The sequence below is a fragment of the Abramis brama genome (assembly GCF_963993115.1).
Source record: "Abramis brama genome assembly, chromosome: 22".
In the NCBI taxonomy this organism is placed as follows: domain Eukaryota; kingdom Metazoa; phylum Chordata; class Actinopteri; order Cypriniformes; family Leuciscidae; genus Abramis; species Abramis brama.
In genome coordinates this window covers 20003856-20109365 of record NC_139984.1, presented here as the reverse complement: position 1 = coordinate 20109365, position 105510 = coordinate 20003856, and the positions used below count along the sequence as shown (strand labels likewise).

General features: G+C 37.0%; 5 protein-coding genes across 6 annotated transcripts; 1 reads left to right on the top strand and 4 right to left on the bottom strand.

Annotated features, from left to right (window-relative positions):
* Positions 1-551: 551 nt before the first annotated feature.
* On the top strand, positions 552-27531 carry ada (adenosine deaminase). The gene is made up of 12 exons (XM_084098559.1): positions 552-599; positions 1220-1297; positions 5248-5309; positions 5966-6091; positions 10370-10513; positions 10645-10760; positions 13809-13930; positions 22829-22900; positions 23276-23377; positions 25071-25138; positions 26087-26216; positions 26317-27531. Exons 1-12 carry the CDS (start codon positions 567-569, stop codon positions 26419-26421), a joined length of 1158 nt encoding a protein of 385 aa, XP_083954685.1. The 5' UTR covers positions 552-566; the 3' UTR covers positions 26422-27531.
* A 306-nt stretch (positions 27532-27837) lies between these two features.
* Positions 27838-49160, bottom strand: pkig (protein kinase (cAMP-dependent, catalytic) inhibitor gamma). 2 transcript variants are annotated; one of them, XM_084098562.1, is made up of 3 exons: positions 48938-49160; positions 29425-29603; positions 27838-28630 (listed from the first exon to the last, which is right to left on the bottom strand). In XM_084098562.1, exons 2-3 carry the CDS (start codon positions 29573-29575, stop codon positions 28548-28550), a joined length of 234 nt encoding a protein of 77 aa, XP_083954688.1. In that variant the 5' UTR covers positions 29576-29603; positions 48938-49160; the 3' UTR covers positions 27838-28547. The 2 variants fall into 2 exon arrangements, with proteins under 2 accessions (XP_083954688.1, XP_083954689.1); XM_084098563.1 differs by lacking the exon at positions 48938-49160 and adding an exon at positions 42851-43052.
* A 577-nt stretch (positions 49161-49737) lies between these two features.
* On the bottom strand, positions 49738-54881 carry ttpal (tocopherol (alpha) transfer protein-like). The gene is made up of 5 exons (XM_084098560.1): positions 54760-54881; positions 53544-53988; positions 51361-51554; positions 51169-51279; positions 49738-51079 (listed from the first exon to the last, which is right to left on the bottom strand). The coding sequence occupies exons 1-5, from the start codon at positions 54811-54813 to the stop codon at positions 50801-50803; spliced, it is 1083 nt and encodes a 360-aa protein (XP_083954686.1). The 5' UTR covers positions 54814-54881; the 3' UTR covers positions 49738-50800.
* Positions 54882-55467: 586 nt separating this feature from the next.
* On the bottom strand, positions 55468-62589 carry hnf4a (hepatocyte nuclear factor 4, alpha). The gene is made up of 10 exons (XM_084099942.1): positions 62366-62589; positions 60661-60835; positions 60462-60556; positions 59871-59977; positions 58943-59098; positions 58417-58504; positions 58172-58324; positions 57837-58073; positions 57387-57509; positions 55468-57030 (listed from the first exon to the last, which is right to left on the bottom strand). The coding sequence occupies exons 1-10, from the start codon at positions 62478-62480 to the stop codon at positions 56888-56890; spliced, it is 1392 nt and encodes a 463-aa protein (XP_083956068.1). The 5' UTR covers positions 62481-62589; the 3' UTR covers positions 55468-56887.
* Positions 62590-77618: 15029 nt separating this feature from the next.
* On the bottom strand, positions 77619-80752 carry r3hdml (R3H domain containing-like). Its single transcript, XM_084100041.1, has 6 exons — positions 80589-80752; positions 79431-79732; positions 78735-78853; positions 78494-78596; positions 78266-78381; positions 77619-78151 (listed from the first exon to the last, which is right to left on the bottom strand). Exons 2-6 carry the CDS (start codon positions 79698-79700, stop codon positions 78010-78012), a joined length of 750 nt encoding a protein of 249 aa, XP_083956167.1. The 5' UTR covers positions 79701-79732; positions 80589-80752; the 3' UTR covers positions 77619-78009.
* Positions 80753-105510: the final 24758 nt, after the last annotated feature.

Genomic DNA, 105510 nt, shown 5'->3' with positions numbered 1-105510 from the left:
CATACCATCAGTGTGTAGTTGGCGCATTGTGTGCTTATTAATGTGATGGGTTGTGTTAACTGTTTGATACGAAAATACCATTTTTATGAAGGTTTGAAGAGTTAAGCAAGGTTTATTAGCTTTTGCAAGAGAACTACAATGTTTTGCGGATTTGGTGAAAGGTTTTCTTATTTGTGTGTAGAGTTTTACAAAAATAGCCAATAGTTACAAAAAAATGTGCTTAAGCCATCAGAAAAAAACTGTAAGTAGGCCCGATACGTTAAAAAAAAAAAAATAAATATATATATATATATATATTAGTTTATTTCGAGACCTTTTCCGAATATATTTCACTAAACTGCCATACAATCGAGTCGTCAACAAATTTCTGGGATAACCTTTATTTGTAACAATACTGTTCTTGTTTTTACTTTTCAGTCCACCTGTCAAGGTTGACTCCAAATGTAGGCTATTCAGCTCATGTTTTTTAGGAAATTGCTAATCGGACATGCCCGAAAGAGATGTTTCTGCTCGGTGACCGCTCCATTCAGTCCGATTCGTGACCGAGTTTGTGATTAATCGGAAAGATGGAAGAACGGTTCGATCTTGAACACAACTGGGTAGGCCTGTTACCTATCATTTTCTTATGGATTCTCGATTGGTATTCTTTAGTAGGCTATATAAATTCATACATTAAGAATGTATGCTGGGTTAAACAAGCTATTCGCCTAACTTCCTATAGTAAGTCTTTATGCAACAGTAGACTAGTTAAGTTGTGAAAGTGACTATTTCTTATGTCACATGACTTAACTCTGATGTGTAAAGATGCCTACTGACATAAAATATAATTAACCGTTAGTTTGGTAAACCTTTACCAAAACCACATCAAAGCGCAACGCGACGCAAATAGAACGCTTCCGACGCTTGCTTCAGCATTCTAGTGTGTCGCGTCGCGTCTGTATCAGATGTGCCATTACTGTGTTTCTTAAAAGCTTCTAATAGGATTTCGGTTTAATCTGTTCACAAGGCTTCGGGTGCGTTTGTCAGTTTGGGTTGCTCGGTTATTGTTGTAACCAGTTGAGCGTGTTGATTATTGTACGCTAATGTAGAGGCGTGTTGTTGCTTTCATTATCTGTTCATAATAAGGCGTGTTCTTTGTCCGCGCGTGTATAATAGTAACGTGCATGGGCAAGCTGAACTTCACTGCTTGAGCTGACAGGTTCCGGTTTGTGTGTTCAAGTTATATCACGACAAACTTACTCTTCGAGTCAAGACAATGGCTGAAAAGAATGGGAAACCAGCATTTGACAAACCTAAGGTTAGTGTCATTACTGTTGTTGTTCTTAATATAGCCTATATGCATTTAGGGTGGAATGCTGTTTTTAAAAAATGTGTGTCCCATAAAGCCATAATCACCACACATTAAAATGCCAACATTTATGTCCTGATACACTAACAACACCTAAAGTCATCTTAAATCTGATGCTTAATAATAATAGGCTAATAAAAATGCAGAGACTTAATGGTAAAAGTATTTTAAGTGTTAAAATATAATTTATTTTAAGTAAAAACATTATCATGAAAAAAGTGAAACATTCACACAAATAGTTAGAGATATATTTTTAAGAATAGGAGATAGTGATGCAAGTTGGTGCAGCAATATTCTAACAGTGATGTGCGTTAAGCACATAATGCATTGGCCACATACAGTAACACAGCAGTGATGAAGGAGAGAATGCTCCAGGATAATGTTCACACTTCTCGGCCTTCCAGGGAGATGCACACAGAGCATTGTAACTGCCCTTTGGAGTTATTGCACTGACTCAGCAAGCAGAAGTCAGCCTGGAGAACTGATACCAAAAGCTTGCCGATAAGCAAATAATCTGTGGAAGTGTCAATAACGTATGTGAAAGAGCTGACTGATAAGTTCTCTGTACTGTTCACAATGACAAGGTACAGGTGGATGACTGACAGCTGCATTAATGAAAGTAGAATTCAAGCCTATTCTTATGCAATACCCTTGCCACTTTTTTTTGTGATTGTGCGCTATCCATTAAATCATTTTGAATGCATTGCACATATCTTAAAGTTTATTTGAGAATTGCACATTAATTAGGTTTTAGCCTACACCTTTGTCAGCAGCATGGTGTGAGAATCTGCCCTGGTAATGCACAGCATTCTTTTGGGATGCCTCATTGCAAACACATATTCCAAAGGTGTTAATCAGTTGTTTAATTTACATTCAGGGCAATTAGATTGTAATTTGTAAAAGAACTAACAAAGAGCTGCAATCATTGTAGGTGGTAAACAATTGACCACCCTTCTCACTCTTCATAATACTTGCATTATGAGAAATTCAACAGATTAAGTGGCACTTGACAGGCAGTAATTTCCATAATTTATCAACTACCCAAGACTGTGTGATTATACATTGTCATATAAAAGCATGTGAGAAACTATTCATTATATTGTAGAATGCTTTGTAGCATAAATGCACACTTTTGGGAGCTTTTATATTCAGCAAATTGTTTATTTTATGAATTAAACTGAATGCAGCCTAGTGAGGTTTTGAATAAATTATTGAGTCTCTGTGGTCCCATTGGTCCCTCATGCTCTGTTAACCTGATCCGAGTAACTGAGCTGAAGACCAATGAAGTGAAAGCACTAGAGGTGACATCATCCTTGCTTATAGTTCTGCCAAAGGCACACAGTGTCTTGCAGAAAATGATTTTAATAAACCTGAAAATGAATCACATTATCCTGGAATGTTTTGCTTTAATATTGTTCGAGGGTGCAGTTCGTCTTTTCTAACATTATAGACTCTAAAGCTTCACTTTAGTCTGAGTGAGCAGTTGACACTGTACTTTTGTACTGAAAAAGAATGTAAAGAATAGTTTTATTTCTTTGTATCAAGGCCAGTTTGCTTTGAGATTGTGTAGATTTATCAGGCACCTCAAGTAACAAAGCATGTGTTTTTCCGTCTTTGAGCTTGCCTGAAGGTGTTGATATCATTTCATGTAAAAGGCAAATTCTACATGCAGTTGCACGCCACCTTTTTCTCCTGGAGTGGGGGAAGGGTCTTAATACTCTGTGTGCTTCCCTCTGTCTGGCTGGTCCCTGGAGATCACACTGCATAATCAGTGTTGATGTCTTTCAATATCTTGTTCCTATCATGCTCATGAGGGTCTGTTCTGTTTGAAAGTGGCCTCATCTTTTGTATATTATTGCATTGAGAAAATATGATCCACTTAACAGCCATTACTTAGTTTTTTTTGTAGAGCAGTTTGGTCAAAGATGTGGCACAGCTGTTTGCACATGCACAATGATCCTATCACCCCTTTTCTCTCCTAATAATTTCCTAAACTCACCACTTCCCCAAAATTGGTCTCTGATAACACACTAATGGTGTTAAAACACAAAACAAATCTAAGCAAATAACATTGTAATACAATGTTGTGAATTCTTTATGATTTAGTTTCAGTGTTGGGGAAAGTTACTTTTTAAAGGCACACTGTGCAGTTTCTGTTTTTCTCAAACAGCGACCCCTAGAGTCGCTGTGGAGTACTTGTATTTAACGTTACTGTCGTAAATACCACTCACGCAGAGCCGTCTCTGCCATGATTCACGTCTGAAATGCGTGCTAGTGTCTTCCATAGAGGCTGCTTCATATGTTGTTGATAGATGTGACGTCGTGCCGTAAAACAAGTCGTGATTCTCGCGAGATTTGTCGGGGCGCCACCTCTCAAACTTGCATTGCTGGTTTTGCCAGCGGCATCCCCCTCCTGCTTTGCTTTAGGGATGATTCGCCCTACTACAAGTTTGTTTACCATCGAAATGATTTCGAAGCTGTTATATTAAGGTACAAATCTTGCATAGTGTGCCTTTAAAGTAATGCATTACAACATTGCTTTACTCCCTAAAAAGTAACTAATTGTGTTACTTTTTATGGAAAGTTATGTTTTACGTTACTTTTGCATTACTTCTTCTCACCAGGGCTGGGCTCAGACACAAAAGTTCTATCTTTTGCAAATGTAAAGGCCCTTTCACACCAAAACTGAAAGAAATAAGCCTCAGGCTAAAGGAATTGCAAATTCACGACAGTACAGTAGAGGGCGGAGCTCAAACAAACCTTTCAGTTGTGCTGCCATTCTGGATCGCAGAAGAATACGTTTAACACTCTTACTTCAGCAATTAAAAAAAGGAAAGAAACACAAATGTGATGTTTATTTAAAGTAATTTTTGCTTATCGGTATGGTGAAATTCATCATTGAATGTCAGCAGCAAAGACATTGGTTAATAAAGTGAGATTAAATACATAAAGTATATTTGTGTTATTATATTTGAGTTAGTTTCTGGAGTAAGTATATAGGCTATAATCTGTGTGTTAAATGGTGGGTGCTGGTGTTTCGCATGCGTTTGGCCAATCAGCGTATACTAATGTTACTGGTGGTTCCTCCTATAGTGCTGGTTTAGACCCTACTCTGTAGTAGGAGCTAAATTAGTTCCTCCAAAAGGAGTTCCTAGAGCTAAAATCATTCCACACCAAAAAAACTGATACTTCTGCCAATAGTTCTAGGAACTATGAAAATGTTCCTCCAGTGCGAAAGCCCCTAGTGTTTCTGATTAGTTCTCACATGTTCCTTGTCTTGTTAATCATCTAGGCCTATATACTTAAGCCCTTTGTTTTCATTTGTTCGTGTGTAAACATTTCTAGATTGTTCTGTGTGTTTATTAAAGGGATCATTAGTAGTCATAGTGTCTTGTGACACTATGAGAGCAGTTGATGCCACGTGGAGGGTTTTTCAGTAGACAAGACATAGGTTTTTTTTTTCTTTATGGTTTGCCTCTATCCTCCTTGCTGTTTGTTTCACAGCTGCTGGTGAGTGGGGTCACAGTTTAATTTGTTCATCTGTCAGGACATCTCCCCCATGCTCTCAGTACATCTCAGCAAATTGGAGCCATTACATTCACTTCTCCCACAGCCGTCCCTGGCATCCCCAGCCTTTCCACTGAACTCATTTCACCCAGTCGTGCATTCCGCATTCTAGATGTGCTTCACGAGGAGCATTTCACAGTTGCGTGAGAAGGACACTCCGCTAACTATTTGAATACGACAGGCTGAAAGCTGAGCTCGGTTTTGACAAACGTGCTTCTGCTCTGTGGTATTAACAAGTGTCTCTATAATTCACTGTGACATGTTGTTCAGTGGTGTGAAAAAAGTCAATTGAAATACAGATGTATTTTATTGCTGCTCCTTTATCTTTGCAGGTTGAGCTACACGTGCATCTTGATGGTGCTATTCGAATTAAGACCATTATAGATGTAGCAAAGTAAGTGACATGCATTCCTATTTCATATTGTGATAAATACACTAAGAACCATTCATATTTCAAGCCTTCTGTAGCCAAAAGGAAGAATTCCACATTTAAGTCATTATTAACTGCAAATCTCTCAAATCAAATATGAACTACTTACAATGATTGTCTAGACTTATTTTTGAAGCCTGTCAGCCCATGGTCGCTGTGAACTATGAAGTTGTGACCTACTTTAGTGTGTTTTTAGCCAAGAATGAAAGATTTGTGAATGCCTACAGGGTTTTTCCTTGGTCAAAATTGGTCTTCAGTGGTGGCGGACGAACACGGTCATCCACACACAGTACAAAGTACCCTATACCCATGTGAACTGCAAGCCCAGTACTGACAATAAATCCAAAATAAATGCAAAGAAACAGCTTGTGATACTAACTTATCCTATTTATTCATGAAATAAAAAATATTCTGGCGGGGATCGAGTGGTTTTCAAGTGGGAAAAAACCCTGGCCTGGGCTATCGGATAAGCTTCAAATGAATTTTTATAATTAACCAAAAGCACCATATGTTCTTGGGTAAATGGATATTATGATACAGTAATTCTAGGCAATTTTGTGGTCTTTCCATTAAAACTTTCAAAGCTCTAACCAGTGCCCTCTGTTGTAACTGTGTCTCAGGCGGCGGGGAATCACTCTACCTGTGAGCGGTGAGGATAAAATGAGAGACCTGTGCAAAGTTCACGAGCCGGTCAAAAAATTCGAAGAATTCCTTGATAGGTTCAAATACTACATGCCTGTCATTGCGTAAGTAGTTGTGTTGAGAAAATATCTGCTGATTTCAAATAATTTGTGTTGTGGATTTGCTTAAAGATCTTGCATGTAATGGGATTTCATAGTATATTACATTACTCTCTTTAGATCAGTAAAAAATGTGGTTCCTCATGCATCAAATGATTCAAGGGCACCATATACTGTTGAGTCCCTCAGCACAGGGAAGTCAATAATGAATTCCATGGATGTTAACTCAATTTTTCACACATATCTGAAGCATCGCTCAAGTAGTTAATAAGTGAGTGAGTGAGCCTGGTGGTGGATACACCCTCAAGGCCATAGTATCATTTCTGAGGTCCAACGTACATCTTTACATGCAGCTCATGTCACAGCTTCACCACGTGTCGCTATAGCAACAGACATATAACCTCGGCATAGGCTTTTCTGTTGTCCTTGCACACAATCCTCTCAACAAGAGACAGATAATGTGACATTTTCTACTGGTTTCCACTCAGATTCATGAACATGAGAGATAAATGCTTTGACATGAAGACATGAAAAGCAGAGCCACCAGCAGTTTTGTAGACCGGCAGCTGACAAGCCTCATTGAAAAGGAACCTCTAGTCCTTGGGCCTTGTTTACAGCATGCGCGTCCCCCACAACAACACAGGGAACTCACTGGCTGTTTTTGGCACCCACTAGACTCTTAATTGTCCTGTGCTTTAAACAGGCTCAATGCATGTCATGTGGTGTAAACCGGAAACATGCTTTGTTGCTCCAATCAAATGGCACTTTTATTTAGTACTTTCGAGCGTAATGTGACTAAGAGAAAAAAAATATCCGTGCCAGTGAGCTGATTAAAATAAGTATCATAGCGTTAGTGTTACTGAGTTGTAAAAATTATTATGGCCTTTGCTATCTTGCAAGTTGTGGGTGTTCTTGGAACAAGTGAACATTGGAACATGGTTATGCAATTAAGAAACAATATTCAGTCAATTCAGCCATTTCTAATGGCTTATATAATGTTTTATATTTGTCCATTGATAAAGAAGGAAAATCAATCAAATTACACATATTCACAACACTGAGTTCATAAGCAAAATAACCAGAGATGTCATGTGTGTTTTTCCAATGATTTCATTACCTTTATAGTTATTCATTTAGCAGATGCTTTTATCAGAAGCAACTTACAAATGAGAAAACAGACAACATAAGCGATTCTAAGGCCGTGTGTCCACCAAAGCGTTTTTAGCCAGCTGAAAACGATACGCGCTCTGCTGAAAACGCCTATGGGCGCTTGAGAGCGTTTTGGCAGCGCAGAATTTTTTTCAGTTGAGACACTTTGCTTGTTATGATATGGAACAGTGGCAGTGGGGCGCAAACAAACTGAATTACTAATGCAGGACTGGATGTAGTGATGATAATGTATCATTAGTCTACTGCTTAGCTAAAAATGGAAAAGTCAGCATTTAAAGCATGCCATAAGGTAGGGTTGGGCAATAGCCAATTGCCAAAGAAATCTGAATTTTTTTGGCTAAATGGCGATGTATGGTATAATCTCATTATTTAAATTTTTTTTCTATTTGAATTAAAAAAAATCTGTAGGCTATTTAATAAAACATTTTTTTATTTCATATCCTGATCAATATTGTGCTACAAACAATGTTCATATTGAAGGCTATGAAAGCAAACACAGTGAATGTAACCTTGCTGTCTATCCAAAAAAGGGGTCAAATCACATTACATTCTAACATTGCGACATTACAATCTAAAAACAAAATAATGCTTTTTAAAGAACTAGTTAAATTTACTAAACTTAAAATGAAAATAAATTAAAACAAAACTGATATCATAAAAATACATTCCTTTAGCACATTTATGTTCACCAACAACAACACATATTCAACAATAAATATTTTAGCAAAATATATTTATAATTTAGTGCTAATGTATATTTTAGTCAGAATTATTGCGCTCCTATTCTATTGTGCATGCACATGGCGGTGCTCGTTCACGGAAGTTTAGCTTATTCTCCGAATTTTTGTGTGTACAATCTACAAATCGGCCTCAATCCTAAAAAAAAGTACACCGCTGTAAAGGGGTGACACTCTACAACATCAAGAATACAAAAAAGACACACCCACCCACACACACACACATACACACACACTTTTATACACATAAACACCAATAAAAAAAACACAAAAAATCTATTTTGAATTTTTAAAAATCACAGCTTCATTGGAATGTTACGAAACTCGGTGACTTTTATGGCAATAGGTATGTGCACACACAAAACAATTGAGGTCATGATTCGAGCATGCTAAGTGGTCGTAAAAAAAATAGTCACACTTGTGGTCTTCGGTCAAAAATGTCCCCCATAGAAAATGAATGGGAAATTGAAAAAAAAATATAAAAAAATAAAAGAAATTAAAAAATGTAATATTATTTTACAAAAAGTGTTATAATTGAATGAATTGCATTTTTTGTTACAAATTCTGTACAACAAAAAAGTAAATGTGTCCATAAACAGCTGGGGAATTCACATGCCTCTCCATAGAGAACTGTAGATGCCATCTAGTGGTTACACCCTGCTCCTACGCTTTTCCTCCATACTCTCACCAGATGGTGCTAATCTGCTTCAAACATTTTTTTTTTGAAGGCCTAGACTCTATATTAAACTAAAATACTGTATAATTTTTTTTTTTTAAAAATACATATATTTATATAAATTTTTTAATTATTTTCAATGGCAAAAATAGACCATAAATATTGCATAAATATTAATAAATTCAATAAAATGATCTCAAAATACTAAATTAAAAAGAATAAATATTATAGAACAAAAATAAATTGCATTGGTTTTACTGGGATGGAGGAAGTTTCATTTTTAGGCCTCCGGTCACTTCTGACCGGGAAGGCCCAGCATGTGACTGGAAAACGAAGACCGTCTGAGGGTTAAAATGTCGATACAATGTAACATATTTTCTCTGGCTCTTGTTTTAAATGAGTTTGTTCCGTTATTATGCTTCTTGTTGTCATCTGTTGACGTTGTACAAGCAGAATGTGGCGGTTGGTCGGTGCGGTATTAGTCCCGCCCCTCCTCCACTGTGATTGGACGGTTGGGTAAAAAGGGACAGTGATGAGCGCTGCGTTTTACCCAAAGTTGAACATTCTTCAACTCTTGGTGACCAGTAACGGCGGGCGATCAGCACTTCAGCGTGAAAAAAAAAAAAATCACGCTCATGGCGTTTAAAAAACGCGGCGCTACCATTGAAAACAATTGAAAAAATACAGCAGCCGCGTGAAAAAATGCTTTGGTGGACACACGGCCTAAGGAGGAAGTAACATGAGAATTGTCACAATACAACATTTCTCAGAAAATATACACACACACACAGGGCTTGACAAACTTTTTTGCTCACCAGCCACTGTGGCTAGTGGTTTTCCAAAGTTACTAGCCACTCAGCATTTTCACTGGCCACAATTTTGGCATTGATACCATGGGGAAAAACTGCCATATAGATATCTGTAATATTATCTCATAATTTGGCAGCAGGTATATTAGGCTGCTGTCACTTTAAGACCTGACACACGGGTTACACATGTCTTTTCTTTCTCAACTGTTTACTTCAAATTAAAACATAACAATATGTTTTAATCCGTATATATATATTCTGCAGAAAATGAGTATTAAAAGCGTTTAAGATTTTTCAGTGTTAATATATATCAGAAAATCGTTATTTTTGACAACACTACGTTGCAGTTATGCCGGGGACACACTTAACGACTAGCTGAAACATTCTAAGACTGAACTGAACACGCTTACAGACTGTTTCCAACGACTGTAGCAGATTTTAAATCAACTGTGAACAGCGACTAAACGCAACTGTCTCTGACTCGGCGCGTTTGGGCATGATCACTCGTAAGTATCAAGTTAGATTCATAATCAGCCTTACAGTCCTTAAGTGTGTCCCCGGCTTTAGTTTACTATTTCAGATGCCTTTTTAAAAAGACAACAATTGAAAAATGTATATATTATAAATAGAATTCAACCCGCCAAAGTGGCTAGTTACACGCCACTGCTGAACTCCACCCGCATTTGGTGGGTGTTAATGTCAAGCCCTGGATATACGTATATGCCAATTTGTTCATTCAGAAATTTCTAACATATAGCATATCTTCCATAACATTTATGAGTCCTTGACATTCCTCAGAGGTATGGAGTGACTCTGTAGTCACAAGGCCCATTCGGGTAGTGGGTTTGTTTGTTTGTCATGATGTCTTATCTGTTGCATGTTCCATCTGCAGAGGGGACAGAGAGGCCATCAAGAGAATAGCGTATGAGTTTGTAGAGACAAAGGCCAATGAGGGAGTGATTTATGTTGAAGCCAGATACAGCCCTCATCTACTGGCCAACAAGGGAGTGGATCCTATACAATGGGACCAAAAACCGTACGTGTACCAAATCTGCCGTTTTATTGCGTGCATTGTTTATTGTCCTTATGTTACAATAATACTGTTGGTTTGCATTTTCTCTTGCACAATAACACTGTTCTTGGCTTTGTTCTCTCTCTTCCTCCCAGAGGAGACATCACTCCAGATGATGTGGTGGACCTGGTGAACCAGGGATTTAAGGAGGGAGAGAAGGCCTTCAAAACTAAAGTCAGGTCCATTCTGTGCTGCATGCGTCATATGCCAAGTAATGCACTCTCACCTCTCACCTCTCCCCCTCAACCACCCCCACCCAGTGTGCTGTGTGTTTGAGAGGATACGCCTTACTGTCATCCTTCATTTAAAGCCCATTAATCCACAGCCGGATTGGCTCAGACTTTTTGTTCCCATCTTAAATTAAGATAAGATGGGCTGTTTGGAAATTCTGTTATGAATTTGGAAGCCTTGGTGATTCATGTGCAGTGTGTTTTGTAAATACATACACTATTCAAGTAACCCTTGAAACAACAGAAAATCGTACTAACTCACTCCAGACTTTTGAACGGTAGTATAATAGGAAGTAATAGTCACCACTTCGAAAGTTAAGTACATGACAGTTATTTTTCATAAAGTTCTAAATCCAACTGCCAACTTATTTGTTGGTGTTTGTCAGTGCGGTATGAACTGGCCTTTAATAAGAAATGAAAAGCAACTCACTCCATCAATTAGGGTTAGATGAACTGTTGCCAAATATATAACATGCTAGAAACATAATAATCACAGAAATAATGATCCAGTCATAGACTCTTAAGCATTTGTCTATTTAAATATTAAAGGGATAGTTCACCCAAAAATGAAAATTACCCCATGATTTACTCACTCTCAAGCCATCAGTGACAGTGATGAGCGCTGCGTTTTACCCAAAGTTGAACATTCTTCAACTCTTGGTGACCAGTAAAAAACGGCGGGCGATCAGCACTTCAGCGTGAAAAAAAAAAAAAATCACGCTCATGGCGTTTAAAAAACGTGGCGCTACCATTGAAAACAATTGAAAAAATACAGCAGCCGCGTGAAAAAATGCTTTGGTGGACACACGGCCTAAGGAGGAAGTAACATGAGAAATGTCACAATACAACATTTCTCAGAAAATATACACACACACACAGGGCTTGACAAACTTTTTTGCTCACCAGCCACTGTGGCTAGTGGTTTTCCAAAGTTACTAGCCACTCAGCATTTTCACTGGCCACAATTTTGGCATCGATACCATGGGGAAAAACTGCCATATAGATATCTGTAATATTATCTCATAATTTGGCAGCAGGTATATTAGGCTGCTGTCACTTTAAGACCTGACACACGGGTTACACATGCCTTTTCTTTCTCAACTGTTTACTTCAAATTAAAACATAACAATATGTTTTAATCCGTATATCTATTCTGTCACCTCTCCCCCTCAACCACCCCCACCCAGTGTGCTGTGTGTTTGAGAGGATACGCCTTACTGTCATCCTTCATTTAAAGCCCATTAATCCACAGCCGGATTGGCTCAGACTTTTTGTTCCCATCTTAAATTAAGATAAGATGGGCTGTTTGGAAATTCTGTTGTGAATTTGGAAGCCTTGGTGATTCATGTGCAATGTGTTTTGTAAATACATACACTATTCAAGTAACCCTTGAAACAACAGATTTGTCATGTACACTACCTTTCAAATGTTTGGGGTTGGTATGATCTTTAATTTTTTTTTTTTGAAAGAAGTATTTTTTGCTCACCAAGGCTGTATCTATTTGAACAAACTAAAAACAGTAATATTGTGAAACATTTTTATAATGTAAAAATAACTGGTTTCTATTTAAATATACTTTAAAATGTAATTTCCTCCTGTGATGGCAAAGCTGAATTGTCAGCAGCCTTTACTCTAGTCTTCGGTGCCACATAATCTTTTAGAAATCATTCTAAAAGCCCGTTCACACCAAGGACTATAACGATAAAGACATTAAAAAAATCTTTCAAAAGAATAGTAGAATAGTCAAAAGAATAGTAGAGTCCACACCACAACAATAACGATAACAGCACAGAGAAACAGCTTCGTTGTAGTCACTTTCAGAAATAACATTTTCTAGTTGATGAACAATAAAAACATTGACATCCAATCAGTATCCCTTCTCCTTTTAGAGCTTGAGTATTTAAAGCGACAGACGACAAAACTGCAGTGCACACCTATAATAAACAGAACGATATTGTTCACTGATGGGAATGCTAATATAGATACTGATATATTTATTTTTGTAGTTATTGTTCTTGGTGTGAACAGGCCGTAATATGCTGACATGGTGCTTAAGAAACATTTATTATTATCTTTAACATTAAAACAGTTGTGCTGCTATATCATTTTGTGTAAAACATGCTTTTTCCTTTGATGGAAAGTTAAGAAGAACAGCATTTATTTGAAACTTATTTTTTTAGGAACATTATAAATGTCTTTACCGTCACTTTTGATCAATTTAATGCATCCTTCCTGAATAAAAGTATTAATTTATTTGTAAAAAATCGTACTAACTCACTCCAGACTTTTGAACGGTAGTATAATAGGAAGTAATAGTCACCACTTCGAAAGTTAAGTACATGACAGTTATTTTTCATAAAGTTCTAAATCCAATTGCCAACTTATTTGTTGGTGTTTGTCAGTGCGGTATGAACTGGCCTTTAATAAGAAATGAAAAGCAACTCACTCCATCAATTAGGGTTAGATGAACTGTTGCCAAATATATAACATGCTAGAAACATAATAATCACAGAAATAATGATCCAGTCATAGACTCTTAAGCATTTGTCTATTTAAATCTTAAAGGGATAGTTCACCCAAAAATGAAAATTACCCCATGATTTACTCACTCTCAAGCCATCCTAGGTGTATATGACATTCTTCTTTCAGACAAATACAATCAGAGTTATATAAAAAAATGTCCAGGCTCTTCCAAGCTTTATAATGGCAGTGAATAGCCGTTTCTGTTTTGAAGTCCATCAAAGTGCATCTATCCATCATAAAAGTGCTCCGGGGGGTAAAAATAAAGGCGTTCTGAAGCGATTTTTCTTACACAAACTCATCGCTTCGCTTCAGAAGGCCTTTATTAACCCCCCAGAGCACTATCCCTTTAAGATTTAAATAGACAAATACTTAAGAGTCAAAACAGAAACGACCATTCGCTGCCATTAAAAAACTTGCCAGGACATTTTTTTTTGGCCAGGCAGTATGTATGCATGTATGCACCCAAATCAATGACCTTTTTAATCTATTGCTTATTGTCACTGTAGATTGGTCTATGGAAGTGGTCGAGCTTTGTAAGAAGTACTGTAAAGATGGAGTTGTGGCAATAGACCTAGCAGGAGATGAATCCCTAAGTGGTGAGAACAAAGGACACAGGAGAGCATTTGAGGTAAGAACATATGCATACTTCATATAAGCTGTGTTAGGGGTTAACAGTTTAGGACCCAAGGACCAGACGTTTGAAAGAAGACCCGGAGTCAGAATTATAAAAAAATGAAGAAAAGTTTTACTGAAGATAGTTTGCAGTTTCATCAGCAGAAGTCAGCTTCAAGACTCACACAGGAGTTCGTAGGCCGCCCCGCTTACAGTTACAAAGATCACAGCAGTTATACCATTTCCAAGGTCTAAGCTACGTCATTGCTTACAGGTTGAATGATTCTCATTGGCCAAGAAATTGATAAACATAGTAATTTTCCACACATATACAGATAGACTGAAGCATATCTCCATAGATTATGCCGCTGGCACTTGGACCCTGAAGTTAGGCACGTCGTGACCTTCCAGGTCGCAGATTTGGGTTGCTGGGTGCCAGCATGTCTCGAACAACAACTCAGTCAATCTCCAATAATGGCAGTGGTTCCTTAACCTGTAACCAAGAAGACTAACACACACACCAACACGTCTTTTCCAAGGTTGGATTTGGCCAGGCTCTAACTATTAACAGGAGTCTCGTCTCAAAACATCAAGATAACAAGTTCTTTCTCTCAGGATAGGACACTTTAGTCTAAATGGAAAATATAGGCTTTAACTGAGAAATGGTCCCTTAAACTAGACTTCAATGACCCCTATATTTTTTAACACATTGAAGACCTTTCTCAAACACAAAACATGTCCCTATTACATTTCTTGAAGCCGGGCTAAATAAGCAAGCTGCATTCAGATATCAAATACAGACAGTAAAGAATACATGAAAATAACATTTCAGTGATCACACTTGTAACTTCTATAACAAAGTAAAATCTCCAGAGAAGTCATTCAACTCATTTGATATTTAGAAGGAAAAATATAGATTAATAACTTGATTATAATCACTCATTACATATACATTGAAGCAGCAGTGGATTCCAATCCACCCCCTTCAGTCCCCCGTTTTAGACCAATGTGGGGTCCAATACCACCACATCTGGTCTTTCCATAAAGGCTGCTTCAAAATGTTAGGTTTCTGACCCATGCTCCTCTGTCAGGTTACATTTTTTTTATAAAACAGACAATATATTTTTCCTTCAAGGACTTAACATTTCCCACATTGTACTTTATTGATCTCCAGAACCTTTGGACATAGCTGTCTTTACATGTCTTACACAGCTGTTATTCATCTTGGCTAATTTGGTATTATCATCAACCAATTACAAAACAAGTACATATTATTCTCTGGAAGCCGGGCTAAATAAGCAAGCACTGTTGATGTATTCCTAGCACGGGCTAGACCCACAGTCACTACTCAGATCCTAAATACAGACATTGTCTATAATCATAAATACCAGGATACATGCACTAGTTTTAATAAAACTATAATTTCCAATTCCTTTTATAATAAACTAAGAAAGATAGTTAATCCATTCTTTTCACTACCCCATTATAGACCCTTTAGGTTCAAAACACTAATGGTTTTCAAACTGAAAATAAACAACAAAAAATAAATAAAAATAATAATAATAATAATAATAATAATAATTAAGACCCATAATAATCCATAATAATATCCATAATAATAATCCTTAACCCATAATCCAAGTACTTTAAGTCTCTACTGAATTCATCCTTCAGTTTACAGTCACATAACATGTACCATCTTAATTGTATAACATCTTATACCTTTTTTATCTTTAAAAATAGAAATAAAATAAAACAAATTCACATCATCATTTCAATCATTATTTTACCACTAAAATATAGAATTGTTCCCAATGTTACTTAATAAAACTTTTGTTCATCCCTTATCTTTATATCACGTTAATCATACTCAATGCCTTATTATTTTTATCTGAAACTCACTTTTCATACCATTTCAACTTAATTTGACTGAACAGGCGTTCATAAATAGTTCCATAAATTCTATCAGAAATTTTATTTTCATAACATACATTTTCCTACTATATTTATTCTCATCTTTCGCCATTTCCCTACATGCCAGTTCCTTCTGCATCATTTTCCTTTCTTTTCGCTCTGCCTCATCTAACCAGTACATTATTGTTTTCTTACAATCCCCCCACACACACACACACGTCTCATACAACAGCCTTTTTGTTTTTCACTTCCCTCTTCCACCGAGTCTCTCACCGCTGTCAGCCTAGTGACACTTAAAGTTCCCTCTTTAGGGAAATCATGGTATTTTATTAATTCTTCAATACCCTTGTTTTCATAACATTAATTTTAACTTTATTTTTCATTATAACTACTTCTCACAGTATTCCTCTATCAAATGGTTAGTCTGAAAATCCAAAAAATATTATCAGTATTGTCTCAGTCCCACTTATCTTTACTGTTTTTCACAAACCAAAATATTATGTTACTCGGATCTCAACCCTTAAGACAGCCATATAGCTGCTTTCTCCTTTAACATTTATTACCTAGATTGTAGTTTTCTTAGACATCTAATGTCATACATCCATTTAATGGATTGAGAAATAAAACTTTATTAGAAGTTATATCCACTCCTCCTTTGTTCCCCACCAGCCTTTCATAAAAATGAGGGAGTTCTCTCTGGATAATTTGGATAGTGACTTAGCAATGTGTCACTTTGTCTCTCTGCCATCAAGTCTATTATTTTTAAGTTTACCATTATGATCCTAGTTGTCTATTTAAATGTAGACCCTCGGTTGAATTTTCATCAGATTGTCTCAGAATTATTAGCTTCTTTAAAGTTTGTCGTTTCACTTAACCCATCTGTAATGATAAAACACTTATGACACAATATCCACAAAATCAGGAAATAATAGTACCACAAACTAACACATACAAGACAAAGTTCAGTCACCATCACACGCACTCATACTAGACACACACGTTACATGCTCATTTTCAATGTTCGCTTTTTAATATTAAACTCTAAAAATGTTTACTTCACATTTTTCTTTCAATTTTACCTAATTTTACATAGTCTCTTAACCAGTTTCAAAGCATGTCTGTTCTTTATTCATTTGATTTTTAGAAAAGTCAGCCGGGTTGTTTTGGTTCATTATCATTATTTTGTTTAAGCTTGCTTTAGCAGGCCAATAACAGAAAGACAGACAGAGTACCATCCCTTCCTCCACTCAACAGTTTCTCTCACTATAAACAAATAATCTTTTCAACAGCCTCCTGAGACTGTAACTTATACAAAATGTAATAATAAATTCATTACAATAATCTTTGGCCATTCACCTTTGTTATCCAGACTTTTCTTGAATATACAAAAGCTGTCTTCATCTTTAGCCACCAACATGTCTAATGACCTTCAGGAGTTAATCGTATAGACATATTAGTTCAAAATCAACACTTCTACAAAAGAAAAAAATTCTTGCCCATAAGGCAAACAACATCATTGTCCTGATATAAATAAAAAGTTTTGTTACTGTCTCCACAACAAATAATGATAATCATTATTAGTATCCCTAACTGCCTGATCCCTAACTGCCTGATTCACTAAATTCGGCGATCCCCTATCTGAGATGGAAGAGATGGAGCAGGTTTGCGGCACCACTGGACCTTCAATCCAGGGACGTACTCTGCTGGGGTGTTGCTACACCAACAATGCCCAGCGGGGCCCCCACAGAGCACGCTTCACTTGCGCTGTCTGCTGTCGTTAACCTTAAACGACGCTATCAGCGACTTCTTATACTTTTAGCTTAGTATAATTAATCTTCACTCTCCTCGTCGGAGTGAAGCTCTTCCGTTCCCCTTCACAATCTCTTCCATTCAGACAGCCCTATAATATAATCAAATCTTTCTACCTTGTTTGCTGATTTGCCAGGGGTGTCACCAAGAATAATTGCCCGCATCCTCCACCATTACTGTTAGAGGTTAACAGTTTAGGACCCAAGGACCAGAAGTTTGAAAGAAGACTTATTATTATTAAGTCAGAATTATACAAAATTGAAGAAAAGTTTTACTGAAGATAGTTTGCAGTTTCATCAGCAGAAGTCAGCTTCAAGACTCACACAGGAGTTCGTAGGCCGCCCCGCTTACAGTTACAAAGATCACAGCAGTTATACCATTTCCAAGGTCTAAGCTACGTCATTGCTTACAGGTTGAATGATTCTCATTGGCCAAGAAATTGATAAACATAGTAATTTTCCACACATATACAGATAGACTGAAGCATATCTCCATAGATTATGCCGCTGGCACTCGGACCCTGAAGTTAGGCATGTCGTGACCTTCCAGGTTGCAGATTTGGGTTGCTGGGTGCCAGCATGTCTCGAACAACAACTCAGTCAATCTCCAACAATGCCAGTGGTTCCTTAACCTGTAACCAAGAAGACTAACACACACACCAACACGTCTTTTCCAAGGTTGGATTTGGCCAGGCTCTAACTATTAACAGGAGTCTCGTCTCAAAACATCAAGATAACAAGTTCTTTCTCTCAGGATAGGATAGTGTTGCTTTCGTCAACGAAAATTATGACGAAATATTGTCGTCAACGAACCGTTATCACCTGACGAAAACGAGACGAGACTAGACGTAAATGCATGGTCATGTGACGATGACTAAAATACATGTATAATGCAATATCGTTGACGAATAAAAACGAGACTAAATGTGGTTTAAAAAATAAAAACTATGCTAAAATGTCTCTTCATTTTCGTTGACCAAAACGAGACGAGACGAAATGTTATAACGTCACGACGAATGAGAGAGTTGTGCGTGAACCCATAGCTTTGTCGGCTTTAAATTCTGGATTGCGATCTGGTCACCCTATTATCAGCGAATTTAACAATATATTACTCCATTAGTTATTCTATTAAAATGTCTCATTGATATATTTGACACATTCATAATCATTACTTTTGCCGGTTCTTTGTGACAGCTGTATGTTATTGGCAGCGTCTCTGGTTACATGAACGCATCAGCGCCAGAACATGGAGATTTTATTTTAGAGAATAATCGCACAACCTATTCGATATTCTATAATTAAATAAACTAATCGAATATCCAAAAATCGTGACTCATCCCTGCATGGAATCTCTTGTTTCTTTTCCCAAATCTTCACTCACGTCACGTCTCACCCATTTTCTAAAGGTATTATAAACGTTTCTTGGTTCGCTTTTAATTAGGCCTATTATATTCGTATTCTTTACTGTGGTAAAGTAGAAAAACGCTGTAGGACAGATAGCCTACATTTGTACTTGCATGTCAAATTCTTTTTAACACAGTTTGTGCTTGTTATATTAGACATAGGGCGCGTCAAGTTTAGTTGTAAAGCGCGTTTCACACGCGCGGGTGATTTTTAGTGTCACTTTCTCTGGCAGCGCAATCTCAAACATAGCCTAAATATTTCGCCTTGTGGAGCAGGCACGGCGTCATGGGTGGGCCTGACGGGCCTAGGCCCACCCACTTTTCAACAGGCCCACCCAAAAAATAACTAAAAAATAATAATTAATATATTCTAATTTTGTCAAGAATTATAAAAAAAATCGTTAATAAGCTCATAATTTGTACTAAAATAGTCTAAATGTTTAGTTTTAAAAACAATTTTAAAAAGCTGGCTATGTCTATTTTGATGTTTCTGCGCAAGTTCAGCAGACAGTTCGGGTTTGTTCCGATCAGAGCTCGTGAGTGGAGAGCGCATTTCTGAATATTCCGCTCCGCTCGTTCATTCCGTAGGGTCGCTTGCTCAACCCAGAATGGCCTGCTGGTTCGAAAATATGTGGAATAAGGGCTGCCTCCGACTAATTTTCGACTAGTAGTTGTTCATTTAAGCCATTTGTGGACAAATCGCCGCTTTAAATAGGCTATAGCCTACAGGATAATAAGCGTTATGACCGCACGCATAAAGCTTGCCACAAAGAACCGGTTAAAGTAATGATTATGAATGTGTCTAAATTAGCAAAGAGACATTTAATTGTTTAGTAATAAACTGGTGTTTTCTGTGTCGCTGCAAAGATGAAGTTGACGATGCGGACTCGCCATGAACGCCAGAGAGAAATGCACATTTCATATGGATTATATAATCAGAGAGTAGCCTATAGCCTATTTATTTTGGTTTTAATATTTTCGTTTAAAAGTAGACATTTCAAGCTTTCTGTAATATATAGCCTATATTTCTCAAATCTGTGAGGCACAAGCTGAGTTTCGGCGCCTTCCAGTTCACATGCAATGCAAGTGATCGTGTCGGCGCCTTATTACATTGTCTTATTTATTAAATACGGGCAATTGATTGATAAAACATTGATCAAAATTAAGATACAATTTATACAAAACGAAAATCTTTTAAAAAAGAGTTTTCTATAAAACAAAACTTAATGAAGTCGTCAAAATCATGTTTTACCAAAAACAGCGCCGTTGCTAGGAGGGCGCCAGCGCCTCTGCCTCTCAGCGCCTCTGCCTCGCGAGTGGATGATAGCCCTGAAGACGCCTAGCAATGATATACCTTTAGTTAAGTTATACCTTAAGAGTCTTCGTAGCGCGCTAAGAGACAATGTTATCGGAAAATGCAGCCCAGGTATGATGCGTAACGGAGATTCCAATTCCTTCTTTGGTCAGAACCATGGAGAGCGATCGCGGATAGGTCTGTCCAGTGGTGTAGTCTACGTGATAAGCAGGTATACGCCGTATACCCACTAGAAAATGCCAAGGATTTCCGTATACCCACTTAAAAAATCGTGAGGATGCGTAACAACTTCGTTTTGTGTCAGAACTTTCACTTTCATTCATAAATTCACCCCGTCTGTGTTTGTGAAGCTACACCGAATCGCGGAATCCAGTCACAAATGGAGCTTGCTAAGCAGAACGTCACCGAATTTGGCTATTTTTGAATTAATAAATCAAAAGTAGGGCTGTACAATGAATCAAATCTCGATATGGACTAGTGTCTGTGAATATTAAAGTTAAAAGAGACTGCAATTGTTCTACGCGTCTCTGGGAATGAATGAGCGCTCAATGTGTGCTCCACTACACACACACACACACACACACTGAAGCACGCGTGATCACGCTCGTGGTGTTTTCAGCGTTTCACTGTATTGAGACATGAGCTACTACATGTGCACTTCATCGCAGAGCTGCTATGAGAGTCACTTCACGAGAATTTCACCATTTCATTTGATAAAAGTCATTCATTCGTTTCATATACAAACACATAGAAACTGTAATGTCTTTACGACAACCTGTCAAAATAAAAGTTCGGTATAACTTGAAGAAATTATAACAGAAATATATTACTATTGCACAGACAGTAGAGTATACTTCAAGTAGGCCTAATAATAATAATAATAGTTTATTAAAACACACAGAAACTCAAATGTCTACAACATATTACAGTATACTCACTACAAAAAACTAGACTATACCACTGGGTCTGTCCTATGCACAGAAACTTTTAACAATGCAACAAAATATTTAAAGAGCATCAAGCTATTCAAATCTATATTATGTATACGCACAGATAATATAACAGTAGGCTATATTAGTCAATATTTTTTTATTAGGTTAAGCAGTGATTGGATAACGTTTTTTTATTTTATTTTTATTTAACGTTTTTAATTTAAGGCCCACCCACAATTGGTCCGGCCCATCCAAAATTGGAATCCTGGCGCCGTGCCTGTTGTGGAGGATAAAATTCGCTCTTCAAACCAATTTACATCAAGTAGAAAACACGAAGATATCATAAAGAGATCGATGGAGATCGATATCTTCGTGTTTTCCTGCTCGTGTCCCACATCCCTCTCAAAGCGCAGAGTGTATATCACGCGTCTTTGTGTGGAAATATAAAACGAGTTTTTTTTTTTTTTTTTTTTTTAAATAGAAATTTTATATTGACTGGGTTAAATAGAATCGCGTTACTAAAAAGAGACTAAAATACAATTTTCATTGACTAAAACTAGACTAAAATGTCATCAGTTTTCGTCGACTAAAACTAGACTAAAATGTCATCAGTTTTCGTCGACTAAAACTTGACTAGACTAAAAAGAGTATGAATGTGACTAAAACTAATAAAAACTAAAATGACAGCTTGACACAAAGACTAGACTAAAACTAAAATTAAAACAGGCCGCCAAAAACAACACTAGGATAGGACACTTTAGTCTAAATGGAAAATATAGGCTTTAACTGAGAAATGGTCCCTTAAACTATAGACTTCAATGACCCCTATATGTTTTAACACGTTGAAGACCTTTCTCAAACACAAAACATGTCCCTATTACATTTCTTGAAGCCGGGCTAAATAAGCAAGCTGCATTCAGATATCAAATACTGACAGTAAAGAATACATGAAAAGAACATTTCAGTGATCACACTTGTAACTTCTATAACAAAGTAAAATCTCCAGAGAAGTCATTCAACTCATTTGATATTTAGAAGGAAAAATATTGATTAATACCTTGATTATAATCACTCATTACATATACATTGAAGCAGCAGTGGATTCCAATCCACCCCCTTCAGCTGCATTTGCAAACGGTTTCCAGCATGGAAAACCATAAAAATGTCAAAAAATGTCAAAAAAATGTGAAGGACTTTACATGTACAAGTCTAACATCATAGTAAAACTATTTGATTAGTTGATGCATTTAAAACTTAAAGAGATTGAATTGTACTTTGTTGATTTGGAAACTCTTATTATCCATAATTTAGATAACAGACAGAGACATCTGTTTGTACCATTAGCGTGCTAAGAGCTGCAGCTGAGATGTTCAGGCTTTTTTTGTCATCCCATGATCTAACTGAAGATTACAATCACGTGTTTGAAAGCCACATCTTTCACATCACATGCTACAGATGCTGCAGTGCTGTGTTTGGATACTACATCTGCAGAAAAGCAGGCAGTGTTCTAGCTGTGAGTTTACAGAGTTTTGTTATTGACAGGAAGCAGTCAGAAGCGAGGTGCACAGAACAGTGCATGCGGGAGAAGTGGGCCCTGCCAGTGTGGTGAAGGAGGTAGGTTTCCTCTTTTGCTAATCATTTACAATATCGAATTAAGCAAGAACACGCTAAACCACACAAAATGTGCTTCGCACGGCAACAGTGCTTGTCCATCTGCTTTCTGTTGTGCAGACGTAAAATTGTGTAACAATTCTTAACTATCAACCACAGAGTCTGTTCTTAACTATCAGCTTTAGAGTGATTCTGTGAGGAAATTCTGTCTGTGAAGTACATTTCCTTCCAGAGTACTAAATCACATGGCAGATATTTTAGAAAACACCACAACTACTCAGCTCATTTTTCAAAATGTCACACCACAAAAAAACAAAAAACGCCCTTGTATCTGAATATTTTTGCCAACCCTTCCCATAATGTATGTTCCCTTTGCAGGCTGTGGAAGTTCTGAAAGCAGAACGCATTGGACATGGATACAACACGCCTAAAGATCCAGCCTTGTACCAAAAACTCCTCAAACAAAACATGCATTTTGAGGTAAGAGTAGATGGCAACTTTCTGACAGTTGCAGAAATCACTGAGATACACACCCACATAAATTTACATCATTAGTCTGATAAAAATGCCATTAATGTGCATGACTTTACAATGTGTCATATAGATCTGCATGTTGCACTGGACTTGGTCAAAGTGCTCATATACAATGGCCCAATGAGAAAGTAGCATTTGCAAACAATGACGATAAAGCTTTTCTCAGAACTAATTTCACAATAATAAAAAAAATGCATTAAATTTATCAAAAGTGACAGTAAAGACATTTATGTCATCACAAAAGATTTCTATTTTAAATAAATGCTGTACTTCTGAACATTCGATTTACAAAATGAGCATTATTCGATGTACAAAATGAGCACGACTTATTTCTGAAGGATCATGTGACATTGAAGACTGGAGTAATGAAGCTGGAAATTCAGCTTTACCATCACAGGAATAAATTACATTTTAAAATACTAAACTATAATTTTAAAATTATAGTATTTTACAATATTATTTTTTTTACTGTATTTTTTATCAAATAAATGCAGTCTTGTTGAGCATAGTAGACTTATTTCAAAAACATTTTTTAAAAATCTTACAGAATAAATGTAAACTTTTAAACAATAGTGTGAATATAAATCCATTGCTAAATCTTATATCAGCATCGACCAGTGCAACAATACAAGGATAGACATCAAACTGCTATTTTAATTCTTTCAAATAAATAATATAAAATTGCATTTATTATTCTTGAACTGACCAGTATTTAAATGGAAAAGATTACATTAAAAACAAATTTTTAACAATAGTTGTTGAATTCTGATGTTAAATCCACTATAGTTTAAATAGAATTAATATATAATAATAATTGTAATAATTAATATAAATATAAATATAAATATAAATATAATATATATATATATATATATATATATATATATATATATATATATATATATATATATATATATATACACACATATATATATTTTTATATATTTAAGTTCAATAATTTCACTTAAATGGCAATGAAAATTACCTATTAATTGTCATTTAAGTGAAATTACTGAACTTAAATATACGAGCTTGATAAAAATGATCATTCTACAAGAAAATTTCAGATGGCACTTAGAGGCTTTTGCATCTGAACTCTTCATATATATATATATATATATATATATATATATATATGTGTGTGTGTGTGTGTAAATATATATATACACACATACACATATACATACACTCACACTTGCTAGTATATTGCACATTTTGATGTTTGTTATCTTTGAAAATATTTGACACAGATAACCAGATATTATTGCATAGGTTATGGCCACTTACCCTGATATCTTCGTTGTGTAACATCTCGTTGGGTAATTAGCTGTGTGCTCCATGGCCTGAATCGGGTGTGTCAGATTAGTGAGACATGAAAGTTGCATGATGGGCCTCTGGACAGAAACTGAGAAACACCAAGTGGAACATTTCCTGAAATGTAAACCCATACCGCCCTCTAGTGGACAATTTAGTTAACATCTGTGTTTATACATGTGGCTGTACAGTCTGTCAGTGTACTAATATTTACATTTTTGCTACCAGAAAATTTATGAGATGTTTAAAGGAGGTTAACGACATGCACACAATGTTCAACGTCACTGTGATCTTGATGGCATTTATGTGTGTGTTCTTGTTTTAGACGTGCCCTGTCTCTAGCAGACTGACTGGAGCCTGTGACCCAGACTTCACTAAACATCCTCTCATCAAGTGAGAATAGGTTTATTTACTTCATTTAATTTTTTAAATGCATGTTCCTGGTCTTATTGTGAATGGTTTATTGGTGCATGTTATTCCACTTTTCCATCAGTCAGGCCATTTGGGATATTTGATGATGTCAACAAATAGCTATTTTAAAACTGTTTTATCAAACTCCCATTCGGTCTGACTTCATTTCTGTTGCGTATAATGTCCACTTTTTTTTTTTTATCTAATCCATTCCTGAAGGATAAAATAAAATAGACCTACCGCTGTGCATTTTTAACACTTGACTACTGTGTTTCACTCAGAAATATGGCACATTTCAGAAGTAAATTGGGCAATTCATGTTAGAGCTTTTCACACTGTGCTTAACCACAGGTAATCTTCGTTCTAAGCCCCGCTTTTAACCCCGTGTAAAGGAACGTTTCACACTTGTAATTTAGGGTGTGTTCACACTTGGCAGCTTTGGTTCGATTGGACAGAGAGCGCTGAAAAGATGAGTCTCGCTCTCAGTCCGCTTCCAAATGAACTCTGGTGCGGTTCGACTGAAATATGAACGCAACACGGACTAAAGAAATCTAAGCAAACCAAAAACAGGATGTGATGTCATAAGATGGGACACTAAAAAGGACAGAATGCATTAGCATACCTGACATTAGTCCCCTCAAACGCTGAAAAATGTACATGTCTGTGACTGTCCAAAGCCAGTGGATACAAACAACATGATTGGCTGTCTGTAGCCAAGCAACTCGCCATAACATTCTAACACTCCAAAATTCATCCACTCCATTCTAAATTACAAGTGTGAAACATTCCTTATGGGGTTAAAAGCAGGGTTTAGGGTTCAGCGCAGTGTGAAAAGCCCTAAAGTAACCTAGGATTCTGTTTACCCGGGGTTTAGAATGACCCAGGGTTAACTCGTTGGAAGTGTGAAAGGAATGCCCTGTTGTGTTTCAGATTCAAGGAGGACAAAGCCAACTACTCCTTAAACACAGATGATCCTACCATCTTTGACTCCACCTTGAACTCAGACTACCAGGTGGTGCAGGAATACATGGGCTTCACTGAAGAAGAATTCAAGAGACTGGTGAGATACAATTTGCCAAAAACACTCTCTAATGGAGTCCAAGATACAAATATCATGGAGAAAAATATTTTAATTATCCTGTCTGCTTCCCTTCCCACAGAATATAAATGCAGCTAAGTCCTGCTTCCTTCCTGCAAATGAGAAAAAGGAGCTTCTTAATCAACTCTATAAGGCCTATGGCATGGTGGAAAGCACCAGCTTTTGAGCGCAGCACTGTTGTAAACAAGTATGCAGCGAACAGAGCCTTTCAGAGTATTTGCCTTTTCACAAGTGAATGTGGGTCCTGATTCCTTGAAACCTGGAGAACTCATACATATTTCTCAATTTAATATTTACACAAAAATAATAAAGAGCATAAATACAACCCTCTTAAGAAGAAACTTAAGACGTGCCATTCATCGAAATAAATGTTACATTTGTCTGTATATTTCATTAACCACTGTTAGCATACTGGTTGACCAAATGATTTTCATCTACATGGACATTTTTTCCTCCGGTTTTGTAATATCTGTAGCCTAAACATTAAATATTAGTCTTATTTCATATTTACTTGGTATAAACCACTATACTTTATGCTATTCTCAGTACAAGCACAGAATATGACCATAATGTAAAGAAAAAACATGTTAAGCTGTACAATGTATGAAAGGTGCTATGTGAATTTAGTACCTCAGCTTTTTTTTACCGGGGTTAAGAATGTATAAATCCAATACATTAAACCAGAATATGATCTTATGTATGGTGCTTATCTTATGTACATTGTATAGCCTATGCATTATACAAACCTTTGGGTAACAATTAAATGACTATTAATATTATAGTTATTATTAGATGTGACTGGGTCTGATGATGAAATGCTGTGCAAAACCTTTTTAAATTTTGTCGTTGCTTTGTTCTAACACCAGAGGGCATTTACCAAAAGACGATTCATATAACTGAGGTTTGGAGTTTATCAGCTTAGTGAAAAATATTTGAGTCAGGTTTTAAATTTTCTGTTGTATAATGTAAACTGCATAGGCAAACAAGGACTATATGAATACTGTGGGAAGGAAGGGACTGAGAGCTTTCACTGTGTAAACTATCAATACAAATAATTTAGCATTTTAATGCTTGTGTGATTCTTGACTGTGGTATGACAAAAATGTTGTAATGTTGTCATTAAGAGGGTCTTAATTGGTCAATCGGGGCTTTCCGGGGTCTCATATTTCCGTATTTTCTCTGTCGTCGATGACAACTTTGTATCCGTATAGCTGAAAACCGACGCTACTTTCATGGCGTTCAAGGCAAACTTGTATTAAAAAAAAAGAAAAAGCGAGGTCTTGCTTTTTTATTACATGTCCATCTAAAATGTAGTTTGACTCTTGTCGTAATTACTGTAGCACATTTACGTAGAAAAACGATGGGAAAGCAGCGCTGTGGAATGTAAATTCTATATGAATTGCCCCTTATTTTAGCCTACTATTTTTCTTTATTATTTTTGAAAAGTATAAGTATAATGTCAACTAAAAATTATGTCCACATATTTATTTATTTGGTTAGTATAATGATAATCCATTACATATATCATAACTTTCCTACACAGTGACAATGTTTACTGTGAATTAAGACACTGAAAGCGAAATAATGTCATTCCTGTTTATTTTGAGGTACTTCCATTTATAGTCACTATATAAATGCAATGTGTTTCAACAAGTGTTTCTTGAGAATTTGACAAAAACCACAGAACAGTGCCAGGAGCAGAAAGCAGTAAACTTAAGATACTACATAAATATTGTTAATTATGTTACATTTGTGTTACAGTATGTAATGAAGTATAGAAACAAATCTCTTCAGACCTCAGGCAATATTTGAGAATTCTGTTCTATAATCAGACCTCCTTCAACTGTAGTGGTCATTGTTTTAAAAAAAGAGAATTAAAATTGAGCCATCCATGTCAGGCTGTAACAAAAAGGCTACATTTGGTACTTTATAGTATACAGTAGCTCAACAAGAGATTGAACTATTTAGTTTAAGTTTAGGTTGGAAAAATATCAAAAAGCCTGTGCTTCTGTTCAACCTCTGTAAGAAAAACAACAACTTTCCCTCACTCAGCGCTGTGAATGAATACAGTCCTTAACAGATTCGTCCCATTTAGTGGTGTTTGCAAAGGCAGTGTCTTCTCCATCTGTCTCTTAGGCACTCAACAGCATGCAACGGGTGGACGTCCACCTTAATGGCAGTCTATGAGAGGAACTCTTCACTGTTGCCTGATGAGCAAAGATGAGGAGAATTTTGATGAGAAAAGGAGAGAACTCCTCAGCTTTCCTCTCTCCTCCGGGTCATTCTTGATATTTATGACGGCCCCTCTTTCCCCTGATTGTCCTGGCTCCCGGAGGCCTCTGCATCAGGGGCTGGAGATCCAGAAGCATCTACCTCTACAAGACAGATATGACAAAACGTACTGCCACAACATTACATGTGCACATCCCCAGCTACACATTCTTGACAGGGTCCTCATGGTCATGGGAAAGACTCAGGTTATTTCAGAGATAAAATGGTGCCAAGAATGTGAACTAAGGAAACTGGGTCAAATAGAGACAGATGCGGCTCTTATTTCAGTAGGAAAGAGTTGAAAAGTTCCCATGCGAATAGGAAACGGTCAAGGAAGCTGTTATTGTTGAGAGGGCAGATAATAAATCTTTGTCAATGGTGACAGCCTCCATTCAACCTCACCAAACCTATTTGTGTTTAATCTGGGCACTGTGACCTCACAGAGTCGTGTCCTGGATAAAGTAAGGGACATTTTGAAAGAAAAGGCCAGTGAAAGTCTTTGGTTCACATCCTCTTTTGTAAACTACACTTGTTTAATGTGATCATGTATCACAGTCTTATCGAATTCACAAAGCAAGTCATTACAGGGGCCGTACGGATGCAGTGTTGCATAATAAACATGACCGAATAGACCACTGGCAGTCAAGAGACATTATAAGTTCTTTTATCACATGAGCAGCACTAGTTGTGCAGAATTACTAATATGAATTACTGTCAGAATATATTTTTAAAAAGGAAGAGGAGGAGATGATGACGACGACAACAAAAAAGAGGATGGAAAAGAAGAAAGAGACTAAAGAAAATGATTGTGAAAAAGTAAGGAGGAGGAGAACTCTAAAGGAGAAGGAGAAATGTCAATACTGGCAAGATGAACTGTAAAGCTCTGTGTGTGACGTACCTGCAGCTTTCAGGTCCATCTGAGCCATGTCTTTGGTTAGTTCACTGGTCCCCACCACTACTGTCTCTCCTTTAATGTCTGGCACTGCATTCCTGCGACCTGTACGATCACAGTTTATGAACTCTGAATATGACGCCTCAACGTCCATCATCTGCTCACAAACTGCCCTCTCATTACACCTAAAAGAAACAAAAGAGAGACAAAAAAGGTACAATATTTACGGTCCAGAAAAAAAAGAAAATCAACATTTTGACTAAAAAACTCTTTTGAAGAACTCCATTTAATGAGCTCTGAAAAGAAATCCTGACAGAGAAAAGCTGTGAATCTCTCAGTTCAGTAATGCCCATGACAGAACACTCCATCTGATGAATTGGAGTAATTATTACTTCAGGGGCTCTATTTCAACGCTAAAGTTAATAGATTCAGCCACTGAACTCATTTCACGGCCTAATTATATAAGAGAGCTAAAAGCATTCATCCAACCCTTGAAGCATTCGTCATTCTTTTCATGCTTGTTTACACTCCGAGTTTCTTGCGAGTATCAGTGCAAGCTTGCAAATGGAGCCTTATTGGCACGCAAACAAGAGATAAAACCCAAAGCGATCGATTAGACACTTTTTGGAGCTCATCAAAAAGCTTTCAGAAGGAGAGTCATGGGTGGGCATTATGCTGAGAGAGGAATCCTCCCGGAGAATGCATCCAAAAACACATTAGCTACTCACTCACTAAGTTTCTTCCAAGTCAACATGAAATCAAAAAACTACCCCATTTCCTTTTAACCAATGCTGCCGATAACGTCTCAAAAGCAACACTCACGTTACTTCTTAAGATAGTCTTTCATCAAATCACATCTAATCATTTCATCTCTGAAATGTCTTTGCTTTTTGGCTGAGATCGCCAACCACTTGCCATTTAGAGACAACTTTTCAAGACCCAATCAATTCATGATGGATAAAATCAATTTCCATCCTTGATTTTCATCTTATCGCATATCCTGCTTCACTCAAAGATGAGTCACATTGGGCTACAAATACTACTGTTGACTTTATGCAGTTTATGACTCTAAATGCCACTCTGAATTTGTACAGCTGGTCAGTCTGAAGAGATGGGACAACAGAAGGAGGAATATTCCAGAGGAATGTGAGAGGGCGAGGGAAAGACAACAAATACAAATAAATGCGATGCTATGTGTTGGAAGCAGAGGGGGAGGCGTGATGTGTGAGGGAGCAACAGGCAGAGAAAATTACAGGGTATAAGTCTTTGTGCTGGTCTTCACTGCTCATCCCTCCTTCCCTTGAATCACCTCTCTCCATCCCTGTATTTCTCTTCATCCTTCAACCCTCCTCTTTTTTCTTTCTTTTTATAGTTCTCTCTTCCCATCTATTATTCTCAAATGCTCCAGTAGTGCTGAGCGAATCAGGGGTGTAGGAACAGTCTGAAAAGTGGGAGGGACTTTAACTTGAAAAGTAATGATTATATCCCAAAATATGGGGAGCTGAACAGAGATTTCTGCAAAGAGCAAAGGATGCCCATGTCAGAATGTGTTGCAGCAGAACATAAGTTAACTTTTGGACACCAGTTTTGTGGAACAATGGGGTCAAAGTTCGGCTGGTTTAGTTCAGTCAGCCCCTGCTATGTGATGTAACCACACTATCTATTGATGGTCATTTAAAGTCGCCATGTATTATTTAGCATAAACTCTACTACCCTAAGGAACTCAGCAATGTTCAAGGAAGCTCCACATGGTTATGGTTTACATAATTTAGCATCACAATGAAGAGGATCTGCAGTGTTTTCCTGAACTGTTTGTCACCATATCACAGTCTGTGCACATTCAACACTGGCCAATGTGTGTTTTAGGAGGCTGAGTCATCTCACATAACGTCTGCCAGCACCAGCATGTCAGTTACCTGATACATCCAACCTCAATTTCGGCCAGGACCTTGAGATGTGTGAGCCAATTTCACTTTCATGCAAACTTTGCTGGCGTGTTCTCCAAATATCAACCTGTTTATGCAGCATCTATAATTACAAGCACTCACATGTCCTAGGTAATGCAGGCAGATTTTTATTGGTGTGACCCAAGTCAGCAAAGGTCAGGCTGAGGTTACAGCAGCTGAAGAAGAATTTGGAACAGTAGCCTGCAGAGAGCCCGACTCCCCAGTGAAGAGACAAACTAAAGAAAGTGTCACACGAAGTGCATGAGGCTTTTAAAGAAAATCTTCCCCAACAAAACACAAGCTGTGCTCTATTGAAAAGTGCACATAATCACAAAAAAGTTGATGTAACACCCCAAGCTGATGTCTGACAACGGTGTAAAATTGCTGTGCTACTGGGACACCAAACTGAATTGCAAAAGTAGGCCTATAGGAAAAAAAGTATCACGGTATCCACAAAAATATGAAGCAACGTAACTGTTTTCAACATTGATAAGAAATGTTTTTAAGCACTAAATCTGCATTTCTGAAGGATCATGTGACACTAAAGACTGAAAATATATTAACATAGGAAACAGTTACTGTTCGTAATAATATATTACAAGAATTACAGTTTTTACAGTGTTTTGTGTTTAAAAAATAAAGTGCGTTTGAATGGTGTATAGATATATACATTTATTTTTTCATTTAGTTATAATTATTTTTCATAGTATAGTTAGAATCTATCTGATACCAAGTGCCCAATATATAGTGTTCCAGCCTGGAAATCCCCATGTAAAAGTTTCTATATTTAGTGAGTTTATCTGGCAACAGGGAGCTATTGCTTTGCTTGTCTCAAATGTACAGTGTTCAGTTACTTTCCATTTACTCTCCCAAATTTCATTACAATAAAGTGACACTACGGCTCACTAAAGGTAATTTAATATATTTTCCCTTGCATGTGACCCAGCTTACTGAACCAAATCTTTTATATGCAGATGGACAAGAGGGAGGAAACAGGAGTCAACTGCGGCAAGGCAGCGTCAGAGGACAGATGATGCAGGTGTGTGCACAAATGCCTGAATATCACAAAAACACCTCACATACCAGAGGGAAAACGGCTCAGCTCACCCTTAGCCTGCAGTCCTTATGGGATCAAGAACGACAGGCTTACAAAACACCAACTTGAGAACTGACATGTTTATCACTTACATGAGTTCTGCGTCGCCAGCAGGCCTAAACAAATGACAAATTCATGTTTAACCTTAACCTTAACCAGAAAAGCAGTGAAAGAGAGAGTCACGCTTTCACTCTCACTAGATGTTTGGATATGTCCAGTGTCTAAAACAGTCTGCACAGCCCACTGGGTACATAAACTCATTTCTCATTTCCATATTTGGACAAATCATGATATATTAGGAGGATCATGAGAATGAAATCCAGCCACTCAGTCTGCCAACTAGATCTTCACTCAAAATCAGAGTCAATCACTGGTCGACTGACATTAGGAGCACATTTTTCATACTTCCATGCACAACTAGTCCTGTATGTGGACAAGTCCAATTATAACAGAAATAATTTACATATACAAGTCTTAAAGGTACAGTAAAAAAATGCAGCCTGTGTAATTATAAAGCTCAGAGGGAGAGGAAAAGTATCAAATAATACTTGAAAGAGTAACAAATGTGGACTTCAGTGAAAATATGTACATTTCACCACTGACAGCAATTCTCTAAAGTTCACTGGTCTTTCAGAAATGATGTCACTTTCCTCAGTTAATGAAGCCTGCGTCACACCGCTGGGTTCCTAGAAACTCCATAAATGGCCCTTTGGCAAAATTATCTGTCTTAATTATCAACATTACGGCTGTGATGGAAAGACGTTCTAGACCACAAATAGCACAATTCACAAACCTCAGGAGGGAACGACACTTCCATGAAAAGCAAAGTGTTCAGACAGAGACTCAGGAATGCACTCTCAGAGGGAAATAAAATGACTCTGAGGTTAATATCATTACAACGGACCACAAGCAAATACATTTTATGGACAATATGTCCATCTCCCATATTCATGTGGCTTTCAAGTGTAGAAACCAACAGGAATACTTAGCGAGTCTCCAGTGCTCTCTCGACCATCAAACCGGTCACAGGGTGTGTCAATACATGCCTAAGCAATTACATGGATGGTTTAAATACTTTTTGCTCATAACTGCTTGACTTCGTCCATCAGTCCCTGGCTTGAAAGTGCATGCGGCCACTCTCAGCAGACTGTTGACTTTATTCAGTCAATAAAGAGCCTCTTCCGTGTAGGCCGGAACTGGACAAGGAAGATGGGACCCTTGAGACAAGAAACTTACTCCTCAAAAGGCAGGAGATGAATCGTAAATGCAAGAGACTTCGCAATTGCACTGCAGGTCTTATTGCCCAATTCCAATTTGTTAATTATATCCGATTTCTTTGACGACCAGCTTCTTTTAAAAGTGACCCATATCCGATATCTGCATTTACACTATACACTTAGCAAAACAACCCAAGGTAGAGGTACTGATCTGGAAAAGCTTAGGTCGGAAAGGAAGTAAAAACAACACGATTTGCAAAGGAAGCAGACAAAATGATAATACAAGCTTTTGCTTTTCGCACCATCTTTAAAGTTCAGCAAACATTGGTCTCCTAAGGCGGAGAAAAAAAGGAGAAAAAAAAAGGAGAAATGCCCTTGTTACAGCCTGAGCGAATGTAGCAATGATCGCTGCTGTAATCACTGCGGTTGGTACGTCATTCGTCACCGTCACTTTTTCAATGACGTACGACTTTAATTGACAGGGGAAAATTCGATCTGTCGCTTACATGGAAGATGCAAAAGCACGCATCCGATTCATTTGATTTATTTCCACTTATGAATGAGGCCTAAACCGATCTGAGAATATCGGAATCCATGTGCTTTTTTCCTGCTTACACATTCGTGGGTCATATCTGATCTGTGCCAGATGGGAGGGAATATATAATAAAAAAACAATTTTTTGGAACCATGTCATGTAAATGTGACCTTCAATCAAGTTCACTCTAGACACTTGATCTCTACCCAGATCACCTCTGGACTGAAAGGCCAAAAACTAATCTCATTAAACCTGCTGTAACATGAGCACTGTCAATCACGGATGGAAAAGTTTCTTTGTTCTCTGCGTCACTGTAATGCTCGAATCATATAACGGCACAGTACAGCTGTGGGAGCCCATTATTGGAGCCATGAATACAGAGTGAATCAGCACACCTGCAAATCAAATAGGTTTCATTTCTAGTCCTACATCATTGCTGCTGTCAACCTAAAGAATGGGGGATATTCTGAACAGAGTGTAACGGGAGCTCTTACTGATATTATCAACAAAGGCCCGAGCGCCCAGCGGAGGATACAAGTCTACTGCTACAATTCTACATGGGACCTCTGTACCTCAGAGTAATAGCCTAAACGTCATATAGTGAATTTACAAACAGTGAATTTAATTAATTAAATTAACATTTTCTGAGGGAAAAAAAATACAGCTGAATCTGCCAATAACTTCCAACTTCAACTTTATTTATGTCCCCCAGGGGGCAATTAGTTTTACAGCAAGGCATACAGACAGACAACCATTAAAAAACATAAAATGTACTGGACAAAAGACAATACACTGACCGCGAGTAAACTCCTGACCCTACTAACCACCGCCATTGCCTAAGTTTAGAAGGGAAATGGCTGTGGGAATAAATAAGTATCTATTGCTCTTAACTAGAGGAAATCTAAATCGCAAAGCTGGAGGGTAGGGTTCTCAAACTCAGAGTAAAGGGGATGGGCATTAACTGATAGATTTAGCTTTCCGTACTACCTGTCTATCGTACAGGTCAGTAAAATGGACATAAATCACAATAACATTTTGATTATGGATGAACAAACAAATGAATAAATGAGCAAATGATTCAACAAATTTTCATTGTGATTAAGTGTGTTGAACCCTACATTTTGATTTTGGACGAACAAATTAATGAACAAATGAATAGTCTTCATCTTCATATTACTGAATGAACAAATAAACAAACGAAAGCACAAATAAATGAACAAACAATTGAACAAATAAACACACAACTGAACAAACCAATTATCAAACAAAGTGAGATAAGTTATACATTTCAAAAGCCATTTTTTTGCACCCTGTTCAAATCACAAACCACCAGAAGACACACTCAATCTGTGATAGAAATATGGCAACCAGACTGACATATTGCTGCAAGCATTTGTTGGAGTACCGTATTATGGGAAAAAAGTAGAAACACCCAAATGGGACAAGCTTATACATAGAAATGACAACCTTCTTGTCTTATTTCCATTAGACAGATGTGCACACTCTGCTGACTACAAGAATTTCAGCCCTTTTACAAAGGAGTTTAAGAGTTTGCTCCACTGATAATATGTTTAAAGCTCCAGTTTTGGGCAAGAGAATGTTTATATAATATCTTCCAAGGAATAAAGTGAGCTTGAAAAATGTCCCATATTCTGTCTTTATCAGGGAAGAGTTTCTGGACACCACAGAGCTGCATCTAATCAAGTTGAATAGACTCCAGCCTGTCTAAAGAAGCAAGCACATTTAGCTGCTCTTGAGATAAGTGCACCAGCTCCAGCACTCCCCTTTTTATGATGAGCCACAGCTCAACTGAACAAACACACACTTTGTGTTCACATGACCTAAGTGACTGCTCAGTCCAAGAAGGGAAAAAAATAAAACACACCCTATAGCCACCATTGCACAGGCATTGTTTTTTTTTTTTGGCATTGGTTTCAAAAACAGTAATAAAAAAAAACCCCTCACAATTCAAAGTTAGTTTGCTGTCGTCCTATGTATCCTTCCTCCTTTTGAAGGGCCTTGCTTTGTGTGTCCACAACTATTTTTCTCAAGCAACATCAAAAGAGCCATTGCCTGAATTTCAATGCTGGTAATATTACTCAGGACCAGGAACAGTCACCTTCTTCCACCGACCAAGCATTTTGTGCTATAATCATGACTTTTTAAATGCCAACTTTACGGTCCCCAAGCACTTCAGCTGCACTTTCACAGCCTCTTATCAGCATACTGTAATATTTCCCGGCACATGTTCAGCATCTCCAGGAAAAGGTTATGAGAACACCGCAAGATAACTTTTGCTGGCGCATTACACATTCTCAATGCACCTAAAATGTGAGGGATCTTTGATCACATTTTACAAAAAAAGTTAATTACATTCAAATTGTCAAACAACTAAAGCAAAATAATGCTTATGAATGACAGAAATCATCAAGCAAACAAACAGCAAAAATAAAAAGTAAAATAGCATATCATTTTAGCTTAAAAATATAAATATAAAAATATTGTCTGCCAAATATTCAGACTTATTCTCTCAAATAAGATAAACTCATGAAAATAGGCGCGTTTCCATTACAGAATTGCGCAAAACTTTTGAGATTTTTTCTAAATGTCGACAAAAAACTATTGCGAAATGACGGCGTTTCCATTAACCGATGTTATGCGACTAAAACTTAATTTTTCCTCTCGCGATAAGTAAATTAATTCCAAAAACCATGGTAATGGACGTTGGTAAGTTTATGTACTATATCCCAGCCACTGCACTGGCCATTATTATTAATGGAAGGAGACGTATGTGTGTTTTCCAAGCATTAATGGTAAGGAACGACCCTTATACTGTGAGCGGCACATATGAGGTGTTTCTGGGTGTTTCTCCCTCATTTCTGCTTCGAGGTCTTGACTGTGGCATTTCTTTGAGGTTTAGAATCCAGTATTCCTGTAATTCTTTTGTCTTGTATGAATTTAATGAAGAACTCTGTCTCGTATTCTGTCCAAACACACCACGTCATCTACGTCAGGTGACCTGTAAATGCGCAAAAACTGTTTCCATTACAGTTTTCCGAAATATTTATTTTTCGAATTGCCTGAAAAACCACCTCATGCGAGCGTAAAAACTTTTTTGCGATAAATGGGAGTTTTTGCAAAATTGACGTGTTTCCATTGGGCGTATTTTCAATTCGCAATTTTAATTTTGCGCAATTTGAAGGGTAATGGAAACGCGGCTAGTGACACACTATAATTGTAATACAATTAGGAAAAATGTCATGTATAGTTTCAGTTTAGCCAAAGTCCTTTTAAGACAAGTCATTTCACTCGGCGGACATCTTTGTGCAGTTCCTATCTCTTTGAATGGGGAAACATCAAATTCTCAAACTGTTCGCCAAGCTTACGATTAAATTTCATATTTGAAATCACCAATGAAATCTGACAACAACTGTCTCATAAATTGTGTTTCTAAACGCTCAAATCGTGACAATTTATTTTTTATTTTTCAAGCTGTACCAAGCTAATGCGTCTCAGAACACTGACTGTTTCTATAGAAACCGGAGCTTCTAACGGCAGCTGCTGGGACGCGATTACTTTACCCATTGGCGATTGGCTTTTTTCTTTAGAAGGTGGGACTTATTCCGCCATATTGCGCATTGCACTTTATCCCATTAATAATACGAGTGCACCATCTTCTGTATATAAATTCTTTGGTTTAGCATGTCACACCACAGGACAAGTTATTTTGACTCAGTCATAACAGTTTGAATCGCATATGCAAATGTAAACATTTAACTTATTAAAGTTGAAAATATCTCTATTTTGTGGTGGCATCACACCGCATGACTCAACTAAACATGAACATGAAAGTAGTTCCACATTAAAATCATAAAACTGAAAAACAGTAGGAGGTAAACTCCCCTTTCCCAACTCACAACCCTTCAAAATGTCTAATTTACTTCCTGTTGGGGTCTTGATTAGCAACATTTTCAAGGATCCACAAGAGACTGATCATTTTGAAATGGATTTTGTGAAGTCGATCCTCAAGACTCTAGTATAAACTAGTGACTAATATATTTTTAGGACAATATGTAGGCTACATTTTGTTCCCATTTTTGAGTACACCCAATGAGATAATGACCTAAATATTTAAACTTAATTTACATATTGATTTCGATAAATTTCTGGGAATGTTCATTTAAAAAAAAACTTTTTTTAAACTGTTCTTTGCTGTCTAGCAAAATCAAAATGTAAGAGAAAATAAATAAATGTATACACCATGGCAAGTACCCATTTAATGCAAATATAATAGATATATGGGTCTTCCTTAAATTCTGTTTGCATATATTAGATGTCTAAATTCCTATAAGTGCCTATTTAATGCCAAACGCTGACAGATTGCATGTAAAACAAGATAGCTCTTAAATGTGTAATGGGCATATTGGCCATGGAGGTGGCATGAATACTGTGGAGAGAGAAAGAAAAGAGGCTGCCAAGCCTGCAGTCACAGTCATACTTGTGGATGAGACGGTGGTGTCACCCACACGTGACTCGCTCTCATTCGTCTTCCTCTAATGCCTCAGGACCGCCACCACTCCATCCATGAGGATTTTATAGAGGATCAAGACAAGAATTGCAAAGCTAATGCAGAAAGTTTGCGGTCAGGAAGTTTTTCCTCATGTCATCGAGACCCTTTCAGCTCCCTGGGGTGCTGAGTGAAGGGCTGCTACTTTACAAGCAAGAGATTTTCAAAGCCACTAAGAAGCAATTAACTGAAGACTTGGAAGCGATAGCCGTATCGAGATTAAAGCCATTTTCCTCGCACTGATGTCGGGAGGCTTTTAGCTCACAAGGCCCTTTAACAGAGCGAGTATTTGGTGTTTTTTCATGAAACAAATTGTTAGCATTTAAAAAGGCTCGGGGAGATGAAGGTGTGAAACCACCGCCTCTTTACTAATGCAGGAGTTTATGGGCTTCATTTCCCTGTGTGGCCTATCAGCCCTTTTGATATCAGAGCAAATATTAAATCATAATGAGGACACTGCAGAGAGGCCGAGTCAAATGTTACAGCAGTTTGAGACAGCTGAACTTTAGAGCCGACACACAAAGACACAAATCCTTCTTTAATAATTCCACAGCACCCACATCCAACACGGCCACAACATTATTTGCCTAGCACAGGTGGACGCCTGGATGTATTTGCCTCATTATTTGAAAGAAACACCAACCACGGCAGCTGACGCAGGCTTCATGAAGATAAAGGATAAAAAAACTTGTGGCGTTTGTCTTCCTACCTACTTCATATTCAATTAATGTCTATAACAAGCAGGAATAAAAAGTAACAACTCAAACTCATCTGACAATGCAGGTTAAAAAGTCGATAATGAAACCGCAGTAGAAGAGTTACTTAAAAGTTCTGAGGGCAGAAAGGAAAAGGTCTCAATTAAGCAATGATTTTCCTGTCTGCTAAAGAGTTTCCTTTTAGACCACTTTAAAGGAAGTAAAACTCATGTGTCATTGAAAGATGGCATATGTTTTCCACCGTTATGATGATATGCACACGCACATGATGCAGTTTGCGGCCAGCCGTCAGTCAATCTCCCAGCCAGAAAATGGTTTAAGAGAGAGAGAGAGTTCAAATCTCCTTCTGACCCAAATAGTATCAGATGTCTGAATCAATCCGCTGTTTGTTTGGAGGCATAACTACCACTTATTGTTTTTATGTGGCTTTCCCTATGAATCACACATCAGACTATGACAACAGTGACTGAAGGGAGGAATCTTTGCTGAGTCACGAACAGGTGTGGTTCTGTTCAGATGAAAACAGTGGGAGTTTATTTGACTGGAAATGTTGGAGAAGGATTACAATCTTAAATCCCAAGAATTCTTTCATTATTTACTCATGTTCATGTCATTTCAATCTCTTTCTTCAACGGAGGAGGACTTTACTTTATTGAACTTTAGGGAATGTCAGGCTCCACAAATTGTGTGTGTGTGTGTGGGGGGGGGGCATCATAAAATTGAATCATGTGATATTTAATTCTATATTTAAATCTAATTAAATAGCTTTGTGCAATGAAAATACTGAAATTTAAGTGATTTATTTACTAATAATCAAGACATTTTTGAAGTCAGTGATGCAAAACATCATTGGTTTTCATGCATCTACTGACGAATCGTGATGTACCAAATTTGAATATACACGCATTTTCAGATTGCAAAAATAAGATTTACTGTAAGTGTTACAACGGAGTCAGTGTGACTGCGCTACTGTTAAAAAAAAAAAAAACTGTACAAGAGTAATGACTGTGAAATGGTCCCAGAACATTTGATGATTGGAGGTTTACAACACATATGCACATGAAAACTCTTTTCCTACAAACAGTCAAAAGGTCATACGCCTTCTGAAAATAATCACGCTGTTTTGAAAATGAATGGTTTGCACACAAATTACAGTACCTATCCAAACCAAATGCCACACACTGAAATATGCTCACCACCATCTGCACCCTGCTATTACAAAGAGCAGCATAGGGACAAACTGTAAAGAAACAACAAATCATCATATTTAACAATAACAAAGTTGTGGAAAAGAACAGTTCACACAAAAATAATGTTCTGTCATTATTTACTCATCCATATGTCGTTTCAAACCCATATGACATTATTTTTACAATAAAATTCTCATAATAATTAAGACAAAATTAAAGAATTTTCACATAGGTTTTCCATATACTGACCAGGGGCTTGTCAAACTCAAAAACAACAAAAACCTATAAAAGCACCATAAAAAGTCTTCTGAAGCCAATGGAAGCCTAGTTTGAGAAACAGACTGAAATATAAGTCACTGAAAATCTTCACTTCCACTGTAGCTCTGAAATAAAATAAATAGTTTGAAGGCGAGTTTGACGTCATGACGGTCACATTTTTTAAGTTGCAGAAGTGGTTCTTAACATTATCAATGAAATTTTATTGTAGTGAAAACATCTATGAGAAAATATTCTACGACACACATAATATATACATGTAATTGGGAAAAACACATTCTGGAGTGGATTGACATGAGGGCGAATAAATAATGACAGAACGTTCATTTTTGGCTGAAATTTCCCTCTAAAGGGCAGGATATTGTCTCTTTGACAGGACCTCTGTACACACATCCAGTTCTGCTCTTGCATTAAACAACACATGGCCTTATAACAGGAAGCAGGTGGGACGTCTGTCCTTGTCGTTTATGTCCTTCTCCTGCACCCGAGGTCTTACCGCGAGAGAGAGAGCGTGGAGGATACACAGAACCAGAAACACTGAGCATCTGGTGTGCAGACAGACAAGAACAGAATACAGACATATTTATTAAGCTTAATGGAAAGGTTGACCCAAAAATGAAAATTCTGTCCTGGACCCAATTGACTTTAATAGCATGGACAAAAATGCTTCTTTTTGGATCAACATCAGAAGTAAATTATAACAGAATATTCATTTTTGGGTGAGCTGTTCCTTTAATATCCATCTATAGAACTCTGCACAGTTATTGAATGAGAACTGTATGCATAACTTAAAAGGATACTCCACTTTTTTTGGAAATAGGCTCATTTTACAACTCCCCCAGAATTAAACAGTTGAGTTTTACCGTTTTCGAATCCGTTCAGCCGATCTCCGGGTCTGGCGGTACCACTTTTAGCATAGCTTAGCATAGATCATTGAATCGGACAGGACCATCAGCATCTCTCTCAAAAAAATTGACCAAAGAGTTTCGATATTTTTCCTTCTGTAGTTATATCGTGTACTAAGACCGACGGAAAATGAAAAGTTGTGATTTTCTAGGCTGATATGGCTAGGAACTATACTCTCATTCCTGCGTAATAATCAAGAAACTTTGCTGCCGTACCATTCCGTCGGTCTTAGTACACGATGTAACTACAGAAGAGTCAAGTTTTAAATAGGAAAAATATCGAAACTCTTTGGTCATTTTTTTGAGAGAGATGCTAATGGTCCTGTCCGATTCAATGATCTATGCTAAGCTATGCTAAAAGTGGTACCGCCAGACCCGGAGATCGGCTGAATGGTCAAACTCAACTGTTTAACTCTGGGGGAGTTGTAAAATGAGCCTATTTCCAAAAAAAGTGGAGTATCCCTTTAATAGTTCTTGAATCCAGAGGTATTCGCTGAATGGTCAACCTCAGGTTTGTGTAGATTTTGTCCTCATCGGCAGCCCGAACGAACAACATAAATGGACCCAGAAAACAACCTTTAAAATAGGTACCGGTAAATTGCAAAACTGTATCTGCAGGCCCAACAAAACAAAACAAAAATAGTAGCAGATAAACTTAAACAAGTATGCACAAGAAACACTGAACATCCTTTTGTTAAAACATAGCAGAAATGCATATTATTCTATGATACTTTTATGACATGCAAGGGAGATCTTCCAGTCAGTGCTCACAGCCTCCAAACCCAGACAGCAATTAAAAAGAAATGTCCTGACCTGGACAAGCAAACGAAGCTGAACAGCTGTTAAGTCTTAAAGACCACCTGTCACATACGTTTCCTCTTTTTGCTGCCCTGTCTTTAACCCCTTCTCACTTCCAATTACAAATACTTCAAGCTAACAACCATTATCCAAACTTAGTCACAGCACACAGCTTCAATTACTTACCAAACGCACTCTGAACGCTAATGACATGGTGCTACAAAGCTCTCCAAGGACCTGAATAAAGGCAGTTTTATTTTAGTCCACACGAGAAACAGAAAGCGGTGTCCTCTGATCCTAGGGTTTATGAGGGAGCCTCCTCTCATTCTCTCTCTTTCTGTCTGCCTCTGTCTTTCTCCTTCCCGTCTCTCTCTCGCTCTCTCTCCGCAGCGAACGGATCCCACACAGCTGCAGCACGCCTCTCTCCCACATATCAGGGAGGATGTGGGCGTAAAGTGATTTGATTTGCTCTGAGTTGTGAAGAGAGGAGGACAAGCAAAACATATCCTGAGAGATGCTTTCAAATGTTGAATGACAGCTTGAATGAATCTGACCAACGGCTTTGGCCATAGCCCACATAAGTGCGTTAAAAGCACACTGACCATGTTTACTTGCACATGAAAATTCAGATTAATTTCGTAATTCGATTATATTTCAATGATGTAAGCGTGTTAACACTTTAACCCGATTACCATAACCTGATTAAGACGATATTCCTATCGGAACTGCCATGGCAGTTTTTGAGCCAAGTGAAATGCAAATTCCCATACTTAATACATAAATAAACACATACATACAATTAATTGTCTTATTATTATTATTATTATTACTACTATTATTATCAGTGTCGCGGTACCAAAATTTGAGTAGTTACTACCAATAAAATTACTAGTAAAATTCTACGGTTCTCAGTACCAGAGCAAAAACTGTTGAATTAAGTACTTTTTTTTTTTGTCATCCATTGGTTTTCAGTGACAATAATCACAGTTTCTGATTCAATCGTGCATTCAAATACAGTTGTTAATCCAGAAACTTTGCAGTGTACTTAGCAGCATGAAAAACTAAACTTGTATTCAGATTGTGAATGGGTAATAAACAAAGCAAGAGAAGAGCCTCCCTTTATAATCAATAAGGCTGTCAATCTCTAAAGCACAAACTCACTGAATTCTGCACTCACAAAAACTCTTGTTATATAAAAAAAAAAAAAAAGCTGTCTTGATGTAAATTAGAGATTCATTGTACAATTATGTTTACACACTTTTTTGGTTATAATGAAAGGATTCGCAAGAATGCAGCTTGCGTTGAACAAAAAAACAAAAACCTTATGCGTTTTCAGCTGTGTTAAGCCCATTCTGACTAACAACTCTAATAAGCCATTGCATCTAGGCACTCAACACAGAAGTGATTGGCTACAATGCCTGACTAGGCAAAAAATAGGGCTGAACGATTAATCGCAATAAAACCGCACGCGATTTGGCAAAGTCTGCGATTATTTTATGCGCAGCTTGTCAGTGGAGTGCGGCTGATTGGTAGTAAATACTGCCCCATTTGAACGCCAGGGGGCGCTCTCATGCAAACACGCTAAATATGCCCCGCCACAGAAGTACAATAATGCGCATCATTCCAGGAAATCCCTATCGCTGTAGCTGAATAAACAGAAGATTGAAACGCTTTGATTAAACATGACTTATAAATACACAAGAAGGCACATCATCTCACAGAAGGATGCTCAACTGTCGTTATGAAGTGAGTTTGGAGTAAATGCATGTTATATGTTGTCTGTTGTTGGACAAGAGGTTCATAAATGCTTCTCATGTTTTGGAAAGATGGTTGACGCATGTTGCTTTTTCAAATGCACCTTATAAGTGACTCAAACTCACAGTGCTTTCAGATGGAGCAGCGTTTACATATCCATACATCAATGACAAGCTGCGCATAAAAAAACAAAACAAAAAAAACATTAGATTGGTTTAGATTAGATCGCAGCCTTTGCGATTTTAAAAATCGCGATAAGCCATCTCGATTTAAGTGCGATTACATGGAAAGTGCGATTAATCGTTCAGCCCTAAAAAAACAAACAAAAAAAAACAGTGTAAATAGAAACCTTTGACGCTCAGAGCGCTCAAACAAACACAAACGAGAGCATTGGAAAAATGCAGAAATTCTGGTAGTCAACTTTTCCTTTTTTTTTTAAAGTAGGCTACCGAAAGTACCAGTACGCTTGACAACCCTAATTATTATTAGGTGCATATTATTAATCATAATCATTTACAGGCTGTGCACAGAATGTGCATGTCCAAATAAAAGCATTATGATTGTTATAGAACACACTGAAGAAGATATTTGAGGAGACAGATTATTTTATACAAACATTAAAAAAAACTAATTAAAAAAACAGATGGGCAATAGCTTTATAAGGGTCTCTTGACCTACATTTTGCAATTCAATGTGCTCTTGTGTGCTGCTGTCAAGGACATGAATAAGAATTGAGTTAAATTATTTCAATTCATTTTTACTAATCTGCACAGTAAAAGGCCAGAGCAAGCAGCATAAACAGTGAGAAAAGAATATGCATGTTATTTATTCAGATTATGCTGATTACATGTATTCAGGGAACAGCTGTGAGGCATCTGTGACAAACTGTTTGATAAAAGATAACCTAGAATATAGACCATGGTTATTATTGTTATCTAAAACTAAATCTATTAAAAACGGCAAAGCTGAAATACCAGATAAAAGATTAAAAATGTTACTTTGGCAAATAACTAAAATAAAGCATTAAAATTATGGTAAATAAACTCAAACTGAAATAAAATAAATAAATTTTAACTTAATTATTTAAAACATTTATTTTAAAAATGAGTGCTGTCACTAACGATTATTTTGGTAATCAAGTATACGGTCGATTATTTTGACGATTAATCGGGTAATCTGATTTTTTTGTAATAAAAATAAGTGAACAATAGCCTTTAAAATTACTTAAAATACATACAAGAGACAATAATAAATTGTATAAATTGTAAATAATAAATTATAATGGTTTTATTGAACAACGCTTAACATACATAATGTAATATACAAAATATACATAATAAACAAATAAACATACATTATGTATTTAGCAAATGCCTGCAGAGCGTGCCAAAAGTCTGGTGATTGTTGTTGTTACACTGATCTGTTATAGCAGATCAAATCCTAATTTAATAGTGGCAAAACAACATTTTATTCAAAGGTCCACTTAATCTTTAATATTTGGCCACTTTTTTTTAACGATAAAAATGCTACAGTGAGGGTTTAATTTTATTTTGAAATCGCAATGAACAACAATTCGCATATTTAGAAACATATTGATGTATTTTTCTGTACAAATTGATGTACAAATTAATAAGACCTTATAAATACTAAATTATTTCATGTGATGTATCAAGAGCACTGTGGATGGACAGTGAAAAAAACAAAGTTTCAAATGAGAAAGCGTCAACCCCGATTCATTCAGCGACAGCTGTGTCAATTCCTGAAATACATATATTAAGTTGTATAAATTCATTGTGTTGATTCTATAAGTTTCATGTGCAATTAAAATTATAATCGGAACAGCTCTCCCAGCAGGCTATAATTGAGTGGAGAATTGCCTCCCAGCATTAATGTTATATCAACAGCCTTGTTGATGAGGCTCTCAAGACATTGTAGTACTACAATTGAATCAAAGCACTTGTGCACACCAAATTATTTCAGATTGTCAATGTCAAGCTTAGAAGTTTACATCGGTTTCAATTCAAAGCTACTCTGAGTATATACTACTATAGCCTCTGCTTTGAGCCGAGTAGTTTATATATTTAAATTCATGCATCAAGAAAATGCGAGACAGTTAAGTAGCCAATTCACTAGGCCAACTAGAAAAACATTTATAAAAATAGAGAGGAAAACAAATTGAAACAAAATCAACCACAAAAGCCATCAACGGATACCGTGGCATGATAATGGCTCAAGTACTGATGCGAAACTCTTGCCATAGCCTGACCTGGACGTGTCATGTAAATGAACTTTTCACTTAAAGCAAAGAGCCAGAGAGCACTTACCAAACCGATTGCTGCCAGCAGAGGATAATGCTTCTGTTACATCACAATGATAAATGATAATAGTCACAACACATCTTTGAGTACCACTACCTGCCATTTCATCAGCCTACTCTGGCTGAAGAAGCCAAGTGGATGATGACTTGCTCGAATAACATCTTTTGACTCAGAGGTCCAAAAAAGCAGTTGCTATAGTGAAGTTGTTGGGCCATAGATAGAAAGTAGGACAACCAAGCTCATGAGAGCAAAAGACACCAACGATTTCTTGGTTGTATAGGACAAACTGACAGTTGAAGTTACATATCATAAAGTTCATTACAGCACCAATCAATCAATCTGTTCAATACAGCATAAAGTCCATTGCAGCATCAAATATTAACATTCACTCTACAGAATTAGTTTCAGACGAATTGTCCACCGGATACATTTACACAGCTCACATGACTATGAAAAATTAAAAGGCTGATGACAATGAACTGACTGTTCCACTTCAGATTGTTCATTCATTGTTGATGTGTGCGACTCATCAAAACTCCTCAGTGAATCAAGTCCAAGATGTCTTTGAGTTCAAGGGACCCTCCTCCTGTTCTGGCAAGGGATCTCATGAATGTACTGACCTAAACAACTGATTCCTCACAAGTGAAAGAGCTAAAAACTGACCATCTTGCATAATAAATACACAGATCAAAGTAAACAGGTAATCCGCATGCACACACATACACTAAAAGAGATTACATTTGATTTGTATAATGTCTTTGGCAAATCTTCACGAGTGTGCTGCCAGAGCACTCCATCATAATAAAAATGTCCATATATGATTGAACCGCTGAAATGGCATGGCTGATCTCTTTGTTGTTACTACATTACTGCTGAACTCATGCAAAGTGCTCTTAAAGGGATAGCTCACCTAAAAATTTGCATTTTCAGTTTCAAACCATTCAGCAGACTTTTGTTCATCTTCAAAACAAAAGATATTTTTAATATTCCCTCATTACTTTTGCACACGAGCACGATTTGTATAGACACTGTAGAAGAAATCCATATGAATCAAGCGGTTTAATCCTTCTGAAAAGGCATGAATGCTTTATATAAAGGCTATTATTCTCATGTAAACAGTGATCAATGCACATAAATATAGCCTACATCAAATATGGTAAAAGGAAGCTCAAAGACACTTGCTTGATGCACATGAAAATTTTCGTTGGTTGGACTTTCAATGTACAAATGAAATAATGAGAGAATAATCAAAATAGCTTAATTTGTGTTCTGAAGATGAACGAAAGTCTCTCTCGAAACAATAAGAGTTGAACAGAGTGTTTAGATCCAACTTACCTCAACACACCTGGCTGGAAGTTTCTAGTATGCCTAGTGAGACCTTGATTAGCTGGTTCAGGTGTGTTTAATTGGGGTTAGAGTTAAACTTTGCATGACAGTGGTGGCCCTCCAGGAGCAGGATTACACACCCCTGAACTAACCTTTAATATATATGCATGTGTTCCTCCTATGAGTCATGACAACACTTCTTCTTCTTGCAAGTATGATAGTATAATGGCTTTTGCTAAAAAAAAAAAAAAAATGCCACTGGTTTTGCATAAGGAGTTACAAATATAAATTCTGTCATCACTCACTAATCTTCCTGTTGTCAGAGCCTTTCATTATGTGGAAAAGTCACTGGAAGAGTGTGGTTGTCAATCCTTTAAAAACTGCCAAAAATCTCCTTTCGTTTTACACACAAGAAAGTCATGCAGAGTTGGAACAACATGATGGTAAATTTTAATTTTAAGGTGAACTGTCCCTTTAAGGTCACTGAATATTGGCAAATTTTGTGAAGAATACTTGAGAAACGCTACTGGAAAACAATGGCCAAGTAACGTAAAGAAAAAAAGATCCCAGACCATTTTATAAAACCAATATCAACTATACATTTGGACGAAGGAGCTTTTCAATTTCTTTTAAATATTTTGTCGACTTATGAATGTTAGATTTAAGCAAAATAAGTCCTTGCATTACGACTCCTCCATACTTTAAAGTCTATAGGCTACAAATAGGCGTCACAAATGACAGCAAAACGGCAATTTAACCACAATCTTTATGCATATGTTTAGCATAATCCATCAAGAAAGTAATGCGTCAATGCGTTTTGTTACATTTGCATAGCCTGTTGTTTCACTACAGAAACTATGTCGGCTGCACTAACCTTGATCCGCTTCACTTTCTTCCACTTGGTACTACGACATTCACTCTTTGTCGGGATTCCCCTTCATTTCCAAACGCTCTTCCCTCATTCCACGCAGATTCAGTGGATTTCTATTGATCTATTCCGCGATTCCAAGTCAAATCCAACGCTCCTCTGACAGTCTATTGAACACAATGAGGAACAAGAGGAATAGGGCTTTAAACAGCTGTTTCCAAAATGGAGTGGATCCCACAGCCAATCACACTCCGTGTGCTCTCTTACCAACAGCACTTCTCTTGTTCACGACTTCACGCGGACCTGCTTGCTTGGTCAAATTGTGCGCTGAACAGTGACTTTCAATAATTTGCATTTTGAAAATGTTTGGAGAGATTTATGAAAAGGAGCAAGTTTCTACGAGTTTCTTGGAGCAGGTGACTACGAGTGTTGAATACCCTTACAAAATTACCATGGTAACCACAGTTTCGCCAAAATACCATACCACAGTGATTGTTCTATTACAATCTGTGGTAACGTATAGCCACCACTGTCAGCAAAATAAACAAATTAAGCTAATGTCTTCTGAAAGCTATATACTTTTAAGAATATGTTATCGTAGGGTGTTTTTACTGTAATAACTCTAATTATGGTTTTATATTATTACTGGGCATCTGAAGACAAATTCTACTCGCCAGCTATTGGGGAAAAAGGGAAGTGTGCCTGTGGGAAAAGTTTCTGTCAAATGGTGTATAGCTCCATCTTCTGTCAAACTCCATGCTACACAGCACTTCGCCAGTCAACCGAAAACAGAATGAACTCTTAACTCCGAAAATTATCATGTTTATTGGCTGTTTCCACAAACATAAATAATAAAGTGTTTAGATAATAAGATATGGCTACAATACTGGCATCAAACGGCTTGAAACTTAGGCATTAATGTGCTCAGTAAGACAAAAAAATAAATTACATTTTCTATTCAGATATCCATACAAGGTACACAACATTAAAGATTATGTCCATTTAAACTATTTTGGCAAATAACAATATACAACCATACATTGTGAATTTTATATTGGCCACTCAACTTTAAAAATGTTATGTAGTCAGGATGTAAAGAAGTACACTGAGCAACCTCACATCAGCTTAATATATTGTAAACATACAACTATCTGATGTCTTACTAATAAAGCTTATCATGTAACTTATATGGACAAAGGTATTTTGTACAGAAAGTCAATTCAGTAAATTCAGTGATGCACACTTGCGAAAAGTAAAAGAAACAAATTTAGAGCTGTTCAATGAATCCACAAATCAAAAAGAAACATGATAATTATTTTTTTCTCTGTAGTATAGGATAAAATAATTCTCTGTACAGAGGTTTTTAAATTTGCACATTGCACATTGTTTTTGCATTGTATTTAATTGACATGGGCGATTATTTCTAATATTTCTAGTACTAATCTTATGTACTAAATAATCTAAATAAATATAAATAATATTCCCTTCACTGTAAATTAAGGCAAGCATTATTTGAGATGTAATATAAAATTTGAGATGTAACATGAAATGATATAGCGCTGAAAACAACTATTTTAGACATTTCAATGCTCACTGTATAACTGAAAACATATACAGAGACTGATTATATATTGAAACCTAGGGTTCCTTCTCAAAAGGATATTGTTTGGATGTTTGAATCAAGTTTTTAAAATGCAGGGTTACCAGGTTAAGCCAAAGCAATGAGTGTATATCCAGCATCTAAGTGGCTGTCTGTACCAGATCTTTTAAACAGTCAGACTGATGCGGTGACCTCATCACACTGTGAATACGTAGTTGGTCATAGCTAAACAAATGTTTCAAAAGAACCAGTTGCACGTTGCCAGGAGGTCAGTAACAATAATAAAGCTGGGAACGCAGATGTCTGAAGGTGTCCTCTCCATGTGCGCCAGCTTGCTCTCCCTCAAACAGCATGGAGTCTGGCAGAATGACTCCCTCCAGAGGATCCGGCTGACAGAACTCCACCACAAACTCTTCCTCAGCCTCCAGCAGCATTCTGGACCAGGCAGACATGTCAAGTCTTCCAGCCACTCCTCCATATTCCTGAGGCAGCACAGATTGAGGAATGACTCGATGGAGAGAGGCCAAGTCTGAGCCATGCAGGACATACTGTTGGAGAAAGAGAGGCCCTTGTTTCTAGTATTATTATGCTAGACATGTATGTGTGTAAATACCAGGATAAGTAGCTAGTTACTTACCCTCTCTGCCATTTTCTCTTTCAGGAATGGCTTAATTATCGCAAAAATACCCTTGAAGATACGTGGCTCATTTATAATGTTTACAGCCTTTATTCTGATTGGGAAGCCATCCTGAAACACAAAAGCAGCCGATCGGTGCTCATGCCGAAATCAATGACTTCATCGTAATTAATCACTTTTGCAATGTCTTACTTGAAGGATACCAACAACTTTCTTTGCCAAAAGTGGACCTGGATTAGAGGCTTGAGAGAGGCCAACTCCCCCATAATCCACCAGGATAACAATACCATTCACTTGGGTTTCCTCAGGCTGAATCAGCTTCTCTAATGTCAAATAAATAGCTCGAATGTTGTCCACAAATGGGTAATCATTAGGCTTCCATTTACCTAGGAAAGTGAAAGACAAAAAAGTGAAAGTGAAAGGCTTTTTTTTTTTTTTTTTTTTGCTAACAGCAACATATTTATCAAAGTCAGCATTAAAGGAAAATTGTAATAGCCTTTTCCTCTCTATTGTAACAAATATCCTAGACAAACGGCTTCTCGAACAAGAAAAAAAAGTAGGGCAGGACTTGATATTGTTCTTCTGATTGGATCAATTGATTGTTGTGATCTAGCACTGGTGCACAAATCAGAGAGGGAATGAGAGAAAAGACCAAAATTAAACATCCCTTAACATTTAAAATAAAACATAGGACACAGTATTAATGCAAGGTGTGAACAAAATTAAAGCTTAATGTCCATCTAAACTATTTGCAAATGACAAAATATTTAAAAACAGATTGTGAATTTTGTATCGGCCACAGAACTTATGTAGTCAAGACAAAGTATAATAAACATTGCAATATTCTATAAAAATAAGAATTGTCTTATATATTGTCTATATTGTTAAAACTACAGCCATGGCCAAAAGCATTGAATTTTTACATAAATTTTGTGTTTAGCAAAGTTTGCTGCCTCAGTTGTTGTGTGGTGTTGATTCACATTGTTTCTAGATTATTGAGCAGAGTGATCAGAGGCATTATAAACTGCAAAAAGCTTCTTTGGCCAAAAAGAAACCCAAATTTCAGTTTTTTTGGCCCTGGCACAAAATGACCAGCTAACATCATTTCACTAATCATATCATCAGCATATGGGAAAGTGTGAATGAGTACAATTCAGTGTCATTCTAATTGGATTTAAGAGCAGACTGATGCGCAGCCATCATCACTTTGCATCAAAATGGCCTCACATGCAAGGAAATTGCTGCAAAGAATATTGCACCTGAAAGAACCATTTACCGGATCATCAAGAACTTCAAGGAGAAAGGTTTAACTGCACTGAAGGCGGCTTCAGGGCATCCCAGAGTGTCCCAACAAGCGCCAGGACTGTCTCTTACTGAGGAATCAGCTACGGAATCATGTTACCATTAGTATTGAGCTGCTCAATATTGGCAGCAGGTGGTGGGAGTGAATCTGCAAACACAGTGAGGCGAAGACTTTTGGACAGCCTGGTGTCAAGAAGGGCAGCAAAGAAGCCACTTCTCTCCATGAAAAAGATCAAGGACAGACTGAAATTCTAGAGGAAGAATAAGGATTGGACAGAAGAAGACTGGTGCAAAGTTATCCTCTCTGATGAAGCCCCCTTCTGTCTATTTGGGACATCTGGAAAATCGATTGTCCGGAGAAGAAAAGGTGAACGCTACCATGAGTTCTGTGTCATGCCAACAGTGAAGCATCCTGAGACCATCCATGAGTGGGGTATCTTTTCAAAGAAGGGAGAGGGCTTTCTCACAATTCTGCCCCAAAACACTGCCATGAATATAGACTGGTATAAAAACTTACTGCAAGAGCAACTTCTCCCAGTGATCCAGGAGCAATTTGGTGATGATCTGTGCATTTTCCAGCATGATGGAGCACCATGTCATGAGGCAAGAGTAATAATGAAGTGACTTGAAAATCATTGCATTGCACTGAAATTTTGCATCCGTGGCCAGGCAACTCCCTGGATCTTAATCCCATAGAGAACCTGTGGTCAATCCTCAAAAGGCAAGTGGACAAGCAGAAGTCCACAAATTGGATCAACTCCGAGCACTAATAATGCAAGAATGGATCGCCATCAGTTAGGATTTGGACCAGAAGCTGATATCCAGCAAATTGCAGAGATTATGAAGAAGGGTCAACACTGTAAATATTGACTCTTTGCATATATTGAATGTTTTTGCCAATAAAAGTCTTTAAAACTCATGAAATACTTATAATTGTTTTCCAGTATACCACAGAAACATGTGAAAAAAGAATCAACAAACAAATACTGAAGCAGCAAACACAAACTTTGTCACATAATACTTATTATGTGCCACGGCTGTATAAGCAGAAGCTTCATCAGTTCAATTATTACCTGGCCGTAAACACAGTATGTAGCGTCCATGAGGGTCTGGTCTGGGAAGGACAGTGAGAAAACCCAGATCTAGGACGTGCTTGACTGTAGAGGGCTTCAGGTCCTGAAACACCTCAGGCCAGGCTTTCCGGTTGGCATGATAATTCATGAGAAGCTGAAGGGCCCGGTCATAATCAAACTTTCTGGCCCTGAGGAAGCGCAGCAGAAATGCATCGTCTAACCGTGTCCTCAGATTAGGGTGGTCTTTTAGTATCATATCTCGCAATGCCTGGACATCCCGGAGCCTCCATTCAGGCTTCTCCTGTAGCTCTTCCCGAGCCTTGGCCACCAGCTCAGGAGTAAGGGTGCAGGCGTAGATGGGTGGAGGAGGAGCTGGGAAGCCTACACCTGCCACCGTTTCCCTTGGAGGGCCAAGATCAATGTGACCATTTTGGTCTGCCATGGACTATTAAATATGGAAACATGTAAATGACAGACATAGAGCAGTTTATGGATAAGTTTTCATTTAGAAAATACAATCAAGCACTATATATGGGTCATTATTCAGAAGTAGTGCAAATTCAGGTTTGTATGAGGCGGATGTTTATCTTATCCTTCACCAAATGTATTCTATATTTGTACTGCATTGAATTTGAAACTTATAAGTTTACTGTGGGTACACTGGAATATTTTTTATGCATTTTCACAATTTTAGCTCAATTTAAACAATGTCAAAATTGGACAATACCAAAACAATAGAAAATGTACAATATTTTTGGAACCTGCATTAGATGTAAAGCTATTTAAGAACTATTTTCTATTCCCTATTATATTTCAATATAATATAATATATACATCTAGTGTAAAGATCAATCTTTCTTTTTTGGGTGACCATTAAAAAAGTAATCATGGTATTATTTCCTATACATAGGACATAGCAAGTCCTTTTATGAGAAACAGCTGTAGTTGGATTTATATGCTTAAACATAACTGTACTATCATATGCACAAGAAAAAATAAAAAAATAATAATAACTGATGTCAGACCCAAAGCTAAACACAATGAGATTCTTTCTAACGCTCATGAAGCACTGCAATTATATATATATGAAAGCCAGGAATAATACTTTAAAATTCTGAATGGGGAAATTTGACGTGATAGTTTCAGCTTTTTAAACGTAGAAACGGTGATGCTCTTCACAAACAGAACAGAAATCAAAACAGTGAACATTACCAACCTGCCAAATAAATCCGCATTCAGTTCCGTGTAGAGGAAGAAGCCGTTCTACCATTGGTCACGCTCTATCATGTGATGCACGACGCCCTTCCCCATTAAAGCCGAAGTGTGTCATTTATTCGATGTAAAACATTTAGATATCTCAGCTTAATATGCAGATTATAGGTAAGAAATCAGCAGTCTGAGTCAACCTAACATGTAAACAATGTGACTCTATCGCTATCAAAGCATAGCTCGGTTTGTTCTTGTTTGAGGATCCAGACATCACTACACCGTCTCACCCAATGGCGTGAGATTGGGGGCGGGACTATGGATTTTTTTGGCCAATGACAGCAGACAGAGCGAGTTTTTCGGGGTTCGGGCCCGTTTTTCAAACCCAATACAGAAGGGGATTTTTTGCAAAAAGCTAAAATAATTCACACTTTCCTAGCTCGGTGGCATAATTGCAATTATGACTTGCTCTTTGTTATAAAACATCTACTTTTATCTTTCATATACAGTAAGCTACATTTTGTTACAATCTGTCACATTTTAGTAGCCTAAGTGTTTGAAACAGTTACGAAAGATTTTTGAATTATATCTTAAACACTAGGCTACTTGATACCAGGTTTATTGAATTATAGATGTGATTAACGTGGTTCATTCAGTAATCTGGTTGTATCTTACCCTGACAGAGATTTCTTAAGAGAAATTATCAGTAAAGGCGTCTGCTTTATGAATTGTTTTATTGTCTTTTATCAGTGTTGAGCAGCACACACCCCCAGCACTAAAAATCCTTGACCATGCTCTGCCACGTACACTCACTTTTATCATCTTGTTTTGAAGCAGGTTTTACAGCTGGAGATGATTATGAGCCTTAAAAGTTCCTCTGGAAATCTTTTGCTATTAAATAGGGTTTGTCATTTGGAAAGAGATGGACATGCATGATCACAATTCAACTGCCTGCTGAAAAAAAATCTTAAACCAGTCTACTGATTTTGCTGGTCTATAAATCCTGGCAAGCAAACCATTTTAGAATGGTTTAAGCTTTTTTTCCAGAAGGCTATCAAAATATGTCTTGCAAATAAAAAAGCTTATTGAAATGTTTGTTCAGACCACCCTCTGAAATTATGGTATATGCTGTTTATCCATGTACGTTATTATAACAGCTTCTGTGACCTAAAGATAAGATTCAAAAAGACAGCAAGCACACTTTTATGTAAAAATATAGCCTTGACATTTATTATCTGTTCACATTAAAGTTTGTAATTACCCTTCTCACTGAAGGCAGTAATTGTAAATTGGTAGTAAATGACCAATTTTTAAAACAACAAATGAGTGTGACATTTTCTCCTGAAATGTACTGTATGCATACAGTACATACACATCACTAACTAGTCACAGTTAAGGGGTTGTTCAGGAGACAAAAATGTTTTTGTTTTTTTTAAATCCTAAATTTATGACTTAGAATAGACTAAATCCATTTATGAAAAAAGGAAATCATTATATTTACAATTTAAGTATGGCACATACAGAAAAAATATGAAATGCACATACTCTTAGCATACATAAAATAATTACCAGCATTTTGGTAAATAACAATATTTCCAAGGCACAATATGTTATGTATTCTATCAGGCTACTGTAAAAGTACTATAAGAGCCAGTCATTTGTAGCAAGATGTTAAAATACTGTACAATAAAACAAACTGATCACATTTAGGCCTGCTGTAACATTTATGGAACTCAAATTCATTGAAAGGAGAAGAAAACTTGCATAGCCTTTGTATTATATGGTCCTTTCTGACTTTTTGAATGCTGTTGTGACCCCTTGGGTTGTATAAATATGCACCACTAGTTTGTTTTAAACATACATACAGCAAACAGATGAGTTGGGATTAACACATACATTTAAAGTGTGATTGTTGCACACCGTCAAACTCAATTATTTTGGTTTAAAGTTCTTAAAATGGGAAAATCTGAAACATTTCAGTGTCTTCACTAAAAACTTTAAATTTAACAGCTTGTGAATATAAATCAGTTTTACTGTGTCCAAATGTTTATGAGAATGAATTGTCACGCTTAGCACAGCCTATTAAAAGTACCATGTTTTTTTTTGTTTTTTTAAAAAGCTTTGTTTCTCTAGAGCACTCAGATGGCCTCTTGTTTAGTGATGGTAGATTGAGGGATAGAGCTTGGCTGCTTGGGAACTGTGGCTATAACCCCGGGTGCCATTTTGTAGAGATCAGAACCTGAGGCTGTGGGGGGAGATGGAATTGGAGTTTCCGGAGTGGCTGTTTGGAAAAAGAGCAAGAGGATACATTAGCTCAGGGGTCCGCATGGGGGGTATTATGGAACCTTAAATAGACATAATTTGCACAGCATGATAACATGTGAAAAAAAGAAACCACTGGTTGACACGAAATAAGCACGCTTATGAAATTTCTGAAGGCATTAGGGTTGGAAAGAATTACAGTAGCCTTCTTTGACAAAATAAGCCAGATTAGTTTCTACGATTCTGGCAGGGATTACTCCAACAAGCCTGTTTGTCCATACCTGATTCTCACATTTTAAGGACCTGTATTCTCTGTTAGATCTTTATTCATAACAAATGTTCATTAATTCACTTCAAGAAGATACAGTTACTTACACATCTGGCCATTGTGAATCGAAGTGGCCATGTTGGTGGTAACTATGACATTGCTACTGAGGTGCTCCTGGACCAGATGTGGGTGTAAAGAGTGATGGGAATGAGGAGCTTCATTAGCTGAACCTGACAGGAAAAGAGGGTCATTAAATCTCGGATTGGGAAGATAATTTTCAAGTCTGAATCAAAGAACTGTTTTTTTCAGTCAAAAGGATCTACATGTTAAGAATCCAGTATGTATATGCTGCCTTTTTTATCTCGGTTTTCAAGATTATAACAAGCTGTTCTTGTTGTTCCCAGATGTTTCATGATGCATCCCAGATATTGCAGGTTTTGAAAGCTATTCAAAGTTAAAGGTCATTTACAGAACAAAAGTGCAGTGCCACAGTTGTCTGATAACCATGAATTTTCACTTCTACAACTTCTTTCTTTTCATTAACAGAAATCAGTTACCTCCTAGAAGCATCTCTTGTAGTAGGTTGTCTATCTTCGCCATCCCAAACAATTTAACAAACTGGATTTGCTCGATCATTTGCCAGGTGATACTCTGTAGCGTCGGCAACAGGAGAAGCAGCTCGCCGAACCGTCCCCGTGAGTCATACTGACGATCATTGATGTAGTCCTCCAAACTAACTTGAACTTGATATCGCATACGTTTGATCTTGCTTGGGTCGCTTAAACCTTTGGCATCTACATGATTAGAGAGAGACCATCACATTAGATGTGTTTGAAAACTCACTTGACAATCTGTTGTGCTTTGTCTCTTTTTAGGACAATTTGTTTTATACCTGGATCAAAAAATACAATGGCCTTCAAGCAGGCATATTCATTGTCATCGATCTGGAGATCTTGGAAGGGAAGGACTAATTCGTCAAGGATCCTTATAGCCACACGGCTCACCTCCAATTCGGGGCAGTTTCGAGGAACTATATAATCATTACCTGCGAGAAACAAGGAAAATTGTGAGGTAAAATTCTGCTCTCCAGAAGACTGTCATATCCACACTATCAATGTGTTTTGCTTTTTTACTTACCTAATAGTAAAATATCCTTATACAGCATGGAGCGTTTGGCAGCTCCTAGTAAGAGATGCTCACCAGCGTGAGCTCGCAGTAAAGCCACCTGAGACAAATGAACATGCATTTGTTTGGTTAGAGTCCTTTTTATGACCATAATGACATTATTTTCACTTGAGATTTAACGCATCTGGGGGCAAAATAAGGTCTTCGTGACCATAAATACATGTGTGTTTTCACGTGCATGTTTGTGTGAGAAGATGCAGTTTGAGACGGTCTCACCCATAGCTAAAACACTGATCATTTACCATGCCTCAGTGCTCACCATGTTAATGATTCTAAATGTCTCAAGAAGAGATGTAACTTTCAAACCAGCTCATCATATTCTAACCTGAGCCATCTGAATACATTAACCACCAACACTAAAGATCTCTGAACTTTTTTTCCAACTAAGACAAAAAATTTGAATCTATTCACACCATTATCCATGAAATATATATTGTGGGAGCATATTTTTTAGATAAATGAGAGGTGTCTATCCTACCTGATCATCCAGGGGGAGGTCACAGAATGCAGGGATGTATTTGGCCCATTCCACCAGCACCAGCAGCTGCTGTTTCATTGACTCGCACACATCAGTTATAGTGGCTACCTTCTTCGTTCTGATGTCACCGTTCATGATAGGACCTGGTGATGAGATCTACATAATAGTTTTTAATTATTAATTTATATAATTATTATTATTTATTATTATAATTATTATTTATAAAATACAAAACTACATATAGTAATCATTTATATGTATAATTATGTTATAACTATAAATCTCATTATAAATACAATATAATAGCAACACCCAGTTGAACTGCAGAAATATTGACTGTTTCTGAACAGGTTTCCTAAACAATCCCCTGGTCTACTATTGGTCAGATAGTCCCCAAACTTATACCATTGGTTGAGCCAGTTGCTATGCGGTTCTGATTGGGATGCTCAAACAAACAGAGCAATGGGTAACACTTTATTTTAAGGTGTCATTGTTACAGTGTAATTATATATTTAAGTACTGAGTAATATTAATTACCTACATGTACTTACTACAGGGTTAGTGTTTGGTTTAGGGTTAGTTGCATGTAATTATGCATAATTTACTGTTATTACTATAATAACTACATGTAACATATGTAACAAGGACACTGTAAACTAAAGTGTTACCGAGCAATTTTGTGCCCCACAGTCAGTGTTGCCGAATGCGTGGTTTTCCCACGAAATTGGGCCACTTTTACACTGTTGCTGCTGGTTGTTTTTTTAGTTGCAGGTTCTCATATTTTACCCTTTGGAATGTGATTTTTTTTTTGGGGGGGGGGGGGGGGGGGGCATATTTTACACAAGGGAGAACATATTTTACACAATTAACCTTTAATATTTCTCAACATTTGCTAATAGAGTATTTCAATGTGACTAACACTACGTACCTGTCTAGAAAGGACATCGGCTTGAATGAGTGCGTTTATGGAGGGTAAGCTGCTGTCTTCATAGCTGGATCTTCTGGTGCTAATCCTGTCTCTTTCATTCTGCACAGCTGAAAGGAACACTTTCAATCAGCAAATTAAAGTTGCATTCATTAAAAAAAAACACAGAGAAGGTTTATTTTACCAATATGGATGTTATACAGACAAAAACAGCTGAAACATACTCTTTGGTTATCAGTTGCAGTGAATGCCACCCAGTTCCGACAACCAATCGAGATAGCAGAGATGAGGGATATTAGCTGACTTTGTGAGAGGGGGGAGTCCTCAAGGTTGCGCTTTTTTATCAGTGTGCGGTTATGATGGCTCTAAACTGTTTGTTCAGCATAAACCAGACATAGACCTCAGTGCATTTTTGAGTGAACATTAACAAAATGTCTCTCGCTAACTCTCTCCCTGCTGTTGCAACATCTCCCATTTGCGCCACCTCATTCCCTAACCTTCCAAACAGGGCAGGAGCATTTAATCTCTGTTTTTTTATTTTTTTATTTCTTTGGTAGCATTATGTGAATGTAATCTCACAGCATGAGCAAGTACCTTCCTTCTTCATCCCAGCTCGAAAACATTTCTTTAGTCTGCAGTACCGGCACTGATTTCTCTTGTCTTTGTCCACTATGCACTGTCTGTTGAACCTGTACAGAAGCATAAAAAGTCATTTGACACATTGTATGGAAACTTGCAGAATTCTGCAAATTAAGTATGCAAAATTTAGCCAAGGAGGTTGTTTTTTTCTAACCTGCAAGAGTACATGTGGTTTTTGCGTACACTGCGTCTGAAAAAACCCTTGCATCCGTCACAGCTGGAGGCTCCATAGTGCTTTCCTGTGGCCCGGTCCCCACAGATGGCACATAGGGTGCCCACCCCTAAGTGGTTGGCAGCATTCATGCTGGCACTCTCAGCTGGTGAGGAGTCTGAAATCATGGGGGATATTGAATTTAGTGTCACAAGTATGCTTTTTTTTTTCAAATCATGCAACAGAAACAGTGTGAGAAAGCAGAGCTGCTGAAAACACGAGACTCAAAATAAATAAAATATATGAAATATATATTTTTCTGAATGAGGCTTAAATATCTGGGTTGCAGATTGAACCAGTCAGAATCCTGATTCCAGACCAATCAAAGTTAAAGTAAATAGGGAAAAGGTCATGGGGTGAAAAACACTCCCAAAAAGACATTTTTACAGCTAAACCTATTGGCAGTGAATCATCAAGAATCAATCAAGAACATGTGCTGGAAAGGACTGTTTGCTAAGTAATCCAGAAGTAATGAGGACTAAACCTGTACAAAAGCTACAACAAGATCATGTTATATTATATAAACTGTAATTAGTGTTCTTGATGACCTACTAAACAAATTCAACAGAAAATGTTAATTGAACAGAAATTCTAGAAAACATATATATATATATATATATATATATATATATATATATATATATATATATCTGTTCCCCTCTCTCTTCTCCCCATTACTTCTTGTCTCATTTACACTGTCCTATAAAAGGCCAAAAATATAGCTTAAAAAATGATTATGATGAAAATGATTGATGTGAAGATAGAAATCATTGAAACATTCATGATTTCAAAGGAAAGATGTGTGAGTTGTTAAGTGTTCATTTTTAGGTTAGAGGTAATCAGAGATAATTACATTAAAACCCCAACAGTGATCAAAGGCAAAATGTGGTTAAATGACTCATCAGTGTGTGATTATGTGATGATTATCTAAATGGAAAACAATTTGTGAACTGCTTAAAAAAAGTGTGATGAAAAAATGGCTATATTTCATTATTTTAAAAAACATTTTAATAATAATTAAAATCATTTTAGATACTCTATTGAATAAATAACCTCAACAATGAATGCCAATGTAACAGAAAATATAAACATACTCAAAATGTAAACATTTTATAAATTAGACTCTCACTACTTCATTAAAACTTTAGATATAACTTTACCATAGATATTAGATTACTTTGTCAGGTCATGTTGACAGTGGTTGAATATCAATTTGTTGCACAAAACCTAGACATGGGAGACTTCGCTGCAAAACATTTACATGACACCCCCTTTGCTCAGTAATCATTCATCCTGGTGTCAAACTTCTTCTTGAAATACTATCCAAACAAGTCATTTTATCCCAAGCCAACTGTATGAGAACAAGCAAGAGGAGATGAATGAACCTCTTCTCCTTATAGAGTACCATGTCTGCAGGACAGAGCATGTTGTGCTTCTTATCTTCTCCTGAAAAATGCATTTCGAATGGACTTTTATAATCAGTATTGGGTGTTCTGTGCAAGAGGTTACGAACTTGCCAATTGGCACTTAACTATAACCCTATCAACCCTGTTAAACATCTGCCTCCCACGCTTGACCATATACTATAAAGTAGTCTAAGTCACTAAAGGTCTCAAAGTTCACTGCAGGGTCTGAGCAGATGACTCACCTGTGCTCATCGCAAGCACTTGCATGTTCTCAAACTCCAGGGTGGTGTAGGCTGGATCCAAGGCCTCGCTATAGTCTGCCATCTCCATGTCTACTAGTGGTTTGGACAAACGCATTCTCAACTACCTGATGCTGGGGGAAAGACTTGTCCTCTCTACAGCATTTGGACACCCCCTCATAGGCCAAGCCCCTCCTCTCCTCTCGGAGGGGTAGACACCTCTGAGTGACAGGGGCCATGTCCTCAAGGGCAAAGATGAGGCTTGCTGTGATTGACAGTCCGGGCCTCCTCCCAGAGCACGGCCCCGCTCTGTAGTGGGATGGCCCTTGTGTTAATGATTGAAGTGCTAAATCAGAGTTGTTGTTTTTTTTCAGAGACGGAGACAAACAGGGGGTTTTGTCTCAGTTGTCTCAAATTCATTAAAATAACCAGTTTCAGCACTTTACTTTCTATAGTTCTTGACACATTTTAGACAGTACAGAAAGATCACTCACGAATAAGATTGAGAGTAATGGTCCACATTTCAACGAGCAAATTACGTGTTTGCTAAATCTCTGTTAATTCTAGCACAATAAACAACAGCTATAACTCGCACTCGAGTAAAAATTGTGGCCTTTATGTAAAAGAGCTCATTGTTCTGTTGAACATTCTAAATGTGCACGTGATGCACAACTCAGTTCCAGTTGCATCAAGCTATGCAAACTAGCATTTGGTACTGCGAAAAATAACTTGGTCAGTTTGCAGTAAAACACTGGCAGCTGTGGTTGACTAAAGAAATGGTTTAAAAAAATGTGGTGACAATAATGTTTAATGCATTACTGTTTCATGCATTTTGGTGGCTATTTATTGTACAGTTCACAAATAAATAAACTCATCCACAATAAGTGTATTATCACTTATAATCACATTATTATTTTTATTATTATTAATATACCTACTAAATGTTAAAATATCTACCTAATAAATAGTTCATAGTTAGATAATAAATATATTTTTATTTATTCATGTATTTATTTTGACTGTAAATTATATGGCAATTCATGCTTATTACCCTCAAGATTTCTTTGGAATATTTTACAGTACAATTGCATGTATTGTCCTATTTAATATCAAATCATTTTTGAGGGTATATAGTAAGGTAACTCACAGTTAACCAATTAACAGGTTTTTATTGTACCATTTTACATTACATATTATGGTGACACAAGATATCATCTCCACACATTGTCATTCTAGACGTAAACTAGGCATTATTCTGCAAAGATTCTGACACAACAGTTTCCAAATCACCATGAGATAAGGAAAAAACTGAGGTGATCATCTATGTTGCAGTCTGTGTTGTCCTAACCCTTCTTAGAGAGGATAAAACTATTTGTTACTCAAACAGGAAAGTTTGATGTTACAGTTGCGCAAATACCAACTTCAAGTACATAAGTATCAGGGCCAATGCAAACAGAGGCAAGTGTAGTGTAGAAAGCAACATGACAAGCCATGGGTCATCGTTCTTCAGTTCAGACCAGTCTCATGTCCACCTGCATGGAGAACAGCTAGCTAACATACTGTCAGAGTTAATTTTTTTTTACTCTATTGGAAAACAGGAGTTCTGATTTTAAGAATAGATAAAAGTTTTATGAGGTTTATTCTTAAAACAAAAAAATGCCAATGAGGTAAAAAAAAATACTAATAATTCTATATGTTTTTTGGTGTAAATGAATGCAAGTTTGTTTAAGATTCGTCATTACTCTGATTAGTGTGGCACAGTAGCGTTTCGTGTTTTTTTATATTTAAATTAAATTACTCCACTGCATGAAATTTAATGAGAATGTGGGGTTATGTGTTTTATGTTGAGCTTGCTAAAACAGCCCTGACATTGTTTATTATCAGAAAATAGCACATCCCACCTGACCCACTAAATACGCTGAGCTGGTTTTAAACAGGCTGGAAAACACCTAAACTTACAAGATAGCTGGTTTGAATATATTTCATGGACATTAGCCACTTGCATATTCATAGAGATATTAAAGAATATAAAATAATTACATTTAAATTCATAAGAAGAAATGTATGTTAGCAAATTTGACTAGGCTGTGCAGTAGTTGGTTGCTTTGATGCTTTACCTAAAGCTCTGACAGCATGATGTTAAGCTACATCTCAAAATAAATGTAACAAATGTGAACAAGAACTGCATGTTTTTAGCCTATGGATCAGAAATACTTATTAGTCTTCCTTATTTCTGTATACAAGATGACTTCACTTCTCAGGCGATTAACCTGAGTAATGACAATCAGTGTACAGGAATGACTCACAATGAACAAATCTTATCTGAGTCACCATTAAATTCCTTATCACAGCGTACATCTCCGTGTTTCTGTTATAAGGCATGGGCTCCATAAAGAATAATCTGTAAAGTTATGGCCCTTTCTCACATGCACCTCAATGATCAGAGCAGGAACGTGTAGATAACTACATTAGATCATTACCTCACATGGGCAAAAGCCTCTTGGTGAACAAACCAAAAGTTTTACATCTGCAGAATGTGCTGATCTGGATTAAGGTTGGTTTATGTATTCATTAACTGACATTTGTGTGTCACTCAGACTTTTATTAACGTGGCAGGCCACAGGTGTAAATTACGTATTCAATTTGAAAAAAAGGACATTTAGAATTTTGAGTAAATATGTATAGATAAATTATCTGTTATATTATTTATTTTATTATTTTACATGTCGCTTATTAACTGACAGACTGTTAGTTGTAAAACAGTTAGCCTAGTTTACTCAACTGTCCTAGTTATACACTTTCCCTAATACAATACAATCTTCTGCTGAACACAAAAAAAGATATTTTGAAGAATGTCGGTAACCAAACAGTTGATGGGCCCCATTGACTTACAGAGAATCCATCCCCATACTCTGTAAGTCAATGGGACACATCAACTGTTTGGTTACCGACATTCTTCAAAATATCTTCTTTTGTGTTCAGCAGAAGAAAGAAATTCTTACAGGTTTGGAACAACTTGAGGATGAGTAAATGATGACAGAATTAAAAATTTTGGGTGAACTATTCCTTTAAGTGTCTGTTCCTTACTGTATCAATGATGACACAGAAACCAAACCTTCAGACCACACTAGTACAACAAATTCAAAGCAACTCCCTCAAACTGAAAACATCCCTCATCAAACGGTCAGAATTTTCCTCCATTATCTGATCAATGTTGGAAGGCAGACGTTTACATGCGCACTGCAGCGTGGTGCAATCGTACTTTGAGTCTCATCACAGAAGACAATATGACATGGCACATGTCCTGCCCTGATCGTCTCCTCTGTGTGATATGAGGCAGCAATGTCATGTCCAATAATCAGTCACCCATACTGCCTGCCTGGGGCTAAAAGTCAGAGGGTTGATGTAACTCCTCTGCCTATTTTCCCCTTTGAAACTTCAAACTCCAGTTTGTGAACAAAGTCCTGTCTATCTCCACAATAAGGATCTCCGACCACTGACCAAACTCCATTTGCAACCACTGCCTATTTGTACTTTCTCTCCAATGACTCTTTTTCATTTCACCTGTCTGACCAAATGGGAATAACAAGTAGCACTACAAAGGTGGATATGCAATTCATATCTTGTGGGAACCGGTGGCCTAGATGGAATAACATCCTCTTGGAGTACTCGGGAACGTGTTTTACATGGGAATATGAATTACTTTCTTTTGATTTTGAACATTCAAGGCTTTGTGCCATTTATAAGAATGGGAGAAGACGGCAGCAATATGCTCACTAAAGCACAATTGAGGCCAGTAGTAAAGCCTCTGTGGATTGACTGTGGTAGATGGCACAGATATGTGAGTATGGTGACATAGTGAACACATAGCAGATTGTCAACAGATTGGTTGGTTACCTGCGAACCACACAGCTTTGCCCTTTTGGGGCAAAATATTTACTTTTACTGAATGCTAATGCTATCTGAAACATGGCATTTAATGCTGGAGTGTTAATATCAACTAATGTAAGACTTCTGAAATGTATCTATCTATACTGAGCACGAAGGGGCCGATACGATAAGCGTGGATAATGCCCCTCCCCTCGGTCTAAACTTTTTTTTTTTAGTTTCATCAGGCTGTTGGGCTTTTTAAAGGCCTGTCAAAATGTAAATCAATGGTCAGATGCTAAATATTACAAGCATTTCATTCATTCTGTTTTTTTTTGTTTTTTTTTGTTTTTGATGGTTCATATTCGACTTTGATTGTATATTTCAGTCAGCAGATTCTAAAAAACTAATTTTGAGAATAAAGCAAGAACAGAAGATAGAATTCAAAGTATTTGCTAATCAAACTGTTGTCAGCATCAAGAAATGGATAAACATGTCATGCGACCTATTGCTCTGACAAAGAGTAAGTTCAAGCAGTTAAGTTTTTAATACATAACCAGGTGCAAATGAAGAGGATTTACAAGCAAAATCTGTAATTCCTGCCAAGTAGTAATTCACAATGTTGTTGGAGACTTTATGATGGCCAGTTAATTTTTTTCCTGGGTTTCAACCCAAAAACCGTACAAGCAAAGGACAGATTTTCATTCTAAAACACTTTCTAAAAGAAAGAATTCACTTCTTCACTTTTTTCCTTTCCCACATTGTTTGCATTTTTAAATGTAGAATTTCTGACTTTAGTTCCAATGCATTTAAACAAATGCATGATACTGTAAAGTCAATCTTTTAGCAGTGTTTTCATTTTAATTAATTTAATTTCATTTAAAATAGATACTATGCAACTCAAAGCAAAGCCATTTTCTTAAGAGGCACCTGAGACAGAACCATCATCTTCCGTAACGATTAACAGAGACAGTTATCTATGAAGTTCCCATAGTCCTCACCCATCAGGGTATTTGTAGTCTAGGTAATCATAAACCCCTAGGGCCTAATATTGCACAGCCTCCATAAAGTATTAAAGTTTAAAACTCAAAATCATTGAGTAATAATATGTTTGGCAAAAAAAAGGTCACATTTGGCCAACCTTTGCTGTTACTTTCTGCTTATCTCTGTCTATGTCATGCTTTTCATCAGAAACACGATAAGGCCACTGATAGGATTTTGTCCTACTATCAATATCAAGTGATCAGTTTTATGGGATTAAATACTATTTGAGAACGTATGCTACTGAAATGATCAAGCTGCTTTGTTACTTTCATTACATTACAAAAGCTCAAGTAGTTCTGTGCACATCACGCAAGTAAACAATTGCATCTATAAACATTTAGAGCATGCTCTTTGTAAATCAATCACATTTTCTGATAAGGCTCTTTCAATGATTAACAGTTTTTCTGCTGAGAATCGGTTTGCCTGTTGACCCAATCATATTTGCAGGCTGAGTGATGCTGCGTGGACAGTTATCACTCACTTGTTATCATCAATCAATCACCTTTTCATCACAGTGTACAGCTCGAAGGAACATTTTGCCCAAACAAGTTTAACTTTACCCCAGTTTATCGAAGCTAAAGAGTCCTACATGGTTATTAAATTGGTTTATAATCAGTAAACCTGTTGACGCTTGGTGTACTTTTATTCACTGGTGCTGTGTGGAGTCAGTTTCTTGTTTGAATATCGCAAGAGTACAAAGAAAATTACATAATTGTGTAATGAATATGATGTTTTACCGGAGTGATCACAGTTTAACCACTTCAAAAACGCTACGGAAACTCTGGAAGTCTTTTTTCCCTTCTGTTGTTCATTAGTCTTGGATGATGCCAGCATTTCTGTGATGATACATCACATTTAGGATTCCAGTTTATCAGTCTTATAAACTATATTTTTGTATAAAAAGTTTAATTTTTCATTGTTTACATTACAATTAGAGTCAAATATCATGGGCATGTAGAGAATGTTATGTCTATGAGACCATATAAATCTTGGATTTTAAATTTAATTCAAACCTGTAAATAAAGAGATTTGGGAAAAGTAAAACAAAGAAATGTTATGATGAAATTGATTATTAAAGCCTACTATTTGTAGATGCAGGACTGCCATTTCAAACAGAATTTGAAATCTGGCAGTTTGTTGCCTGCTCTGTCTTGTCTCTGACAGACTCTGTTCTCTGCAATGGTTTTTCACTGCGTGAGAAAATAGATATGTGGCGTGAGAACAGTTTCAATTGCGCGAGTCTCATTTGTATGAAACGCATTCAGCGTTTATATACATATTTATACACATACAATAGAATTATACATATACAATCTGTATAATATACATATTAATTCTATTTTTACTCTTATATCATAAAAATATAACGTTATTATTATGATTATAAAAAACACCTTATAGTAGGCTATACAAATCAGTTGTTAACATTGTATTATTTTTATACTATATTAGTAATATTATAATATAGTATTAATATCATAACATTATTAATAGTAATATTATATTCATGTAAATTAATATTATCATTATAGTAATATAATATTTATAGTAATGTACTTTAATAGTATAGTGCTGTAGCCTACCAGCTGACAGGGTTCCCTTAGTTTACAGCATTAGGCTACTTGAGAGAGATTTATTTTTGTTCTTGAGAGATAAAAATAAACATGTCTTGTACCTGATATTTATCCAAATGAATATTGAATCGAGATTCCAATCGAGTTCATGCAGCTCGTGTGCTGCTGTCATTAATGTAAAAGGACTCAAAGGAGGACAAACCAAATAGGCATTTTAGAATTCATGTGAATTTCTTGATTCATCTTTTCACTCAGATTGTTAAATTAATAATGTAGCCTAATCTGTAGGCTAATTGAACAATTTTGTATTAGGCCTATATTAGCAAATCCAAAACAGAAGCAACTGTAATGCTGAAACTGTATATATAAATATAGGCCTGTATGTTAATCTTGGATTGTGTGAACTATGGAAATAAAATTACATTTTAGGAAACACATTTGAGAATGTACCAACATTTTTAATGTGCAGTTTCTGTGAAGTCCACTATTAAGCAGCTCCTCCATGTGGACAAAGCTTGCAATTACATCAGCAGGTTCCCTGAAGCCCGGGGCCTCACAGAGCAGAGACACAAGGCTTTACCAGTGTGACATGAAATCCCAAAAACTGTCAGGTCTGCTGTGATTTTAATATGCACTGCATAACAGCCATTCTGACACAAAAGAACCAAACTAAAACAGGCTTTGCTTCACACTCTAACTATAAACCTCTAGAGATGAACAAGTCAAATATTCTTGTCATGATCACTTTGAAGACATTTGAACCACTTTTAGCTTTAAACTGTTCCGTTATGCTCATTCTCATTATTGTAATTAGTGAAATTTCTGCCCAAATTGTTTGAAAACTCCTGTCTTGTATCAGAGGTAAACAAATTCTCATAAACGATCTCACGCACCCTTCAGCTTCGACTGTTCTAAAAGAGGCAGTGGATCTATGCGGTCCTTGTACCTGGTGTGGTGTTGAAGTGGCCGGTGCCATGTCCTTCATACATCCTGCACTGGTTTATGGTCCTGAGAGCTGGCAGGGACCCCCCGCTCCTCAACCTCCTCCACACAATGATCTATCCATTCAGTGAGTGTGAGAGCGTGTGTGGGAGCCGCCGTTCTCACTGCTGTACACACACTGACCGGCAGCTCGCCTAATCCCTTAATTCCTGTCACAATGAGATTTGATTGGGGGCTTGAGCGCACGGCCTAATATTGTCAAGCGTACAGAGCGCATAATTCATATCTTGCACTTCCCGTTTCTGAGGCCCCTGGATTCTCCCACAAATGGATAGGAAACATTAAGTCGTCATTTTGATGAGTGCGACACCAGGGTTCAGTCAGTGATAATACTTCTTAATTGAATAATACGTTTTCTGGTACTGAGGAGAGAAAGTACTGTGAAAAGTAAACGTTTTTATTTCTTAGAAATCACTTGTCTGAAGAGTGTTAACCAGTAGCCAAAAAGCTAGGCAAGTTTTACAGTAGGCCTACTTGATGCACTTTACAATAAGGTTCATTAGTTAACATTAGTTATTTGTTACAGTATTTATTCATCTTTGTTAATGTTAGTTAATAAATATCCAACTGTTCATTGTTTGTTCATGTTAGTTCACAGTGTATTAACTAATGTTAACAAATACAACCTTTTGATTTTAAAGCTGCAGTCTGTAGTTTTTCCTCTTTGCCGCCATCTCTGTTCGAAATCTGCAATTGCAGTTATTTGCGGAATTATCAACTTTACGTGGGTTGTGCCTCGGCACAGCACAGCGCGGATGAATCTAATGTTTTGAGGAGAATGTGCGGCTATCAGTCACCGCACCGGTGTGGATCCTGTCATTCGGAATCACAGATTTTTGGAAGTATGACCAACATAAGAATTTTCACCGGAAAATGTCACCTGAACAAGTAAGTAACATCCACTTTTGTTCTGACCAACTAAGGGGAAAAAAGCATTGCAGTAATTCGCGCTGATTAAATCTAACGATCACTTATCATATCACGTCAAACCGTGCAAATTATACTTTTTCTCAAATTGTTAATGTTAACAACATCAGCATTGCGTGACTATTTAATGCCCTTCAGATATTATCCTTGTTTTTGCATGGGCCCGGTTGCAGTCTCTTTTTTTCTCCGAAGTCTTTCGCGTTTTACAACGGGTGAATCTCCAGTTGTCACTGGTGATTGTCGTTTGAACCTTTCTGGATCCGCCATCAAATTGATAAGTTTAATTATATCAAGTGCTGTGAGAAAAAGCCTATAAATCTCCACCTCCAACATCCTCACACGCAATATAGCCTGAGACTCCTTCTTTATGTGTACAGATGTGACGTAATGACGCAAAGACAAGCTCAAATTTGCCACGGAAATCCACCAGTACCACTGGAATTAAAAACATTATTAAAAGCCTACCGTTTAGAATCGAGCTAAGACAAGCAGATAGTTTTGAACACTGACTGGTTATGTACTTGCTAAAAAAAATATTCTGGATCATTTTTAACCCAAAAAAGTTACAGACTGCAGCTTTAATTAATGTTTTAGTAAATGATGAAATCGACATTAACTAAGATTATTGATCTAATGATTAATTAAATCATCATTTTAACCTTATTGTAAAATTATATGTTATTTAACCTAATTAACCTTATTGTAAAGTGTTACTGTTTTAATAAACTTATTCTGGTGCCAGGTTGATGCAAAAGTTTAGGGTCATAAGATGTTTTTGAAAAGGTTTCTAATGCTCATCAAGGCTGCATTTATTTGATCAAAAATACAGTAAAAACAGTAATATTGTGAAATATTATTACAATTTAGAACATTATTTACAATATTACTATAAATCATTTTAATGTGCTGATTTGGTGCTCAAGAAACATGTATTATTATTATTATTATTATTATGGACATTGAAAACAGTTGCACTGCTTAATATTTTTAAGGAAACTGATAATTTTTTTATGAATTGAAAGTTGAAAAGAACCGTATTTATTTGAAATAAATAAAAAATTTAACATTATAAATATCTTTACTTTCACTTTTGAACAATTTTATGCATCCTTGCTGAATAAAATAGTTTCCCTCAAAAAATCGTACTGCCCCAAACTTTTGAAACTTTTAAATACTGTTAACTAAAACTATGCATTAATAAGTTTTGTTATGCATTGCATAATGCATCAAATAGCATGGGCGATATATATATTAGATTATGGATTAGCATAGTTTTTGACACAATGTGTATTTTATATCAACATTTAAATGACATAATTTTAAATGCTTCTGCAGAGTTATTTTATTTTTCCTGTAGTATAAGTTACTTTTTCCCAAAAGTACAAATATTTCCATTTCAAATTTCAGTTTAAGCTTGAAATATTCCCTGTAGTCTCACAATCAATATGCTAAACATGCTAAAAGTTACATGGATAATCAATGCTAATGGCAAAATGCTGTTAAAATTGTGCATTTAAATGATGTATCGCATGTCATACAGCAGAACATGTCAACTTACCAAAAGTATTTCATATAAACTAATATAAAAAATAAATAATATCTATAAAATGTAAAATAAACAAAATATTAATATAAAAAGCAGGACACATTTAAAGTATATAACCTTAAATGTGGATGAAATTGCTTAATTCCAAATTTGAATGCCTCTAAAAACATTGCTGCGTACTGAAGAGGGATGAGATCTTCAGTGATCAGGGGAAAGAAATGCTTCTGAAGTGACTATTGATCAGGAACAAATATTTCCAGACATGGAAGAGTCTTTGTAGGAGTTCTACTTTTAGCAACATTCCACACACACACACACACACACACAGACAGACACAGAGAGAGAGACGGTTGAAGCTTGTTGACTCTGTATGCTGCTTTTTCTGGCCTTGAACAGTTTCTGAGCTGACAGCTGGAGCTGCTGGACCTCCAGCACTAAGTCATTCAGCATTTCAGGGCAACAGCACTATTGTGTTTAAAGTTACCATGAAATCAAATTCTTTCTTTTTTTTCTTCTTTTTTTATGGAATATTGCAGTATTTACTATGAATGATTTATCCGTGCACATCTTTTTTTTATTATTATTCATGTGCACTCATAATATTTAATCAAAATAACTTCCACTCCCTCTTGCAAATACCTCTCTTCTCTAATGATGCGTTTACTGGCATGAGGGCGGGACAACCTGTCACTCACATGAGGTCATAGCAATAACAAACCACAGCCATCCAATAAATTCCCCATGGACAAAATCAAGTCCTGCCCTTTTCTTGTTCAGTAAGCCGTTTCACTCTGAAACACTATTGCAAAACCATTTCATGCCTACTTTAATTTTAGACAGTAGTCCTGCAAAATGTGCAAGTCAACTATTTTGCGCAAACATGCAATATTTCTACACCTGCAATGTAGCATTGTCTATAATTAAATATGAATTCATTTCAAATTTATGTTTCACATTTATGTTTTTTATCAAATTTGTAAAATAGGCAATGAAGGTTGAAGAATTTGTTGTGGTTGCATGAAAAAAAAAAAATTCTTGCTTAATGTTAATTATATATAAATATACTATTGTTCATTGTTAGTTCATGCTAGTTCACAATGCTTTAAATCATGTTAATGTAAATAACTTTTACTGTTTAAAATGTATTAGTATATGCAAAAATGAACATTAACTTAGCTTATTGTTTACTTTTAGTTCATGTTAAGTATTAGCTAATGTATATGCTAATATGTTTGAGCCTTTTTACATGATGTTTGTCAGCAGCATTTCGCACTAGAATTTACACCGGCAGTGCTTTGTGCATTCTCTGTATTCATGAAAAACACATTACAACAGCTCTGAAATGATCTAGACCACAAAGCAGCTTATTCACAGTTTCCACAGATATGCAACAATAATGTAAATGTTCCACACACTAGAGCTCTACAAAGACAAATGTGTAGCCATAAATAAAACTCATTCAAGTGTTGACATATACAATTGTAAAGCTATACTTGTTTGACAAAATGTATTAGAAGATACTCTCTAAACATATTAGAGAGGTGCTGACTTTGTGACTGTTTGTTAGATATTATATTTCATATGAGCAAGCATATATTGTATGGCTGATTGAAGCATTCAATCCAGAACCAGTGCAGGTTTATGACACTGTACAGAGGTATGCTAAAGTTAACTTTGTGTTTACTATAAAAACTAAAGAGAACATGTTATATATCACATTATTATAGATAATATTACATAATAACTAATAATTACATCATAACTGATTTATAATTTAATTACAATAATAATAACATAGTGTAAAGTACACTACCGTTCAAAAGTTTGAACAAACTTTTACTCAGCAAAGATTCATTAAATTGACCAAAAGTGATGAAATCTATAATGCTACAAAAATTATTTATTTCAAATAAATGTTCTTTTGAACTTTCTATTCATCAAAGAATCCTGAATTTTTTTTTATGGCTGATAAAAATTCAGTTTGCCATCACAGGAATTAATTACACTTAAAAATATTAAAATAGAAAACAGTTATTTTAAATTGTAATAATGTTTCGCAATATTTCTGTTTTCACTGCATTTTTGATTCAATAAATGCAGGCTTGGTGAGCAAAGGAGGCTTTTTTCAAAAACAAACAATCTTATTGACCCCAAACATTTTGAGCTGTAGTGTATAACATTAAACTCGTTTTAATATCTAGGTCAAAACGGACAAAAATAAAGATGAATAATGCAGTGACATAATTTTGCTATGTAATATTGCCATGCACATCATTTTGCTGTGGGCCTGTTTTAGTTGCAATGAATAACTGTATCCTTAAGACATCATGTTTGGACTGCACATCAAGTTTGGTCTGAAGATTAAAGCCTAGAGATCTTTTACAATGCTCACTTCGTTCCAGCACTTTCTCCAGAGTACTTTGAGGCATTACATCCCAGCAAGAAAAGAGGAACTTCAGCCATTCTGTCCACATTATTCATCTTCTCAAGCAAATAGGCCCTATTTACCAGTCATTATGGATTTGCCACACCTCCCGAATTGCAGCCGTGCACCACAAGCTCCCACGAATGGCGATGATAGCTACCATACTGGATGAAACGTCAACGAACAAAATGCCTATTCAACAACATGTTCCACCAAGATCATCAAAGCACCCACCATTTTTTTCCTGGAAGCTATTGAAAGAGACGGAGTACTTACCATACGGTGGATCCATATGGGTGCTAACCTGAGCGTTCACATTGACCATGATGTCTCTTCTGCTCCCCACCACTGTGTTTTAGTGATTTTTCTCTTTTAAGTGTAAAAGATGATGAGGAATAAACACATATAAGTTTTGCACAGTCCTCTGTTTCTGGTGAAGGTGTTGTTGGCGCAAGGTAAGGCCGGTACTCCTGTTATCTTATTGATTTTCCTAATCTGGGCAAATGTGGGTGGAGAGGTTAAACAGTAACCAGGCTTGTATAGAGACCAATCCATATGACAGCTGTAGCTATAGCAACAGGATGATAGAAACTCAAATAGACAGTTTGTTTTAATTTTTCTCAATTTCTCAAAGTCTTTTTAAACTCATCCCATATTCAGGAATTAATCATTAAAGGTTACAAGAGTTTTGTGTAGCCAAGCATTAGGAGATTGAAGGAGTGTGAGAAAAGAAAGGAGTGGAGCGTTTACGCAGACTCATTTAGACATTCTGATTTGTCCGATTCCCATTACCTTTGACAAGAAATAGTCCAAATTCACTGTTTGACAACATGCCTCATATCAGCTTTCATTTCCGCCACTGTAATTATTTGCCTTTAGACAGACTCAAGGGGTTTAGTTGTAACTGGTTCATCTCTACCTTTGTGTTAGCAGGTTAGATTCTTAGCCATTAGACCAATACCATCCCATTTCAATAGACCTTATGCGCCAGAGAAACAAGCGCGGCGCGCGCAGCCACTTTTAGAGTATTATGTTTGAACTTTCCGTTTTTGCGGTAGCTCTGAATGGGTGTTTACAGGACAACGTTCTTACTAAAAACAGATTTCAAAAGCTATCACCGTTCACACGGATTTGCAAATACGACTAAAAACGCTGTATTATTCATGCAGGGCTGTAGTTGGAGATGTCACTTTAAGAGAAACCCCAAACCTATTGACTGAGCAAGTAATAGGCGTGCATGACATCACCGTTTTCACAAATTCACGTTTTTGTTGTTTACATGGAGGTATCATTTTCAACTTGCACTTTGAAACCCGTTTTCAGGCCCCCAAACGCCGTTTTTGTGTAAATGAAAAACGCACAAAAAGTTTTCAGTTGAAAATGGTGTTGTGTGAACATAGCCTATATTTCTAAGGCATCGCTGTGTAAAAGTAATTAGCTGGTGAAGTAGATTTCCTTATGGCAGAGTTAACGAAAGTTATCATGGGCATTGTAATGTTTAAGCGGATATCATAACAAATGTCAGTAGACTGGGAAGATTTTAAAACGAGCGGTTCATTCATAAATCAGTAAGGTCTTACCTTCATTCTGTGGAAATACAAACCGGAAGACAGAACACAACGAGCGTAGCGCTGGAAAAGGGGCGGAGCTACATAAGGTGAACTTGAGCTGCCTTTTTTCTTAACGGATATAATGTTAGTTTCAACAGCTTTTCCCATGAATATAATGTGATGCTTTCAGACAGAAGTGTATAGCATTACACAAGTCTACAGTTGCTTTCACTTTTAAGCAGCTTCATGGGAAAGTGAATTTTCGATTTTCCCCAGATTTGTCACTCTGGTACAGAGACACCTAAGCTCTAAGTTCTTCATTATCTTTGTATCCATTTGCCTTATAATACTTGCACTACCATTCAAACGTTTAGGGACGGTAAGATTTCTAAAATGTCTTTGAAAGAAGTCTATTATGCAATAGTATATAATATTGTGAAATATTTTTACAATTTAAAATAGCTGTCTTCTGTTTTAATATATTTTAAAATATAATTATTCCAGTGATGTCAAAGCTGAATGTTCAGCATCATTACTCCAGTCTTCAGTGTCACATAATCCTTCAGAAATCATGCTGATTTGCTGCTCAAGAAACATTATTATTATTATCAACGCTGAATACGGTTGTGCTGCTTAATATTTTTTTGGTGGAAACTGTGACTGTTTCAGGATTATTTGATCAATAGAAAGTTCAATAGAACAGTATTTATTTAAATCTACTGTCACTTTGGATTAAATTAAGACGTCCTTGCTGAATAAAAATATTTATATATATATTTTAATGTGTTCTGATCCCAAACTTTTAAAAGGTACTTTCCAGGAGCCAGGAGCAAAAAAACAAAACAAAACAGTAATATATTCTTGTTTTGTTACAGATGAATGATCTCAATCACCGGTAAAGTATTCCCTATACACTGGATTGGAGACCAAGGCCCGGCGCTTTTTTTATGGTTTTAATAGCCTTTTAGTCATGGTTTACAGCAGATCTGCCTCTTGTAGATGGATTGAGCACATTAATGAGATGATAAAAGATGGTTTCGGTCTGCTACTCAAAACGATCCTGGGCCAGTTTCTCACATACGCCTTAATAATATGAGTAACTTCTAATATATTACTGAAATGAATAAATGATTCTTTGTTTTTTGTCTGCTAGGAAGGTGTTGGCAGCAGTCTGTCTGTGTTATAAGAGAAAATGTAAATAAAAGGTCTGTTTTTATGAGGACAAATGTGTTGACAATGCAGTCATGTCCTCTGTATGACTTGAGTGCAATAGACATTTCAAAACGATAGTAACTTAGAAACCACTGAACACACAACTTTTCCTAATCTAAAGAAAATTTATTACCTGTACAAAAAGAACAAAATAATAAAAGAAAGAAAGTGCTTAACACCCGATGTGAATTGTCACTGCGATGCAACTTAGTACAAACAAATTATAAGTAAAACAGTGCAAACAAAGCCTTGAAAAACAACAAACGGCGAACATTAAACAACTTAATAAAGTAATAAAATAAACAATGACAACTATGGGATGATGATAAACAACAACAGTTGATGCAATTTGACAATTACACATTTGATCAATTGGACATTTTACAGCACTTCATTTTTATAAAATAACCACGGAATAATTTGCATTGTAAAAATTTTAGTGGTTACATTTTTAATAAAATAAAATAAATTTTAGAGATTTTAGGGATTTTCCCCCCCGCTTAGCCTCTGAAACCACTCGTATTTCTTCTGGATCTTGATCTAGAGTCACACTGGTTTTTATGGCATGATCCTCCATAGCTTGAGGGACACGCAGAGCATGGTTTTCCAGTCTTATATGGAGCCTCTCCTACCCAGTTCCCCCTAGAACAGAAGAAGCAACATGTGCAAGTTCGATTACTTTCCCTTTTCTTGCAAAAATCTTCATTAACCATTATTTAAAATGACTGTATTGATACAGTAGAAAATGATTCTTACTTGATAGAATAGTTGCAAACCAGTAAGGTGGCCTGTTTCCACATACTCCCGAAAACATATATATTTGAACACCTTCTGACAGCACATCCAATCTTATTGCTGTTGGCCCACACCATCTGAAACAAAAAGTAAGGATCATGTGACACTGAAGACTGGACTAATGATGCTGAAATGCCATCAAAGGAATAAATTACATATAGGCCTATATATATCATTTTGGAGACCCACCTGGGTGTAGTGTGTGCAGACAGAGCCACTGCATCCATTGGGGAAGGAGAAAGAGTGTCTCTCTCCATACCAGGATCTTACCAGATCAACGATCGATCTGTATCTGCAAAATGAAAGAAATAATAACAATCATACTCAGAATGTGTGTAAATATAATCCAGAATTGATGGTTTTCAGATATTAATTCATGCCGATACCATTAGTGTACCCATTTTTGGTATGTTCTTGTAAGGGTCTGTACCTTCCAGAGATAATTGACAGATTCTGTCCAGTGGACCGCAAAACATGAGGAGGTCCATGGTCCCATATGCACTGAGAGGCCCAGGACTCTGCAGATTTAGCCAGTCTCTCGTCCCACACCTTTCCAAGAAGAGAGGGGATAGATAAACATATAATTAAAAGAATAGGTCACCCAAAAAGACCATGCAATGACAATAAATATGAACCGAGGATATCAAGCAAAATGATCATAAACACTGTCCACACGAGTCGACTATATTCTTTCAGAAGAATTCTGGAGCCAGCCATTAATTCTATGAGGAACAGGCTGAAATTTAACTTATCAAATCTTTACTTTAGCCCTAGTGATGTCTGAATCGTGAGCAACGACTCGTTTAACTCAATTCATTTAAATGAATTTCGCTGATCTGAATCTGATGCAGATCTGAATTATTCAGACTTAACTCAATGACTGAATGATTCGGTAGCCGTTAACAAGCTCACTTGACTTGAAGATTTTTTTTAAATATGTAGCCTAATAATATTTTTTATCTCTTTTATGATAGAAGAGCGTCCAGGGTGCCTTGAAATGTTGCATTCAGAAAAAAAAAAAAAAAAAAATTATGCTGTGTGTTTGTTAATCCTAAAACAATAATAATGTAAAAAAAAAATACATAAAAAATAAAATAAAATAAAAACAGTACATAAAATGCCCTACCATATATTCCATATTTGCTGCAGGTGGGAAGACCTGTGAGCGCACGCGGTTGTGATAGTCCAGTAATGCCGTCATATCTTTGCTGGAGATAAAGCGTTTCCGCCGCGCTCGAGCTGCGCTGGTGTCGCTGCTGTTCCTCAGTACATCCTCCATATAAACCTCATTGAGATGAAGCAGCTCTGTTGTGCCGTTCACCGCCACCGCTGCTGTCGTGCACGGCAGTGTCCACAAGGCGCCAGCAAAGAACAGCTGAACGCAGGCCAAATTCATCGCGCTGCTTTCTGTCTGGTTGGCTACAGGTGCTTTATTTGTGGAAAGAGAATACAATGTCAACAATCTCTCACTGTCTTAGTCAGCAAAATAACACTTAAGCTCTGGAACGCTACAGTCCCTATTCAAGTGCAAGTAGCCTATCGTTTAATCCTGCACTTTCTGTTAGTAAGATAATAGCCAGACCATTTTAACCATAGTAGGCCAACAGATAAACATGTCAACATAGTGATATAATTAGCAGATAACCCAGTATGTGCAATTTATAGTCCACCCAAAAACAACACACACACACACACACACACACACATATATATATATAGGTAGTTATACAATTTAACCCTACAATTTGCTTTGTTAGATAGACAGATTTTATATCTTGCTAAAAAGTTTTAAAATAACGTATTTAATATACATTATATAATGAATGAATATATTATATGGTTTAAACCTGTTATGTGGTTTTACATGGTCAAATTAATACATAGCCTATATAGTGCTGTCAAAATGATTAATCACGATTATCGAATCTAACATAAAAGTTTGTATTTATATAATTTATGTACACACACATATGCATATATATATATATATATATATATATACACACACAAACTTGTATGTTAGATTTGACAGCCCTAATATATACATTTTCTTATCAAAGTGGCATGGTTTGACACAAATCAAATCATAGGGTTACATTGCAAAAGGGTTTAACCAAATTGACAAACATTACACCCAAATGTCCTCACTAGTCTTGAAGGAAATACATCAACAACAAAGATCTTTCAATAAACTCCTTTGATTTGTTTTTGTTGATTTTTTTTAAATCTAATCATAAAAAAGTGAACACATGATGGCTATTTAAGAGAAAAGTGTGGCATATACTTATGTAGTCCTGCAGTGTGAAGAGAGCGGGGGTCCTCAGTGGTCTTCACAGCAGCACATGCCTTCAGGAGTGATTCCAGCACTTTAGCACAGCCTGGAGAAGAGCAGCTGAAAAGATCTCCACTTCAACTCTGGCCTTTGCAAACAACGTCTTTGACATGTGTGGCAGCGAACTTTAACTGGGCCAACTCTCTAAGGCCATCTGACGTAAAAGAAAAGCCCTTGTCTCTTTTTCTTCCCCCACAGGGATGTTCCCAAAGTTCAGGAAACAATTTAATGGAAGTCTTTGCTTTTTCAGCACACACTCAGTGGAATCTCCAAACAGCCATGCTCTCCAACAGGATTTTAAGATTGATGACTTTTCAACAGTCATAACTCTTCTTTCCATTACCTTTGTGATTTTCAAATGTTGTTGTTGTTTTTTTTTTTTACAGCTTTCTGGGCAACTTTCACTTCTGATTTCACATCCTGTCTTACCAGTATAGCATCCATTGATTTGCAAATACTATGCTATATAGTAACTACAAAATAGCATACAGCACATGCACAGTAATATTCAAAGACAAATGGGTTTTTACAATGCTTGGCTACATTTGGCTCTTGTTCCTTTAAATCATCCGTTTCTGTTCCTCGCTTATAACAGACGTGTGTTTTTTTGTGAGCTTTGTTTGGAGCTGCACTCAGCCTTCCTGGCAAAAAGTTTCAATAAAATAAGTTGAATAAGCACATTGGCAAGGATTTTATAAAAGGGAGGGAATTGTTCTATGAATTAAAGTCCAACTTTTAAAGTCATAGCCAAGTCAGCACATTGTTCCAGCCGTCTATTCAGGAAGGACATGCCATGTGTAATATCTCTAGTCTCTGGCCAGTGCCAATATACACGGCACAACTTTGACTGTTGCAACTACTGAACAGGGTCACCTAGAGCATTGAGTAGATTGTGACTTATTAATACTATGTGGCAATTAGCCAATGCAGTATATTCACCTCATACTGAGCAGAAAATATGCAATATCAATAATACTATAGATAGATTGTTGTTTAATTACAGTAAGTGTCCACTGCGCCTATCATTTGCACTTACAGTGTCTGCTTTTTGGGACTTTCAATCCATCACAATCCATTGTGTGAGTGTGGTTGTCATTCTTTTAATGAAGTCAAAAGTAAAAGATATTAACACTTTTAAATAACAAGACTTCCAGATTGTTTTTTGGGGCTAACAGCTAACGTAAGTATTGAATTCAATTTAGTACATCATTATAAGCAAAACATAGTGAAAATCTAAATATAATGAAGAAATAAAGCCTTTTTATTCAGCATGCAAGGCTCAGAGACCTTAAAGGAAACTTTTAAAGTTAGCAGTCATCCTCAAACTGTCAAGGTCGGCAGGGTCAAGGTTCAACTTGAGGCCTATTTGGAAGACTTTCTGTTGGCTTACTATATAGGCAAGAGAGCGTAACTTGTTCTCTAGACAAACATATGATGTCACTACTTAACATTCACAATGTTGCAACCTTATGGTTTTTGTAGACAAAATGCACAAGTTTAGTCATTCCATTGACGAGACGCATATGTAAACGTTCTTCCCCGGGTCAAATGTTTGACAGCTTTATGTGCTAATATGATGTAAACATAACTCTAAGCTACAATGAGCCCTTGTAGAGTGTAACGTTTAAAAATAGCCACAGACATGTCTCTGTCAATTCTCTCACATACTTAATAGTGTTGTCATCACACATCAAAGGAGGTGATGAATTTTGAGCAGAAATATAAAATGAATCACTCAGTGCATGTACAAGCAGTAGCTATAGCTCACATTAAGCTTAATTCATTCGCATAATGTTACCTTGACTGCACCTCATTCATGCTTCCCATCTGCTTAAAGGGGTAGTATAATGCCCCTTTTTACAATATGTAAAATAAGTCTATGTTGTCCCCAGAGTGTGTATGTGAAGTTTTAGCTCAAAATACCCAACAGATAATTTTTTACAGCATGTTAATGTTGTCTCTTTTTGAGGGTCAGTAAAAACGCATTGTTTCATGTGTGTCCCTTTAAATGTAAATGAGCTGCTGGTCCCGGCACAGAGGGCGGAGCTTCAAGAGTGTGTGTTGTTAGCAGCTCTGATTACCTCACACAGACAAGCACTAAAATGTCAAAAACTGTTCTGCCTTTTATGTTTAAACTGGAGTCGGACAATGATGGAGAGACTCAAGAAGAAGTGACAACATGTAGAATGCAACAGGACATTTCTGAATGGTTAGTTGATGGATTTATGTTGCTGATTCTGTCATGATAATCTATAAAATCGCTCGTGTGGGAACTGTTGTAACATGCCTACAGTGTGGCGTGTGTGGTTTGTGTTATGTACTGTATTGCATGTGAAAAGACGAATGCGACAGCTTGAGCAGACTTACAAATGTGCTCTATAGACCACACAGATTTTAGGCATATAATTTGTAAAATTATAAGTCTTTTATCTTCTGAAAGAATAAAATGATCAAAATCATAAAGCGCCTATTTTTTTGTTTTTTTGTTTTATTATAGCACAGACAACATATACTATAATATTTATCACATTCAGCAGTGTTTTATATAATTTCAAAGGGTTTTCTGTAAAATTACACTGGAATATTGCATATATACCACTGGATATGGGTATGGGCAGAGTTTAGATTTGGGTAGGTGGAAATTACATAAAAAAGGTAATATTCCTCCCTTCAGATTAATAGACCCTTTTACTGTTTGTACACAACGATGACGTATGCGCGCGCATATTGGCAACGGAAGTATGGCGAGAATCAGCAGCGTGTCAAGCTACGCGAGCGGATTAAACAACAGACGCGAGCATTTTTTATTATGTCCTCGCTCCAATCAACACGTTTAGTCGCCTATTATTCTGAAACGGCCGTGATCCTGTCGGAATCCTATAAAACTTAAGCCCCTTGGTGGAATATCGATTAGTGCAACCGTAAACGCAACAACCAGACATTTTGATACTGGGAAACCGTTTTGATAAACTTTCGGAGGTGCCAACCAGGCGGGAAGGAAGTCGACCGGAAGTTGAAGTCGGCCGGGTGCCGACATCTTGTAGCAGAACTTCACTTGCGTTAGCATTCCATTGACTCCCATTCATTTTGGCGTCACTTTGACAGCGAATAACTTTACATCTAAGGCGTTTAAAGACTCCATTTGTCCATTATTTATTTCTAAAGATACACGACAATGTATAAAATGCTCCATTACCTTGTAGCTTATGTTATGGACCCGTAGAAGCAGTTTTTGTAAAAGTAGGCTAACGATTGCGTCATAACCACGCGACTCTCTGTCGCACACTAGAGAGATTACCGTATAGACGGGAGGAGAAGCTCGCGGGCAATCGGGGGGACGTGGAGGCAAAATGACAATATAATTAATCAGAATACCTAGCAAAAGTTTCTCCTGCTCAAAGCTTATGGACAGCTCCTACTCACACTCTCCGTCTCTGCAAGATTCGGAAGGGAATGATTCAGATTTCTCTTGGCACAGCTACTAGAAGACAGACGGGTTGCTCACGTGGTCCGTGTAACGCTTTGCTCGGTTTGAGTCTGCGCGTCAGGAAAGGAAGTGCTAAGAAATCGCTGAAAATGGGCTTCACTTGTCTCAATTGAGTTCCAATGGGGTCGCTGTGTCCATTTCTTTTACTGTCTATGGTGCCAACACGTTAGAGCCAGTGGGGAAAAACACCACTTCCGTTGCCAATATGCGCGCGCAACTATTTGATCACGTGGGCTGTAAAAGGGTCCATATGAACATCTTTTTCATTTTTTATTATACAGAACAAATTCCAGTTCCAATGTTGTCCAGTGTTTGCTGGCATCTAGAGGAAACAGCCATAATTGTCTGCATGGTGCTAGAGCCCACAGGGCCTGAGTTATACACTTTCAAAAATGAATTTAAAATGAAAAAATCAAAGAGCACCTCTTTTTTGGGGGGGTTATTACAGCTCAGACAACATATACTTAAATGATTAGCACTTTTAGCACTGTTTTATGAAACTGCAAAGGGTTTCCTGTAAAATGACACCAAAATTGTCTATTTTGAAAAAAATATGTGGAAATGGGAGGCTTTTCAATTTGGGTAGGCAAATCCAGGCGGAAATCCCCAAAAATGGTCCGAAAGCTTAAAGAATCATTTTTGAAAGTTTTTGCCTTTTATTATAATAGGACAGTCTGGGATCAAGAAAAAATCCACGAGTCGGGACTTTAACTTGAGTCGTCCAAAGCCCAAAAGTGCTAAATGTCAGTACACTGACCACTTCGCTATTCAACAGCAGTTTGATGAATATTTGAACCTCACTGCTAAGAAACATGGGGGGAACAGAATCCGACGGCAAACAAGCCAGCTGTCGGAATCCGTTCCCCCACTCCCATAATGAGAGGTATTGATGTAGTGGCTTAATAAAAGGCTGATTCAATTTTTTATGTGGATGAAGCTTAACTGCCATCAGCTTAAAGAATAATTTTGGGAGTTTTTGCCTTTTATTATGATAGGACAGTATGGGATCAAGAAAAATCCACAAATCGGGACTTGAACTCAAGTCGGCCAAAGGCCAAAAGTACTAAAAGACAGTGCATGGACCACTTGGCTGTCTGGGACAATTATTTGGGAGCATTTTGATGAATATTTGAACCTCACTCCTAAGAAACATGGGGGGAACAGAATCCGACGGCAAACAAATCAGCTGTTGGAATCCGTTCCCCCACTCCCATTATGAGAGGTATTGATGTAGTGGCTTAATAAAAGGCTGATTAAATATTTTGTGTGGATGAAGCTTAACCTTCATCCAAACCTAAGTGCCTTTTATTATGATAGGACAGTATGGGATCAAGAAAGTTTGACGAACCGGGACTTGAACTCGGGTCGTAATAAGCTAAAAAACAATGAATACCAGTGCAGAGTGTACTGACCACTAGGCTATTGGGTTTTATAATTAGCTGAAATGTGATAAATATTAGAACCTCAATGTGTAAGAAACATAGCGGGAACAGAATCCGACGGCAAATAGTTCAGCTGTCGAAATCCGTTCCCCCACCCCAATGATGAGAGATGTTGATGTATCGGCTTAAAATATGCTTATATTATTCTGTGTGTGGATGGAGCTTAAACAGCATCAATTTGATAAATATTAGAACCTCAGTGTGTCAGAAATATGGGGGGAACAGAATCCGACGGCAAGAAAAAACAGCTGTCGGAATCCGTTCCCCCACTCCCATTATGAGAGGTGTTGATGTAATGGCTTAAAAAATGCAGATTTTATTTTTGTGTGTGGATGGAGCTTAACTTGCATCAGTTTAAAGAATATATTTTTTTGCCTTTTATTATGATAGGACAGTATAGTATCAAGAAAGTTTGACGAAGCGGGACTTGAACTCAGGTCGTAATAAGCTGAAATACAATGAATGCCAGTGCAGAGTGTACTGATCACTAGGCTATTGGGTTTTGTAATTAGCTGAAATGTGATAAATATTAGAACCTCATTGTGTAAGAAACATAGGGGGAACAGAATCCGACGGCAAATAGTTCAGCTGTCGAAATCCGTTCCCCCACCCCAATGATGAGAGATGTTGATGTATCGGCTTAAAATATGCTTATTCTATTCTGTGTGTGGATAGAGCTTAACTTGCATCAGTTTAGAAAATATATTATTTTGCCTTTTATTATGATAGGACAGTATAGTATCAAGAAAGTTTGACGAACCGGGACTTGAACTCGGGTCGCCCAAAGATTAAAAAAAATATATTGTCAGGGCACTGACCACTAGGCTATTGAGGATAGCAATTTTAGGAAATTTGATAAATATTAGAACCTCATTGTGTAAGAAACATAGGGGGAACAGAATCCGACGGCAAATAGTTCAGCTGTCGAAATCCGTTCCCCCACCCCAATGATGAGAGATGTTGATGTATCGGCTTAAAATATGCTTATATTATTCTGTGTGTGGATGGAGCTTAAACAGCATCAATTTGATAAATATTAGAACCTCAGTGTGTCAGAAATATGGGGGGAACAGAATCCGACGGCAAAAAAAACAGCTGTCGGAATCCATTCCCCCACTCCCATTATGAGAGGTGTTGATGTAATGGCTTAAAAAATGCAGATTTTATTTTTGTGTGTGGATGGAGCTTAACTTGCATCAGTTTAAAGAATATATTTTTTTGCCTTTTATTATGATAGGACAGTATAGTATCAAGAAAGTTTGACGAAGCGGGACTTGAACTCAGGTCGTAATAAGCTGAAATACAATGAATGCCAATGCAGAGTGTACTGACCACTAGGCTATTGGGTTTTGTAATTAGCTGAAATGTGATAAATATTAGAACCTCATTGTGTAAGAAACATAGGGGGAACAGAATCCGACGGCAAATAGTTCAGCTGTCGAAATCCGTTCCCCCACCCCAATGATGAGATGTTGATGTATCGGCTTAAAAAATGCAGATTTTATTTTTTTAATTTTTTTTTACTTGTTTTTTATTGCTTTTTTAGAACAGAAAAACACTTCACATTACAAAAAGGAATAAAAAAATAAAAAAAAGAAATAAAAAAAAGGTTAACAAATAATACAAATAATAAATTAGAATAATGAAGGTTGCCACACATTACATATAAACATTCACGAATAACAAAAGATTGTCATATGTTACATATAACCCTTTACTCATTTCACATGAGTAAACCTTCTAATAATACACAAATATATTCATTTACAAATGCAGACCTTTAAACCACAAAGGAGCTTGTTAACCATTTCCTCCATTGGTTCTCAAAGATTTGTGTTTGTAGCCGAAGTGTATATGTAAGTCTTTCCATTTCTCTAACCTCTGTTACTATTTGAAACCAGTCTTCTCTCGTAGGTGGGTCTTCCTTGTACCATTTCCGGGTTATCGCTTTTTTACTTGTTGCCAATAAAATTTTAAATAAATATTTATCATCTTTCCCAACCTCATCTGGGATGTCTCCCAAGTAAAGGACATAAAATGACTTTGATATATGTAGGGTGAAAATACTATTAATAGTAGACCGTACAACCTCCCAAAAACTGCAGATTTTATTTTTGTGTGTGGATGGAGCTTAACTTGCATCAGTTTAGAAAATATATTATTTTGCCTTTTATTATGATAGGACAGTATAGTATCAAGAAAGTTTGACGAACCGGGACTTGAACTCGGGTTGCCCAAAGATTAAAAAAAAAATATTGTCAGGGCACTGACCACTAAGCTATTGAGGCTAGTAATTTTAGGCAATTTGATAAATATTATACAGTGTGTCAGAAATATGGGGGGAACAGAATCCGACGGCAAAAAAAACAGCTGTCGGAATCCGTTCCCCCACTCCCATTATGAGAGGTGTTGATGTAATGGCTTAAAAAATGCAGATTTTATTTTTGTGTGTGGATGGAGCTTAACTTGCATCAGTTTAAAGAATATATTATTTTGCCTTTTATTATGATAGGACAGTATAGTATCAAGAAAGTTTGACGAACCGGGACTTGAACTCGGGTCGTAATAAGCTGAAACACAATGAACGCCAGTGCAGAGTGTACTGACCACTAGGCTAATGGGTTATGCAATTAGCTGAAATGTGATAAATTTTAGAACCTCATTGTTTAAGAAACATAGGGGGAACAGAATCCGACGGCAAATAGTTCAGCTGTCGAAATCCGTTCCCCCACCCCAATGATGAGAGATGTTGATGTATCGGCTTAAAAAATGCAGATTTTATTTTTGTGTGTGGATGGAGCTTAACTTGCATCAGTTTAGAAAATATATTATTTTGCCTTTTATTATGATAGGACAGTATAGTATCAAGAAAGTTTGACGAACCGGGACTTGAACTCGGGTCGGCCAAAGATTAAAAAAAAAACATTATCAGGGCACTGACCACTAGGCTATTGAGGCTAGTAAGTTTAAGCAATTTGATAAATATTAGAACCTCATTGTGTAAGAAACATAGGGGGAACAGAATCCGACGGCAAATAGTTCAGCTGTCGAAATCCGTTCCCCCACCCCAATGATGAGAGATGTTGATGTATCGGCTTAAAAAATGCAGATTTTATTTTTGTGTGTGGATGGAGCTTAACTTGCATCAGTTTAGAAAATATATTATTTTGCCTTTTATTATGATAGGACAGTATAGTATCAAGAAAGTTTGACGAACCGGGACTTGAACTCGGGTCGCCCACAGATTAAAAAAAAAAATTGTCAGGGCACTGACCACTAGGCTATTGACGCTATTAATATAAGGCAATTTGATAAATATTAGAAACTCATTGTGTAAGAAACATAAGGGGAACAGAATCCGACGGCAAATAGTTCAGCTGTCGAAATCCGTTCCCCCACCCCAATGATGAGAGATGTTGATGTATCGGCTTAAAATATGCTTATTCTATTCTGTGTGTGGATGGAGCTTAAACAGCATCAATTTGATAAATATTAGAACCTCAGTGTGTCCGAAATATGGGGGGAACAGAATCCGACGACAAAAAAAACAGCTGTCGGAATCCGTTCCCCCACTCCCATTATGAGAGGTGTTGATGTAATGGCTTAAAAAATGCAGATTTTATTTTTGTGTGTGGATGGAGCTTAACTTGCATCAGTTTAAAGAATATATTTTTTTGCCTTTTATTATGATAGGACAGTATAGTATCAAGAAAGTTTGACGAACTGGGACTTGAACTCGGGTTGTAATAAGCTGAAATACAATGAATGCCAGTGCAGAGTATACTGACCACTAGGCTATTGGGTTTTGTAATTAGCTGAAATGTGTTAAATATTAGAACCTCACTGTGTAAGAAACATAGGGGGAACAGAATCCGACGGCAAATAGTTCAGCTGTCGAAATCCGTTCCCCCACCCCAATGATGAGAGATGTTGATGTATCGGCTTAAAAAATGCAGATTTTATTTTTGTGTGTGGATAGAGCTTAACTTGCATCAGTTTAGAAAATATATTATTTTGCCTTTTATTATGATAGGACAGTATAGTATCAAGAAAGTTTGACGAACCGGGACTTGAACTCGGGTCGCCCAAAGATTAAAAAAAAAATATTATCAGGGCACTGACCACTAGGCTATTGAGGCTAGTAAGTTTAGACAATTTGATAAATATTAGAACCTCATTGTGTTAGAAACATAGGGGGAACAGAATCCGACGGCAAATAGTTCAGCTGTCGAAATCCGTTCCCCCACCCCAATGATGAGAGATGTTGATGTATCGGCTTAAAATATGCTTATTCTATTCTGTGTGTGGATGGAGCTTAAACAGCATCAATTTGATAAATATTAGAACCACAGTGTGTCAGAAATATGGGGGGAACAGAATCCGACGGCAAAAAAAACAGCTGTCGGAATCCGTTCCCCAACTCCCATTATGAGAGGTGTTGATGTAATGGCTTAAAAAATGCAGATTTTATTTTTGTGTGTGGATGGAGCTTAACTTGCATCAGTTTAAAGAATATATTATTTTGCCTTTTATTATGATAGGACAGTATAGTATCAAGAAAGATTGACGAAACGGGACTTGAACTCGGGTCGTAATAAGCTGAAATACAATGAATGCCAGTGCAGAGTGTACTGACCACTAGGCTATTGGGTTTTGTAATTAGCTGAAATGTGTTAAATATTAGAACCTCACTGTGTAAGAAACATAGGGGGAACAGAATCCGACGGCAAATAGTTCAGCTGTCGAAATCCGTTCCCCCACCCCAATGATGAGAGATGTTGATGTATCGGCTTAAAAAATGCAGATTTTATTTTTGTGTGTGGATAGAGCTTAACTTGCATCAGTTTAGAAAATATATTATTTTGCCTTTTATTATGATAGGACAGTATAGTATCAAGAAAGTTTGACGAACCGGGACTTGAACTCGGGTCGCCCAAAGATTAAAAAAAAAATATTATCAGGGCACTGACCACTAGGCTATTGAGGCTAGTAAGTTTAGGCAATTTGATAAATATTAGAACCTCATTGTGTTAGAAACATAGGGGGAACAGAATCCGACGGCAAATAGTTCAGCTGTCGAAATCCGTTCCCCCACCCCAATGATGAGAGATGTTGATGTTGGCTTAAAAAATGCAGATTTTATTTTTGTGTGTGGATGGAGCTTAACTTGCATCAGTTTAGAAAATATATTATTTTGCCTTTTATTATGATAGGACAGTATAGTATCAAGAAAGTTTGACGAACCGGGACTTGAACTCGGGTCGCCCAAAGATTAAAAAAAAAAAATTATCAGGGCACTGACCTCTAGGCTATTGAGGCTAGTGATATGATACAATTTGATAAATATTAGAAACTCATTGTGTAAGAAACATAGGGGGAACAGAATCCGACGGCAAATAGTTCAGCTGTCGAAATCCGTTCCCCCACCCCAATGATGAGAGATGTTGATGCATCGGCTTAAAATATGCTTATTCTATTCTGTGTGTGGATGGACCTTAAACAGCATCAATTTGATAAATATTAGAACCTCAGTGTGTCAGAAATATGGGGGGAACAGAATCCGACGGCAAAAAAAACAGCTGTCGGAATCCGTTCCCCCACTCCCATTATGAGAGGTGTTGATGTAATGGCTTAAAAAATGCAGATTTTATTTTTGTGTGTGGATGGAGCTTAACTTGCATCAGTTTAAAGAATATATTATTTTGCCTTTTATTATGATAGGACAGTATAGTATCAAGAAAGTTTGACGAACCGGGACTTGAACTCGGGTTGTAATAAGCTGAAATACAATGAACGCCAGTGCAGAGTGTACTGACCACTAGGCTAATGGGTAATGTAATTAGCTAATATGTGATAAATTTTAGAACCTCATTGTTTAAGAAACATAGGGGGAACAGAATCCGACGGCAAATAGTTCAGCTGTCGAAATCCGTTCCCCCACCCCAATGATGAGAGATGTTGATGTATCGGCTTAAAAAATGCAGATTTTATTTTTGTGTGTGGATGGAGCTTAACTTGCATCAGTTTAGAAAATATATTATTTTGCCTTTTATTATGATAGGACAGTATAGTATCAAGAAAGTTTGACGAACCGGGACTTGAACTCGGGTCGCCCAAAGATTAAAAAAAACATATCGTCAGGGCACTGACCACTAGGCTATTGAGGCTAGATATTTAAGGCAATTTGATAAATATTAGAACCTCATTGTGTAAGAAACATAGGGGGAACAGAATCCGACGGCAAATAGTTCAGCTGTCGAAATCCGTTCCCCCACCCCAATGATGAGAGATGTTGATGTATCGGCTTAAAAAATGCAGATTTTATTTTTGTGTGTGGATGGAGCTTAACTTGCATCAGTTTAGAAAATATATTATTTTGCCTTTTATTATGATAGGACAGTATAGTATCAAGAAAGTTTGACGAACCGGGACTTGAACTCGGGTCGCCCAAAGATTAAAAAAAAAAAATTGTCAGGGCACTGACCACTAGGCTATTGAGGATAGTAATATGATGCAATTTGATAAATATTAGAAACTCATTGTGTAAGAAACATAGGGGGAACAGAATCCGACGGCAAATAGTTCAGCTGTCGAAATCCGTTCCCCCACCCCAATGATGAGAGATGTTGATGCATCGGCTTAAAATATGCTTATTCTATTCTGTGTGTGGATGGACCTTAAACAGTATCAATTTGATAAATATTAGAACCTCAGTGTGTCAGAAATATGGGGGGAACAGAATCCGACGGCAAAAAAAACAGCTGTCGGAATCCGTTCCCCCACTCCCATTATGAGAGGTGTTGATGTAATGGCTTAAAAAATGCAGATTTTATTTTTGTGTGTGGATGGAGCTTAACTTGCATCAGTTTAAAGAATATATTATTTTGCCTTTTATTATGATAGGACAGTATAGTATCAAGAAAGTTTGACGAACCGGGACTTGAACTCGGGTTGTAATAAGCTGAAATACAATGAACGCCAGTGCAGAGTGTACTGACCACTAGGCTAATGGGTTATGCAATTAGCTGAAATGTGATAAATTTTAGAACCTCATTGTTTAAGAAACATAGGGGGAACAGAATCCGACGGCAAATAGTTCAGCTGTCGAAATCCGTTCCCCCACCCCAATGATGAGAGATGTTGATGTATCGGCTTAAAAAATGCAGATTTTATTTTTGTGTGTGGATGGAGCTTAACTTGCATCAGTTTAGAAAATATATTATTTTGCCTTTTATTATGATAGGACAGTATAGTATCAAGAAAGTTTGACGAACCGGGACTTGAACTCGGGTCGCCCAAAGATTAAAAAAAAAATATTATCAGGGCACTGACCACTAGGCTATTGAGGCTAGATATTTTAGGCAATTTGATAAATATTAGAACCTCATTGTGTAAGAAACATAGGGGGAACAGAATCCGACGGCAAATAGTTCAGCTGTCGAAATCCGTTCCCCCACCCCAATGATGAGAGATGTTGATGTATCGGCTTAAAATATGCTTATTCTATTCTGTGTGTGGATGGAGCTTAAACAGCATCAATTTGATAAATATTAGAACCTCAGTGTGTCAGAAATATGGGGGGAACAGAATCCGACGGCAAAAAAAACAGCTGTCGGAATCCGTTCCCCCACTCCCATTATGAGAGGTGTTGATGTAATGGCTTAAAAAATGCAGATTTTATTTTTGTGTGTGGATGGAGCTTAACTTGCATCAGTTTAGAAAATATATTATTTTGCCTTTTATTATGATAGGACAGTATAGTATCAAGAAAGTTTGACGAACCGGGACTTGAACTCGGGTCGCCCAAAGATTTAAAAAAAAAAATTGTCAGGGCACTGACCACTAGGCTATTGAGGCTAGTAATATGATGCAATTTGATAAATATTAGAAACTCATTGTGTAAGAAACATAGGGGGAACAGAATCCGACGGCAAATAGTTCAGCTGTCGAAATCCGTTCCCCCACCCCAATGATGAGAGATGTTGATGCATCGGCTTAAAATATGCTTATTCTATTCTGTGTGTGGCTGGACCTTAAACAGCATCAATTTGATAAATATTAGAACCTCAGTGTGTCAGAAATATGGGGGGAACAGAATCCGACGGCAAAAAAAACAGCTGTCGGAATCCGTTCCCCCACTCCCATTATGAGAGGTGTTGATGTAATGGCTTAAAAAATGCAGATTTTATTTTTGTGTGTGGATGGAGCTTAACTTGCATCAGTTTAAAGAATATATTATTTTGCCTTTTATTATGATAGGACAGTATAGTATCAAGAAAGATTGACGAAACGGGGCTTGAACTCGGGTCGTAATAAGCTGAAATACAATGAACGCCAGTGCAGAGTGTACTGACCACTAGGCTATTGGGTTATGCAATTAGCTGAAATGTGATAAATATTAGAACCTCATTGTTTAAGAAACATAGGGGGAACAGAATCCGACGGCAAATAGTTCAGCTGTCGAAATCCGTTCCCCCACCCCAATGATGAGAGATGTTGATGTATCGTCTTAAAAACTGCAGATTTTATTTTTGTGTGTGGATGGAGCTTAACTTGCATCAGTTTAGAAAATATATTATTTTGCCTTTTATTATGATAGGACAGTATAGTATCAAGAAAGTTTGACGAACCGGGACTTGAACTCGGGTCGCCCAAAGATTAAAAAAAAAATATTATCAGGGCACTGACCACTAGGCTATTGAGGCAAGATATTTAAGGCAATTTGATAAATATTAGAACCTCATTGTGTAAGAAACATAGGGGGAACAGAATCCGACGGCAAATAGTTCAGCTGTCGAAATCCGTTCCCCCACCCCAATGATGAGAGATGTTGATGTATCGGCTTAAAATATGCTTATTCTATTCTGTGTGTGGATGGAGCTCAAACAGCATCAATTTGATAAATATTAGAACCTCAGTGTGTCAGAAATATGGGGGGAACAGAATCCGACGGCAAAAAAAACAGCTGTCGGAATCCGTTCCCCCACTCCCATTATGAGAGGTGTTGATGTAATGGCTTAAAAAATGCAGATTTTATTTTTGTGTGTGGATGGAGCTTAACTTGCATCAGTTTAAAGAATATATTTTTTTGCCTTTTATTATGATAGGACAGTATAGTATCAAGAAAGTTTGACGAACTGGGACTTGAACTCGGGTCGTAATAAGCTGAAATACAATGAATGCCAGTGCAGAGTATACTGACCACTAGGCTATTTGGCTTTCTAATTAGCTGAAATGTGTTAAATATTAGAACCTCACTGTGTAAGAAACATAAGGGGAACAGAATCCGACGGCAAATAGTTCAGCTGTCGAAATCCGTTCCCCCACCCCAATGATGAGAGATGTTGATGTATCGGCTTAAAAAATGCAGATTTTATTTTTGTGTGTGGATGGAGCTTAACTTGCATCAGTTTAGAAAATATATTATTTTGCCTTTTATTATGATAGGACAGTATAGTATCAAGAAAGTTTGACGAACCGGGACTTGAACTCGGGTCGCCCCAAAGATTTAAAAAAAAAAATTGTCAGGGCACTGACCACTAGGCTATTGAGGCTAGTAATATGATGCAATTTGATAAATATTAGAAACTCATTGTGTAAGAAACATAGGGGGAACAGAATCCGACGGCAAATAGTTCAGCTGTCGAAATCCGTTCCCCCACCCCAATGATGAGAGATGTTGATGCATCGGCTTAAAATATGCGTATTCTATTCTGTGTGTGGCTGGACCTTAAACAGCATCAATTTGATAAATATTAGAACCTCAGTGTGTCAGAAATATGGGGGGAACAGAATCCGACGGCAAAAAAAACAGCTGTCGGAATCCGTTCCCCCACTCCCATTATGAGAGGTGTTGATGTAATGGCTTAAAAAATGCAGATTTTATTTTTGTGTGTGGATGGAGCTTAACTTGCATCAGTTTAAAGAATATATTATTTTGCCTTTTATTATGATAGGACAGTATAGTATCAAGAAAGATTGACGAAACGGGACTTGAACTCGGGTCGTAATAAGCTGAAATACAATGAACGCCAGTGCAGAGTGTACTGACCACTAGGCTATTGGGTTATGCAATTAGCTGAAATGTGATAAATATTAGAACCTCATTGTTTAAGAAACATAGGGGGAACAGAATCCGACGGCAAATAGTTCAGCTGTCGAAATCCGTTCCCCTACCCCAATGATGAGAGATGTTGATGTATCGGCTTAAAATATGCTTATTCTATTCTGTGTGTGGATGGAGCTTAACTTGCATCAATTTAGAAAATATATTATTTTGCCTTTTATTATGATAGGACAGTATAGTATCAAGAAAGTTTGACGAACCGGGACTTGAACTCGGGTCGCCCAAAGATTAAAAGAAAAATATTGTCAGGGCACTGACCACTAGGCTATTGAGGCTAGGATTGCTAGGCAATTTGATAAATATTAGAACCTCATTGTGTAAGAAACATAGGGGGAACAGAATCCAACGGCAAATAGTTCAGCTGTCGAAATCCGTTCCCCCACCCCAATGATGAGAGATGTTGATGTATCGGCTTAAAATATGCTTATTCTATTCTGTGTGTGGATGGAGCTTAAACAGCATCAATTTGATAAATATTAGAACCTCAGTGTGTCAGTAATATGGGGGGAACAGAATCCGACGGCAAACAAACCAGCTGTCGGAATCCGTTCTCCCACTCCCATTATGAGAGGTGTTGATGTAGTGGCTTAAAAAAGGGCTGATTCAATTTTTTGTGTGGATGAAGCTTAACTGCCATCAGTTTAAAGAATAATTTTGGGAGTTTTTGCCTTTTATTATGATAGGACAGTATGGGATCAAGAAAAATCCACGAATCAGGACTTGAACTCGGGTCGGCCAAAGCCCCAAAGTGCTAAATGTCTGTGCACTGTCCCTTTTTTTATTTTTTCTTAAAAAAAAACATTTAAAACATACAGTAAAATACGTTATTTACATTGATTCTTCATTTAAACCATCACCATATTAACATTCTTTCCTTCACAAACTTGAATGACAATTTACAATTTTACAGTTTCATTTGCAGTCCATTTTCAGTCATCATTATGTACGGATTATTTTTAAGAAATATCTTCTCAAAAATGGGATTCTTTTTTTCTTCATGGCAGTAAACTTCCAATGCCTTAAAATACATATTCAGTCTTTTTGTAAAATAAGTCCATAATTCCACTCTCCAGCCATGTTTCTCCTTACCCAAATAGCATATCTTGCAACAGTTAAAAACACATTAACAATATTTTGATTTTCACATTTTTCATTAACACCAAATAAGAACACACAATTCCATTCTTGTTCATCCTCAATTTCACTACTTTTATCTCCCATAAAAACTTGTATTACCTTTTTCAATTTTTCTTTAAAAGTTTGTATTTCCTCACATAATAAAAACATATGTACAATTCCTTCATGTCTTTCATTACATACTTTGCATAATGAATCTTCTATTAACAAACCATCTGTCGGAATTTATTCCCCCACTCCCATTATGAGAGGTGTTGATGTAGTGGCTTAAAAAAAGGAGGTTCACATACATGGATGTGCAGCCGACAAATTTGCGTGATGCTATCATGTCAGTATGGACCAAAATCTCTGAGGAATGTTTCCAGCACCTTATTAAATTTATGACACAAAGAATTAAGGCAGTTCTGAAGGCAAAAGTGTCCAACCCATGTGTATACTATTTTTATTTGATTAAAAATTATGATTTAATTTTTAATAATTCATGTTAAAAATTCTAAAATGTTATTGAAATAGTATATATTGTTTAAAATATTAACTTATTATCAATAATAATAATAATAATTATTATTATTATTTAAAGGTATTATATATTATTATTATTATTATAATTTATTCTAGTAGTAGTAGTAGTACTTTACTTTATTGATCCCAGTTGGGAAATTAAAGTGCATTAGCAGCAATACATGAAGACAGTAGTTACTCTGGTGTCGAGTAATGATGCTCATTAAATATGCCCCTCTATCTGAGCTGCACCAATCACATCGGGTTATCTGATATAGGCGGGCCAGAAGCGAGATGACACCAGCGCTGCGACATTGAAGTCATTAGTAAACATTGCAAGATGGCTATGGATGAACACCATTTGTTTGAAACGGCTTTGGCCGCTACAATGAAAGATTTAGACTTTTACATTTACATTTAGTCATTTAGCAGACGCTTTTGTCCAAAGCGACTTACAAATCTTAAAAAACTTTTTCTCTAAAAGAGGAACAGAAGACGGCGCTCGAATCGTTCCTTTGCAAGAAGGGCGTTTTTGCTTTTTTGCCGACAAGATACGGTAAGAGTCTAATCTACCAGTTAGCTCCGCTGGTAGCTAAGCGATAACTTGTTGTGATTGGTCGTAGTGTTATCCAATTGCGTGCAGTGAGATTTTCAAATGCATGCTTGGTGCCGCCCTTCGAGCTTGCCGTTTTTCATTAGTCGATGCCAGACCATTAATCTTTTAGATTTAGGTCTGGATTTCCAGGCTACACAAAACATACTATACACATATAATAAATAAACAAATTGCAAAAAAAAAAAAAAAAGTAATTATTGCACATCTTGTTTAAAATTTTAAGGAGGACAAAATAGAGTAAAATATAAATAAAAACCAGTCAAACAATAAAAGCAGTAATGCATATTTTATGTCTGATAATTAACTGCATTAAGTACAGCTATGTGATGGGTGTAGTGACCTATTTTCTAGATTCCTAGATGAATGGTTAATGATACCTCGGCACAGGATAGATGAGCTGTAAAGTCTCACAGGCATAAATGACCTCCTGTAGCGTTCTCTGTTGCACCGTGGCTGGATCAGTTGGTTGCTGAATGTACTTCTCATTCCAGCAAGCATGTCATGGAGGGGGTGTGAGGTATTGTTTGTGATGGTCATTTCATTTCATTTCATTTATTTATAAAGCACATTTAAAAACATCCCTAGGTTGACCAAAGTGCTGTACATAATTTACAAAGGGATAAAATACAACTGCATAATATATTTTAAACTAACAACATCTGTTCAAAGAAATAAGATCTAAGCATCGATTTAAAAACAAAAAAAGATGTTGCTGTTCGGATGGCTACAGGGAGCTTGTTCCAGAGTGTCGGACCAGCAATTGAAAAAGCTCGATCACCACGGTGTTTCAATCTGGACCTAGGGATGGACAGCATTCCTAAATGTCCCGATCTGAGTGGGCGCGAAGAGTTGTGTGAGTGCACCAACTCAGCAAGATAAACGGGTGCAAGATTATGTGAAGATTTAAAAACTAAGGTTAAAATTTTGAATTCTACTCTGGATTTGACCGGCAGCCATTTCAAGGAAACTAAAATTGGAGTGATGTGCTGATACTTACGTGAGCTTGTCAGAAGCCTGGCAGCTGCGTTTTGGACCATTTGCAATCGCTCCATAGATGACCGATTTATCCCAAAATAGAGCGAATTGCAATAGTCCAAACGGGAAGTTATGAATGCATGGATAATTTTTTCAAAATTTTTAGGGATAGAAATGATTTGACTTTAGCTAGGCGACGAAGATGAAAAAAACACAACTTAACTACCGCATTGATCTGCTTATCAAACTTAAGACTGGAATCAAATCGAAAACCTAATTTTTTTGCACACGGTGTGACCCGTTGGGTTAAATAACCAAGGTCATAGGTGCTTGCATTAAAAGCATCACTAGGCCCAAACAGAATCACTTCGGTTTTGTCTTCATTTAGTGTCAAGAAATTATTTGTTAACCATAATTTAAGTTCCTGAATACACTCAATCAGACCACCCATTGCATGTTTGTCATTAGGTTTTAAAGGGAGATACAACTGGGCATCATGAGCATATAAATGAAATGAAATCCCATATTTGTGAAAGACTGAACCCAAGGGCAGCAAATATATCATGAATAAAATCGGAGCAAGAATGGAACCCTGAGGGACACCACAAGTCAAAGGAGCAGTGGAGGACGTGTGTTGTCCAATACGAACAGAAATCTTACGGTTACTTAAGTAGGCCCGGAACCATTCAAGAGTGGTACCTGTAAGGCCAATGCAGTTTTTTAAACGAGAAATTAGTATATTATGGTCTACCATATCAAAGGCAGAGCTGAGATCTAGTAAGACCAAAGCTACCACATTTCCGGTATCAGTAGCCAATAGAATGTCATTTGAAACTTTTAGTAGAGCTGATTCAGTACTGTGTAATTTTCTGAAACCAGATTGGAAAATTTCATAAATATGGTTTGTACTAAGAAAAGCCTGTAATTGAAATAACACCACTTTCTCCAAATTTTTTGCCATAAATGGTAAATTAGAGATTGGTCTAAAATGTGCCAAGTAGTGTTGTCAAAAGACCCACCCGGTACTTCGGTACCAAGTCGGTACAAATTTTTTTTAAACGTCACGGTACCAGGTTTTCTCAAACCCGGTACTTGATGCGCGTGCATGCCCGAAGCGCGTGCAGTTGCGTCCTCTTCATAAAAGCGCTGAGACATGGCGACCGGCGGTGCTGCTGATGTGGTGCTGATGTTTTTGCGCGTGCAGATACGTTATTTCAAATGGCGCGCGGCAAGCGCGCTCATAATAGAAGTTCCATGCGCTCGTTTTTCCATGCGCGCCTATGTTCATGGATGCATAGCAACAACAGACGCCACGGGAGAACAAGCGCTTGTGGGAAGGAGAAAGCGGTGCGAACTGCGCTCTCCATGATGACGAGAAAGTATTAGCAAATAATTAATTGATTTCTAGCCCTTGCATTAGCTTTACTACTATATATAGCCTATTTATATATAGAGGAGAGGAACTATATAGATATATTTATGGAGATGAGAAATAAAAAGCCGTCATTAATATCAGTCTGTCAGAAAAGCAGTTCTAGTCTTATTCTTGGCTGGATAACTCCTAGCAGGTTTAAAAAGCCCTTTTAAAATTAAATATGAATGCAGTTTTGGATTAAATAAAAGTAGCCTACAGTCAAGTCAAATAAAACACGTTTTATCTCCTGTATAGTTTGGTAACGCTACAACCCAGCAAACACGTGACGTAACGGCGACCAAAAGTGACGTCAGTATTGGTCGTGGGTTCGTCACGTCACCAAAAGCATAGATATCATATATAAACGCTAGATGTCTTATGGCGCAGTCACTTCCGGCATCACCGTTCGGCCATCTTATGTCAGTGCTCTGTGCATTAAGGTGAGTGATCAGCATGCACACAAATCCTCATATCTCGCTGAAATATTGACGGATTTACAAACGGTTTGGTTTCTTACAAACGTTATTAACGTGGCTATAATTCCGAATGCTTGAACATGTATGTTATAATTTTTCATATGTATGCAGTGTATGTATGTAGTGTCATAACTACATCTCTGACGTTTATAACAAACCAAACCGTTTGAAAATCGGTAGAAAATTGGGCAAGTTATGGTTATTTAAAAGTTTTTGCAAATTGCACCATTAAACGAGTGAGCGAGCGCACTGCCGCAAGATGGCCGCCACGTGCGGACGTCGACCTCCATTGGCCAGCAGCGCGCACGAGACATCTAGCCTTTATATATGATATCTATGACCAAAAGACTATAGGTGTGTTCGACATCGGCTGCGGCTGGATGCAACTGATCGGCGAGAGTAGCCGCGTGCAGGCGGGGAGGAGCTGCAAACGGAGACGTGAAGTCGGACACTTTCTGGTTCCCGTAGTGACCGCTCACGTGGTGTTTGCATACTTTACCACAGCTGAAGTGAAATAAATGCAATATTTGCCAAATAATGTGTCAGAGACATTTTCATTAAATACTTTATGTACTGCTTCATACAGCGTCTGTTTGAACAAGAATAAAGTTCAACATAAGCTACTATCAATGAAGTGGAGTCTACGTTTTTTAATCAGTTTTATTTTGATAAACATGACACAATTTAACATCGCAACTACATAAAAAGAGTGTTTACTGTTATAAAAAAAACTGATTTGTGAGCTTTAGAGGAACTAAAGGTGTTTGAATAAACACGCAACACACGTGATCGTTGTCATGCGGTGAATCCGGCCAATGGTGGAACAGCTGTGTCGTCACCCGCCCTCGTGCAGCCCAGTGCAGCCGCTCTTGAGAAGCTGCGCTGGCTGAGTTCTCCGGCTACTCTCGAATCGCTCTCGCGGTACTTTGATGACACATGTCACAGTCACGTGGCGTCGGCGCTGGATCAAGTCGGACAAAATTTCTAACCGGCATGCACTGCTTCAAGTCAGCCGCCGATCGGTCTGCGCAGAGCTGCATGAAGTCGAACAAGCCTTATGCCACGACGTTGTGGCAACGTCATCACAAGGTAGTCTCGTGACCACAGCTCTTGGTCGCTTCCTTACCTAACGCATTAAGTGATGTTAATGATGGTATCTTATTAATAAGATACCATCATTAACATCACTTAATGCGTTATCTAACATAACACATTGAGTGAACAATATATTTTTACAACATTAATTAATGTTTGTGAATGTTATTTAATACAAACACTTGATTGGTCATGTTTGTTCACTTCATTCATTGTGCATTAAATAATGTTAACAGAAATAATGTTAACTTTTGATTTTAAAAATGTATTTTTAAATGAACCCCTAAAGGAGAATAATTGCGACAGTATATAACTATTGTTTATTGTTAGGTCATTTTATCTAATGTTATCTAACAAATGGAATCTTATTGTAAAGTGTTTTTAATACTACAGTTTCCATCTTTGTAACTGTGATATACACTTTAATATAATTATGTAAATTTAATCTAAATTAAGCTTTGGTACCGAAATTGCAGTGGTGTAGTCTACGTGATACGCAGGTATACGCCGTATACCCACTAGAAAAGGCCAAGGATTTCCGTATACCCACTTAAAAAATCGTGAGGATGTGTAACAACTTCGTTTTGTGTCAGAACTTTCACTTTCATTCATAAATTCACCCCGTCTGTGTTTGCGAAGCGACACCGAATCGCGGAATCCAGTCACAAATGGAGCTTGCTAAGCAGAACGTCACCGAATTTGGCTATTTTTGAATGAATAAATCAAAAGTAGGGCTGTACAATGAATCAAATCTCGATATGGACTAGTGTCTGTGAATATTAAAGTTAAAAGAGACTGCAATTGTTCTACGCGTCTCTGGGAATGAATGAGCGCTCAATGTGTGCTCCACTACACGCACACACACACACACACACACTGAAGCACGCGTGATCACGCTCGTGGTGTTTTCAGCGTTTCACTGTATTGAGACATGAGCTACTTCATGTGCACTTCATCGAAGAGCTGCTATGAGAGTCACTTCACGAGAATTTCACCATTTCATTTGATAAAAGTCATTCATTCGTTTCATATACAAACACATAGAAACTGGAATGTCTTTACGACAACCTGTCAAAATAAAAGTTCGGTATAACTTGAAGAAATTATAACAGAAATATATTACTATTGCACAGTAGAGTATACTTCAAGTAGGCCTAATAAAAATAATAATAGTTTATTAAAACACACAGAAACTCAAATGTCTACAACCCACCAAAATAAAAGTTCGGTCTAACTCAAAGAAATTAAAAAGAAGTAAAAATTTTAAAATCATAATAATAATAAAATCTATTAAAACGTTATTTTAAGGGAATATCACACAAGTTTTCATACATGTTTTAATTTAAAGAGTAGCCTAAACAATAACACCATTTTTTATATTACAGTGGGGTATATTACAGTATACTCGCTACAAAAAACTAGACTACACCACTGCGAAATTGGTACCGAGAACCGTGGATTTTCACTGGTAGCCTATTGGTACCGAATACTGAAATTTTGGTACCGTGACAACACTAGCGCCAAGACTGATTTGTATAAGTTTGGGGCCTTTAACATTGGCATTGGCATTGGCAGGCATGACATCAAGAGGAGAAACAGTGGGTCTTAAATGTTCAATGATATTTTTGCAAGTAGGGAGAGTAATAGGATCAAAGAAGGACCAAGTAGCAGGGCTCCGTGGTACATCCATATATGTCAGAATTAAAGAGAATTTTGTGGTCTCAGCCTAATGACTTTCTCAACAAAAAATTGTAAAAAATTCTCACATGTAGTTTCAGACTCATCTATAAAAACATTTACCACCGGATTTAAGACAGAATCAACAGAATATAATTTTCGAGCTATGACAATTGTTATTTATAACCTCTGACAGATATTTAGCTTTTGCAACCTTGACCGCTTTCTGAAATACTGATAGAGATTCCCTCATAAGTTCATAGGAAACCTGCAACCTATCCCTATGCCATTTGCGTTCATACCTCCTACAAGTTTTCCTAAATGAGCGAATCAAGTCATTTAACCATGGTTGATGTTTTTTCTTCGACCGCTTGGCCTTCATAGGAGCAATGGAATTCAGGATGTTCTGACAGGTGGGGCAGTAATCTCAGATCGACCAGGAAAGATGGCATTAAATAAGACAGATTTGTGATCAGAAAAGCCATTTTCACAAATTTCAATGTCTGAAATAAAAAAAACCATGAGTCAGAACCAGATCCAGAGTGTGTCCTTTGATGTGCGTGGATCCTTGTACCCACTGCGTGAAATTGAGCGAGTCAGTAAGGTTACAGAAAACACTGGAGAGTGACTTTGTGGGGCAACACATAAGAATATTAAAGTCACCCAATAACAGAATCTTTCCAAACTTTGTTAAGCAGAAAATCTGCAAACTCAGTTAAAAACACACTGTTTGACTGTGGCGGTCTGTAAATTATCACAAACAGAACTGAGTCATTAGCTATTTCCATTTGAAACATTTGATGCTCAAAACTATCATATGCCTCAGATGTAATGCTTCGGCCATGGAAGTTGTCCTTGAAAACTGCCGCTAGACCCCCTCCGCGACCAGACATCCGAAAAGTGCTGATAAAAGTACAGTTAGGGGGGACGAGTTCAGTAAACGGACTTAGATCGCCCTCTTTTGTCCAGGTTTCGGTCATGAAGAAAAAGTCCAGATTATGTGAAGTTAACAATAATTGCCAGCTAATCAATGATACAATATCACAATTTATGCATATTTGCCAATTTTAACGTTTACTGAAATTAAAACAAAAAAATCCTCAGCTAAATAAAACTATGTATATGTGTGAGGAAAGCAACTGTAAAGTATAATCATTAGGCCTAATTAATTCATTAATTCATTAATTAATTAATTATTTCTGGGTCCACATCCTCACCAACTGCACAAGTGCTAAAGTGAAGCAGGCAGATCAGGAGGATCCTCAGTGGTACAGTGAAAACCTGGAGCAAATACACATACTTATACAAAAAATATGCACACAAAGTGAAAATGAAATATTATCTTGCATTGTTAATTTAATAATTAACAATATTAAGTAATTGTAATTGCAGTCACAATTCATACAATATATATATATATATATATATATATATATATATATATATATATATTTTTTTTTTTTTTTTTTTTTTCACTCCCTCAGCCATTGCATTAGACATTGCATAGGCAAAATATTTTTTAGTAATTCTATGAATTACACTGCGCAAACCAAAAGTGATAGGCTATAGGCTACCCACCGGATGAAGAAGGGTTGGCTCTCCACAGAACATAAAATATTCATTTTATTTCATTTTTCGTGCTCGCAATGTTACGGACGGACGTGACAGTTCTCCTTTATGGGCGTGACCGCTCTGAAAGCGGCACTAAAATATTTTCACAGAGACCTCAAACAGAAAGCACAAAGCCTTTCTTTAAAGTTTTGTTTTGTATTAATTGTATCTTAATCAATGTTTCATCAACCAATTACCTGGATTTAATAAATAAGAAAATATAGCAGACATATAATCACGACACGGAGGCGCCGGCGTGAACTGGAGCTCATCTCATAAATGAACCGAAACTCAGTGTAGGCCTATAAGGTAGCCTA

Bases quoted from the DNA above. Each gene is read 5' to 3' on its own strand.
- hnf4a (XM_084099942.1), bottom strand. From the start codon at position 62,480: ATGCGTTTGTCCAAACCACTAGTAGACATGGAGATGGCAGACTATAGC. The intron at 60,557-60,660 runs GTTAGAAAAAAA...GCTTCTGTACAG, and splicing joins AACCACATGTACTCTTGCAG to GTTCAACAGACAGTGCATAG. The intron at 59,978-60,461 runs GTACTTGCTCAT...TGTTCCTTTCAG, and splicing joins AGCTGGGATGAAGAAGGAAG to CTGTGCAGAATGAAAGAGAC.
- pkig (XM_084098562.1), bottom strand. From the start codon at position 29,575: ATGATGGACGTTGAGGCGTCATATTCAGAGTTCATAAACTGTGATCGT. The intron at 28,631-29,424 runs GTACGTCACACA...TCTGTCTTGTAG, and splicing joins GATGGACCTGAAAGCTGCAG to AGGTAGATGCTTCTGGATCT.
- ttpal (XM_084098560.1), bottom strand. From the start codon at position 54,813: ATGGTAGAACGGCTTCTTCCTCTACACGGAACTGAATGCGGATTTATT. The intron at 51,555-53,543 runs GTAATAATTGAA...TCACTTTCCTAG, and splicing joins CATACTGTGTTTACGGCCAG to GTAAATGGAAGCCTAATGAT. The intron at 51,280-51,360 runs GTAAGACATTGC...TTTGTGTTTCAG, and splicing joins AAGTTGTTGGTATCCTTCAA to GATGGCTTCCCAATCAGAAT.
- r3hdml (XM_084100041.1), bottom strand. From the start codon at position 79,700: ATGAATTTGGCCTGCGTTCAGCTGTTCTTTGCTGGCGCCTTGTGGACA. The intron at 78,597-78,734 runs GTACAGACCCTT...TTCATTTTGCAG, and splicing joins CTGTCAATTATCTCTGGAAG to ATACAGATCGATCGTTGATC. The intron at 78,382-78,493 runs GTGGGTCTCCAA...TTTTTGTTTCAG, and splicing joins TCTGCACACACTACACCCAG to ATGGTGTGGGCCAACAGCAA.
- ada (XM_084098559.1), top strand. From the start codon at position 567: ATGGAAGAACGGTTCGATCTTGAACACAACTGG. The intron at 600-1,219 runs GTAGGCCTGTTA...TGTGTGTTCAAG, and splicing joins TCGATCTTGAACACAACTGG to TTATATCACGACAAACTTAC. The intron at 5,310-5,965 runs GTAAGTGACATG...ACTGTGTCTCAG, and splicing joins ACCATTATAGATGTAGCAAA to GCGGCGGGGAATCACTCTAC.